This window comes from Rissa tridactyla, chromosome 4 (genome assembly GCF_028500815.1).
Source record: "Rissa tridactyla isolate bRisTri1 chromosome 4, bRisTri1.patW.cur.20221130, whole genome shotgun sequence".
Lineage (NCBI taxonomy): Eukaryota > Metazoa > Chordata > Aves > Charadriiformes > Laridae > Rissa > Rissa tridactyla.
This window is the reverse complement of record NC_071469.1, coordinates 88,490,092-88,634,270: the sequence shown is the minus strand read 5'-3', so window position 1 is coordinate 88,634,270 and position 144,179 is coordinate 88,490,092. Positions and strand designations below refer to the sequence as shown.

Genomic DNA, 144,179 nt, shown 5'->3' with positions numbered 1-144,179 from the left:
TTATGTATACTAGGTGATGCAGGGATTGGCTTGGGAATTACCCATGTTTAATGAACACTAAAATTAGAATTTGACTGAAATCCACATAAATGGCTCGACAGCAAGTTCGACTGCCCCTGGGGAGCTGTGGGCAGCTCAAATTTACCCACAGGCATTTTTGAAAATGTTTTTTTTGAATCAGCATAGTGTGCTTTTTGGAGCAGAGAGTGCAGCCTGCGCTTTAAACTCCCTTCTCTTCACCTTGTCCCCCATTTTGGTGTTGAAAAGCTCTCCGCGGAGAATAGAGCATGAAGTATGTCACAGGTATAATATATGCTACACTCATGCTTTTTTGCAGTACTTGTCATGAGAAGTCTTCTGCTTTCCCTACTTGGTGGCCTCTTGCTGTTTTGAATTTCCAAATATTTGGTCTCTTCTCTAGATATGTGTGCTTTGGATAGTGCGGAACCTGCTCTAGCTGTTTTATATCTTGCTGTGCACCACCCTGCAACACTAAAAGCATGCAAGCACAGTGAAGCCGAGCTTTCAGAGATGAGGGCTTCTTTTGTTTTCATGTTAGAGGCTTGTTCTCTAACTCTGGGGAAAGATAAATCTACCTGCTGTGCCTTTCTTTACCATAGGAAAGGGCTTAATTATCCTTTAGGAGGCCTGTTTATGTGGTGACTGTTAGTTCCCAGCCACTGAAGGGAAAAAGATTCCGCAAAGAACAATATTAAGTACTTCCCACTTTGCACAGGCCTGGGAAAAAAAGGCAAGTCTTACTTGCCTTGCGTCAGCCCAAAACTGGAGTCAAGAAATACCTTATTTCTATTTGGGAAGGATGAGCAGGAGCAGGCAGTCCTTTGCTCGTTTTGCTTTGTCCCAGCAGCTAACTGGTGACACCGAGCTGTGCCGTGGCCATGACTTTGGGGTGTCGGGGTTGTGAGTGACGAGGCAACGGACCCCTTGGCAACTGCTGCAGAGCCAAGCAAGAGAGGTTAGAGCTCGTGGCCTGTTTAATTCACAGTCTGGTTGTGCAAGTGGAAAAATATTGCAATTATAATTGTCTCCCACAGTCAGTGTGAGAATTCTTCGTAAGATTCAAGGAGAAAATTGCTAACTTAAGAAACCAGCATTCTTCCAGAGAAAACCTTCAGGAAAATGAATATCCCAAACCACAAGGGGAATACATCATTTCATTGGTGGGTTCTTCTGTAGGGCTTTGGTTTGTCCTAAGAGGCATATATCTCCTTTTAGGATGTACCTTTAAGGAAGCTCTAGGTAAAATGGAAAATTATAACACTGTTTTTGAGCTGTTTTACTGGGGTTTGTGACATGACATGGCTGTAAGGAAGTCAGTCCACCAGTGCCTTGCTAATTGGCATACTCCCAATTCGTTTTTTTGCAGCTTTATGCTCCTAAGTCTGAACTGTAGCCCAGCCTTTTAAAACTTAAGTCTACATTGTTGCTTTTCCTTTTTTTTTTTTTTTTCCCCTTTCTTTTTTTTTCTTTCTTTTGTTTTCCCCCCAATTTTGTCTTGCCTCGTAGCTGCAGGATGTTGCCTTGGCTGGAAACAGACAAGCCTTTTTATTTCTCTTGACTGCTTCTGCAAAGCTTGATGGGGAATTTACATAATCAATGAGGTAACCCTGTCACCCCAAACATGGAGTCTTTAAAGAGAATAGTTTTATGCAAATTAGATATTGATGGTGTAATGATTAATTGGCCCCAAGCCTTTGTTAATATGCAATTGTTGTAGTGTAACATGCATTTGTAATTATTTTGGTTTGGTTGTTCAAACAAGTGGTGGGCACTTAATTGCTTGCAGCAATTGAAGAGACAGGATATCAGAGAGAAAAACAAAGGGCTGGTTAACGTGTTATCTGATATAATGTTGGATTTCCTTTGTGTATATTGTGTTACAATGGTCAGATTCTTAGGCGATAAAAATCGGTGCAACTCTCTTGAAGGATATAGAACTGTTTGGACTTCTAGAAGCTGAGGATGGGATTTGAAATGTTCCCGAAGTCAGATTTCAGTGCTGGGTTTGGTGTTGGCCGTGTGGGAGTTAGGATGGTGAGCTGTGGTGTTTGTTGTCGTTGGTTATCATTATTAAAAAGAAGCCACTTTGGTTCCAATGGTTGCAATGAGTTAAAAGTATGCATTAGTGAGAAGCTGCTTGGAAGACTGTTTCAAGCAAACAACTAAATGTTGGAGCTGCTTTACATTCTCCAAGGTGCTTACCCGCTCTGTGCGGCTTTCCAGCTAGTTTGATGTCTGTTTTCCATTCCTTTTGCCTCTAGATCTGCATTTAGCAGACAGGGAAAAGAGCCTGTGTGTTTGGAGGTGAAGAATCCTACATCTCCGTAAATGTACTTAAGCTATTGACTGTGTCCATTTTCTATAGTGTATGAATTTACTACATTTTCGCTTAGAGAGCACTTTAAAGTTGTGAAGTTTGTCTCCTAGGACAAAGATAATTTGGAGGGGATAGTAGAGGGATCCACCTAGGAATAGTGGACAAAAAGGAAGCAGCTGAGTATTATTAAGGTCTTCTAAAAATTAACTCTGTTAATAATTATATGTATGTAAATATGAACTCTGAATATAATAGTGTAATTATACTATATAATTATTATGCCTAAGTAGCAATAGAGGATGAGGATAGAAGCTAAAATAAGGAATAGAGAAAAGAATGGGAGTGAATGGAGAGCAACAGATCCTGTTTGGCAGATAGATAGCAAGATTTTATTTGACTCGGCAGCAGAAAACAGAATTACTTAGAAAATATATGGGTTTTCTGTCCTTTATTCCAGCAAATGAGACTGGAAGTGAGAGGACCGTGTATGTACCACGGGTGGGACTTGGCTTAGCAGCGATATGCTGTTAGGAGGCTGAAGGTGCAACTTTTTGGGTTCCTTGTTCCTGCTTTGGTTTATTGTTTCCCTGAAGCCCTGTCCCAAATTCCTATCATATGTAGCTTATTCTTGGTCACTCAAGTGGTACAAAAGCTAAGGAGAACCTGCAGCCCATTTACGTCTCATTTAATAGGGCGTATTGCCATATGTATGCCTTGTCCTGAAATTGGTGCTGGAGTGTTAAACAAAATCTGGTCTTAAAATAAGTTTTCTGCATGGTCAAAATGAATATATACAATTTTCCCCAAATAATCATTACAGAGTTGCTGATGAGATCTAGATTTTTTTAGTTAGTGGTATTATTACTAGGAGAAGGAAATGTAGAACTTTACTTTCAATTCCTTATGAATTCTCTTACATTACTGTTGTTTAAACCTATTTATGATAGCGGCGATTAATTATGCAAATGCACTCTTTTTTGGTTAATGTTCTTTGACCTAACGGTCAAGTATAAAATGTGTCCTGTCTTCTTTTGTACGCTATCTGCTCTGCTTCCCAAATACGAAAATATCATTTAATCTCAGAAGGGATTTGTAGGTGTTTTTTTTTAATGTAAACCTAATAGACAAGACAAGCAGCGAATGCTCGTATCATCTATATGGAGTTCAGGCAGATGGCTCTGATCTTTTCATTCACTGAGAGAGGGTGGTGGCAAATGGTTTTAATTTGAAATTGAAAGTGCTAAAGACTGATGAAGCTCAGTCGTTAACCTGTGCAGCAACATCCTCTTTACCACCCATTTGAATCTCAGGGAAGTAGGCGGTTGTTTGGATATGTTTGAATTCCTCTTGAATTCATCGTTGATCATCATGAACATCATGGGCTGTCAGCTAAATTCTCAGCCAGCGGGCGGCTGGTGCAGTAAATCCTTTGTAATCTTTTTCTATACCAGCTGGTGACAAGAAACAAAGAAGCTTCCCCTTACCTAAGAGTGAATAATAATATCATCTAGTAGTTGAGAGGCAGCTCAACTAACAACCAGAGAAAGTGTGCAGCATTGGCCAGCATCACAAAAGGACTTAATGACTGTTAAAAAAAAAAAAGAAATTAAAACCTGACCCAGGGCTAAGAAGAATCCCAGCATCTCCCAGCTCAGCTATCGCATTAGAAAGTGAAGAAGCGAGAAGATGAATCATTTTAGAAATGTGGGAAAAAACCCCTATCTGATGTGAGTTGGGTCAGAGGGCAAGGATGTCCCGGAAGAAATAAAGTCACAAATAGGCATACATGCGATTACATTCACCAGTTTAAACGAGACCTGGTAATAAAAAATGTACATCTTAATAACTTAAAAAACAAATGCCTCTTCAGCAAAAAAATGTTTCCTATCTTTATGTGCAAAGGTGAAAGCAGGAGATCCAGCAGCAGAATAGCTAATTCCAAACATCTGAATCAGCAAGCATCTCGGGAGATGCCTAAATACTGAGTGAAGTGAACAAATGCTAAGGGAGGTTTCCATGCCCAAACCAGAGCTTCAGGTAGCATTTTGTTGCATTATGTCTCCCCTGTGCCGCTTGGTGCAAAGAGGCTGCAGCCGGCTCATCCCTCAGCTCCACGCAAGGAATCTCCTCGTCTCGGGAGATATCCCTGTGCGTGAAATTGTGCTGGGGAGCAGACACAGCTGCTGGTCACGGCTCCGGTTGTTTCTGAGGCTAAGGCCTATTAAGAACACCAAGTTTTAATGCAGCGTTTCTAGACGAAATGCAATGCATATTCATAAAGCGCATCCTAGAAAGAATATAACGAACACGTCTATCTCAGGCCATAATCTGTAAAGAATCCACAGCCCTATTTTAGGGATACCACTGTACCTCTGAAAACACGTTATTGTAGTGAATGAAGTCTCTCAGTTTACACTGGCCCAGAAAACCTAATCCACAGTCTTTATTCTCTCTAAGATTGCACATATATTTAAAGTATAATATATAATTTTAAACTGTGTATTATTTATCCCTAAGAATGTTTGTAGGATAAATAAAAAATTTGCATGATAAAGCAGACGAGCAATTCAGAGATGTTCTGGTCTCCTGGGTAAATTTGAATTTAAGCAGGTATTGTTATGCATTTGCAGAAAAGTACATTGAGAGAACTTTCTCTGAGTATTATACCAATACCCCAGAACAGTTCTAAAAATTTAAGCTTCATAAACTGCTTAACTTGTGTTTTCTTAATACTCTTGTACTTTAAAGAAGCTGAAGTGTTTTATTATTACTATTCTTTAAAATCATGTTCTCCTCAACTTCACCAAACTTCAAGCAGATGCTTATGAGGAAGTTACAGAATAAACCCCAAAAGAAGTGTTTCTCAGTGGAAACGTGGACGCAATATTTACTATGGTGATAAGGTACACGCAACTCCAGTGCCACATTTATAATCAAAATGACAGCACCTCACCTACCTGGGTCGTAAGACACGAGGATGTCAGCTCTGTCATCAATCTTTGGTTATATTTCATCAGAACAAGACTATTGTCTGTGTTTAAGGTAGTCTAGGGGACTACAATAATTATTAAACCAAACCCTCATATATTGCTTTCTGCTAAAAGGCTAGTGACAGCTTTTCATGTAAAATCAATCTCAAGATTAAACAAAAAAATCATTATAATAAAAGAAGATAATTTAAATAACTGATTATGTGAAGGTGGTACAGAAAAATGATCCTCACCGTTCACGCTCTTAAGTAGCTCTATAGGAAATATGAGCAGTGTGTGGTCAAATTGTTTAAAATGCCAGACCGTCGTCTCCCTGAGGCAGGCTGGGGGTGTCTTTGGTTTTGTCGCTGTAGCTATTAAAAACCTTAGATAGCCCGGAGAGCTAACGAAGATGAGATTATTGTGAAGCCAATTGTGGAAAAGACCCACAATGGTAATGAAAGGGACAGAACTGGGAGTAGGAAGTAAATTCCAACTGCAATTTGGTTTTTTTTTTCCTTTATTTTCAAAATCACAAAACTAAAGTTGCCAGTTGCATAGTTGCCGTTGTCACATCCCGCTGACCAGTAAGTCCTGCAGCATGGAGCCGGGAATAGTGTGGCTGCTGAGCACTTTGTGGCTGCCCTAAGGACCGAGATCCCACTGTCAGTGTGGAGGATTGCAGAGCGGGGGCAGCAGGTGACCTCTGAAATGCTGGGACCTGCGTGTGCTGCCTGGGGCTGCAGCCAACGGTTGGAGCCCTTTGAGTTCATTATGTTTGCCCTGGTAGGTAGAAATCCAGAATAACTGATTTCATCCGTGTTCCAAGGAGAAGTGGGAGGAACAACAGTTCAGGTGATGTGGCAGTATCAGCACATGTAGAGGGGATTATTTAGCTTTTTCAATCAAAGACATTCTCCTTAGGGCTGCCTTTCAGGAACATAACAGTGTGAAAAACGTGTGTTCTGTGCTAAGATTTGCCGTATCCTCATGCGTTCTCATACAAAAGAGAAACCGGGGACCCTGTAAGAAAGTCACCTACTGGGCCAAATCCAAAGCTGACATCTATGGTATTGCACCATTATATGTTGGTAGGGCCGTCTGAGGGACTCTAAATCAATGGAGGTTAAAGCAGCAATAAACAGAGACCTATTTTGACATAAACTTCCACACTCTTCTTAGCTGCTTTTTGCAATTCCTCCCTACCAGTTTCCCACTGCGTAACACAGGGAGTTTGAGAGTCCTCCTGGCTTAAGCTGTCTCTGAAGCTGGTAATTTCCCCAGCCAAACACCTCCCCTCCTGGGGCAGCCCTGGGAACTGGTGTCAGCCCACGTCCTTCGCCACCCCCAAAGGGCTCCAGGAGTATTTGCGTTGGCAGGAAGCTTTTGGGACAGGAGTACCCACTCGTTAAACTGCAATGCAGGCTCTGCTGGTAATACCGAAGGTGGTCACATCAGCATAGAGTCTGTCTGTAATAATTTGCTCTTGCTGGGGAGAAAAAAATGTAACTGGATCCATTATGGTGAACACAGAGTAGGAGGCTAAGCATTTAGTTTCTGATGGATGGCTGGGCAGATGTGATGAATGTTAGAATGGTTGCGGCAATAATGATTGTATGTTGTCCAAGAGGTTGCATTAATTTAATTAGGTTTGTACTGGAGTCAGTGATGACCTGCCTCTACACAATGTCTTAAGCAGCCAACACACACTGGAGGTGTACGCGGGGGGGTGTGTGTGCGCGTATGTGTCTTTTTTACTTCATAGACAATAAATTCTAGATCAAAGCAAAAACAAGCAATGCTATGTGTAATTTTTTAACAGAAACTCTATAAATATTCAGTGCTGCTGTTTGGCAACATTAAGAAATCACTGAAAAATGCAGTCATTGCTAAATGTGTTCATTGGAGAGGTTTGCTGTTACAAATGTGAATCTTCAAAGGCCGTGAAACTTAACAATAGCTTTTCAGTATTAAACAGAGAGTTAATTATAACATCTATCACACAAGCAAGGTAACTAAAACAAATCCAGATACCTCTTTAGTTTTCGGCTTGTTGAGTGAATGCTGTCAGAAGGAATTTGCCTCGATGCATGTGCTTGGTGGCGTTATCCGAGGGTCTGTCAGGGAGAGCGCTTTAACGCCGTTCCGAGGCCTGAGCGAGCGCCCTGGGATTGGCAGGGACAGTGACAGAGGTGACTCCGGCAGGTCCTGACAGTTTGAATGCGGAATTATATAGTGCAGTGACAAAGCGTTCAGTTTATTTAGACCAGGGAACGCGATGTGCGGGAGACAAAGGAGAATGCAAGGAAAAGGTTAAGTTACCGAAATTTTAATTGAGCTCTGAGTGACTGTTTTTGAATAATTGGTTGTGTCAAAACGTAATGATTGCCGGCTTGGGAAGCTGCAGCCTTTCACCTTTAGGTCAGTGGCTCAAATCTGGACTGTACTGGTTGTAATGACTGAAGTTCAATACCGGCTAATGTGAAATGAATTGCTGATCTCTGCCCAGCTTCTCTGGATAAGCATCTGCATCACCAACAGCGTGTGCTGGGGCTCTCGGCAAAGGCGGCATCAAGAAGTAATCTCCTCCTTTTTATGTAAGTTCCCCACTGTGAATTGGTTGTCTGGTATATGAGACCTTGCGCTTTTGCTACAGTAGCTTTATTAATGCGGTGGAAAGATGAGAACTTTGCTTTTCAATGTTTCCTGCCTGGCGACTTTTGTGCGCGTTCGGTGAAACCTTAGCAATCCTTCAGTAACTGTAAGGAGCCCTTCACAGCACTAACAGGACTACTGGCAACCCGGGCACCAGTATTAATCACCGAGGATTGTTCTCTAGGGTCTGGGCACAGTCATTTCACTCCATATTTAAGAATATTTTTGAGTTTTCATCTTCCAGAGACAGGGAAATAAAAATAATAGCCATTGCACAGACAGTATTAACCCCCACTGTTGCTCCCCTAGCTGTGTCATGAGCCATTTTTTCTGCCACTGGAGCCAGCGTGAGGTCCGTCGCTGGAAGTCTCCTGGAATACAGTGAATATTTCTGAATACACCTGTCTCTGTATATGCCTGGCCCTGAGCTGCTCCTGCCGAAAACATGCCATTCTGCAGGCAATGGGAGCTTGGAAAAGGGATTTGTTGTGATGCCTCAGTAGATCAAAGCAATCCAGCAGTCACTGGGTTTTACCATCTAAAGTGCATGTTCCTGGGAACAAGCAGCAGATGAAAAGTTTATTTGTGCATCCCAGAATAAATTGTAGAAAGGTACCTCTAGGCTGCCTGAGTATTTTCTGTGAATACAAGCTGGCCTTCTAATGGTGCTAAAATGACTGTATTTTGTTGGCACCTTTGAAAACTTCCAAATCTTCCAGACAGGCAGCCCAGATGAGAAAGACTCATAAACTTTTAAGTTGATGACAATTGTTTCCGAAGAAACCAGCGCAGCTTTAACAGCTTAAGGCCGTTCCTGACTTGTATATCTGGGGAGAAATACCCTTCCTGCTCTAGTTTTGTCATTGATTGCAAAAGTGAAAGAGGTTTCTCCACTGACTCAGCAGGCCTGGAGAGGACTTTGAATCAGTATCAGTTTCATGAGTTCCTGGAATCTCTTTTCTTATTGCCCGAGTTACTTGGTGGTGAGTCATTTTATACTCTTCAGTGAGAATCGAGGAGGGTGTAAAAATGCACATTCTCCTATTTCCTATTCCACTGTGTTACCCAAACAGCTGGATCTTCACGCAGATTCTCGTGGGAATGGCGAAGGTTATGAACCAAGCTGTTCGACTGGTTTGTGGGCCCTCTCCAGACACATTCCAGCTGAGAGCCTTGGCATTTGAATGAGAGAAGGTCTTGACATCTTAATTCTGGACTAGCAGGTATCACTCCCCATGCAAATATAATTTCTTAGAGCGTGAGCAAGTAACATATGTCCAGCCCCCGCACTGCAGAAGCCCAAGGGAATGGGCAACTGAAGTCCAAAAGCCAAACACATTTCCTGATTAATTGGGCCCTTGAGGCTTTTGGGTGACATTAAAGAATCTGCCAGTCATTTTTCCCCCCTTCTCACCTCTTCTTTTAGATAGTAAGTAATAAAATAACATAAAATCTGCTTTCAGGACCTCATTACAATGAGGCACTTTGTTCCAGATGCTTTGTACCTTCTGTGAGACCTCCTCCTGTAAGGGGCAGGGTGCGTATCTTGACCGCCTACTTCAGCTGCAGGAAGGATAGAAGCTCAGCTGCTCTTCTTCCAGCCAGTGGTACTGGCTTGTGCAGTGCCCACCATATTCTGAAACTGGTGGAATGAGGAGATAGCTTTGGGGATAAAAGGTTGGAATTAGAAAGGGAGCTATTTTCTAAAGACAGAAAATACCCGCAGATTTAAGAGGTTAGCGGAGTGTTAAAAAAGTGCAATTCTGACTCTCGTTTGCTCGCTTCAGGGGGAACAACCTCGAGCTATAAGTGCCTTGACACTCAGAGGTCAGGGAGAGCACCAGAGCAGACATTTTATCTCCTCTGGATCTACAGTGCACAGCATGCATGCAAGGCAGAGCGCTGAGCGTCTTCCACCTTAGGTCAGCGTGTTTGTATTGGTGAGAAAGAAATGGCCCCCTCTCCAGGAATGCAAATAGCACCAGGTTTTTGTCTTTTTCACACACAATAGATCATTTTTCTTGTGTGGTCTGGCCCAAGAGTGGTGACTGTCTAAGCAACAATTCAAGGTTTTTTAAAGAGTTCTATATTTTTGTTTATTTTTAACTAGTAGGGGTGTCATGACTGTATACCAGCATCATGTGTGATGAATCTTGTGTGTCCGTCCCGTCCCCCCGCCCCCCCACACACTGTGTCTGAGAAGTCCTGCTGTGGCATCCTGGTCCTAGGGGAAATTCTTCCTCTTTTATAACTTCCCTAGAGAAATCGCTTGTGTGGGTTCACCTCACGGTTAGGATTCAGCCCCTGCTGGCTCGGCCTTTCCTCACCCATGGTGAGGTGGAAAATCCTAGCACTGTATCAGCAAGGACCATGTTTTTTTCTGTTGTCTTTGCCATGGGATGCAGCATGTTTTTATACGATGTGTGTAAGGGAGAGTTCCCCGATGAGGGATAGCACCGACATGCACCAATGAAGTGACAACCTCTTGGTATCCTTGTAAAATCCCACCCAGTTAAAGGGAACCGGAGAGGAGATATATGGCTATTAAAGTAAAACATAACTGCCTGTCAGGGAAAAGTAGTGACAACATGCACCGAAAGCTCCGCCATCTAATGCCTGTCAGGGTAGTTTTTAACATCGTTCATATTCCTCAACGAACGTGCTTGAATTGGCAGAGACAAGGATGGAGTTGACACGGGCAGATTCTGTCAGCTGAAATCCAGAGGTGAACTGCGTGCATCCGAAACCCGGTCCTGACAGCTGCATCCAGGCGCGGGCATGGTTAGGAAGCGGGGAGCCACGGGAGGGCAGGGGAGGTACCAGCCTGAGCTTCGCCTTCTCCCAAAGAGGCAATGTCCGCTTTGAGTGGAAAAAGAAAGGGGGCAGGGAGAGAGAAGGAACAACAAAAAACATCGCCTATTATGTTCCATGTCAATGTTGCTGTCATTAGGTAGTCGGAAAGATTTCAAACGGATAAACTCCCCTTTGGGATGGCAGACCGCCTTGGCAGCCAATTTTAGGCCTTGATTTGATTGATAAACTCTTTGTGACAAGGAAGGATAAAAGAGGCCCCTAGTTTGGTACATATAAATAGGAAATTAGCTGGCAAAGTTGTCAAAGATAATTAACTCTCTGATTCTGTGTGTCTATTCAGGTTGACATACTGAAATTATTTAGAAATGCACATGTCAACGCTCTGACAGAATTTGGTGCTGATCAGATAAACAGTTTTTGAGATGCCTGATTGTAAAATGATGTAAGAGCTTAGCTGGTGGTTTTATCATTATGCATTCTCTTAGCAGCAGCAGGTATCAAACGGCACCACCATCCTTTAATGTGCTTGATGCAGAGAGCGGCAGACAAAGTTAAGTGCGCTACTTCACAGCACTCAGCTCGCTTGTTTTGTTCCTTGCCCCTAGGTTAAAAAAAATACTAATAACGTGCTAAATTCCTGGGTGTTCATCTGCTCCTCATCCTTTCCCCAGGCACAATTGGAAGTAAAAAAGATAAGGGTCTATGAGATAGGAGGTCTGAAAGCCATGGCGTTTTGTTACTTCTTCAGAAGAGATAAACTACTCACTGCTATAATCCCAAACTCAAAGATTGGCAAGGTTAGCAAAGTGCAACAGGAAAAATCAGTGACTCTGAAAATGTCTTTATAGTGGCTCCTGTTAAAGCAATGACAGAGAACAACACATATATTTAGCATTGCAAACTCAGCGTCTTACCCACTGTCCCTTGTTTACATCTTGTCTGGAGTGGTCGGTGTAGCACTACAGTTGCAGTATGTGTCTGCAATACTTCTGAATGGGATTTGATTTCCAAGTCCCATCGATGTCCTTGGAAAAGTTAAACTCAATGTGTGTGTATGTGTTGTGCAGCAGATGTGAAGGCACCATAGTCTTTCAGAGTAACTTGACTTTGATTCCTTCTTGGAGATTTCCTCCATCTGAAAGTGTTTTTCAGCTTCCAAAAACAGCTGCTCCTTGGCAGTGTGAGGGTATGGGCACCGTAACATCTGTCTTGGACACGGTATCGATGGAACAGCACTGGCCTTAGCTTTCCTCAAAGCACTAGGAGCTTTGTGTAGGTTGTAGGCGGTAATGATGGTGCCAGAAAGTACCATCACCCCAATTCTGTGAGTGAGTGCTGTGGCAGCATCTACTCAACTCACCATGCTGCTCTCAGCAAATGGGGATTTTTGAGCCTGCAGAGTCTGAACTCAGTCTGGACACTGACTGTCAAGTCTTGCAGCTTTCTGTCACATCTTGAAAGCTGGCAATCAGTCTGGGTTTTTACCCTGGCATCTAACTCCTAGATAGACAGCTTTGCTTGAGTGCTCCCCTCTCAAGAGTCTTGTCCAAGTTGTGACTGCTTGATTTGGGAGGGGGAATGGGGAAGGAAGTGGAAAGAAAATTAACAGAGAGTTGGTATGACATGCTATTGTGTTTACCTGGGGGGGATAAAGGGGGCAATGCTACAAACCACTAAAAAAATAACAAGCATCTTACATGCAGAGTCTCTGCCTTGCTTTGTCTGAAGTGCAAAAAGCTGCCCCCATAACCCGCTTAAGCCACTGCTGCTCTCTGAGGCACTGACCGCTCTCTGCCTCCTGCCCTTTTTGTGCTTTTCCAACCATGGCTTTCCAGGGAATGTGAGCATGTGTCACGTCTCTGCCACATGGAGAGCAAGAGCTGGCACATTCCGATCAGGACTCTTGTGCCTCTCTGCCAAACCGGCCTTAATATACACAAGCCCTGGCTTCGATCGTGCTGTTGATGGGGAGCTCCAGGATCTTCCAAAGACCTGCCCCAAAAACATACCATGTACATAACCTCCCACAGGATTCACAAAGGGTAGGCACAGGTTCTCTGCAACTCAGTGCTGATGGATGCGCTTCTGTCCTCCATGTCAAAATGATAATGGCACATGCATTATTCTTCCTGAGAGCCCTGCAGTTCCTTTTTATCATATTTTGCACTCATTTGTACAATGAACAATCTCCTGCCTCCCATCACTTACACACCAAGAAGCTTTTTGTCTGTTTATAAATAGGGTCTCACTTGACATAACACAATTCATGATATTATTTCCTCATCCATAAGCATTTCTGTGGTGCTCATTTCTGCATTTACATTCTGCAACTGTCTTGTACAAGTAGGCACCCCAAGGGGCCAGGAATTGGGCTTTAGCAGTAAGATCTTATTTTTCCCTTTTTTGCTATTCACCTTAACAGGAGAGTTCAAGAATGATGAAGGTCTGTGGTGGTTAATAAGGGAATGGATGCAGGTACCTATTCTAAGTGCAGGGACAGGCAAGTGCTTTATAAAAAGATATCCTAAACACTGATGTCTTTGCTTTATTATGTTCATCATGTCTAATTCACACCTCCCAGCACACGGCAGTGGGGGTCTGTTCATAAAGAAACTGATATTCTCATGTATAATGCAGCATTATCTAACCTTCCATATAGATCACTGTTTTAGGATGAGTTATCTTAGAGCTGCACGCCCCTGTGTTGTGTGGTATCTATCTTACAATAGGTTTGTAACTCATCACAATTGAAACCAAAGGAATAAACTGGAAGGAAATGCACTTTTCTCTTGAGTGGTTCTTGTTAGAGCTTGGTTGAAATGTAGCATCTTACAGAGACTCCATTTACACACAATTTGATGATGAAGGCTCTGCTGCAGGCAACCTGGAAACATGAAATAGGGCTTTAATCATAACACTTCCACTTTTCTCCATTGGGAGCTGGAGGTGTGCGGTGCCTTGGAATAGCAACCTGCTTTTATTTTGGTGCCCGATACAGATATATGTGCCTGGGCTTAGATACAGAACCATAGAATAGTTTGGATTGGAAGGGACCTTTAAAGGTCCAACCCCCCTGCAATGAGCAGGGGCATCTTCAACTAAATCAAGTTGCTCAGACTCTGTCCAACCTGAGCTTGAATGTTTCCAGGGATGGGACATCTCCCACTTCTCTGGACAACCTGTCCCAGTGTCTCACCCCCCTCATTGTAAAAAATTTTCTTCCTTCTATCTGGTCTGAATCTACCCTCTTCTAGTTTAAAGCTGTTACCCTTGTCCTGTTGTAACAGGCCAACAGGCCTTGCTAAAAAGTTTGTCCCCATCTTTCTTATAAGCCCCCTTTAAGTACTGAAAGGCCACAGTAAGATGTCCCCGGAGCTTTCTCTTCTCCAGGCTGAACAACCCCAACTCTCTCAGCCTGTTTTCATAGCAGAGGTGCTCCAGCCTCTGATCATCTTCATGGCCTCCTCTCAACCTGCTCCAACACGTCCACACCCGAAGGTCCCTTCCAACCCCATGATTTGGTGATCCTGTGAGTATTTCCCATACAATTGGAAATGCAGCTCATGGTATGGAGTTGTCTTTTCCACAAAAGACAAACATTCTTCTAAGGAGAAGTGCATAGGTTATTATGTCCTGGAGCAGAAGTAACTTCCTCATAACTTGTTGGCAGATGCTTGACACATCTGCTTGCTTTAGACTTCCACTGAAAAGGCATTTCTGTTCCTGCATCACATGTGTCAAATTCGGCTTCTGGGGAAATGTACAGATGTTCACACACAGAGAAGAAAAAAACATGCCACAGGAGTATGTCATGGTCGTTGATACATCATACAATGTATTAATGAGGAAAATATGTTTCCTTTAATTAAAACGTTTTGCTTGCCTAGGCTTAAGATATGTTTTGATTTCAACAGGCTTGTATATATGTGTGGTTAAATAAACACGTTGGGGGTGCGTGTGTGCACAGTGATGCTCACATGCTGCTCTTTCCATCCAGCTGTAAGAATTAGCCCAGTGTTGATGGTGAGGTTGTTGTGGGGATTTTTTTAGGAAACTGCATGCCAATACTTCTGTTGCCTTTCATCTGCTACTTCTTTGCGTGGTTTTGCTCAGGAAAGTAGTTAGAATACTTACGGAAGAGTCTGAGGCTACGTGTGCCGCGAGGGCTGGGAAGCAGCGGGGAAATAAACAGGGTGAGAAAGAGGTCTCTCGCTCTTCTTCAATTCATTGCTCTTGTGGAACTTAAAAACCAGTAGCTATTCCATTTGATTTCCATGTGTTGGCCACATGATCACGGGGTCTGTACATATCCTTTTTCCATTTCCCTATATTTGATTTCCAGGCAGAATTCCACATGTTTCAAAGGTGCAGTACGTTTTACTTTTACTGGAATTGGGAGCTTGAATCTTCTCTAACAAGAGTATCTTATTTTTTTTTTTAACCCAGTTCCAGACCTGACAAACTTCCTACCCGTTTTCCTCCTCTTCTGTAATGACAAGATTTCTTTTTCTATCAAATAGGGCAAAATGTGTGGTCTTGAATGATGTGAACGGGCAGTCTCTGATCGTTCTGCATCTGCAGTCACATTGTCATTTGGGGGCTTTGTAGTCTCCTGCTCTGCATGTGGGGCCCAGAGTTCAAGCTGTGAATAATTCAGTCGTCTTCCAGTAGCACTGAGATGCCAGTTACCTAGAAATCTCAGGGTAACCTTGTGATTTCTGACTTTAATCTCCACTGTGCCAGAAGCCCTATACAATTCTAGGGAAGCCAGTGTCCAGTTCCAGGCTCCAAGGTCAGGATCCAAGCCCGAAACCGCTCTTTGACATGACCTGCAGCCATCGGCAAGAGCACATCTCACCGTCTGAGGTACTCTAGCTAAATCCTGTTTCCCCGATAAGATGAATATTGAGGCATTTCAGGTATCACGCTCTGGTAACTTGGCATATGCGTTTCTCTAAATGACTTGTGTTACACAGAGGGAACAAAAATCTCAGAGTTCAGGGCCCACATCTGTTCTGCAGCTGCAACAAACATCGAATTTATCATCGGCTTTTGTGATGCAGGGTAAACTACGAAAAATCTTGTCTTCCTAGTTAATTAATGAAAGGTCTTGGGAATATCTCAGCTTAAGAAAAGGAATGCAGGAGTGGAAAAAGGAAACTACTATGGAAATTTTTTTTACGGTAGAAGGAAAAAATGAGCCTTAGTAGCAAAGGAAGAATAGAAAATAGATTTTCCAAACTTCTTTTAGAAAACAGAATTACAAAATCAATGGATAAAAGGCAATTTGCTGGATCTACTGATGATTTGGATTTTAGTAATGTGTTTGATGTGGTTTCTCATGACATTCCTGCTTGCAAAACAAGTTTACACATTGGTTTGGGTACAAACGTTGTGTCACAAAGGCTGCAAACTGTCTGAAGGATAATTATTAACAGCAGCGTATCGTGTTTTGGGGAGGTGTTTACCAGAGGTTGGCACCAAGATGGGATTGATGTTGATTCTTAGCTACCGGTCATGATCTGAAAGAAGGCCGCGCTAATAAAATCTTTAGATGACAGTCACTTGGGAGATGGAGTGGACGGTGAAGCTGCCCAGATATGTCCACATAGACCTATAGAGGATGGGCCCATGAACGGAAAACAGCACAACGCCATGCAACGTGGAAAACAAGAAGCTAATACGTGAGGAAAACCTCATTCTGAGGGAGAAACCTAGAAGAACGTTTTGCTGACAGAGACCTAAGGTGATAGATAACAGAAAATGAAATATGTATTTGTGGTGCAATGACATAGCAACAAGAAAGTCCCAAATGGGATGGAGAATAGAGGCAGGAATTTTTGACCAGAATTATAACCCCTCTCAGGACAGTATGCTCTGTTTTGGGCACCTCAAGACTAGACTGGGTGGAAATTCAGAGAAAATCAGCAAGTTCACGTGTACATGTGTGGATGTGTTTTTTTGCACCCAAGTGACAGTGGCTCAGTCTCTGAGAACTGAGGGCGAGTATACGAGTGGGTAGAGACCGCGTCTAGGAATGTGAAAGGCATAAACACTGTGGCATTAGAAAAAAACGATACCGGGTTTTATTAAGGGGTTGCTAAGAAGAATACAACTGAAGCTATCAACTGGAAAATTGAAGCGGGGATATTAATGAAAACATCCTGAATGAATGAGGTCATTTAAGCTGGAACATTTTTCCCCTGAGTCTTTTGAATTCAGTTTGGGGAACACACTCAGCGCAGTGCTGTGGGGATGCAGTTCTGCCTTCGTACTGCAGGGTGGGTGAGTTGAGCTGATTTTTTTGCTTGTATGAACTTCTCAAGTCTGCAAGATACTGGGTTTTTACTATTTGAAGTTTTCCACAGAGCAAACCCCATGTCAACCACAAGTGAAAAAAAAATAATTGTCCTCACCGTTTGGCCCGAAGAGGCCACCTGAGGCTTCACTGAGTTTTAAGCTTATTGAAATTTCAGCATCTACGCTTTCCAAGGTCTGTGAAAAGGATGAGTTGTACAAAATGCGCAGGACGGTTTGGCTCTTCTGCACATGGGTGTGCAGCGCGATCGCCGCGTGGAGAAACATGGGTCTGCGCAGACAAGGCTGAGGGGGTGTGGACAGACAGATTAATGTGAATTTGCGCGGTTCGTTGGTTATGCAGAGCTTGAACAATCAAATCCCTTCAGTTCACTCCGCTAACTGGATTGCTTACGACAAAATCACAGCTTTTTCTCCAACCCTTTTTAATCTCCATTTTGAAAAAAATTGGAAATGACATGGTAAAGTAAGACCAATTAACATTAACAATTGCAGTTTATTTGCTTCCACTGTTTTACAGCATGCAGTCTGGTAGAGTAACATGCATTGCTATTTTGGAGACATCAAAATAAATAAGTAAATAAATACATAACGCTGTGGGCTTACAGATTGAGTCAAAGAGCAGGAGATTATTCCTGGCACTGCACTCAGAAAAAAATTGTTGCCTTTGAAAACACCAGACATTGACAGTTTTGCATCAGGACAAAATTAGGATGAGGTGAAATCTCTCCATTCACATTGTGCCAATTCAGCAGATGTTTCAGACAATTCTGGAAGGTAAAAAGAAATGAATAGAGACTAGAAACCAAAAACAACCCCAGATCCCTTGAGACAAAGGTTACTGTTTCTCCCGCTATCAACTCTCCTTTATATGTAGTGAGATAGGGTTATCTAAGCATTTACATTTATTTTTTCGTGCTGTGTAGCACTTCTATGTAGAAATACATTTTTATACAGATGCAAAACCTTTTAACAAAGAGGGTATGTGTCATTATCTCAATTTTACAGGTAAGGAAGCAGAAGCACACAAAGGTGCTAAGACTCGCTGGCAAAGCGCACAGCAAACCACAGCAGAGCCAAGCACCTGATAGATGATCCTGGGTGTTTGCCTTTGGGCCGTGTCATCTGTCATCTTAATGGTACAAACATTTTGGATTTAGTCACAATGGAAAAGCAGAGGATTTAGAAAAAAAACCAAAAAAACAGCACTCCCAAAATTTGCCAACTAAAATCAAAACATCTAATTTTAAAACTTCTAAGAAATAAATGTCGTGTTATTGTTCTGTGCGAGAGAAATGCTCTGGATTAGAGCGGTGTAAATGTTAAGCTGTGCCCACCCTCATTCCACAAATTAAAACCAGCTACACTTGAGAGAAGCTACTAAGAAGAGTTAGTCAGTAAAAATACCAGTGATTATTCTAACATCTCATATTCTTTTAGCAAAACAAAATAACATAAGCTTGGAGACTCGCTGACTTCTATCATAAACATTAACATGCTGTGCTTGGACCTCTTGAGATCTGTCGAAAACCAAAATGTTTTGTCTCCACGTAGGTTTCTGCTAATGGATTTTCCATGTATCCCTTGTTTCAGTTTCTCTTACCATGTGTGGGACTCAGAAAGTCATTGCTGCTCTGGGCAGTATCAGTTCCTGCTACTACCTTAAAAACATCAAGAGGCTGATTGCACGTTACTTTTTTTATTATGCGCTGTGTATTTTTAGAGGAGAAAGGAGCATTGTTTTCTACCATTTTAACTTAGTGTTCTGAGTGAAACAGATAGCAGGCTGGGGAAAGAGCAAGTTTCTACCTATTATGTGCTATGCTGATGTATTTTAAGTGTGTTCCTAATAGTGAATTTTATCCTTTATTGACATCTTCTATTTGAATTATATTAACACGTTGATCCCCAATCCTTGAAGGGTACTCCACTGCATGGGTTTCTGTACGATCAGTGAGGGAGGGGTGAAAACACAAAAAAAAAAGAAGAAAAAAAGGTGGTCGCTGCCAGGGGAACTTCAAATCTTATTATAAGCATTGTCCTTGCAGGAGAGCTCATGAGCAGAGCAATCCCAACACGTCTTCTTGCAGCTCCTGTGCAGTTCAGCTGATCGGTTTTCAAATGCTGCCCTTCCCATTCTTAATTCCCTTGTATTTAAGTATTGCTTGTATTTAAGCGCTGCAAAGATTAAGCAGAACACCTGCGTACCCGTATCCCATCTGTACAGCACAAGGAACTGGACAAGAAGGTAACACAGTCTGTCTGAAAAATTATTTTCCTATCTTAAAAGCAGGACGGGTCTTATTGCTACATCCTGGCCTCCTTTCCAGCCCTGCTAATTGTAGTGAAATTGCCCCTGATGGTCACCTGAGTGAGACAGCACTTTGCCAGCTTCACCACTCTTCGTTCCTGTTTTGTTAAAGTTCCAGAGAGAGTTAGGAACATGTTTTTAAAGATGTCTTTATTATTTTTTCCATTTGCATTTAATATTTGCTTATTTGCTCTGACAAATAAAAAACATATGCCAGGAATAAAAAGCATAACGACTATGAGATTTGTTTAAAATTGTCAGCTCTTTTTACGTAGTAACAATCACTTAGCATTTTCCACTCTTTCTTTACAACCGTATGGACTAGAAATCTAAACTTAAGAGAAAGCCAACACAAAAATCACCCACACTTAGATTCTTATGCAGTCTCTTGATTTGAGCAACACTTTAAAAGCCATTAGCTATTGCGAGACTCAATAAAATCACTAGAGGTTGCAACATAGAGTGGGGACAGTGGCTCACCCGCTATAAATTTGCCTGCCTCCCTGTAGTCAGTAGAGCTAGGACTCTTTGCACCAGCTGACGTGTTTGCCCCAATATATTTTGACTTGCAATTGTTTTTTTGATTTAAGCGAAATGGTTAAAGCGTGGCCATCTGGCTCACACGGACACTGGAGAGGGAGAGTCTCTTTGACTCTGTTTCCCTTACCAATAAGTCAGCCTCTGAAGCTTATTCAAAATATTTAAAAAACAACACTCAAATGAATAGAATGAAATAACAAAAACATGCAGAATGAGAGCCTATAAATGCTGCATGATGAAGTGCTTGTATATAAGATACAGTTATAATTAGGTGTATTAGAGCAACATGTATCTCCTTTCTAGAAAGATGAGGATTCAGTCTAGGTGAGAGATGTCCTTGAATCCAAGGTGGGGGGGGCTTGAGGGCAATCCAGAAGCTTGGAGAATCGAGCTCATGGTCTGGGAGCCCTGGTGCAGATAAGAAAATATCTCGTATGTAACTGACCCAGTTTTTACGCTGACCACTTTGTGGAACATGTAGAGATATCAAGGGGAGCATCTTTGCTGGGGTAAAAGCACGGTCTCCGCAGTTAGTGCTTCACAGGCCACTTCTTATGATTAGATCAATCTCTCGCTGCCTATGGCTGCTTTTAAATATACACAAAAAGCCCCAAACTTCACCTAAGCACTGAAATGCACTGACACAGGAAGTTATTTTGGTAAAAGATTCCGGTGGAAGTGGCGTGAGTTGCCATAGTTACTATGTTTGGTAAAGGCATAAACCTCACTTCATCTTCCTTGCAATCTTTCTTTCGTTTTGGTTTGACTGTTTGGTATAGTTTTTATTACTTGGTATAGTTTTGTGATGACTGTTGCTTCCTCTGAATTTCTATTTTTACCAGCATGCACTGTACTCTGCTTCAGAACATACAGAATATTGGTAGTATGCAGAATGCTGTATATTCTAGAAAAATTATACAGCCCTCTGTTTTAATGGAAAGTCTTTAGCCTGAGGTGCTCACCTGCCAAAAAGGGAGTACGATACCAAGATAAGCCATAGTTAGATAAGCCACACAATCTAACATCATGGGTATTTTCATAGTATATGAAAGCTATATTTTGCCACTCTTATTCTTGTCTGTATTTTCCTTACTTTCTGAGAAAAACCTCATTACAAGAATTAAAGCTTCTACTGGCACATGCGCTAATCTGTGTAAACAGGAATGCAAGAATCCGACCTCTGATACTACTGATACTTTCTTATATTTTTACCAGTGTAGAATCATGTCTTATTCCATGAACACAGCACCATTTGCAAGAAGACTGTAGGATGTTGCTCAGTACCAGTAAGGTCACTTGAATCTATTCCTAAATACTATTACTTTGATGAAGTGCAAAACATTTCCAGTATTTGTTTGCCGTCATTGTCAGCAGCTGTGCACCTGGCTCCTGGTGCTCCAAGAGGAAAGTGGCTCTATTTTATTTTATTTTTTGCTATTTTTAATGCCTTTTTGCAATAAATGAACAACGAGCTTCTCCTCAGACATCCAAGCGCGGCACTGTGGCACTCCGCTCGCTGCTGCCTTGCTATGTGAGAAGAACAAAAGCCAGTAAGTAGTGATGACAACCATGTAATCCAGTGTTTCGCAGCCCTCTATCTCAGGGAAAAAGCTGCGTTCCAGTGCCACTCCGGCACAGGTGAACGTCTGCTCCTGTCTGAGACTCAGCAGGAGGCAGAGATACTTCCAGGATGACTCTTTCACTCTGCTCTTTCCCTGCAATTCTGTTTACTGCAGTAAACTGGGATGCTGAAGACTATTAGTATCCAAATCAGAATAATGGTCCTTTTGCTGATGCTGTTCCTCAGACAGAGGGAGAAGAGAAGCATCAAGATCACTTTCTGGAGAGCACATGCAAGGCAGAGGTGACACGTTGCTGCTTAGACTAGTGGGAACCTGGTTTTTCCTAGTTGTTGTGCAGTCATTTATGCTCAGGGTAGAGCACAAGCCTAACTAACAGCCAACGTTATCAGTCATGAAAAGCTCAGTGTAGAAAAGGGAACAGGAAAAGGGAATGGATCAGGGTTTAATGCAGGGACTTTCTTGTTTATTTGAGATGTATGAATTCCTCATGTGTTATTTCTTAAATAGCTTGGCGTCACAGGATAGTTGACAGTTTAAGTATTGAGTTTAATGAGGGATGCTGTGGAGAGACGAAGCGGAGCAGACACACAGCCCATGCTACCCAAAGGGATTTCAACGTGCCCCGATGCAGTAGCCTTTTTTGGCCAACCCAAAAGCGCTTTTCCTCATTTAGATGAGAAGCTGAGTGACCCCTGAAAACAGCTCTACACCAGTAGAGCAGCAAGGCGAGGTACAACTGTACCTGAAAGGCGATACTAAGAGATGTTTGCTTCTTTGTGCAAGCAGCACTTAGGTTGCCCTGTCCCATCACTGCGTCAGAACAAGGTGACTATCCTACAAGTGGTTTTGTTTAGGGTAGAGGTGGCTCAAAATCTGCTGTCACAAAGGTACTGTCCATGATTATTCCTAAGTGGGTTTCCCGCCTTTCCCCAGAGCAGTAAAGTTGATTCACTTGGAGAAAAGAAGGGGAAGGTTTCATAACCAGCGTGTCTCTACTGCTTGGTTTTGGGTTTTTTTTCCCCCAGAGGCTGAAGTTACAGGTTTCTTCCTGCTGCAGAAAACTGGCAGCAGAAGTTTTGATTTTCTTGGGTGATACTAACACCTCATTACTGCTTATTTCAGTGCCTTTACTACTGGCGAAGTGTTTCATTGTATGTGATTCTCTGCAGCCGTTCTGGATTTAGTGCCTTTCTCTCCATTAATCTTTCTTATTGTTTCCAAATTTCTTTTGTTCTCGTTATCAGTACAGACCATTGAGGTGCATCCCTCAGCCAACATCTTAAAATGACCTAAATAGCCGTGTAGACACCTGGTCTTTGAAAGAGCAATGCCGCTTTCTCCTGTGAGTCTAATTATAGTTGCTAATGCGTTGATCCATAGGGAAAATGGTCCCGTGTAGTAACTGTATGGTCAAAGCTGCCAAAGGGAGTAGTGAAAAGAAAAATACACTGCATTAGGTTGAGGTTCGTAGCACTGTGTGGCAGTGAGAGATCTCAGACTCCTCACTGTTCTCCGTGTAGCTGAATTGCTGTTAGGTCTAACAGTTCTTTGTATCAACCTATAAATACAGCTGTGTCTACTGGATTTTGCCCAAGGGCTCGTACATCATAGTTTGCTAAATTTTAATCATGCTTATGTTTGCATTTGAGTGGAGTTCACATGTCCCATAAAGCCCTTAATCCTCAGTTTGCCATCCCAGGCAAAATGCCCAGTCTCAGCCGAGGCCTTCCCAGCAAACTGCACTGGCTCCATTGACTTCTCACCACATTCTCTAATGCATTTATGGATCTGATAAGAGCTCTGCTACAGATCTGCGCTCCTAAGACCAGCAATATAAGCTGCTGTTGATACCCTTTGTTAAGAAATACTATACAAGCATTCTGTCAAGCAAATGAAATTCATCCATCTCTCCTGGCGATTTAAGAAAAAAAAAGAAAAAGTTTCTTCGTATCAGAGTGCAGGCACACTGACAGCTGGAAAATATTTTAGCACAACTGCATGGAAACACTGAGTTTGTTCTAAGAGGCTTGAAAAGCACGTTGTAATTATTGTTTGTCTCCTTTGTATACAGTGTTGCAGGATTACTCCCTTTTTAAAAAACAAATTAGCTGTGCGGTTTGCACCTAATTTCTGCATGCAATTACCATGATTACGTGTGCAGTTCACATGGCTGCACACAGAAACTGTCAGAACTGTCCGTTTGGGTATGCGAAGTGGGAAGGCTGTTGTCTTTTGCGTGCCTTGGTTTGGGGAGCTGATTTGCTGCCTCTACTTGTGGCCCGCTTTCCAGAGCAAAGCACTTGTTTCAATTTAAATAAATGGCATCTCTCAGTCATTGCTTAAAATTGACAATTATAGACTGAGGTGCATTCATTTGACAAGGAAATATCTTCTCCTAGAACAAATTATTCAGAGGAATTTCAATTGTTGTTTCTTTTTTTTTTCCCCTCCCTTTGATGTATGGTAGTACAAAGGAATCCAGGACATGGCTCTTCAGAAAAGAGAAACTTCGGAAATATCCTATGGGCAGCATTTTGTTCGCGTGTCGTTCTAGTCACAAAACATTTCTTGAAACAGTTACAGATGTGCTTGTTAAGATTTGCATGTGCTAAGTGCAGTACACTGAAACTCCGACCACAATGTGTTTTCAAGTTAAAATACAGCCTCCTTGTGCATAATGCTCTGATGAAAATACACGCAAAAATTACGATGTGCACAAGCCCAAGATCCGACCCCAAAACCAGAGCAATTATATGAGTACTATCACTTTTGAAGCCGTTAAAGTATCAAAACAAACCAGCCAACAATATTTTATAGTCTCCATTCTGTTTTGCCTTTATTTTTATAGTATAACGTAACAACTTCAGGCTGCAGCAGAAATTGAAACCCCTCAAAATACGAAACATAAGAAGAGAGAGCTTTCAGCTCGATTACATCAGAAACACACGTGTGAAGGGAATCTGTGGCTCAGAGACGGTAACTTCCCCAACATCATACACCAAGCACAACATACACAAAGGCAGTGGCAAAGTCAATGCTGGAAATTAGGTCTGGCTCTCGGTCTTTTGCTCTTACCAGTAGGCCGATACAATAATATATTTTTTCCGTATGTTATTGTACATTTATTCCTATATTCGTCTCCCTCTTTTTCCAGGTTCTTGTAAAACTTTGGAAATTATTGACTTTTTTTTTAATTCCCTAGGAAGCCTTCTTACGTCCACTTAAATACCAGCACCTTTTATGCTAACATCTCTTGGCCTACACAAGTCCTCTTTATCTTCATCTAAAGCTCCAGAGGGAAGTGCTATTCATCTTTATTTCCTTTATTTGTCTTTCTCTTAGAAGCTGACCAACTTCTTCTGATTTCCTTTATTGTAAGCCAGATTTGGATAGTTGTGAAGTTTCAGAGCTTGGGGATATGGGTAGCATGGTTAGAGCAAGCAGAGTTGGAATTCATCCGTGGAGGTGGTACTGGATGAGGCCCCATCACTGAACGTGGTGAAGAAACTACAAAGCTGTAGAAATGCTTTGTGTCTGCTGATGCTGCTTAAACAGCACTGGTCAAAATAGTATGTCTATTGACTCTGAGCAAAAATGGAAGGGGTTATTTTGGATCCTTTGAGTCATATACCAAAATTTTCAGACGATCACCTCTAATATGTCACATTCCTCAGAGCTGACGCTGTGAGTGGTCTGCGTCAGAGGTGCTCGGAGATCCCTCTGCTTTGCTGTGGGACCATGCTGGTTTGTGAGCCCGTCTGGGACTCAAAGGGACCTGGCAATATTGCTTTTATGAGCAGTTTTGTCTCAAAGATAGGGATTCAGAGTGCACAGAAACCCTTGATCTAACACAGCCTTGTTGGGTCACACAGTGAAGCCTGAAAGCCGTATTTGAAGTGCTTCATACAGTACAGCTACCACAGGTTGTCCACTTGCGAAACATATTGTTGAGGAAAGAGAAGAAGGAGCTCTGTAGTAACGCTGTGTCTCAGAAATTACTGTATGACTCTTTTCTTGGTTGCTAAAACAAGGCACAAAGCCTCCGAAGAAAATATTTATTAAGCCACAGATGGCAAAGCTGAGCCTCTGATTTCCCTAAATCCTTAAGAGGATTGTGGTACAGCTTATAGGAGCATCTTAGTGGCTGGATGCTCAGCTTCTTATTAGATATGTCATACAGATGTACACCCACAGTGACTTGAGCAGAGAAAGTGTTTGCATTCCAGCCTTGCTAATTACACGCCTTAAATTAGGGTAACAGATAACTATTTTCCCTTTTCTTTTTTTTAACGTTTGTGGGATGCCAGGCTTTCATGTACAATGTGGCAAATGGTAAACCTATTTTGTACGTCTGATTTTGGATATGCTGTATGTATTTTCTTGATTTTAATTACAAAATTGAGAGGAAGCAGTAGTAGAAAGGTGAATGATCAGCACAGTCATACCTTTGTTTTGAACAAAGCATAGAAAAGCAGAGGATCATACCAGATAAGTACAGAAAAATAAAGGAAAAGATGTAATTACTTTTACCGATGTGTCCTTTTTTCTGAGATACTGTTTTACTCGCACTCCTTTGTTGTTCCCGACGTTCTCTGAAGTGCCTGTCTTTTTACTCCTGCTTTTATTCATCTTTATTTCTTCACATTTTGCAGTTCTAGAGAGATGAGGAGTGAAAACGTGATTGAAAAAGATCACAGTAATCTGTGTCCAATCTTGGCACAGACTATATTCGAGTCCCATCTCAGTTGTCTTCATCATACTCTCTTAAACGCTGCTGAGATTCTCCTGGTTTTTGCTGGTGTTGGTACCACTGGCTTTTCAGCAAAACGTGCTCAGTCCAGACAGTCGACAGCCCACCGTAATTTTGTTGAATGATCTCTCATTCAGACTCTGACTCTACTAGAAAATCCAAATCAACTTTCTAGTGAAGGATGGGGCGGGGGGGGGACAACAGTAGATGTGATTTTTAAAGGAAAAGCCAGTCCAACAGATTGTCATGTTTGTCAGTTTTCAGGTGAGGGTAACTTACACATTTCCTGAATGAAAGAAAAATGGGCCAACGTGAGAGGGAGCAGGAGAGAAGATGTACAGCAGTCCTACGATGACACCAAATTTAGCAGCAAAAAATGATCCGCTTCTGCTGGACCACGTGTTTCTCGGGTTAGTTCTCAGTGCAGATCCTTGTTTGCCATAAAATATTTATTGCTGAGAAGAGAATTTTTGAGCTAAGTGCTGCCTGGAAAAGGGCTTGAAAGTTTGGCCATATAAAACATCCTCCATTATTTAATTTCTGCGCTTTAGGAAAGTGAAACTTTGTATATTGCTTGACAAAATTAATTGGATTGTGGGAAAGTAACAGTTGAGTTTATATTAATGTCATCTTCACATGAAAACAATAGATTCCAAAGTATTGCTAGCAGGCAGATCCGAGGAAGTCCCTTTGCAAGCAGTCATGCACTAGATTTTAACAAATTGCAGTTAATTTTTGAACTTCCCCTTTTGCAACAGATTTCTCAGATGAATTTTGTGATAGCCACTGAAAATTATAAGCAGCACATTATAGCGGCTGGATCCTGGAGAGATCAAAGAACCAAACCACTGCAGAGATTTAGCGCAGTCTGGTTGTTCTGCTCCAGAAGAGACCTAGAGACTGTCCAACGTGGATGCAGGGTGAATGATCAGCAAAACAAGATCTTGCAATGGGAGTGAACAAAATGGACAAAGTATGTGTAACTAGAGAATTCAGCAGTGAGAATATTCATTTTTCAATTGCCAGGGTACTAAACCCAACAGTAACAATCCTTTGTGAACGTAGTTATAAATCGCTGAAATAAGGTCAGCTGGTATAAAAGTGAGGCATGATTTTTCCACTCTGTAATGGAGACACACCTACGAAATTCATAACTACAACAGAGGAAACATTAGTTCATAGAATGAATAACATTTTCTCTTTACCGACATGCCAGACTTCCTAGTTCATGCAAAATACAGAAATACAAAGAGGGGGGTTTTGGGTGTTGACTTTAAGAATGCCTCAGTTTTTTAATTTCTGAAAATTCACTGGAAAGTGAGTCTAACTGCCCTGCCTCAGGTATCAGCTAGAATGCGTTGGCTGTCTAGAGAGGAAAGAAAATGCTGCATATTTTTGAATGGCGAAAGAATTTTGTGGTTTCTGGTTAGCTCTGAATAAGCCATCAAGGATGAGTTGTTCCTTAATAACATGATTGATTATCTCATGAGAAAATATACTGTGCCAGACAGAGATCATCTGTGAGACAAAGCAGCCACGCAATTACTGCGCTGAACTGTGCTGCGGACGTGGGCCACTTTGCCAGCTGAAGGGGAGAGCTGGTAAGGTTGTCGTGGAATTTAAAGGCTGACTTGCATAAGGCTAGGTTCTGATGGCAAGCCTGTTCTGTTGGATAATGTGTACTGTAGAAAAAACCTTTGAATATTTATTGATGGTTGCAGTGTTCTGGAATTAGGAGGAGGATTCCTAGATCAGCTGCTTTTCAGCATCATTTCAGTGTTTGTAGGGTAGTTTGGGGCAATTGTGTTCCAGAACAAGTAGCTGAAACTGGAGGGCATACAGGAAAAGTTTTGTCCCTGGCAAAGGTATTGTTACAGATTTGCTCAAGACTTTCCTCCCTAATTAAATGGGTGTCTTCCATGACTTTGATCTTCTGAGTCATTCATCTAGAAACTACTTATGTTCTGCAAGACATCCTTCAATAAGTCCCTCAATTTATTTATATCTGTAAGATGATTTAATACTAAGTTAATGATTTAGGGACCTATCTGATTCCCAGAAAAGCCAGTCAGAGACTTCTCACTGTCCCCATCTAACCAACTGGGTATAATACCTACTTACATTTAAATACCGTTTACATTTCCACAAAAGAATTTATATTGCTTTCTAATACCTTGGATGCAGAGCTTTTTAAAGATTACTACCCCATAAATCGTTAATCCTTACTTTTCAAGTTATCTTTTATTAGAAATGGAACAGAAAACAACACTACAAGTACAGACCTAAACCCTTCACATTTTGAGAGGTTCCAGATTCAGGTACCTTGAACATCAGCTTCATTCTGTGGCTTTGGACTCAGACTAAACAGAAAATAAGCTCATTTTCAGGTTCCAATTGGAACACGTGGTAAATTTTTAGGAGATTACTTGGCCTGATGGGTTTGTGACACTGGAAGAAGGTCGAAATCAGAAAAGGCGATTTCCTTGCTCTCCACTGAAAAGGAGTAAAATTGATTTGGTTTTTATATTTTAGGTATATTTTGATATTTGTTCCTAGAGACAGCAGAGAAAAGCTTGTTCAGCCAGAAAGTCTTCCTGATTTTCAAGACAAAATAAAGTCTGTTGTTCTGTTACTTTGCCATTGCCTTCAACAGATGGGGAATGAGTAGCCAAGGAGTACAGGAGTTGCTAAGAAATCCTGTCCCTGACATTAAAAATCCAATGCATGGAAAATTCATTTTTGACTTGGGAACTGCTGGTTTATGCAGTCCCTGGTGGCACATACCTGCTTCATGAGGGAATCTGAAAAGAAACTTCGGGACAAATTCAGAAGAGCAGGCTGTGCTGTGATAAGCATATTTCCTCGCTTTGGCTGTTCGTGTCGCTGAGGCATCCAGTTCCACCGTGTGTCCTACCTGCCTTGCAGGAGTGGGTGCTGAGATGATGAAAGCATGGCTTCTTGATGAACACAGACGACAGTGAAGATAATAATTAGCGCAAAGGCATGTGGTAGAGCACCTAGCCCACACTGAGGACAGTACGGAGCCATACCACCCACGAGGGATCTCTGGGATGATAGCTTAATTGAAAGGAGTTGCTCAAGCATGTACCACATCTGGCACGGAGTTAGAAACTTCTGCTTCAGGTTATGTTTTAACAAGTTGTTTTATTTTTTTCTGTTGTCACCTGAACCAGGAGATTCTGGTGCCTGCTTATTGCATAGATACACCTCAGGTTATGCGCCAAACCTGTTTTTGTTTTTTTTCCCCCCTTTATTTTGTTTTTTAAACTGATTGCATTCATGTGCTTAGACCTCTTCTGCACTTCAGATCCCCATTCAAACAGTAAATGGGAGGATGCAGAAGAAAGCACCATGAGCGCACAGGTGGGAGGTGGAATGTTCTACTTCATTCCAAAGAACAGGAATCATATCTGGTCAGTCAAGCTTTTATCCCAGCTCCAATTTTTATAGAAATTATTTGTAGAAAAATGAGCATTCGAAGTTAGGTTCCTAAATCTAAATTATATGGGCTGATTTATAGCAAGTATCGAAAACCCAGCACTTCCTCATTGGTCATAATTTAAGGTTAAACACAAAAAGCAGCAGTCGTATCAATAATATACACCAAAGTAAAAAAGAAAAATGCCCTACCCTGCTTAACAATTCCTTCTCTTTCGAAGACACTCCTGCCTCTTTTTCATTTCTCCAGAGAAGAAAATTGCAGCATATCTGGAAGAATAACTAATTTAAGCTATTTTGGACAAAGGGAGGGAAGAAATTCCTATGTCAAGTGTCTTTGAATGACACTGAAGTTCCTAGTCTTGAGTATGGAATGGGTTGGAGCTCGAATGTTTTGGGTCATATGGCGTGTGGCTCGCTCTGTGGTGATCCGAGATCTTGCAGATAGGCAGAACTTTACTCCAGTGCGTGCTGCAGGTGCTGAGTTGCTGGTCTGGTACGGTCTGGCTCTCCAAAGGGACCTATAGCTGAGAAGAGACTTGATGCCTTTTGAACCACCTACAGTTTCTGGATAACTTGAGGATGGGACTCCCGAGAGATCACTGCATGAAACATGGGTCATGATATTCAACAGGAAAGAAGAGTATTTTACGTTGGTGGTGGTGGAAACAAGTGAATAAAAGCTGCGGGAAGCTGGTTGTCCAAAAGAAATGGGATCTTCCAGATTCTGTGGGTTGTGAAACTAGGTGGCAACCGGCCTCAAATACAGAGGAGCCTCCAGAGCAGAGTTTAACGCAAGCCCTCTCTGCTTGCGGTTTGCAATCTGTGCCACTTCCAGATCTTACCCTGTCAGATCAAAAAAAGACACACTGTTGTCATCCTGACATCATCAGCATTGATGCTATCTCACTCCTAATAGCCTTGTGCTATTTAATGACAGGAAGCATAAAGTTGGAACTTTGTAAAAACCCCTCTTAGAGCATAGAAGAGTTTATAATGGTGTCAAATCCGCATAGGTGACTTGCTAATGTTTGGATATCAGAAAGTGACCGTCTTCTTAATACTACTCTAAGAAGAGATCATCAACCAAAACAATTATCGTAGCCTGAACCGTGCCCAAGCTGACGCACAGATTGAGAGAGGTCAAGGTGATCTGAGTCGCTGGAATCTTGTGATGTTTTCGCAAGATTCTCTCCATTTCGAAGATTCTCTCCATAAGACAAGAGAAAGTTTAAAGCAAATATCCTGTTGTCCCTTATCTACTACTAGTCCAAAATGGATTCACAGAATTGTTTCTTTATGAAAGCAGACAATAGTGTTTCATTTCAGTGACCCAGCTGTCTGCTGCCCAGCAAGCTGACTCAAAGGTGGGCTATGTTCAACCTAATCCCCTGAGCCCTAACCGCTTTTGGGAAAGCTAAGCGCTGCTGAAAGCTTCTGATGTTGAGTTTGGAGCCTACAGCCGTCCAGTAAAAACCACTAAGCATGGAGACTGAGGGCGTCTGGTTGCAGCCCCTCGTGTGTTAAAGCCGTGAAGTCTCCAAGTTCAGTCCAGTTGGATGTAAACAGCATTCCTCTGCTGGGGTGGCAAGTGATACCTTCCTCCCTGCTGGGCCTCAAGATGTAGCCAAAACTTGTTTACTCTGTAATTTAGAGTTCATTGTAATCTAAATAGGGATTTTTGCAATGCAAATAGGGCTGTACAGAATGTAATACATTTTGTGTATCGCTACTGTTTATTATGGCTATATAACTTATCACTCATCACATAGACTGGATTGCAAAACACAGTATTTCAAACACACTTTAACTCTCAGATCATGATCAGTAAAGAGAATATATTATACTTTTAATATGTTCTTTCCCCCACAGTGTTTTACAATAGCCTGCATAAACCCCGTTTTACAGAAAAGGATTCCAAGAAATAATAAAAAAAATAATCTTGACTCACGTGCAAAGGTTGTTTGATGATTGCATAAAGTGGGCAGACGACTAACGGGTCCTTTCATTTGATTTCCTGAAGCGCCCTATTGTACCGGCTGGTACATGTATATAGGGAAACCTGCTGTTAACCCCCAAATTCAGAGTGTTAGAAGGTAGTCTTCCATAATGATCTAACGCTAACATAAATAATTGCAGTTCGGCATAGCTAGAACAGTCTGCTGGACTCAGTGCTCTCTAAAGGTGCAGAAACTAGAAGTGCAGTACAGATGTTCAGGAGCAGGAACGTTCATGTGAAGGAAAAAAGCTTTCTCTCTCTTCGGCCTGTAGGAGGTGATCTAGGTTTGCTTCTTCTATAATTTACAGCCTGTCGTAAACTAATAATCAGGCTCAATAAAAAATGAAATTAAAATAGTGCCCAGTGAAGTGGGATGAAGTGGTTAATGTTTGTTACATACTCTGATGCTGGACCTTGATCTTCTGACAACACCCACCATTCTCCAGGTGACGTTGCAGATAAATGATTCTCTTCAGCAGGGAAAACAAGTGGTAAAGTGATAAATGCTTCAATCACTGTCGACGGAATCGTGTCTCTTATGCAGCTCAGAGATTAGAAATCTTTTATTAGCTGATTACAGCTCTAAGTAAATGTATTTAGACTGTGGCTAAGAAGCCTGGTTCTGTGAGCACTGCTGAACTACCCAGCTCCTCCCGTGCCCTGCTGTATTTAAGAGGGCAGCGCAGCTCCAGAAGAAGTAACCCAGAGAGACCTGGAATCTCCATCCAAGGAGGCTCTCAGGACTTGGCCAGACAGAGCCATGCCTGGTCTGATCTACAGTTGGCAATAGCCCTGCCTGGGAAGAAACTGGAACTAGATGGCAGCTATAGATTTCATCCAATCTGTCCAGCTTCTTCCAACTCCCCAGCTTCAATAATGCTCTGATAAGTGCTGATGTCTTCTGGGTTTCTGCAGCACTCATCACCGTCATATCTGAGACCATGGTTGTACTGCAAGGCCTGTAAAAGCCGTAGTGTGCCAGGAGATCCTAGCGCCGTGGGCATCCGTCGAAGCTCCCTTCCAGCACATGCACCTGGGTTCCTTCCACAATAAAAAGAGCAAGAGGATTAAGTTGTGGTGTGTTTCTGGATTTCGGCCTAAAATGGAATCGGGGGCATGGCTGAAGAATATGAGTAGATTGAGGGAATGCAGTTCTTTTACAGTTCAGACATAGCCCAAATGCCAAAAGGCACTGCTGATTTTAGCTGAATATTGTCACAATAAATTGTTTTTCATCAGTAACGTTAGGAGTGGGAATGGTCACCGTAAGGGTAATGCTGGAGGGAGACACTCAGAAATCAATGCAGGTATTTGGCAAACTGGAATATCTGACTGTGTTGGAATTAGCAAAGCTGTTTTAGCATTTCCCCTGCCAGTATCCACTCCTGTAAATAAGAATTGCATTTTTGTTGATATAATTGCAATCAGCAAAATGTTTTGTAGAAAGAGAAGTTCTGTGAATTGTGCATTTTTGCAGTATTTTCTCTGATACCAGAAATTCAGACTGGATGTGTCATATTTTTCTGCTTTGACTTTCATTTAGTTTGAGCAATATGGTAACACTGAAACAAGGCAAAAGTGGTAGCAAGTATTCTGCATTTCAATATAATATCTTAGGTCTCACCAGCAGCAGAAGTTGCATTTTTCGTAGGTAGCTGGTTGTATAAGAGCCACCATTACTGACAATTCCATAACATAAGTAGTTTTTCACTGTCTGTGTGTAAGAGGCAGTGCTTATTGGGTTAGGAGTACTAGCAGCAGCCTGTTTTTTTTCCTTAAATAATCAAAAACCCTAACAAGTCCAAAAATAATAGTCACCCTGGAGTAGCTCGTGTAAAGACGGTAGCAGTAAAACTGTCATTTTTCAAAATGCCGTTTGGGAACTTCCACAATTTATTTGCTGCATGATTAGGAGGACTGTCGAAGCGTAAAAGATTTGGAGGTAAACCGTCCAATGTCCAAAGCTACACGGCTTGTCGTAGGAGCAGTTACACTGCGGCTAAATCCTTGGTGATGGAAATAGCTGTCGGCTCTCAATTAAATCAGGATCGCTCCATAACAGCGTTTTGCCTTACCTCTTAGATAAGCGAGCCTGTTGGTTTCAGTGCCAGAGCAACTACCAGTGTACATAGTGCCGCTCGTAGCATCTTGCTGGTACCAGTTGTTTTCAGCCCACAAAATAGTGAACATTAACAGGAAAGAAAATGCCTAATGCCTCTTCCCCAAGCGGAGGTGTATTGCTGTGCAAGGGTCAGAAAAAATACTCGTGGCTGAAGAGCAGGGAGGGAGCAGCCTTGCTTACCGCGGCCGATGGCCCGAGGGAGGTGTGTCTGGCACTGCTGATCCTCTGGCCTCTGCCTCAAGCTTACTGTCGGTCGTGGTAGCATCTCGTTGCACTTTCTTGGTTGAAAAGAGGCAGATTACCTTGTCTGCTGCTCTGTCCTCGGCTTCTTCCTTTGTGAAATACATCTAACGTAGTCACGAACATAATTAAATATTTGCAACCACATAGATGCGCGCAGGGCAGTCTGGATTAAAGCATAAACTGAACAAGCTTTACAGTACTTTCTCCAAGAATCCAATTAAAAAAAATGTGCTTTCCATCACAAAGATGCTATCAACCCAAAAATCATACTTTATATTCCCAGGACAGATCATTAATAGCATTTCAATCAAAATTTGATTATAATAATCCTAACCTGTTTAGTACAAGTCCTGCAGAGCCTTTTATTTTTTTAACTGGATGAAAATAATAACAATGCCATCATCAAAAAAGGGAAAAAAAAAAAAAGGAGATACGTTTGATACGGAGGTACTTTAAACTCGTTTCATCAGAGGCTGTAAACTAGGGGCAAATGTTTTCTATAAAGCTGCTCTTTCTGAACACCAGCGTTTATGAAAGTCACATCCACTAAATCTGTGGGTCTTTCATGAATGTTTTATCTAATTCCAGCTTTGCTAGCGTGTCAGAGGGTTGAGCATTTGGTAGGTTTCCAGTTGTCTGGTAGAAATCCAGTTGCTTATTCATGGGTGAAATCTGAACAAGATGGAAGATACTGCAATGAGTGGAATTACCTTTTGGCTTTGATGAGCTGGTCTGAAACTGGAGGGAGAAGCAAAATTCTATTATATATCATTTTCCCCTTCCAGTTTTATTTATTTCCTTTCCCTCCACTCCATCCTTGCACTTTTCCCTGGGCACTTGGCAAATCCGCAAGTGCCGTTAATGTTGCTCCTTGGCTGAACATTAAATGCATATTTTTGAACACGACTGCTGACTCCTCCCTGTCTTGCACCTCAGTGACATGCCTGGATCCTGTTGGCTCAGCGCCTGGGATTGTGCATGTTCTTGGAATATCCCAAGGGAAATCCCATCAAACTCCTGCTCACATGACCTAACGATTGTTTGAAAGTTTTGCAGCTTCTTTTCTTTTAACGTCTGAGTTTAGAAGTTCATGTATTACATTGGGCTTCAGAGAACTTTACTTTGGCCCAGGTGACTTCTTTTTGCCTGGGTATGAAAAACTTCGCTGGAAACAATATGATGTCCATGTAAAGACTGAGATATAGTTGGTCACTGGACATTAGCCTTAAAGACAGACTACAAACAAGGAAAATACACCAACCTTTAGCCCACAGTCATTATGTGTGGTACCTCCATAATAGATGTAATGCCTTGTGCAGAGTTCAAGGCTCACATATTTAAAGACCGCGGGATTTTCTTCCCACAGAGTTAAAAAGCAAAATGATGTTACTGTTGTAGCTAAAGACAAGGTTATTTTTATTCATTTAAAATATGTTGTGAATAATACGAACAAGTACAAAAAAGCCCACATGCAAACTAGTCAATATAGGATATTTTTATCTACCATTGTAGTCTACACCACTTCTCTATTAACCATCTTAAGCAAAAATATGCCAGACCATTTGGGCCTTAGTATAATGATGTTGTGATTTATTGCGCTCTCAGTTTCCATCCTGCAGCAATTACCAGAAGAGCTGATAATGGTCTGCAATTTGTTTTCCAGAACTGGGAGTAGCTGCCAGCAAGAGCGGCTCACAGGGAGAGGCGATGGCTGTTTACCTGCGCTGCTCAGCCGGGCCGGGGAGGACAGGTCAGTGACAGTCCTCTGAGAATACACAATGAAGTCCCGACCTGTTGAACTGATAACAGCTCTTTCTTCCCGGACGGTGCAGTGGGACCCAACAGTATAAAAACTGACTTAGTTGGTATTAAATTTCTATTAAAAAGGTAAGATCTGACTAAAATAATGGTCCATGTATCAGTCTTTATCCCCTCCAGTTCACTCGTATTGATTTAAGACAGGTCCTTGATTCAAAAATCAAGTGACACACCCCCTGTTTTTAATGGTTTACAGCTCTAGCTATTGGTGGAGGTTCCTTATAATGAAATTTACTGTAAGCACTTGTTAAAGTTACATGGAATCTCTATAATCCATAGGGTTAGAGATGTTTCCTGTTTTGAACTGTTTTCTTGGTGACCGTGGAGTCAGTGTATTGAAGCTCAACACACATTTTTCAGAACTTGATCCTGCCCAGCTGTGACAACTATTTTTCAGCTGCCAAGTGATGAGATCCTGTGCATCTTACTGCAAAGGACAGATATTCGTCTTCAGATATAAGATTATTTCATAGTTATTGAAAGCTTTTGGGTTTCCCTAACTATCAGCAAGATTAGTTTAGTTCTCTTTTATAGGGAAGGGATTGCAGGCTGGAGAAAAGTAGTTTGACACAAGGTGTCATAGCCTAGGTAGCGGTAAACGTGCAGAGTAGGATTTCAGCAGTTAATCAGCTGAGGTCATCAGCTGATAGACAAATATTTTTCAGACTGAGAAAAAGCTTTTGGTCTTCTCTAAGAAAAGGAAAAAGTTGTTCTGTATTTTGCCATTGGGGAATGAAACGGACTTTTCAAAAAAGCTGTATTTGACTTAGCTGTATTCTGTCTCCTCTTCTGCTACTTCTCCTTGTGTGTTTAAACTCTTTGCTCTACCTGTGTTCAGTACCTGGTATTTTGGATGAGCAGTCACATAAAGAACTGTGTACTACTGGAGCATAATAAATATTCTTCTACCTTCATTAGGCTCAGCGTCTGACATTTTAGAGTGGTAAAATGGACTTCTAGTGTGCTTTATTTAAACAACAGTTAAATGGTTTGCCTTCCTCAAAATGTACTATGTTTTTTCCTGTAAGATGGCTGGAAAGAGAGGAAGAATTCCTAATGGCATCCCCGTTGGTGAAAGCTGGAACATAAGGATCTGGATCACATCCAGTAACAGAACTAAAACCAATCCTACGTCAAGACAGTATAACAACCAGGGGATTGTAGATGCTAAGCACAGGTAAGTAAGGACTCTGCATTATTACTACTTTCTTCCTTCTGCTTTCTTTCACACATACGCTTCTCTTTGTGAGCACTCTCTCCTGGAATTTCCAAAGTCAGTGGGATTCCCACTAAGTTTTCAGCGAGAACAGGAATATCATGACTGCAGACACTTCAACGCACTTCCACTTTGGCAAGGAGGCATAAGTGTTTTCCCACCATCTTTCTCCCCATAAGCAGCAGCAACTCTTTTTTTTGCAGCTCATTTTGCTCCTAAACACTTCTGAAAGGTTATACTGAAGTCATTTCTCAGTGAGTAACCAAAATAATCAGGTTTAATTATGGCTAAGAACAAGGTCCAAAGTGTGGTTCGTTATAGTTCTTTGGTTCATCTAGAGTAAATAGGAGCTTATCTGTGGGGCTGCCTTGGTTTTTTACTTCAGCGATATCTGAAAACTATAGCTCAAGATCTTAGAGGAAACTTTGAACCCACTATACTAGTTTAAACAAGTTCGTGGCCTTTGGCTTTTTCATCTTTCCCTTTGGCTCACTGGTAGATTTGAGTGATTGCCGAGTAGTGTAAAAGCCTGGAAATTGGATATTAATCTTGAAACTCTTCTTTAGATTCTTTTCCCAAGGAGGGTGTTACACATTAAACATTGCCCATCCAGCTGGGCATAGTTTTCCACTTTTATTTCAACTCTTATTCTCAATGAGAATGGTGGAAGCTCAGTATTTTGCAAGAATAGAGACTGGACCTGCGAAGCGATATGAAGATGGCTTTGTTTAAATGACTGTATGGCTTATTCTCATTAATAAAACGGCTTTGGAGTCACGTTAAACCTTTCCAGTAAAGGTATCAAAATGTTTTGCAATTTATATTTCACAAAGTCAGCAAATACTTGTGTCTTATTGTTGTGGCTTCACAGAATAAGCTGTGCTTGAGGTGGGAAGAGATCATGGTATTTAAATGCCCCAACTGGTGTAACAGAAAATATTAACAATTTGTCTAGTCTATTATTTTAGTCACTATTGCATTTCTACCACCCTTCTGAGGAAAACTCAAACACCCTCGAGAGATTTGAATAATGATTCCATATGGGTTTGTAATGGAAGGAAGTTTAATTCTGAATAGAAAAATGTTAGTACTTCTGTATTTTCTGTGGAAGAATATGTTGGACTTGAGTACTTTATCAAAAAAATAACTTTTCATATTGGAAGTCCACCTTGTAAGTCACGTAATGCTTTTGAAAACTCTACCTTGCATGCCAACCTTTCAGTCATTTGCCTGCATAATTCCTGTTGGTTTAAGAATTCCAGTCAGTACTCCGTTCATATCAAACCCAGACAAATAGAGAACAAATTAGTAATACAAGTGGTTCTTCCCATGTATGTATGCACATACAAATAATACTTAAGATTTATGCCTGATAGCGCTTTTTATCTTCAGCTATGGTATATGGAGAAAGTGGGTAGTGTAACCAGACGCCGGTTATTTAACTAAGTTTCCTCTTTGCCAATTTATATCAGTGACAGAGTGGTGCATCCATTCATCCACAGATGGATGCAGTATCAAGGGTTTCTCGCGGACTTCAGAAGCCTTGAACTTACTCCTGCTTTAAGAACAATAACATGAATTTTTCTTTCTGAAAGATTTTAAGATTAAAGAGAGCAGTCACTGATTCCAATACAGTGAGTTTGGGCCCAGGTCAGACCCTGATAATTGCTACGAGTTAGCCACTCAGAAAAGCCTGACATAGCTCGTAACTTGGCTGAGCACACCAAAATGAAAGAGTTCAGCGAGGAAACCTGTGTATGTCTTAAAAGTGGTGGCTTCGTCCAGTGCAAATCAGAGTAGGTCCGTACAATTAGAGATTCCCACTTGGTTTCTTGAGTCTGTGCTGATTTACCCCCTTTTTGGTCTGACCCTTTGCTCCTGACAGGCTTGCAAAGAGCAAACTCTATTTGCAAGTCTAATAATGTGGCTGAAACTGGTAATTACTATACATACTTCTGGAAGATCTATAATATAATTAGCAGCTGCTGTGAGTTGCAAGATGACAATAAGAGAAGATTTATGCGCTTCCTTTTAACTTAAGTATGGTTTACTTCGATAAATACAATTCTGAGATAAGAATAAATGCATATTGCATTGGCCAATCTCCCCTGTGACACCGAGATATGTATTACCTCTTTGCTCCAATTATCCAAAATGATGTTGCTTTCCCTTTTTCTCTGCTTTGATTGCCTTTTTAAGTGCTCTCCACCGCCCTTGCCAAAGGGGTGCAATTATCCCTACAGGTTAAACCTCTTGATTTTGGGTGGAGAAGTTGTGTAAACGTGTTGCCAGTGTGGCGGCTTGGTGAATCAAACTTTCTGCCTTTACATAACTTCTTTCATTAAGAGTCGCACCTGAGAGTCTGAGGAAGCCTTGGTTGTTTGGGTAAGAAAATGACTGAAGCCAGCGAGCAAGGGAGCTCTTCCTGTCCTGGTCTGCTTGGTCTGGCACTGTCACTGTGCTGCCAAAGCTTGTTGCTGGTCTGCCCCTTTGCACCTCTGATGTTCTAGCACAAAGAAGGTGTCCACTGTATGTAACTGGCAGCCTTTGGACAATCATTTACCATCTCTCTAGACTTCATTAAGCAGAAATTGGCCTAAAGTACTAGCAAAGGGACTGTGATCGGGGCCTTCCCAGAGCTTGAAACTCAAGGCAGGAGCCTGGCTGGCACCAAGTCCAGATCTCTTACCATCTCTCAAAAGTCTAGAGCATTCTCAGTTTTTAAAGGCCACCTCCAGCACAGGTGAGTGCAGTTTCTGACACAACCTTAACAAAAAGGTCTCTAAGAGGGCCCTTGTCAAAATGTCATCCCTTTCAGGCATGGTTTCTCCAGCGGGACCAATGACTTAAGTTCTTCTGCTGAAGTTTAGGATTGCAGAACTCATTACAAGGGTGTAAACTCTCTATTCCTTGCTTTCCTAATATGCCTAATATGGTGAAGACATTTATTCTATTGCCTTTCAAGCCCTCTGTGCTCAGAAGGGATTAAGATTTGCATCTTCCACTGCCCCCTCAAAGAAGGTGGAGGGAACATCAAAACCGCGATGCAACTGAAAGTGTGACTGAAGCTAATAAAACCCCATTCTCTTGAAACATCCTTGTTCCGGAGCTTACTGCATGAGGAAGACTTCTGTAACCTGCCAGCCTGCAGCTCAGTTGTACTGGTGTTGTGCAGTTCGCTGGTTACAAACGGTACTAGATGCACTTATGATAAACTCTTTGTTGGACCTCTAATCTCTGCATGGCTGTGCTCATTTGAAATGTGAAAGCCGACTATGTGCTGTGCTGCACTGTATGGCTCGGTTAGGTAATAACTAAAATGCCGAAGAAAAGATCATGACAAAAATCATAATGATGATGATGACGATAAAAGTAAAATGATGTAATTGGAAAATCTCTCATGTTACCTATGCTTCGTCTGAGCAATTTAGAGAAGAACTCCCAGTTCCCAAATGTTGGATTGGGAAAGAAACTCCCAGACAGCAAAACTAGAGGCATAGTTATCAGTTATTTAGTAATGGAGTTGCTTTTTTGGGGAAAAAGAGGAGACGCTAAAGATTTAAAACATTAAAGTTGCCTGAAGCACAGAGTGAGTGAAAAGGTGATAATGTGGAACTCTGAGTTTGACTCTTTGGAGGTGTAAGGGGAGTAAATGCTTGCTGTTTCAGCCATTTATAAAAGCATCCCTGCTTTCTTCATGAATGTTTCACAAATGTTGCAATTTTAATCCCAATTCAGAAAGAATTTAACTGTTTTTCAGAAAGGGATTAGATTTAATGAAAGCTTTTCTGCTGATTCTGATAGGATTTTGAAAAAAGCCTAAAAGATAATACGCTCTAACCACTATATTTTCTGGTTCGCTCTTGTAGTAGTAAGACTGCTCTCCCTAAAAATTGCAGGATGATCTGGGACCTCATCCAACTCATGCTCAAGTCTTTCCACTCAAATAGAATCCTTGGTGAAAAAAATTAGAGATGATTACTCCGTAAATATAACGCACTGTCGGTTATGGGTCTTTCAGTTACCCTTGCATTTGTTCCAAAGCTTGGTACAGGATGCTTAGGAGAACTGCATAGTATTACAGGCCTTTGTTTGAATTCTGTCCTTTTTATTCTGAAGATATTTTTTTTTAATATATAAAAAAGGAGCAAGAAATTTATGAAAATGCAGGCCATGTCAACATAGTTCAGTTTCTCAACTTGTCATCTTGTCTCAGTTCTAACTGGAAGAGCCTGAAGAAGGCCCTATGGCCAACTTGTCAGCTCTAATCTCCCCTTCTACTCTTAGCGGATATTTTATTAACACTTTTTAAGACTGTTTTTTATTTATTTTGCAGACTACATGCTGAGGCAGCAGCCAGTTTGTTTCTCTTCATCTTTCTCTCTTCTTGCTCTCTGCTGCATGAGAGAGAGGTTGGCTCTTCTGCCATCAGAGTCCACAAATCACGGCAAAAGGGATTGTTGCAGTTTTCATAAATGTGGTGTTACTTGAAAATTATAGACTGCAACTGCTTATTGCAGTTCTGTGCAAGGGCTGTAAATTGGGCCCTGTATCTTTCTGGTGACAGTCATTCCCGCAACAGGCCTTTTAGGAAATTGGAAGGGAAATTAAACAAGAGCAAGGGGTAGCTTTCCTTTTATCTTTGACATGCCTTCCTGAAATCCTTATCTATCATATTCAGGCAGAGATGTTACTGAATTGGTGGTGGATTTAGATGTTGTCTGTTTCTGAGACTAGAGACTGCTGATCCTGCACGCTTTCTGAGGCACGACTGTTGACAGGGTCTGGTTGCACATGAAGTTTTATGAATGATGGACCAGGATGACATGGCACCAATGGAATGTGTTATTTCTCCGTGTTCACTGTTCATTCGTTTATAAATCAACTTGCTCAAGCCCATTTAAAAGGATTGAGCTAGCTGAATGTGCTGTGGCCATAGGTAGGGAATGGTTTGCAGAGAAGATTGAGTAAAAGAAGGCTACATGGTGAAGGAGGCTTCATTTCGCTTGCCCAGGGGATAAAGATAAATGAACTGGAGGCTCTGTTGTCCCCTTTGTTGGCTCTCTGGCCCACGGATCCAGGCATGCAGGAGTAAACAAGTCTACCTGCTTGGTTGCCCACTCCTTGCAGGATGGACACGGTGGCAAGGAGAACTGGGATTGACTGTTCGTCTTATTCACTGGCCTAATTGCCTGAGCCAGTGCACAGGGTGATGGTGCATACTCAAATCCCACCTTCCCATCCTGTACGAGTAAGGGAACTGTAAATGTAAGGTGCATTTCTGAGAATCAGTGCCTCCTTGAGGTGATGCATCTTACTCACTGCCCTGTGTGTTGGGATGTGCCCAGTCCTAATCCAGCCCTGCAGTCCTGGCCTTCCTTCAAGTTTGGTTTGATGGGAAGGGCTCCTCACCTAACCTTACCTTTCTCTTCGCCACAGAACTCGCCTGAAATGAACTCTGTGTTGACACTCACATGGGCAAAAAGCCTCTGTCTGGAAAGGCCTTTTTATATCTGTTCTTCAGGAGAAGAACACGTGTTAATTCTGGCTATGGCAGATCCTCTAGGCCCACACCTCTGACACACCCAATATAAAGAGAGTTTAAACAAGCACTTACCCTTAGGAGTGGGAGGGATGCTCAGTTTTATCACCTTACCACACCCCAGATGCAGTCCTGGTTTCCTCCAGGCCCTGTTAGAACAACCAGGTTCTTTCCCTGTGTGTGGTAAGTGGCCTCCGTGCTGGGTTTGTGTCCCTTCGCAGTCTCTTGCTCCGTAATACTCTCTACTGCAAGAAAACTGTCGGGTACAAAAGCACCTTCTTGCACAGGTTGGAGAGAACCAGCCAGTGCTACGAATATATCAAATGATGGATTTAACACCTCCATGCATCTCCAACCAAACCAGAAACCTGACCTTGAAACACCTGTGCCTCTCCAGCGTTGCTGGTGTTGGTGCCAGTGGAACAATGCCTTACCTAAAACCACGGCGTGACAAACCCTCAGACACGCCTGGTGAGAACTGGCATGGGTCCCTGGTTGTACTGACTGCTCTGCCAGGACAAAGGCTTTCTCACTCACTCTGCCATGTTTAAAGGGGCACGAGCAAATTAAAAGGCACAGTTAAAAGCACTGATTTCCTTATCTTGCCTATTACTATTGCTTTTAATTATTCTGAATGATAGATCCTAAAAAAACAGATTTGCTTTTGATCTTTAATACCACACGTTTACTTTTCGCTAAGCCCAAACAAGGAAAACCTATAACTCAATTTCACATTTGTCTGCCCCCTGTTTGTTTTCATGTACGAGCACAGTGCTGCAATGTTCAGGCTGCAGATGGTGCCAAGGAAAATTGAAGTCCAAACCGAGAAGCTGCTTTCACTGGAATTTAGAAAAACAAATACAGAAAGCTTTCTGTTGCACATTTTATTTCATTTTTAATAAATCTAAATTTTGGGTCAACTCAACCTGACAGTGTTTATCTAAATAAAAATGCAACAGTTATGGGAATGAGAGCTGAACCTTAAATCAGAGGAGGAGGAGACTTTGATTAGTATTTGGCTAGGAAGAGGGAAAGCGTCTAAAGCAAGAGGATTTGAAGGCCTTGCCATGTTTCCACTGAAGTGGGTATAAATTTTGTCAGTGCCTTTGAAGGAAGTATAATCAGACTGTAAATTAGTGATTCTGCATTGCTTTATAACTCTGACTCAAATCTAGTGCTTCTAGCTAACTTCTGGTTTTAGCTGGAGAGCTAACTGGAGGGGTTATTTGGAGTTGCCTTAAACCTATATGCTGCTAAATGATTTACTGGATATCTAGATACCTATAATCCTGGAATTAGACCTACTGGGATATAAATCCCTGAAGCTCACAAGCAGTTAAATAAGGACTAAAAGGAAAAAGAAAAACCCATCTAATCCTTTCCATGCTAAGGTATATAATAGCACAAAATTGGAAAAATCCATCTTCTACACCGAATAAAGAGTGATTACAAATGAAGGCAAGAACATTATCCAAAAATATTAGGAGCTGGAGAAGTACTATGATCAAATAGAGCAACAAACAATTCTTGAAAGAAAGGGAAACTGCATAAATATTCATGTATGCATTTTAAAGGGTCTGCACTGACACTAAGTAGAGCTGCTTTTGTACGCACTTTTATCAAAATTCTTGGCGAACCTAATTCCCTACCTTTATTGCAAAGTTTTGCTTTTTCTGTGCCAGGAGAGCGTATGCAAAGCTCGCATAAGGAGAGTGAAACCATGGGCTGGATTTGCTAAGGCCTGTGAAACTTCTTCTGCCTTATTGTGAGCGAACAGGGACTGAATGGCCTGAGACGGAAATCTAACAGTCAGCCTCCAAAACCGACTGTGGGCAGGAGAAAACTACCGAAGAACTTCAGTGGTCCAGCAACCAAGCCCTGTTAGTGTCCTTGTCCCTGTGTGTTTTCTGCTCCAGGTGGGCTGATAACACAGTTCTCCTTTTAGACAGCCCGGCTGAGGAAGGAGAGCCGCAGCTCTGGTTGCATCGTGCAAGAGGCAGACTGCCCACATAGGCTCTGTGGGGGGGTAAATACAACTGCGTGCGGGTAATGGAGCCACAAAAACTGACTTTGAAGGACCTTGGCGTGATTCAGGGCTGATACAAAACCCCGCACGGTGCTGAAGAAATGAGGAAAGAAAGTTTAAGGCATATACAAGGGTCCTTTGCACAGCTGTTGCTGAATGGGGGCAAACGATGTTCATTTGATAGAGTGTGTGCGGCAGCGTGCGCGGCGGTATCTCTCAGAACAAGGGTTATTGTATTCACTGCAGTTATCCTGTGGGAAAGGAAGTAATATACTTCCATCCTAATTCCTGAAGTGTTCCTGGAAGAGCCAACTGATGAACTGACTGTGGTACTTCCAGTACCTCGTCTGGTCGTTCTGAAATTGATTTCACAAATATTTCACGTGTGTCAGGTGGGCCGATGAGGAAGAGAAGAAATCTAAGAACAATTGATTTTACCCTTGCTCTGCTATATATCTTTATCACCTTAATATTGCAGAAGTCAGGCTACGTCCTGCAGTCCTGCTGCTAAGTAATTAGAAGCAATTCCCTCAATGAGGCGACTTGCATGTGAGTAATGGCAAATCCTGCAGGATCCGGCCCTGCACCGCTACTGTATAAATGAGATTTTGTACAAATAGTCACATTTATGTGCAACCAGTGGATGTATTACTTTGATCATTTAACAAAACGAGCAGAGGCAGGTAATTAATTGTGGCTAGTTAGTATTTGCCCAGTATTCACAAGTAGGAGCGGATCATGGTTATTCTGCCTCTGGGCCTATCTTTGCATAATTTGCTTTGTTTGGTAACATAATGCACATTCCAGACGCCAGGAAAGAGTCATATAATCCCTTTATGGTGGAACCTGTGTGTTTACTAATAGCCACGTACAGTTGGTGTGAATGTGTTTGCGTCCAGTTTCTGCCCGCTGACCCGGGTTGTGCATTCGTGCGGGAGGAGCAGTGGGCACCTGCCCCTCGCGGGAGGCAGGAATAAGCCTTGGCCAAAGGCAGTATGCTAAAATCATGTGCTTCCCAAACTGCTCCAAATCTCAAGGCAATTTCATGTGGTTTGCCCTTCAACAGATGATTTATGTTAGTGAGTTGTGGAGTCAGCATTTCCCTTGATAAATTTTATTCTCCAATAGGCGTTATTGAAATGCAGAAGTTACTGGGTTCACAGACCAGAGTTTCTCAGGTAGCAGGCTGCAAGGTGCGTGTCCTCCTACGCTGGCGCCTTCGCATTATTCACCACAGACTGGCTATTCTGTGAGCCCAGAGGATACGTAGCAAAGCCACTGCTGACTCCAGCCCTTCCAAAACTTGCTGATAGGTCAAAAGAGCTTCCTTAGAGGTTTGTGTTTTTTTTTTTCTTGGAAATGCACATTTTAAGTTCCCCTCCAACAAATACCAACGAGAGCAAAAGCAGATAAATGTTAAGCTTCCTTTGCATTCCACAAGAGGTCCCAGCTGGTCTTTCTCTTCCAGCGGCAACCCTGGGGCAGAAGGCAATGCTTTTTATTTCCTCTCACAGTATGCAAAACAAAACCTTAATAAGGATTGACATAGCTCCTCTTCTCCATGTGTAGTTCAGGGGGCTTTTCCTGAAAATCTCACTGGGTGCAGGGTGGCCTAAGACTTTCTAAGCACTTTGGCTGAAATTCTGTTCAAAGTTTTATCAGAGGGCTTTGCACGTGGATGAATTTCAGCCATAGTTTCTGTTTCACCTATATTACTGATTTTTAAGGCCATCAGGAACCGTTACAATCATCTTGGCTGACTCCCATAAGCCAGAGGATTTTGCTTAGTGATTCTTGCATCGAGCTTGTGGTAAAGCTAGAACACATAGTTTAGAAATACATTCAACCTTGATTTAAAAACGCAAGTGACAGGGGGTTTGCCCTGGATAGTTTATCACTCATCCCGGCTTGTTCTCACAGATCAATTATCTGGCTTATAGAATTTAGATTGTACAAGAAGAGGAAGCAAAATGTAATGGTGTCTCCCTCCACAAACCCTGTATTACCCCAGATGAGACTAAGAATTGCATATATTGATATATTTACAAATCAGTACACAAGTATTTTCAGAATTTCAAAGAAATGGCACATTAAAACAAGACGCCCTGAGAGCTGGAGCTTTTTCTTTAAAATATTTGCAGTGAAGTTCCTATATGTTACACAAAAACATACTTTTTCTGGCAGTTAAAGTGTTTCTTTACTTATATACTTGGAGGCTTGATTCTGGGCAATAGTGAAGTTGAAGAAATTTGATGTCGTTTAGCAAGCCAACACAGAACTGAAAGTTGACACTTTGCTTTCAAAGAAAAAAATGCGTATCGCATGTGCTGAGAGAGTGTCTTCATCTGTGTTGGGTGTGCTGCAGTCAACCTCTGCCTAATTAGACCTGTCGCCTTGTTAGCCAGTCAAACCCCTGGGAGCTTGTCCATCTGAAAGTTCATGGAGACCATTGCGCTCATTTCTGTGGTGATAAATGATGTCCCAATATTCAGATTTCATGCCTCGCCTTGTGCTTGTTTGCTCCTTAGGGGAACATGTGGCACGAGCTGTAGAGCGGTGTTCTCAACCTTTGCTGAGCCCTTTGCCAATAGTGTTTTGGCAACCAGCAAACTGCCGGCAACATCATCTTTTGCCTTCCTTGGTAACTGGGACCGTTGTGGAAGAGTTTCCTTTGGTCACAGGCCATGTTGAAGGGCTCCTTGGGTGGCATGCTGGCTCTCAGCCGAGAGAACAAGCCTATGCTCTCACTGCTAGTCATCTTTCAAGTGTACGAACTGGGGACAGGGTACCAAAACATTATGCAATGTTAGACAGGTCCAGGTTAAGGTTCTGTGATAATGAAATAAAGGTTGCCCATAGCAGCAATCATTCTACTTAGTTCTTTCTTCCTTTTTTTTTTTTTTTTTTTTTACTACTCAGTAAACATCTTATCAAAGTTCAGAAGGGAAGCCAATAGTATACAAGCACAGTGAAGAAAACCTTATCAGTTGGAGCCTAAGTTAATATTTGCCCCTTTATTTAAGACTTTGCTGGTGGATGAGAAGAATAATTGCATCAATAGCAATTGATTAGCCATTAATATCTGTAACAGCTGTTAAGCCACTATGAACTTGTGAATGGGATAACTGGTATAAAACTGGCCGGGTGCCATTTGACTTCAACAAACCTTCAGGAACCCTCACCATGCGGTGGTCAGGAGCACAAGAGTGTTCTTCTGCAGGTGCTGCTACTGCATCTGTACGACATGCAGAGGCCTTAAAATGGAAGCCAAGTAGCAAGTGGTTTCCTAAATTTCCCCTGTATCAAATCACAGAATTATAGAAAATTTGTAATTACAGGAAATGTTCTGAAAAAATTAGCATCCCCCATTTCTGACTGGATCAATTATAATGATTTCTTTGTAATTTTAAGCATCTCCACTGCTTTTTTAGTCCAGTTTTTACTAAATGAAAATTTCTTTCCTTCTGAGAAATGGAACATCTTTGGACGATGCAAACTTGAACTGAATTCAAGTGTCTTGGTGTTTCATTGGCAAGAAATAAAAGAAAAAAAAATGACATCCTTTGTAGGTTTATCCATCACCTAAACATCCAATATTTCAATGTTTAGCTGGTATTGGGACTATAACGTTTCTCTGTCTTTAATAAGGAGCGTTTTACATGTTATGTAGGATACTCGCTTTTAAAATGTTGCTTATATTTACTAATACAGTTGTTCTCGGTGCTTACATTAGACAATATCTGAATCACCACATGATGCTAATTCATTTTTAATGATATGTAAATGCCAATATAATACATACATGCATATGTACATAAAGAAGCTTCTAGGACAGAAAAGCATATTGACTGTAGCTGACTGCTAAAAGTGGGAAAAATAATCTTCATGTGGAAGTAAGAAATCAGAGGGGAAAACCCCTCTGCTTTGCATTTAATTTCAGGATTGATGTACATCTTAGATTATCTAGGAATGAGATTTCACTGCCTCTGAAAATGTTCACTGTTGGCAATAGATGGCCTCATCCTCAGGTTCCACCACAAAAGTCTGATTGACGTACTGGGACTGTGATTCTACCCGGTGTGCATTGGTCCGTGAGATACACACTGCAGCTCTTCTGCAGGTGTGATTCTCTCTGACCCGTTCAAATGACAATAAGTGAGCACTTTCTCAAGGCTCCAATTATTTCCATCTGGTAAAGGAAGGATGCACTTGACACAGGTGTCTACTGGCCTTTTCAACTCCAAATGGCCAATCTCCAACTGGCTCAGCGGTGGGACTATTCCCACAGGAAGGGGAAACGTCCCTGCATGCACACTTCCTTTCACAGCTAATCCTCGTGCCACGAAGAACCCGTCTGAGATATTTCAACATGCTTCACGTTCAATTGTTTATCTAGAGAGAAAGTTCAATGCAGGTGTTTACTGCCCATTTTTTTATCTTAAAAGCCTGGAAGAGCTGGCTATCATTTGCACTGAACTCTGAAATCAGTAGTCCCAGAGCAACGTCCTCTATTTTTTAATTTTAAGCTGAAAAAAACCCCAGCATGCTCTAGCTTTGCTTCTTGGTTTTTGCCCTTTCATTTATTTTTTTTTTCCTAATAGGGACAAGCCTAAAGCACAGGTGGCTGCTGTGGTTCTTTATTTCTGCTGATAGCTATTGACCTGCCAACTGGCTATTCTCTTGGTAATAGTAAACAGGTTCCTAATGGTTAAACTTCCTTCCATTTAAATTCTGTAGTCCAAAAATAATCTAGTATTTTATTAGCCAGGGAACATATTATTAAACACATACATCATTCTTACCAGACTGTACCTCTGTAAACCTAAGTAGTTTTAAGTCGATATTTTAGGGTTTTTTTGGTTTTTAATTTTAAAAATTTTGGGATAGGACTGCAAACAATGGAAATTAAAAAGTGAATTGAGTGTTTGGTATGTGAGTAGAAGGCCTGGGAGATAGAAGCTGTACACAAGTTTGACAGTGTGTTTGAAACTACTTGAGAAAGAGTATCTGACAAGTAGCAGACTCCTTGCTGGTTATGGTAGACTCAGAAGTCAATAGTTGATTTCAAGGGGTATATTTCTCTGGATTATCTTGGTTTATATGAGTTATGACACATAGATTTTTTATTTTTTGCTATTTACATGTTGAAATTATAAAAATCCATCATACTTTCTCAACTACTAAAAGAAAGGCAAGATCTTCCTGGCATCAGCTAGATGACCCCTTCAGTTAATTGATTATGAAAGTATCGGGGCTTTCATATGTTAATGTGATCTGGGCAAGACCCTTTCTGGTATAGCCAAACCATATGGAATTTATATCTGTCGGTACGTGGGGAAACGACGTTATTTACTCCAGGATATGGTAATGCTCTCATTGACTTTCTGAATCTTTGTGAATGAGTGTTAATGCTCGCGGAGTTGACAGACTGCTATCACAGGCTCGACCGAAGTACAATCCAGCAGGCTCTGGTCAAGCTCTTGCACACGTTGCTCTGCCAAAGGACTTCAGCCTTCACCTACAACACCCTTGTTTTTCCATTACTAAGACTTTCCTAAACATATGGAGCCAAAGAGACGTATTAACGCATGCATGCATGCCAGAAGGCACAGTATGTCTCTGTGACCAGGAAGCACACTCGTTATTTAACAATGGATAGAGCTATCTGCGTTTGCTTTTGATCTGAGTTAATCTTAGCCACCTTAGTTATTATCATTTAGGTCACCCAATGCATTATTTAAGTGAACCTTAGCTGGCCAGGGTGTCCAAATTTCCTTTTCCCACAATAATGGGAAAAGACAGCTTTACTTTTCCTCTCGTTTCCTCATTTGGATGTCACGCAGGTACGATCCTGTCCTGTTGTGCTCTTTTAGAAAGGTCTGCGGGTTCAGCGTCCTGACCCCACTCATCTGGACATCCCCTTGCATGGCTAAAAATCCATGTGTTATTGCAATCAGTGACTTTTACCATCACCGTGGCTGGCTGCTGCTTCTCTTCAGTGAAAGTGTTGTTTTTAAATATATGTCCCTACTCTGCCTTGAGGGAGATGTATTTTTCTACCTAACAAAAAGCCACAAAAAACCCACCCCCAAACCCTCCCACAACCTGCCACCCCTCCTTCCCCCCCCAATAAAACAAAACAAAAGAAAACAAAAAAAATCAAAATGGGATTTTCTGGATTGTTCAGTTGTTGAAACAATCTGTGGCCACAAATGGGTCGTCTCAGTCACATGAATTTCAATGGAGAAAGTGGCTCGAGGGAAGGCATTGAACTAAATGGCATGAAGAACAAGTGGGCTAATCTAGAAATGAGGTCTGGGCCAAAAAGGTGGTTGTGTTGGTTTTTTTTTCCTTTGCTAACTTTTAGTGACAAAAGGCTGCTTATTCTAATTGTTTTTTTCCTGAAAAAATATGTTTTTGGAAATTTTCTTTGTTGTTTTTGAAAGGTGTTTTTCAAAATCCAAATTTTTAAGTCATTTGTGATAGATACACACACACACACCCCCGCCTATAAAATTTAAAAAGCGTATTTCTGTTTTTTCAGTATAAATCCAAACTTTCCTGGCCACATGAGCCCTTCTTGTGAATAATGAAAGCTGAACCCAATGGGGAGAAGTAGAGCAGAGAGGAGACATGGACATAATCGGTTTGGGGATGGGAGAGCAGCTCCAGAGAAGGGACTACTCCGGAAACCGTACCCTTGCCCAGTGTCCCTACAGCAGGGCTCTTCCTCCTGAAGCCACCCATCTGCTAGCACTGGTTTTCCCTGCCTCTCTTGCAGGGCTCGTGCTGGGAGGGTCCCTCGGTGTGGATTTGAGGAAGGTGAAGGCGGTGTTGAGTTGCGTGGCTTCCACCTTAAAACTCCGTGTGGGATTTGGGAGCTCTGTGGGGCCCCGGGTGCTGCTCGTTAGCCTGCCCTTCCATCTCAGCAGCAGCCTGGCCAAACCTCTGCTCTTCATGCCTCTGCTGTGCCCCAAACACCACAGGCACAAATAATTTTGGATAAGTCTCTACTGAAGTTTGATTTAATAAATCCCTCTAATAAGTGGAACAAAGGAACAGAAAAGATCCCTTTGGCGGCTGAGCCAGCTTAAACGAGCAGAATGCTTTATAATTAACAATCCGGTGGTTCACTTCACATGCTTGGCTTTATAAAGAGCAAAGTGAAAAATACTTCTAAAGCGTTCAGTGAAATGGTTGTTTTAAAGGAGTATAGAAACGCTGTTCTAGCCACTGACCACCAGCAGCGATCATAAGGCCACGCAGCTCGGGGTCACTTTCACAAAATGGTTGCCAATATTTTCTCAGCAAACTCTCTATCGATTGCATAAATACAGTACAGTACCCATGAGGTAGTGTTGACCTGTCACATAGTAAAGATGTGGCAAGCCCCATAATTCATTACCAGTTGGAAATAGAACATCATTGGAGAGATAAGGATAACAATGACTTTCCATCCAATGATAAATTACTAGCAGCTGCATTATTTTCCCTCACTTATATATGGCTCTCTTTATTGAATTTAGCTTGAGATAAATAAATGATCTGCCAGGAGCCTGGTTAATATTACTTCTCTGGGACCCATTTCAGGCCCAACTAGGCTTTTGCTGATAATATCTTTAAGCTTTTCAGTAGGGAGAGACATAACATTTGTTTCTGACAAGAACCCTATGTCGCCTTATCTGTTTCATTTGAGAGGCCGTCGACCTCAGCTTCTTTAGTTAAAATGAGAGCTTTACTGTAGAGGCTAAGTTCTTGAACTTGACTCCCTTCTTACAATGAGATTATATGTCCTGGTTGTAAATTTGAAGCCACACATGATATACAGTTATTCCTAGCATTTCCTGTTGATCACAGGGTGGTATTGATTGCCCCGCTTTTGGAATCTTTCTCCTGTTGGTTTGAAAAGGAATTCCGTCTTTTTTATATTATTATTTTTTACCCCACGATAATCTGTGAGCTTGTCAAGGCACGTTTATATTTAACTTCATGCATTTATTCCGTTTGAAAAGGACAGTGTTTTTTCACAACCTCTCCCTCCTCCTTCCACCTTAGAAAAGGCAGCTTAACAAACACGTATCCCCTTGGTTAAAAAACAAAAAGGCCAGTCTAAGAACAAAAGATTAACTCTTTCTTTCTGTGAATCAACGTGCCGAGGGAGGCACTTGAACTCCTGAAATTCTTTTTATTACCATTAATAATTTATCTACTGCTTCGGCGATTTTGGCCTTCGCAGATATGGTTGGAAGAGAGGAGGCAGGGAGGCGATGGAGCAGAGGTGTGAGGCAGCAGGCGCAATCCTGCACTCCTGCGGGAACTGTTTGGATACCTCGAATGTGGTATTTTTGTTATTTCTGGGAAGCCCTATCATCGGGTTATAGATTAAAATCAGACAGTTGCCATTTTTCATACAGTGTGAATTAGAGGAAATTAAACCCAACCACTTCTGATAAATCCTCTCATAAATAAACTCGCCGGTGGTGTTAAATATAAGTCCAGCCACAGTTTGATTCACATTAGGGAGAACAAAGAACAAGTTCCATCTATTTTAACACTCCATCATCATTATTGTTATTTATACTCTAGTAATGCCTAAAGGCTCCAGCTGAGTTTGGAGCCCCCATCTGCTAAATGCATAATCAGACGTGCCTTGGAGAGTTTGCAGTAGGAATAAGACAGAAGGAGCAAGGGAAAGAACTACTACACCTTCCTGTCCCTTTCGCTTTACAGCTCGGAAACTGAGGCACGAAGAAAGGACTTTGCTCAAGGCAGTGAGGAAGATCTTCAGCAAGGTTGGCAACTCCCAAGAGATGATCCGAGTTTCTGCCAAGTGCCTTGATGTAAGATCATTTTCTGCAGTTTTTTTTGGGGGGGGTCACCTGTCTCCTTTACGCTTTCCCACTAGGCAAAATTTAGAAGATAAAATGGGAATATGACAATAAATCTCGTTTATCTGATGTTAGAAGAATTCGCGGTTAGGAAAAAAGGCACACCCTAAATAGCATGTTGCGTAGATTTGTGTAAGAGAAGATACAATCTGTGTGCATATTAATTTTAATTTGAAAAATGTCTCGTCTTGAAATGAAATAAGGAAAATTTGCCTTTTTATGTATCAGGAGTGGTTTTGGCATGTACCAGCCATTTCCCATGTCAAATCAGAAGATAAAAAAAATATTGCACAATGCTCCCAAAAGGCAGAAAGATTAATATTTATTAAATCAGAAAAATAGGATAGTCATGTGACATGCAATCTGTGTCAGCCGGAACCATTTCTTGTTTATCTTGAGAGACTGACAGGATCTTCTCACCAATAATTATTAGCTAAACTCTTCAGAAATTAATTTCACATACAATCACAAACACAGACAGCAGGAAAAAAAAAAAAAAGAAAAGGGATGGCGGATATCGAATAAATTATTTGCTGCCAATGAATGATAACGCGTTTTCCATTTCTGCTGTGCTGCCATTCTAACGTTTCCCTGAGTGCCCTGGAAGTATCAGGATGAGATTCACACACTCGCATGAAGCCCAATTAAAGAGGCTTCATGCAGAGCTTCCCACAGAAGACAGAATTAACTCTTGTGCCCTTGTGTAGACCTGATGTGTGAGCACAGGGAGGGGAGGAGGACTGCAGCAGGACGCTCCTGTTGTAGTAGTCCCCGTAGCAAGCTGGGACAACGTTTCCAGGGGTTTCTGACCAGAGATTCCAGTAGCTTTGTCACCAGATTAGTTTACTCACCAGATCTTCCATGTGATGTCTTGCTCGGGCCTGGACGTGTGTGGATTGCTTCTGGGAGGGGTGAAGTCATCAGACGCCCCTCACTTCTAGCCCAGCTGTGGCATTACAGCAGGAAAAGGCCATATGTATCCCTGGAAAAGTTTATTCTCTGCTGGATCATTCTTACCAAGGTCCCTGTGCAGTGGTGGGTAAATGCAGCCTCTCCGTTTTGTGAGCCTGGAAACCAGAAGGCTGAAGTGACTTGACTGAGATCTAGGGAGGCTCAACTGGGGATAAAACCCTTTTGGACTTGATAAATAGAACATCCCTTCTTGCTAAGCAGTGTCTGCTGGTGATGTTTCCTGTAGAGTGGGCCATGTGGCGTTTATCTGTTGCTCTGCACGTTGTTCACTCTGCCATGGAGGACGCTTGATCCATATTGCCCTTTCCACAGAATTGGTTTTGCTACAAAAACCTACGTCTGTTACACAAAGTGGTTTCTTCGTCTGCTGCGAGGCTACCAGAGAATTTAATCTTTAGTGTGCTGCTGAGAGGTTTTGCAGCATTGCTGTCAATACATCTTTGACAAGGATCTTTTGCAAATGTTGGCAGAGGAAGTGCAGCTTCTGTATCTACCTCTAAATCTAGTTTGGTTCAGGTGAACCACAGACTCCTTGTGTTTTGGCACTTAGTCAGCCTCAACTCTGTCCACCTGTGTGCAGGAACACTGCAGTAACTTCCCTGCTAGTCGTCAGATGTCATCTTTGCAGGCAATCAGACCCACATTTATGCTTGTCTTTGATGATGATTATTATCCCTCCTGCTGGACTCCCCACCTTTACAGCTGATTTACAGTAACAGATCACACCAGAGCTCCGCCGTTCACTTCAGCGTAAGGTCTGCAGGTTTAACCTGCCTTCTCCCGTGGTGGTTCAAGAAGAGTGGTGTGGTGTTAGTCATTTGGAGTGTTAGTCACAGAGGCCTGGACCAAGGCCAGCAGCTCAGTTCACATTATTGGCTGAGCAAGAAAAACGCCGCTGATGTTGACCTTGTCATGAATTCGCAGCCCCTGTCCCCATGCCACCAGCTGTCCAGACCAGCCTTCTAAAGACCGATTTTGTATCTGCATTCTGATTGCTAAAATTGTTTGGCGTTCTGTTATTTCAACTCCGTGGTCTCGGAGGAGCAAATTCCTCATAATTTTGCTTTCTCATCAGCCAAAGGGGCCACTCTGTGCCATGCGCTAACAAGGCTGGAGAACAAGGCCGTCTTTAAATGAAAAAGCCCTGCCTTTTCCTCCTCCCATTTGTACAAGTTAAACATGACTTCTTGCTTCTGTCATTCATCCTATTAAGAAAACCCCAGACTGCCAAGTGCAACCTCATTTGCCAGTTTCCAGGGGCTGGCAAGCATTTATACCTGAATCATAAACCCTGGAGGAAAGGCCTTATCTGATGTGGTACACCAGCCTTAATGGGCTGGTATATGCAGCTGCATCACCTTGGGTAAGAACTTCAACAGAGCCTCTTATAAATAGCATGCCTGACGTTACATGCATTATGCCGAAGGACACAGGTGTTTATATTTACCGACTTAATACTTAGCTGCTTTAAGTGGTTCTTTGGCAGTAGGATCTAATTGAGCAATATTCTAAACTGGTTGGATTCAGTTTGCAACTCCAGCTCTGCAGCAAGATTTTGGATCAAATGCGGTTTGACCAGTTGTTGTCGTCTCTCAGCCTTACTTGTAGGATGGAGATGCGTTAATGGGTCGATGATGTAAGAGCGAAGGAAGACTTTCTTCACTTGTAGCCATTACTGCTGAACAAGTTGTTCTGATGATTTACCCAGAAAGCCCTGAGTGTCCTTATAAATGTAAAATTTCCTTTTTTTTTTTTTCCCCTTGAGCAGATGGAAGACTTAGATGGAAAGGAATAAAAACATAATTTGCCAGAGCCCTCAATTAATCATAATCAAGTTTGTGCATGTTATACTCTACAAGGGTAACAACAATGAAACACAGGGAGAAAAGGATGCTTTCCTCAGGCAATTCTGAAGATGTAAAAGCAATAAAGAAGCATACTTCAAAATAATGTGGAGATATATGACTGCACTAAATAAAAATGCTTCTTTAAGGTACTGTAAAAATAAAGATGTTTAGTTAGATTTATCATTCTTGTTACAAACGCAAATTCAGCCCCTGGACTACGCCATTGGCTCTGAAAGCCTCCAAGGCATGGTTGGGGCCCACTATTTTCTGTAATTACTTAAACATTGTTTCGTTTGTTAAAGAGCTAACTAGACTATTCCTTCTTTTTACTCCAAGGTAACGTATCGGACACCTTGATCCTGCAGATACAGATTTATACTTGTACACTACATTTAAGCCATTTTTTTAATTGGGTATAGCGAGAGGAATGGTTTGCTTATTACTTTGCATGAGTCACATCCAAACCTGTGAAAATACGTTTTTTAAAACTAGTTTTGCAAATAGCAACACATGTTAATTGAAAGCAACCCCACTCCCCAAATCCTCACTCGATTGACTTGGGAACATTCAAAACCAGCGAGATGCATTTTCTGCAGCCTCATTCAACCATTGCAATAAGCAAATGAAACAATTGTTTTATTTGTAAGAGGAGATTATCCCTTGAAGGCAGATAGAAGGATACTGCCTACAGAACCCCATTTGCAGGCACAAAGAGAGCTTAGTCAATTTTTGGCAGTGATACTGAAGCTATTAGTTTTGGATATGAGTCCACTGATGTTCAGTGCTGTAGATTTCCAGTTAGTTCATGAAGGGCCTTTAAAATTACACACAGAGCTTCATTAATTGCCTCAGAAAAGAAGCAACAAATATCAGGCCCTTGAAGTGTATGTGCACAGAATGGCCATTGATTTAAATGAATATTCCCCACTGGAGGACTGATCCTACATCCTGGGAAGGCGATCGGAGTTTTTCCAGTAGTTGCAGCAGGCACTGCCTCAAAGTACACGGGCTTTGGCAGGATCAGGCCCTGTTAGCTGCTATTTGGCTATCTCTCAATCTCATTATCTATATACATGGTTTATATACGCATACACACAGATGCATGTATATAATCCTGATTCAGAGTGTTAAAAGTGTAACGGCTATTGTTTCAACTCAAACTGAAGACCAATACAACGTGCCAAAGACAGGGTCTTTCAAAAAAACAGAAACAGAAATCCAGCTCCGTGGTCTTGAAGTTTTTTGTCCTTTTTCCATTTGATAGAGTAGTGCCCGAACATTTGTTCTACAACTAACTATCCATAAAGGAGAATTTCCTATGCCTTCCTTGCAAACGGCACAACCCCGTGTGATCCCTGATCACAACAAATTGATTTATTTAAATAAAAATAATGATCTTCTTTCCTTTCTCCGGCCCCAGCAGCAAAATCCCATGTAACCCTGATCAGCAAATTGATATACTTATCTTCTTTTGCCCTCTTTTCTCGAACCCAAACGATACCACTCTGATCCCCAAGTAATAAGAAAATGATTTATGCAAACAAAAATAATTATCTTTCTTTGCTCTCCACCCTCTAACTGTATAATCTCAGCAGCTCCTTGTTTAACAAATCGATTTATTTAAATTAAACAAATGGTGATCTCCTTTTGACCTCCATAGAGCACCTCTGTGGTGCATTCCTACCACTGCCACCACCTTACCCATATGGTTAGAAGGATGTATTTTAAAATATAACAGCGTTTCTAACCAACCTTGATGCTTTGGGATTACTTTAATCAGAGCTCATGGAAGCTCTGTTACTGTGCCATGAACTTAGGAGACATCTCTGAAAAATAATAAAAGTAAGTTAAAAGTACCTTCCTCCATATTTTTTACAGCAGGGACAGTTACTCATTTAATTCCCCAGGAGGAACTCTACAGAGGGTGTCTGTATATGGTTTGTCTGCATCCATTGTGCTGCTTGTAAGGTTCTTTGCAGACAGAGCTTTAAAGCATTGGCAAACTCAGTGCACAAACATGTGCTACACCACCTCACCTAAAACACTGCCGGAGCCATCTAGTGCCAGCCTGCTCCGTGACAAACACCAGCAACAGCTGATGGATGAGATCATGAACTCCAAGAGTTTCATCCACGACATTTTAAGGATCTGTGAAACCACGTTTTGTATTGTAAGGACTCTGGGACTGGCACTGGCAAAACTTTCATAGGCAAGAAGAGAGGCAGAGTCCTGCTTAAGAACCATTGCTGCGATCTTTTTGTAAAATCATTCCACGTTAGATAGCCCTGAAGGTATATAAATACATATATATGTATGTGTGTATTTTTTACTGTGCTGGTTTTATTTAAGATTGTATTTTCTGTGCTGTCCAACCAGTATCTCTGTTTTGTGCAGCTGCTACTTAAGCAGTCATTTTGGCATTATACAGAATTACATAATTATATGTGCCATAAGCAAAAGTGCAAATAGTCCCACTTAACACCTAATCATATGATATCTGTTGTGAAATGCTGGCGAAGGAGCCAATAGATACAACTGTTACTTTGCTATTAGCTCTGGTTCTTTGGAGGCGAGTACGGACTGCAGCTGGAATTTGGCATAGTTGGAAGAGGGATTAAGTGATAGTGGGAGCCTGAGTGTATTGTATATAGAAACATTCTTTCCTCAACCAGTTTCTGTGGTGTGTAATACTCTGAGCAGGACATTGGTGTTAACTAGTCTTCCAGATTTTGAAATATTCTGGTTTTTTGCAGTTCATTCACACTACGTGTCTGCTTTGGTTTCAGACCCACTTGTGTTCTCCGACAGAAGACAGTGACGTGACACGAATGGTAGCACAAGGCTCTTACTGTTGCCTTCAATAATTGATTCTCCTGGATGGATTGTGAGTCCCCAAAGGCTGCAAAGAGAGGTAAGAATGATTGTACAGCATCAAAAACGTTAGTTCATTCCAAAGCCAGAAAGTTTTCACTCCCTTGAATCCTTCCCCTTCAAGGTCTAGCACTCTTTGTGACTCTCTGGAAATGCATGGGGAAATCATGAAGATAAGACTGGTTTTATTAACAAATAATTTTCTTCTTTCTTTTTCAGTAATTTTAAGTGTGTTTTGTAATGTTGAACAATGAATTGATAATCACCACGTGAAAAACCTGGTCGTGCCCATTTATGATTGCCACAAACTCTCCATAGGAAATACAAATATAAGGGGAGAACATTGCAAAAACTGGTCAAGAAGTTGCAAAGTAGAAATATAGATACCTCTGAAGCTTCTCAAATACCAACCGCTTTTTTTTTTCCATTTTAAATATATTTTTTGTTCTTCCAGTAGCCAAATAATTGAGGTTTTTACACTGAACACCTTTGGAGCTACAGTGTCAAAATATATTTGCATATTTGTTTCAGAAAATTCAATTTCATGGAGCTTTGGGCTCTGATCCTCACCTTGCGTTCCCTTTACTCCTGACTTGCAAAAGTAAAAGTGAGATGAGACTCAGACTATAAGATTTTGTAAAGGCGTTCTGATGGAAAAAAAATCTTGTTTTGAAATTATACATGGAACTTTATAGCTGCAGCCTTTTAAAAAATTTGGCCCTCTCTATCGGCTTGCCAGAGAGGCAAGTATTTCTTCTGCAGATGGGCTGGAATTAGTAGAACATGAAATAATGTCAATGGTACTGGTAAGAGGATTAAACAGCAGTTCTGATGTTATTGAACGGTTTGCGGAGACCATATTAAACAGCCACATCAGTCCACAGGTCAGTCCTGCAGTTCTTCGCTAAGCAAACACAGATGCGGAGTTCCCTTTCATGGGCATCGTTTCGTGCCTTTGACATATGTTAGGCTCTTGGGACTCTGGCATATTTACAGCCTGAACATTAAAGATTCCTTTTTTTAGATCATTAGTGGACACTGACGTCTAAATCGGTAGTAAAAGGGAAAAGCAGGAGCTCAGGACACTGGGGATGGGCTCCAGTGCAATACAAACAAATAAGGGAAAAATTAAGCTGCTAGAAAGTTCCCTGATGAAACACTGGGGGCGTTTTCAGTTGCTGACAAAAATTCTTCTTAAGAGTACAGTCAGTCTTAAATCTCTTTTTCTTTTGGGTTGATCTCTGTGTTTTGCCAAAGCCGCCTATGAAGTCGCAGCGGTTGAATTTCACAAGGCGAGAGGAGTTGAGCTCGTGTCAGCCCTGCCAGGCCTCTCTGCGGGTTCAAAGTGTGTGCAAATCTGCTGGGACTACAAACTGGCCAGAAGAAATTGAGGGAACAGGCTGTCTTACAATATTCCTGTTCCTTTTCTATTCCAACAGAATCTTTGGCAGTTCTTTAACATTTTCCTCGGTTTTTTGTTTGTCTGAAACCAGGAGTCAGAAATGAAGACAATAAATACAAGAGCCATGCGATAAGCAGGGTTTTTTTCATACACCCATAATGCGTGTTCTTATGTGTGTGTACTGAGGACATGGAGGGACAGATTCTTCTTGTTTATCTGGCTGGTTTTACCTGTCTCCATCCTGAAAACTCGTGCAGTTTTCAAATAAAGATATAAATACAGATAAGCTATGTGTCAAGGTAGAGTTCCTGAATGTAAAAGTTATTGACAAAGAATTCTTATAGAAAGGAGAAGATAAATCAGCTGATAAATTCCAGAGCCTTTGGTCAATAATTGTTTAATATGGTGCAAATTTTAAGTGAAATTTCCAGCATACAACTTGCTCTGCGTGTAGCCGCGTCTTCCTGCTAGAGGAAATAAACATGCAACCAGAGGGTGTAGCAATGAATTACATTCAACCTCAGAAATGCTTTAGCATGTCTTCAAGAGCGGCTGCCTGCTTCAGTGATGGATTATAACTTAGCATGGGATCCCACAGGCATGGCAAGGTATTTATGTAGTGTTCTGATTGCTCAGACACTTGGAACAAACGTACAGTCGGTGCTAACAGAAGTCAGAGTATCACTATCTCCCACTTTATTTCATTTATTTATATTTAGCAAGTGCTGGAATATTACAAACCACCAAGTGCGACTGTAACTGGAATATAGTTTCCAAAGCTCGTTTACAGTAGCTCTTACTCACAATAGGTTATGGTGTATGAGTCCATAAGTAGTTCCATTGATTTCAGGGGGTCCATTAGAGAGAGGTTCAGTTCCTTGTGTAGCCGAGTATATCTCGCTTTGGTCCCGTGTTTGAAAGGGAGAAGGAGCTCCTTTACTGCTATATACTTAAATGCGTGAAGAATTTGAAAAAAGCCCTACCTTTAGCCCTCACCAAAAAGCTAATAATAGTGCAAAATACTGCCGAGGTCGGTGGGATGCTGGTTTTGCAATATTTCATTGCGTTGCAGGAAGAACGGTGCTACATGCGCCTCAGTACATAGATGGATGTGCATTCCATGTACTGTTTTCAGCTCCATACTTAAAGCCATCCGAAATTCCAAAGAGAAAAGAAAACGCTGAGATCCGTATCAGTAGCAAAGAACGTCAGGTGATATTGATTTAAAGAAAACATTAATCAATCCAGATTTGCTTGGAACGGGGCCCAGGTTCAGTCAACAGGTTGGTGAACCTTAGCAAATCTTTCTGTGAATCTGTTCTGTGTTTTGACTTTGTAACGTGATCTGAAATCATCTGAGTTTCATGTGGTTTTGTTGTGCACGTTTTGGAACGCTCGTGGGGCGAATCCAGGGAATCACAGATGCTATGTTTTGCATGATGCGGTGAGGTAAACCGTATTTCACTCTTACTGACGCTCCCTCATACCAAATTGAACAGTGGCTGGTGCTGTCAGCATGGCTTTAAAAGAGGAGACCATCACTGTCTGCCAGTGTTCTTGCGCCTACAGTAGTCTTCATTTCAGAGCCAAGAGACAGTCTTCAACTTGTGTCCTAAATAATGGTATCATGAGTTTGGGACTGTTATTTTCTTTTTCCCTGTTTCTGGTAAATGTCAGAATTTTTAGTGCGCAGGCGGGTACTGGAGTTGTGAAGAGTATGTTAGGTTTCTTGATGTGTACCGGTTTGCAGAAGTTACGTAGCACTAGAAAAAAATAGGATTTTATTTTGAGCTTGTGGATGAACAACTTGGATTTTAACGTCATTTGGTTTGTATCTGAATTCATAAAGAGGTGTACCCGGCCTCCGTAGCTGAATATAAAGTATTTAAGATCCATCTACCCCAATCAGGTCGAAAATATGATGAGATGGTATTTTCTGTTCATTTTTTTTCTAGTCCAAGCTGGAGCCCAGAGCAATAGAGATGTGAGACGCTCGGCACAAGAAAACAAAATCTGATGCAGCAGAGGATGCCAAATTTTTCATTCCGTTTCCGAGTGAGCAACAGCATCATGTTGCTGGAATTGGGATTTTGGAGAGAACGGCTGGTGGGAGGAGCTATTTATTTTTTTACACTAATTTACTGCCCCATCATTGATACATATGTGTAGATCAGTGTTATGACAGGTAGCTTAGAGAAAAGGAGAAGGGTTCGTAAAGGGTGGGTCAGTGAATGTGGCTTAATGGCCTGGCATATATACAAGGTGGGACTAGATAACTTAACGGGCCTTAAACTTGAGGAATCTCTGAAGGAGGAAAAATCAAAGTCTGCAAAGGTAATAAGTAAGTAAAAAATGTAAGAGGCTGGAGCGTCCTTTAATGCCTCTGAGGTTCTGCCCCCCCTTACCCATCAAACTGACTGTGGTACAGCCACAAATTGAATGGTCCTGTCAGTCCATTCAGAAGTACAGCAGGAAGGAAGAACAGTTTGCCAATAATATTCAAGTTGAAGCTGACATCTTTATTCTCCTCTGGAAGAGTTGTGTTTGCACCCGCTTGTATCATTGCATTTTTCCACTAAGGCTGTCTCACTTATTCAACTTGACACACGGAGCACCCCTCAGAGGTCTTTGAGATTCAAACCAGGATTGGAAGTGACAGCCCAGATAACACAGGTAATCATATCGGACCTTGTGGGACTGCACTGACTACTTTTTAATTGATAATTCCAAGTTTCTGTAATAAATTTATTTCTTAATTATATACGCCATGTCATACATGGTAGCTAATGATTACCACTAGTTAAAGTTTGCAGCCTAAAAGACATCCTCCTCCCTACCATATAATCATGATTTTCCTTCCAAATTAAGATTTTCTGAGAGAGAAAAAGGAACAAAACCTGCACATTAAATCCAATTCCTTCCAAATAAAGGAAGGTAAATTTAAGGTACTAAATTAGGTAAGTGGTTTTAATTAGCTGATCATTTCAGGAGGATCATAAAACATTTAAATAACACCGAAGTTATGTATATTTTAGCAGTTTTATGGAGAATTAAAGTCTTAAATGGTAAATTTAAATTGTAAATACAAAAGTCGATGGAGGAATGTTGATTGCTTTTCCTAAGTTTCTCACATGGCCTAGGATGTTATGAGAGGTATCAAGAATTACATTCATAGGAATAATGTGCCCAGTCCAAAGCTTATTAAAGTCCTTGGAATTTTTCCATGGACTTTAGCAGTCATTGTATGAAAACAACAAATGCTTTTAAATGTCAAACTTCCAGTACTGTGGAAGTCACTTATATGTCAAAATTATATATGTGATGTGAATATTCTAAAATAACTGTAAATTTCTAGTTTAAGCTTCCTTTTGGAAGCCAAGAAATTTAAACTGACCTTAAGAACTCATCCAGTTCCCTTTTAAGCAAATAAAATTACATTTGCAGTAATGGACATTTTACACCATCGATTCAGTTTACGTGGAAAGAAAAACTTACATATGAGGAAAAGCTGCTATGATTGGACAACAAAACATGTCAGCAAATTGAATTACCGTGAATATGAATTCTCACATGCCTGTCTATAGCTCACTAATACTCCTACATTATTTTTGATTCAGATAGATCAAATTAAAACTTAATTTTACAGTTTGATAATAACCAAGTGCATAATGTTTTCAACCAATGAAATTAAAATCGGGGTAATTAATGAAATGAATGAAAAGTCATGATGAATTCCTCATTGTAAACCACGTGGAAACGAATATCCCCTTGGAAGAAGGAGCAGAGAAAGTGGACCTCAGCAGACGGTTTCCTTGATTCCCTGAAACGATTTGGTCTCCTGGGAGAGCCTGGAAGAACCATGGCCACGTCTCTTCCAGTATCAGTGCCAGGATCCGGATGGCAGTGGTAGGCTTCCATGCGAGCATTTTACTTCACGTAGATGGAGGGGCAACTGTTCCACCAGCAGTCAAAAAGCAGTGGGATTGCCATCATCGGGGTCCCCTTGTGACTAAGTTGTTGTAGCTGGTATGTGCGAGGAATGGATACTTTAAGGGACTAGTAGTTCCCAATGCCCAAGGGAAAAAGCAAGAAGAAACAGTTTTTTCTCCAGAAAAGATTCCCCCTCACCCCGGAGTGATTTATTTCAGAATTTAGTAGTAGATTAGAAAATGTAATGTTTGTTTGAAATTGGTCAGTAGTGAGACAAGTTCCATTTTTATAGTAACAAGATGTCCTGGTGCAGTCGAATGTGCCTGCTCCACCAGCGGGTAGCCCGGGGTGAGCAAAGCATTGCCCACGCGCGTTGTGTTTCCACGGCCGGCGGAGGCGATGCCTGACCTAAAGGGCTGTATAGAGCCACCAGGAGCAGTTTTGGGACGGGGACATGTGTGCATGGCAGTAGTTCAGCCTTAGGGAGAAGGCACCCTGCCAGTCCTGGCAGAAGTGCTTCGTGAGACAAGGGGTGAAGCCAACGCAAACCTGGCCTTTTCTTCGTCTTCAAAGCACAGGGCATCCACACTATGCGGAGTCCGAGGCACGCGGTCTAGGATGTTGCTATGCCTCGGTTTCTTCAGCTGTTGGATGGGGATGTTATTACGCTCTTGTCTTGGATGCTGAGAGGGTTAATTAATTATGTTTATGAAACCCTTTGAGATTCTCAGATGAAAGGTGGCTTTAGAATTGTTAGGTGTTATTATAAGAAAAAAGAATGATTTTATTGCTTCATGTTAATGGTTAACATCTGCACCACAAAACCTGCTTGATCACATAAAGATTCTGCTAAGCATTTAATCCTAATTTGCAGGCTGATGCATATTCATTTTATTTAGAAGATTAATTTAGTCATCAAAGGTTAATCTGCCTCGGGTTTGTAATTAGACAGAGCAGTGACTTGGCGTCTCTGGGCTCACCCAGGTTGCACTGGGTTTTCTGAGTAGGCAGGGCCGTAACTGTCACCAGTTTTCACTTCCAACTAGCGCTCGGAGAAGGCTTGATTTTTGGAGAAGGGAAACGGTGAGTGGTAAAAGCCTTGGCCAGTTCGAAGATGAAAAATAAAGAGAGAAGCACAAGCAGGTGAACAGCCCGTGTGTCAAGTTGAATAAGTGAGACATAGTAAATCTCAGAATGCTGGTTTAATTCATCCCTGGCAGGTTTACTCAAGGAGATGTCAAGGGATTAAGCAAGTATTTTTTTTTTCATATATATATGTAAAAATGATTAACAGATTTCACAATGCTTTGCTGTATGAATCCTGTCCCTCTTTCAAAATTACCCATTAGCAGTATGCAGAAAGTTTCTAAAATGAAGGATTGTGAGGCTTTCTGCTGAAAACATCAGATTTTAACTTTTAGCTGATGGTAGGAGACACTGTTGGAAGGTTATACAATATGACCTGTAGCTGCTCGTCCCCCTGAAAATTAAGCCTTTTGTGCTCAAGGTTGGCTCCTTTAATCAAAAGTCACTAAAGAAAATGTGGTCCTTGTGGAGAACAAAACTAATGTTTCCTTTGCAGGTACACCAGAAGGCATCTTTAATTACTGTTTATAAAGCTGGCTGTTACTTAAGTGTGAAGGATTATTAGTGGCATGGTATTGTCTTTTGAAGTGAGGAAGAAGAGTTGCTGCTTCTTTGTCATGTCCTCACCTTTCCCCGGTTGCGGAGCAGCCGGAGGAGGGTGATACCGGAGGGTGTGTGCCGCTGAGCTCCAGCCACCGTCTCAGACAGCGAGGCGGCCTCCAGCTGCGGAGACAGACTGGGTGATGGGAGGCCAGCGTGAGCCGGAGTGTCCTCATCCTCCCTGTGCTAACACGCCTGTGAAAGCGCTGTCAGCAGAGCTGGGGTGTTCAAAGGGCGGCTGTGTGATTTGGGGATCCAGCTCACGCCGGGTCAGGATGGGGGATGTTCGGTGTGGTAGGCAGGACTGGGAATTGGCAGGTGAAAAACTTGCAAATCGAAAATTTGTCTTAAAAATAGTGTTTAACCCAACGTGAAATCAATACGTGCTGCAAACTAAGTACTGTAAATGAAAATCATGATACCAGAGTTTAGGAAGTTGGCCAAACTTTCACATTTCAGTGCAGCTTGGCTTTGATTGAATTCAGAATCCAGATTCCAGGGGGTTTTTGCTTTTTTTTCCCCAGCACAGTTCTCACATCTCTATTATGATTTGCCAGTTTTCCCCTCCTCTTTCTGGTGCAGAATCTCAGAAACATGCAAGAAGGGATTTTGGAGATCATAAACAGTTCTTAATTGAGAACAGCCCCAAATCCAGTTAAGTGCCAGCTTGACTATCGAAATATAAATGAAACTCTTTTATTAAAGCGTTGTATTTTAATTATTATGATGAACAAGTGGCCTAACATGAAAAAGCTTTTAACATAGCAGTTGCTTGATAGCTGATCAGTTAATTTTGGATGGATGGTTACAGCTATGGCTTCTTCTCTTCTTTGCTTTCATTGTTACTTGATCTAATGACTATTCACTGATTTTCATTGGGACTTGGGGTGAACTTCTAGTTCAGTTGCTAATAAACTCAGATTGGCTGAGGCCCGTTATTAAAATCAGATTTGCTATTTCCGGTTTGAAAGGCCGGAGAAGTTTTCTTGGTGTTTTGAAGGAAGTTAGAAGTGTTTTGGACTGACGATTTGCAAAGGGGGAGGAGCTGTTTGCAGGGTGGCCCATTACTCCTCAACTGTAAGCACTTGTCACTTGGTTCTGTACAATGAAGATAACCAGCCATGCAACGAGAGTACCTGATGGCAGTTCACTACAACTGGGGGAAAAAACAAACAAACAGCAAGAATACAAGTCACTCTAAGCAGATATTGAAAAACAATGTTAGTTACTGTTACATCGTTCGAGCCGTTCCCTTCTAGCTGAGACACTGAGCGTGGAATTAAACACACACCCCCTTTTGCCACAGATTTGAGACAGTTTCTGCTGTTTTAACTGTCTCCTCAACCCGAACCTTTAGCGCCTTCACTTGCATCTTAATCTTGAGCTGATTGGTACGAACGGCAGATAGGTACCACTAAAATGTGGAGCGTGAGCTTCATCTGTCATCCCTGCTGCTGTATCCTTGACTTCAGTGAGCTTCCAGAGGAATGAGTCTGGCCCACGAGAGGATGTGGACTGTCAAGAAGACAAACCTCTTTCTCGTCCATTTGAAGTGTTTGTGGGAAAGAATGCCCTAAATATTTAGCAGCTTGTGTAATTTGAGAGGCAATGCAGGGTTTATTTTTTTATTTTCTTTTTCTCCCTACCTTTCCATTTTCTTTATTAAATAGAGGAAAACCTTGCCTTAGGCCCAGTGTGCTTATGACAGGGAAAAAATATCTGCCAGAATCTCCATTAGTGCTCAGGCCTGTGTATATTGTTATTGCTCTTGTATTTGTAATAGCAAAAGGTGACTATGCCTCTTATGAAAAATTCTGTTTGCAGAAAAATACCCTCTTCCCTGCACCTTTTCCAAACCCAGCACAGCGCATAAAGAATCCGGGAGGGTTATGTTAGTTAGTTAATGTATGTTAGTTAAGTTAATGCAGCAGGGCTCGTAGCAGCGTATCTGTAAGACTAGACACGTCTGCAATAGCTGGGCATTGCGGTGACGTACCCGAGTGATGCAGCTCTTGGAATCAGGAGGAAGCAGAGATGTTTTTAGCCAGTTTAGCTTCCTCTCCCTCACGCTATTTGGAGTTGGTGCAGCTGCACAGAGGGTGTCAGTCAAATCTACTACAGCCCACCCTACCTTCTGGTGGACAGAAGACCCAATGTGGAACTTCAGTGCTGCAAACTTCAGGTGTCCCCACAAAGGTCCCCTATTTCAGCACTTCCGAAAGGCAGCTGAACTGATTGCTTGCATCAACCACCAACAAAGATCTTGCCCCTTCACATTTCGGCTGCAGGGAGCTGCAGTGACTCAGCCTTGGGTGGAGGGGGGAGATCCTCCACCCAGATTGCCAGCTCCAGCTTGCCACTGGTTTATCTTGTGGGCTTAGGCAATGCGGTAAGTTCTGCTTCTGGAAGACCTCGGGGTTAAACTCCTAAAGCAAAAGCACAGCCCATCACCATTATATGTTAATGGCTGACTGCTACCTGTTGAAGTCATGTGTGTACAAGGACCCCGAGAGACACCCATGTCTGTGTGTTAACTGAGCTGTTTTACATTTGATACACAAAAAGGCATGGCACAACGTTCATGAATAATGCTGAGCATGGGAATATTCTCGCTGCACTCAGCAGGGCCATTCATATGTGTGCGTAATGGCAAGTTCCCAGTCTAAGTGTATATGTAAAAATTCATATTTATGCATCACTGAATTTGCATAGCACTGTCCATAAAAATCAACATTTTAAGGCTTTTAGAGCGTTCTTAGCGTTCCTCCCTTGTGCGGGATGACTGTGAAGCAGATTCTTAACTGGGATAATCTCGGCTGTAGGTCCCTGGCAGTGGTGTCTCTCTCTCCAGTGAGTGCGCCGGCTCCACGACTGGTTGCTGGTACCTTCAAAGGAGGAGACGTCAGCACCTCCTTCGGCTGGCAAGGCTTCTGCGCGACTGGGTGCTGCTCTTTCCCAGCAGAAGGGGCTGTGCTCTCTGCCTTTGCCCTCGCCTGAGGGCGAGTTGTCTTTATTACAGTTACCCCGTGGGCACAGGAAGTGATATTATATAAGAAATCGTTTTGCAACCCTATTTCTACTAATCATTGCCACTCCTACCATAATAACAGACAGATGCAATATACGCGATTCATGTTTCTATTATTTTTCTGCTACAGTTTGCATGTGTTTTCCATTTAATTACAGTATATGAATTTCATATCTCTCATTTTTTCCCTTCTCACATTCAAAGTTGAATTTGATATCTGTGATATATAGATAGACCTGTGGTAGATCGTTTGATGCACTTTACGCTCTTAGGTCTGAGTCTCTGCAAATCTCTTAAGTGCTCTGAATATTTTCCAGTTTTGTTGGTGATGCAATAGTATCTGGGATACTACTGTAGTTTCTGCACAAGACAGAAATGTAGTTTGAGCATTTAAAGAAACTTCGCTTGACAACAGTAACAACACCAAAATCAATTATAACCATTTATTGTGCCTCTGCACCATTATAACTCAAAACGAATTGCAAAAGACTTTGCAGGGAGAGAAAACTGAGGTGTGTTAAGAGATGACCAGGATGCTACCAACAGAGTAGTGACAGTACTGAAATAGAAACCAGATTTCTGGGACTGATCTACTCAATGGAAAGCATGTCCCAAATAATTTATGCTTGAAGAACTTGTGGTGTGCTACTCGTTGGAGTCTTTCTTTACCAACATGTGTTACTGTGTTTGAATTTAGCATGTTGTAAAACTTACGAAAGGAGATTTCAGTTCAAGTTTTACATGAAAGAGGCCAGCTAAAATAGAGAGGAATAGGATTTTCTGAGAGCCTTTACTAAATGTTTGTTCATACTGTATTTTGAACTGAATTATTGGAAATCTTACTGACAGTGCGCTCTGCCTCCTCTGTATCTTTCCGTGTGTTTCAGAAAGAGTTGAATTGTGCTGCTACTTACCAAGAAGGAAAAACAGCATTAAGAGCATTGGTTTAATGGACACGCTTTGGATTTACACTGGCATCCTGAGAGCAGAGTTGTCCCCTGTTGATGTAGAAGTATCACAGTCACTCTCCCCAGGTAACGTTCAAGTCTTATTTTTTCTGAGTGCAGTGTCTGGTTGTAATGACTTCTACAGATCGATCCACTGCCTAAATGACACATGTTTTTAAAAAACTGGGTGAATGCCTACTTAGTTCACACATAGCCCACAAAGGTTTTGAAGGCTTGATGTACTCTACTGAGTAAATAACTATAAATAAAACAGACTATTAAAAAATCTTTAAATGTGCATTATGCCATCAAACTATGCTGTTTGGAAAGAGCTGTGGTGTTTGGGAAAAATTATACATGTTTTTAACAACTGTCCAAATACATATTTACACATACTTTAAGATGTACACAAAGCGATCTCCGTGGCAACTCTTGGGCCCCAACAAGCTTTATTAATCACTCTTTGAATGCAGTATTTTTAGTAGCTTAAACACTACAAGGAGACTCGAGGCAACTCCTCGTGGGGAGAAATGCTGATTTCAAGGGAGCAAGAATGTGAAGATGTCTTTGAACCTAAAGGTCGGGACATGTAAAGTCCCTTGCAACTTACTTCTCCCACAACCATCAGTAGCAAATGGCAAAATATTGATATGGGATATCTGGAATATATCTGTGCAGTGAGTGGACAGAGATTTGTAGATCATACAGGCTTTTAGTACCTGCTTGTTCAGCCAGGTGAATAAAGAGACGTTTCTCTTGCTGAGAATTCTCCTAGGTCAATTCCAGCTGGAATTTGCTCTAGCGCTATTACCACTGAAGGTTTTTTCATTACTTCTGTGTCATCTATGACCTGCAGATATTTTGGGATTCTGAATTCCCTAGACTCAAAGTATTAGAGGCATTCAGTGTCCTAATTCCTGTCCACGAGGACCAAAATCTGTGGTCTTCTACGGGCTTCATTGTTTGACCTGGGTATAGTATGATACTTGGAAGGCAAAATTTCTTTAGATAAGAAACTTCAGAGTAGGGACCTTGCTCTCCTGCTTGCCTGTGATGTTATCGAGCAATAATCCTTGTAAGTGAGGTTAATGTTCAAACATGATCAGGCTGGTGAAGTATCTTTTTGGCTGCAGAGGAGATCTGGCAGAGTCTCCCTCTGCCTGCCTTTCGATCGTTTCATAGACCGTATTTACGTAAGCCACTTTACCTGTGAGTGGGATGAGGATTTGTGTATGTGATCTTCAGCTTCTCCCACTATCCCTGAGGAACATGAGACACCGTCTCGGACTCAGATCTCACCTGCGTCCAAGAAAAATGCCCTGCAAAAGCATCTTTTAGTTGTAAAGCTCTGGAACCAAGTTCTCTTACTCTGTATCAGCTGAAAAGTTGTTTTGGATTTCACCAGCTTGTTTTATCACATGCTAGAGAGCTCGTGTGTTAAGAAGACTTATCTTAAGCAATCCTCTTAGTGTTCCTGTGAGGGGGGGTTATATTTTAAATACGGTAAGCCAATCTGTTGTCCATCTCTCTTGGGCAACTTGATCAGGCCCCATGGGGCAAAGTTAATAGAATCTTGTAATATCTGAAAAGTCCCTTTACAAGCAGCTCCATTTACTTTTCGGTTGCGCTGCTTATTTGCTAATTCCCATCTCCTTTCAAAACTTTCTAGGTACTCCTCTGGCACTCCCATTTCTTAATCTGACTTGTTAGGAGTGAATATGGCCCTTAAGGACTCTTTATTTTTGGACAGTTGTCAATTTTACCAATTAAAAGAATGTCTTTGGATAGTTATCAGAAGCTGGAGTTGAAAACATGTTTGCAATTACTGATGACATAGCTGTTTCTATTTGCTGCTCTCTCTTTTAATTCCAAAAAGTGATATTTTTTTTGGCAGTAGATATGAGAAAATATGTCACTGTGTATAATTACAAAATGCTGTTCATTTCTGTCTTGTAACTGTGGGGGGTTAGTTGGTACAATACATTTGGTTCATTCTTGGCTCACTCGACTGCATGACACACATTTAGGTTTATTACCAATTATCATGTTAATATTCATTAACATGTTAATTTCCATGGGACCGTAAAATTCTGCATGCCTCCAAATTGATGTTCACGTATATGCAAGCATGAAAAAACCCCACTGAATTATTTCCTAGGACTTCATTCTAAGCCTTAAATAAAATCACGTCCCATACATTTTCCTCCAGGAGACCTGGGTTTTTTCAACAGACTTTAACCCCACCGTGATATTTGCTACAAAACAGGATTCATCCCTGTGAATGGGCTTTGCACAAAGCTGCTTCAGATGTTCCTTGTGCTTTCAACCAGATTCTAAATACAAATCCACAGCACTAGCTTTGCTTTAATTTCTTAGGCATCTGCCGTCTCATCAGAGCAATCTGACTGTACAGTGCACTGAAGAAACTGCATAATATTTTTTTAGTGGCTTGGTTTTTTTCACTTGATATATATAACAAATATGTGAATAATGGCTCTATAAGTATCTGTGAATTTTTCAGTAGATGGCAGATTGTTTTGCAAGAGAAAATTCTACTAGAAACAGCAAGGTGGAAACAGCAGAACTGTGGGATGAGAGGTGAACCTCGGTTTAAATGACTGTTGCCCAGGAATTTAAAAGAAAAGGTTTGATACAAATATTTTGGGTTCAACCTCCTGTAAGCACGGACCATCCTTACCTGAAGCCTAGTGAAATCAGTGGGAACTTCTCGTTGCTGTGAACGTATCAGACTTCTAATGCGTGTGTCTGCATGAAAGAGAAAGGGCACATAACACCCGAAATGATCTATTTTTTCCAGAAAATAGGCCCATCCAACTCAAACTTGTCCATTCCTGAAAGCAGCTTTGGTTCTGAGGGACCGCATCTACTGCAGTTTGCAGCTGGTTGGCTCCTTTTCTCTAATCCTGATGGAGTTTTAAGAGGTTTCAGATACATTCATTATCCACTTTTACTTCTCTTATCTTGGAGAACACGCAGCGTTCAGGGAAGAGCGAGGGTGGCTGTAGCTCCTTGCTCAGCTGGTGAGTTGTCACCCCAGCGCAGGCGTGAGGGCGATGGCGTGAAGCCGGGGTGGGATCGCAGCATCAGAAATTTTATTGTAGTGTAAGAATAGCTCCCTGCCAAAGTCTTTGCAGAGCAATATATTTCAAGGTCAGGTGCACTCTACAGTCATCTCCAAACTTGCATGTAAATAAATTGTACGGGCTTAGCTCTGCCATCATTGAAACGCCAGGGTACTGGTGAGAAAATTCCACTGCCGAAGAACCCCCACACCTGAACAGACAGAGCTGCTCTTCTCAGCTGGGATTTAGAAGTCTTGGTTCTAGGTGGCAGCATAGCCCTTCTCAAACCCTCTGAGTGATGTGGGGTACACCTACCCTCCGTAATTAAGAGCAGAGATACCTGGGTTACTGGGAGATGGGCTGGCTCTGGAAGCGGCGCGGCTGCATCAGCCTGCTCAGAAAGCAGAGCTGCTAAAGCAGGGAAATGCTGCTCCCACAGGTCCCTGCTGCTTCTGGGCTGTGAGCTGGGGGCCGTGTGAGGCTGTGGGGACACATCTGTGGGGACAGCTTCTTTATTTCTGCAGAAGTTGCGTATTTTTCTGTGCTTCAGCTTCACTTAGTAGGGTAGGACTCTTCTGCACTGTGTCTGTCTGTCTGATAATAGTATAAGCAGGGTCAGGCATCGATGAACTCTTACCGAGCATCTGTGTATTGCTTACAGTGAGCTCTGCTCCTGTAAGAGACACCAGCATGCTGCTACATCATCATCATCAACAACATTATTATTATTATTCATTATTTTAGCCAACAGGTTGTATTCAGAAGTCATAAGGCTTATTTTTGTCTATCAGACCTGTTTGAACAGAGCCATTTAGAAGCGTGAGGTCTAAATTACCATGTTGATAATATCACAGAATCACAGAATCAGAATAATATCATGTTAGGAAGGATATTTTGAACTTCTTTTTAAGCAGAAATTAACATTTTATCTGAAAATAGTAATGGAAAGAAAATTGTGTGGTCCGCCAAGGTCTATCATTTAGACCTGATGATAGAATAATTGTTTTCCATCAAGCAAACCAAAGAAGAATCCATAATAAAATTTTACAAGTTAGCTGCCACCAAGAATAAACTCAAGAGCACTATATGAAATGAATTGGGTGTTTTAACTGAATCTTCTCTCAGGACAATAACTCTAATGTAGAGCCAAGGTCTGAGGAGGTCACCTGCAGAAAACCCTCCTGGGGCATATCAGAGGAGAAAGGAAATATTCTTCTCCCTGTCGGGTTCACTTCGTGTCCTAATACATCTGAGGATGTGCATTGAAAACCTAATACACAGCCACCGTTCTGAATTGGGGTTTAGATAACAAGGGTCATTAAGAAATCTCTGAGGGTGACAAACTTAACCCTGTATGAACTTAAGGTTCATATCCTGCTACTAAGGCAAAGAGTGAGTCTGGTTGATTGTAATTGTGACTGAACTAAAATGTCACTTACCATTAGAATCAATTTATTATTTTTTTTTTAAATTACAGCAATTCTCTAAAAATGGATGTGAAAGATCATAACTGGCATCTACGGAACATAGTCTATAGCGATCTTTTCCAGTAGCATATGAGAGAACATCTGGATTTCCATATATTTCCAAATATTTGCCGTATCTAAGGTTGTGTTTTTTAGGAGTGGGATGCGGTAAATCAGTGCAGAACCCCAAATTAAAATACGTGTTGAGAAATCTCTTCATTCGTCATCACAAGTATGTTTCTAACCCCACAGCTTCTGCTGAGGCCCTTCAGGTAAACCAGGGTGTATCACGACTCTTCTGGAGTACAAAGGATGATGTGTGCTTTCCGAGGAATGCGCGACACTCCTGGTTATGAATAATCAGAGATATGGCTTGGTTTTCAGCACACTGCTCACAGCGGGGTGCGCTAGGGCGAGGTGCTCCAAACAGGTTTTCGGGGATTCCCATCCTAGCTGTGTGCAATATACAGTGGAGAGGGGTTGGAGTTGCCCTGCCAGTCACAGTGTGAAAGATTCGCGACTGTTGGCCCTAATCATTCCCTGAGCATTCCTCGGACCTTTATTTAAATCTGCCCGTATCAAACACAGAGGCCACTTTAACTCCCCTTGCCCAAATCCCCGCGCTCCATCCTACAGGCATGCCTTTGAGCCTCGAGCCTCGGAGTTCATGGAATTTTTTGTAGCACCATTAACTGGGATGTCATCAATTTGAACAATTACAAATTACAATGATATTAAAATGTCCAAGCAGCACTTGCCAGAAGTCAGCAAGGACGGGAATGATGCCATTCGTTGCTCTCCGGTCGCGCTGGGGCTCTTCGCCTGGTTCTTGCATGCCCCGTGTCTTGCATCAGGGAGCCAGGTTATCAAAGGCCTGATTTGCATTTTTGCTTCCTTGAACCCTTAAAAGTTGCTCATACTATGAAGGAGCTTGGCTAAGCATGGAGTTTTCAGTATGTTGTGTTTACTTAAGGGGATTTAGGTACTGACAGAAAACGCGCTGTAGATAGAGACCAACTACAAGGATTATGGGTGAATATTTTTTTAGCTCTACTTCTAACTCGGTTCAATTCAGTGAGGCTTTTTGGCTTGATAAGCTCTGAAAGTCTTTTGTTCATAGTAAAAAAAAAAAAAAAAAAAAAATAGATCCCATGGGTATCTTTCATGGACCGGAATGATAGAAGGAGCCTTCTTTACTTTACAGCAGATTCAGTTCTTTGTGCCCGTTTGTCAGTAGTGCCCATCTCTGCATCTCTGAGCTGGTGTCAGGGTGCTGCGTACAACAAAGCCATCTCCTTTCCCCTGGGATCAGGTGGAATTTTTGTCTCATCGCATTTTTTCCTGAGAAGCCTTTTTTTGATTCCTGATGATTGGATGAACTGGCTTTATAGCTTTTTTGTTTTTTTTTTTTTTCCCTTCTTTTTCTCTTGGTTTGGTCAGTGGACACAATTATATTCATTTTTAGAGCAGTCCATGTCGTAGTAGCTAACTGAAGGCGCTATGCAGCATAGTGTCTTTGGGATGTTAATAGACACATAATCACCAGGGAGGGACAAATTCCAAGTCCCTGGGAGACGGGAAGCCCCACTTTTTGGAGGACTTGTGGTCTTGGGATGAAATAGACTCGTACTGATCCTCCTCTCGGCACAATAAATCAGGAGTGATTTCCTTGGGCTAAAAAGGGGTCGCAAAGAGATAAAACTAGTGACAGGAGAATCATTGCCCTGCTCTCTTCAGAACAGGCGGTTGGTTAAATTCCTTTGCTCCTCAGGTAGTGTTGAATGTCATGCAAGTGATCATTCCGTCTGTGGGGAGTGGGATACAATCAGGATGCTAATGGGCTGAGAGCGCGGCTCTTTCTCCCTCCGTGTCACCCTGCTTTGACTCACCTTTGCTGCCAAAGCATTTGTTCACCACTCTTCATTTGTAACTCAAATCTATACCTACACGCATCTGCAACTGAGATTTGTACGAGACAATTTTATGCTTGAAAAGGGAGAATTACTTTACAGCGGTACCTGTTGTCTGTGCAAATGCTTGACATCCTCGCAAGAATTCCTTTCACTCTGTGCCTCCGGTTCTCTTTGTCAGTAAGAAACAGAACATGTAGAGTTCTAAGTGCTGAAAATCAAATGCTGACGTGATATATTAGCTTCTTTTTTTCCCCCCTCAGTGTTCTAAATATGGCTCTACTTTGAAATTAAGTGCACTACAGAATATTCGGTTGCAGCACATTGCTGGCATACAGTTTGTAAATTGTTAGTGTTTGGCAGCCCTTGGTTTTTAAATTCCTACTGATCACAAGTAGCTGGCACTAATCAGCTCCAATAAAGTTATGGTACTGTGTACCTTCTTAAATGGCTGGAGTGGAGATATACATCTAAAACCCCCATATATAATAGCCACATGCCAAAAACACTTTACTCTGAGCAGGGTTTTTATTTTACTTTTTACTTCTCTCACGTTTTACATCTGGTTCAACAGTTCTGAGGGAAACTACATCTGATGTGATAGCAGGAGATCTATATCACACATCTCAAAACCTGCCAGAAATGCAATTTAAATATAGTTTTGGACAGAGTAAAAAAGTACTATTGGTATCAGATGTCTGGGCAGCGAGTGGTTGAGCTCCGTCTCTACTTGATTTTTTTCGTACAGAAGGAAATCATAAGGTGAAATCCTGTTTCTGCTGAAACTAACGAGAGCTTTGCCGTTGATTTCAGTCGTCGGAGTTTCACCTTGCAGCTGTAAAGTAACTGCAAAGTTCAAGCAAAACTGCACAGTCTGAGTGGCAAAGGCAGATCCAAACTGATCAACTTTAGCAGTGGCCTTTAGCAGAGATGAGCAGGGTTTGGTCTGGTTTTTCAGTGTGGACAGCTATCGCCTGTACCACTTCAGAGAGATCTTCTCCAGTATTTGGATTCACCAAAAATTTGGGCAGGGAAGACTGGTTCTGGTGTACAACACTTTATTCCAGTTTATTTTCACGGAGCAAGTGTCGAAATGTCTGAAGATAATCTGGTTTTATGCCTTGGTCATCTGAGAGTGCATGTACCACCTGAACTGAGCTTCTGAGCTTCGCGGGAGCCATTCATCAGCAATGGATGGAGAAGGGGAAAGGGGACCCGCTCGCTGTGTCTGTCACAAATTAGCACCTCCAGTGGCTCCAGCCTGAAGGGGCTGCCTGCACGTCGTCTGCACATGGCAGTGGCTTCAGTGCTTGGAAATAAGATAGCTGATGCATGCAAGAAGTATAATTTTAACGTCAGTACTCGGGGTGTGCTAAAATCAGACCTCGCGCATGCAGGACACTGAAACCTGCTAATAATGGCTGTCAGTCAAAGGCTTGGGAACATATTCGGCGGTTTCTGTGTCGGTGGTATGCCAAAGCACCCATGCACGTAGCCCAAATGCATTTCCTTCTCGTGCTGGGTATGTAAGATATGTCGTTGTGCAGAGGCGGCAACTGTCTGAACAGACAAACCAAGATTCACTTCGTTATTAGGATCACAATTGTTATTATTTTATCACTCCGGAGCCCTAACGAAGGATGGGGGCCCCAGTGCGATAGGCTCTGTAAAAAGACGAGCTTCAGCTCTTGCTTTGAAGCACGCTCCGTTTTTTGTCTCATTACTTCTGATCATAATCCAGCACCAAAAGAAATCAAAAGCTGTCTCTGAATTCAGCGAGAGCTGAGGGCACGCGAAAGCTCTCAGGAAATGCTCGGTGTGTTGTCAGGATCAGGCCCGTAATGTGTAACTCCAGCCTAGAAAACTCATTTCCTTTGAAGCTCGGTTGAGTGTTACTACTACACATCAGCATGTTGCACCACACAGAGTATATCAAATTTGATGTCATTTTTTTTTCTTCCTTTTTCCCTGGGAACCTGTAAATATCCTTTGGTAGCAAAACCAGAGAGGAATAAATTCTCCTCGATGTATTTACAAATGTGAGAAGCTTTTCAAGTTGTATTTGCAATTCTCTTTCTTGCAATGACCTCTATTTTCATAATCCTTCATGGAATATCATGGTTTAAAGAGCTTTCTCTCCCTGCTGTTTTTGTTAAAAGGTTTTTGGTGTGATATTTGGAAAGTCAAATTCTGCATTTAAATGTTGTGTTTTCACAGATACAAATGAAAGAGGCCATATTTATCTTTTTTCCCCCTCTTTTCCCCTCTTCTGAGAACATCAAGCGATTCCACTCTTCGGCGTGTATTGTTAACTAAACCGTGAGAGCGTACAGCAGCTTTAATAGTAAAGCAATTGTGATTACATCTTGCTTGTAATTACATTTATTTCCTCACATATGTCCAAAAAGGCAGGCATTAGTTTGTCCTGTATAGACATGTGCTAATGGCAGGAAAATCATCTGGCAGCTTGACAGCAAGGAAAATAGCTTACAGTCACTTAAAGTCTTTCATGTCATGGGCGCTTGCAGAGACTCCGAGCGCTCAGGTTTTTCCTCACATGCTTTTAAAATCGATTGCATTTTGAGAGAGGGGGAATTTGTTACGTGCTGCGGATTTGCATCTAAATAATCAAGATGTGAAGAGATACAAACGGTGCAGTGGTGGGGGTGCGATCGCAAGTATGAAAAACCTGGTAATGGCACTTTACGGGACCGATGGACAAAGAGGCGTGGGCCCCATGCTCCGCTGTGCCTCAGGCTGGCAGAAACAAGGAAAAAAGGTGGAAAAATAAAGAAAGAAAGTGTCCCTTGTTACAGGGTGGACGCTGAGACTCACGTGCATCCCACATACAGTCTCATTGACACTGTATGTCCAGGACAGTGCAATTCAGAGCGACCCACGGGGTCACGAGTCGTTCCTGGTAAAACAGGGCTTTGCCAGGCACTGCGTTTCTGGCAGAAGGTGGCCGCAGCAGGAAGCATTCTTTTCGCTTTTTAACAAAAGTCTGGCTAGAAATTTTACAGACTGATTTATGACAAAGCCAAAATCACATGCGTATTCTCAGTGGGAAAAAAAAAAAAAAGTTTCTTGTTTGAAATGATACGTGTAGTTTTGCTTTTAATTTCAACCAGAAAGTTTGCAAAGGTCTTCAGAAGCTGTATATAACCCTCAACTGAGCAGTGGCTGTGGGAGGTCCCGAATGCTGTCCGGGAAGAATGAGTATTTTTCACTATTCATATAGTAATTTACAGCAAGATCTTCAGAAATTAGAGGTACAGCCTGGTCTGCTTGCCTTCCGCCACCGTGGCTATCACGAATTTAAAGCGATTCCCTGTTTTCTCCATTGGAACAGGCGAGTCCCCAGCCAGCAGAAGGCAGCTCTCAGCAGGCATGCCTTCATCCCCTCTCAGATCTTTCCCAGATTTGTGGGCACACACAAGACATTTGATTGCCAATATTCGTGGTCTCTGAGTACGCAAATTACGGCCACGGCTGTAGAGATCGTTACTGAAAATTCGTTCATGAGTAGGTAAATGCATGAACAAGTGTTAATCTGCGCACCCAATTCGGCAACTAATTGTGTCTTGCAAATCTGTCTTCAAATATGTCCAATTTGCTATTTTTCTTGCTTAGCTAGAGAAGAGATGATGCATCAGTCCCGTAGCCCCGTGGCGGGTGACGGGACGGGCAGACGGACGGACGGACGGAGCTGGGCTGGTATAAATACACCAGTCTTTGCTGGGGGGGCCGGCAGTGCCCGAGTTACAGTTTCCAGAGGAGGAATCAGCCCAGGGTTTTTTGCTGAGTAATTATGCTGGGCGGCCAGGGGAGGCAAACAAACGCTCATACAAAGCTCGTCCTGCCCTCCAGGCAGCACAGACAAAGAGACAGCAAAATAATAATAATAATAGAAGTTGTTTACTGGCTATGTTGCTGCTGCCTACAAGGGCAAGGCATTTTCTAGTTTTCTTGGGGCAATAAAGCTCCTAGCGAATGCTGGGCACGCTCCTCCTGGCGCAGTTCGGGTCTTCTTTGTAGACGTCCCTCATCCTTTAGCTGCAGTCACTAAATCTTTTAAAATGGAATTTGTGAGGGTAGCTGAGAGCCACTATAGGACTAAAAGCCAGAGGTTTTTCTGTTTAGTTTTGGTTTTGGCTACTTTGTAGCTTTATTGTGTTTATTGTTCCCTGTCTCTCAAACCTCCCATTGAGCTAAAAAATTTCAATAGCAAGAGCACAGATTAACTATCTTTATAGTAACCAAATGTCTTTTTCTTCCCAGAGAAGAGCCTAAGCTTTCTCCTCCAAGCATTTTAAGCAATGGTAGGATTATTGTTTGCCATGGCAATAGGAGGAGGAGGCAGCAGAGGAATTATTATGGATACAAAATGAAAATAAAGGTGCGCGATCTGTGTTATGCTACAGAAATGAGCCTTGTCTTCTGGCTAGAATCGAGGTCAAATTGCAACATCTGAGCACTGGGTGAGGAAAAGCAGAAGGTTGGACGGGAGTTTTGGTCTGTTCCCCGTGACAGAATTTAGGGAGTGCTGAGAAATCTGGCTTTAGATCTACTTCTGGGTTTGTACGCTGTGTCTCTAGGAGTTATGTTAGCTTTTTCCATTCTGCCATCTGAAAATGTTAATATTTAGGGGATTTTTTTTTTTTCTTCATAAAAACAGCAACAACGTGGAAAATATTAACAGGAAACATTTTAGATGCTACAGGAAATTACAGCTGTGAAGAGTGTTTCATATTGTATTAGCAGAAGATTGAATAAGGCTTCTTCCCATCAAAACTTTTAAATCCGTGAAGAGGAGGAAGGTCTCTGACTCCATGTACCTGCTCCTAAGTGGTGTGAAATCTATAAAGAACAGGTATTATGGTCTGCTTTGCTCTCACTGCCCAGGGAACCGGCAGGTACACTTACCTTTTAAGACAGCCGAGTTGCATAGTTCTGGGGACTGTGAATGTAGTGAATGACACGTACTAGTCCCAGCTGACAATGTGCTGTCCCAGTTTGAGCACTGCCCTGCTTGGTCCTGCTTTCCGAAATGGAGGATGGTCTGTCCTCTGTCCCTCACGTCAGGAAGGGCAGTTGCTATTTCAGAGCTACTCTCGTGGGACGAGTGGGCTGCAGAGCCACCCGAGACCCCACCTCAGTAGCAGCCGAGACCTGGCAAATTCAGAGTGAGCAATGAAGCTGCCCGAACAGCCGGGTGAATGGAGCTCTGCTGAACTTTGTTTTCTTAGCTAGCTAGCATAAGTCTAGTCTGGTTATTTCAATATTAAATTTGCAGTTTCATAATTTATATCCCTCAAGCATTATTGTGACTCACATCGGGTGACTGCTTTACTCTCAGATCCTGCTCATGTTCCTACATATGCGGTTTATTTTCTGATTTGGTTGACCTGGAGAGAACATTGCTGCTGGATGAGCCTTTCTATGAGAAGATGATGTGCTCGCTTCTTCCTGTTCAGAAATCTCCCTAGACTTAATGCACAGCAATAGCAATGAAAGAAAAAATAAAATCAGGTTATCTTGAGAGAAATCCTCTACTTCGGAAAACGCATAAAATCAGAGAGAACCTCTGCTGCTGGTGTGCCTGTCCTCGTGCCTGTGTGAGTGTCGGGAGTCCACAGACTTCGCTCTGTTTGCAGTCTCCCACCAGCCGCTGCACTGGAGAAGCCTACGCTGGCAGTGCGGGAGCGTGGACCGTTCTCACCAGCATCGCCCGCCCTCCCTGTACAGCCACTTTGCGCACCCACAGGATGGCATCAATCCTGCGTGTGCTCACGTCCACAGAACTGCTGTGCTCTGCAGTCTGCGAGGGGCGGATATACCTGATCTGCCTCAAACTAACAAATCCCCCTGTGCTTGGAAATAAAACAAACCTCAGAAGGGGGAAAGGTTCCCTCTTCTGAGATGCTCAGATGCTATAATACAGTTTCTTTTGAGCCATATTCTGTTGGGCAGAGCGCTATTGATGTGGTCCCCATTGTCACTTAGCTATTTGGTCTATTCATTATTTTCGTTTATATTGTTTATGTTAAGCACCTAGAGGCCTGTGATAAGCAAATTTCACCGAATAAAATAAGCCAACTTTAGTAGGTCAATTAGCATTCTCCAAAGATCATACATTTTAGCAGGGAGGTTTGCAGTTTACCACTGTTGTCTAAGGAGAAAATGGAAAGTAGACCCCTCCCCTCTCATACAGTGTCAAATATCAACTCTAAATTAGAATGTTACTTATTCTTACTGAAACTGGGAATTCATTGTAGGAGCTGAGTAATCACAATGCCATGCTCTGATTTCATTTCTGGAGATCATCCAATGAAAACATCCCGTTTTTACCTACTGGGAAGAAATAGGCAAATACAGTCATGTCTCTAATATGTGTACACAGTATATCAGCGCTTTCCAGGTTGCTTGCTAAATGCAGCTTAAGAACGTTCTAAGACACAGACAGGGAGATTTGTAATGAGACCTATCCAGTGTATTTCTAGTGTCTGCTGTTTGCTTTATAGCTGTAAAATCAATAAAACTTAGGTGTACCAAAGAATATAGCTCGGTAATACAGCAATGCAGGCTGATGGAAGTTGTCCTGATGGTGAATTTATTTTAGATTTGAACATTATGAGTTTCCTTCTTTCCCTGCTTACACAACTTCTAGTGTTTTATTGTCCCCTTCCCTTCACTTGGTTGTCCTTGTTAAGGAGTCCTTTGAGGTGTTTCCTGCTTAAGTTTTCTTCAGTTCTTTCATGATGATTCTCTGCTTGAAGCTCTTTCCTCATTCTAGGTGTCTTTTGACTACGATTTTTTCGCTACTGAGTCCTAACGTAAAGCCAGTTCATTTGGTAATGCTGCCTCAGAGAGACAATACAGCATTTACGTTTTGTGTGCCATGCTAAGATTGTGTCTTTCATTTCAGTTTACTAAGGTCAGGCTGCCTAATGTACGTGGTCTAATTTTTACTCACAATTTCACTGACTTCTTGTTCCTGTCTTGAGGGAGCCTGTTGATGTGTTTCTGGTTTGCTAATTTAGGCTTAAACTTCATGTCCTACTCAGCCAGGCCAAGCCATATGAGCTGTCTGTCATCATAGTCTGCCTCACGTCTGTTCTTCCTGTATTTGTGACGCTGACCTTCCTAGAAATCAACCTCAAAAACTTGATTATTATTTTTTTGGGGGGCTAAGCTTGTTCTGATCGAAGGGTGCAGAAGAGGTGTGTGAGTGGGCAGAACGGTTGGGAGAGAAGAACAGGGCATAGTAGGATCGCTGCCATCTGGACTGCTGTGTTCAAGATTCAAAATCCTGGGTAAATTCCAAACACACACCAAAGTGGAGTGTGGGAGGAACTGCGGAAGGGTACGGTCAGGTTCATCTGCTGGAGATCAGAGGTTTAGAGTCTGGAGTTCCAGGAGGTTTGCCTGAGAGGTTCCAGGGTAGGTGGCCAGCAGGTCCACGTCTTAAGGAGACCCGTATCGTACTGCAGAGATGGGTGGTGGTCCTGGGGCCTTCAGCCCAGCTCCTGAAAGGTATTTAGGTTTCTGACTGCAATTGATTTTGGTGTCTTCAGTGATGATGCAAACGTGAATTATTAATGAATCAGGGAAATTAGCACAGCTCTTGTTGGTCAGGTAGAAAAACAAGCTGAAGGAAGGAAAGCCACTCTTTTAAAGATGTCCAGAATGACTATTGTAATGCAGCAGTGTGAAATATTAGTTTTTCCAAGAAATAAGTGACGTAAATACCTAAGAAGTTCTCACTCCAGCAAAACCATATGATTATTTTCCCTTGGTTGCTGATGTTGTTCATCAGCCTAGTCATACAGTGACTATTTCTCTAAACCAGAACTTTTCCATTACAGTCGTGGATATTTCTGCTTCCTACCCGTCATGCAAAAGGCATCGTATACTGCATTGCAATCCAAATATTCCATCTCTAGTGAGAATGCATAAATTATTTTGATTTGTGATTGCTTTAGACTCTGAAAGCTTGTCCTTTGCTTGTGCCACAGAAATCATCCTTAAAGATACTGCATGCTGCATGCAGGTTGGAAGGTCAACTTTGGTGGTGGTTTCAGAACTTAATGATTCTTATCAGTGCTGAGAAGCAAACCAAGAAAGTCAGATACGTAACAACCAACTCCAGCCCAACAACATCAGGTACATCCAGCTGCTAATACCATAATGATAGACTTTTAATCCCAGAACGTGAAATACCCAACCCAAGTCCAAACAAAACCGAGAACAAACCACCACCCTAAATCTAGTGAGGTTTTATCTAATTTTTTTCCTGGGATATAATAAATTAAACATAGTATGAAATGCAAAAAGGTTACATTGAGACATATAATATTTGAAGGTTTAATTCATTTTTCTAGTGTATAAGACACAAGGCTATTAAATTTTTAAAGCAGTGATCTCCTGAAGTCCCTACTTTATGAGGGCTTTCTTCATAAAGATAAATGGTTTCCTTGCCAAATCAAATGCAGATTTGAAACAAATTAAGTTAATGTTCAACGGTACAAGGTAGAATGGATGGGGGAACTGTTTTATTTTGCATTGTAATAACCATATACACCTAAATCAATAGCTGTGGAAAAAAAAAGGCAATAATATCACGTAACTGCAGGAAATGAAATATAGTGAGATGAAGGGGGGAGCGGGTTGCAGAATGAAAGGATTTGTATTGGAATAATGACATTTCATTAAAAAGGGAAGGAGTGCTATTGAATATAAGTCCATACCAGTAAATTCTATTTCTTATAATAACACTTGAGATGAGTTAAAGTTGCCCAAGTATTATGATAAAGCATCTTACTGGATTCCTTTCTTATATTATGCTGTAATTTTATGTTAAAAGAAAAATTTGAAATGTTAAAGAGGCAGTGCATGTTTTCTGAAGTGCTTTCTATTTCTCCTAATGTTTCATTTAACTTGTTATATTATCCTGTGCTCCCATAATCTGAGCAGGAGGAAGTTTATCAGTTTCATTCTTCTGTAAGCTCGTATTAAAGGAACAAAACAAAATGTGAATCCGGCAATGGTGAAAGGTATTGGATTGAGGGTGCTGGGGATTAAAGCCCTCTCTTTATCCGCAGCACAGGCTCAGGCTGGTGAGTAACAAAGCGGCCTGATAGCGGGATGCGTCTGTCCTCCCTGCAATACAGAGGATCAGATTCTCAGCTGGTGTAAATCAACAGCCGCCAGTGACGATGCGCTGGTTAACGCTGCTGAATGGGGCTGGCTGCAATCTTTTTCAAAGTGCCTTAGAATGAAGTCCTGGTTCCCCTGGAGGCAGTGGCAAAAATCCCATTGATTTCAAGGAGATAAGGATTTTAACTGTGGTCTTTCTGTGTGTCACCGCTGAAGTCTACCTGAAAGACTCGCCAGGTAGAAAGGAAAATATTCCGTGTGCTTCACTTCCGTCATTTCCCTCAGTCACTTTGTTCTTTTGAGGTTGCCCACAAAGGGACCGGTCCCACTGACTGGGCAACCGAGAGATGCACGTCACTGCTAGAAATTACAATGAGACCGTAGCGTTTATGTCCAGCGTGTCAGATGAAGAGGAGATCATTAGAGGGACAAATTCATTTTGTTCTTTTGCATGAAGGGTACCTGCTGAAACAGGAGCTTGGGTGTCAGCGTGTGGGCATCTCGGTCGAACCTCTGCCAAGCGATCATCTGGAAGATCACTGGTAGTATTAAGAGGCGTGCAGGATCGTAAAGAAAGTAAGATTGACAGTGTCATAATACCTTTATATCAGTGATACAAACATTTTGGAACACGGATGTCAGACAGCTGTCTCAAAGCTTCTCTCTGCCATCCCTTATACAGTGTGGGCAGACTACATGAAAGGGTTATTATCCTGTTCAGCAGTTTTGGAACTCTGTCTTCTTTTACGAAAAGTGTCATAAAAATGCCATGTCAGGAGGGTGTATATGAGATAGCAATAGAGCTAGACTCATATTTGTATGTTAATGAAGAGACGTTTTGGAGCTTAACTATGGTTTACTGGGTTGCTCACTGTTGGGTACAGTGGAGCCCATCATCATGAGAACATGGTACTGCTTTGTATCATCCTTTATGATCCTCATGGTGTATTTCTGGCAATCACAGAAATCAGGCAATGCTTTACTTAGATTTCGTGGACTGATTATACAAAATTACTGTGGTCAGGAATGCATGAAAATTAGGAGGACATTTGGATAAAACTTGACTTAGCATTTAGGGCCTTCGAAATCGTTGCACCTTGTCTTCTCGTCATAGAAAAGGCATTTTTGTGCAGAGCTTGTGACTTCAATTCTATTGAGCAGACATCTGAACAAGGTGTGCACAGTTAAAGGACGAAACTTGTCCGTATGTACACAGCTCTGCATCATCGTGTCCCCAGTACAGTTGGCATCTGTGCTTGTCTCTACTCATACCCTGCACAACCAGTGTGCCGCCCCAGTGTTAAGCGACTGGGGGCTTGCTTTGAATTATTTTTATAGTCGTAATGAGCTATGTGCTTGACTTGGTGGTTCACTTCTTTTAATAAGGATAGGTCAAACTTTCTCAAGGAAATTCCAGACCTCATTCAGTTTGAAGAGTCTCATCCCTAAGAGCACTCTAAAGACGTACATAACTGTACTTGAGGTCGTCTCAATTCCTTAGTCTGCTTCAAAATAAGAACCAAAGAGGAGCTCGCTGAAGCAAATCATCTTTTCAGAACTGCGTATTGTGAAGTCTCTGTCATCTCTATTAGGAGGAATTGATGTCATTGTATTGCTGAACGATCCAGGTTCATCTGGATTCACATTGACATACCTTTCCTGAGCATATCATGGGCCACACTTTCCACGCAAAAAGTATCTGTTTCAGGAACATTATCTATTGTCTCCCCTTTTATAAGTTCATCAGCTAAGATGTCATGGCTTTTGCCAAGGGGCCAGGGCTGACTCATAGCATCTAAGGATTTGGCTGTCTCCCACTCAGGAAATGAGTGAAGTGGGTGCTCAGTGGAATTACATTTTTTTGTAAAAATAAAAAAAAAAAAGGCAACCAAATACATCTAGGCTCTCTTGTAAAATGCCACAGGGAGTTTCGTTTTAGAATACGTACAGCCAACCAACCTCTGATTTGTGCATTGCTATCACATTTTCTGGTCTCTGTTTCTTCTGGATAGGACACGTGGGATGTGATCCTTTCAAATTGCCTTTTAATTTTACTCCCCATGAAATTAATTATTGACAAGTCCTAGAATCTGAGCCCCTCTAACCAACTGTTCATGGATTTGTCATGTTCGCTTACCAGGAAAATTCACAAGTCACACTATACCATAAATTATACAAGTCAACTGGAGAACAGAAACAGCACTGCATGGTTTATCTAAATAATAAGCACAGTTTTAATGGTAAACATTCACTCCGAACTTTCCAAGAACATCTTGTAGCATAAAAAAATTTACTGCAGAAATTCTCAGATAGTGATTTTAGATAATGGTTAAATGTAAGAATTTCACTGTGTTGCAAGAACAGTAAAAAAAAGATGAAATATATTGAATAAAGATTTTATTGTGAGTTATTTGCTCGGCGCTGTAGCACCATCAATTTTTTCCCCCTATATAAAAATAATGAAGTCAATAAATGTGTTTAGGTGACCTCTGAGACTTACAAAAAGGATGTTATGAGATGGGTGAATACGGGATACAGTATTTCATTCAGATGCCGAACAGCTGTTGTGGCAGACAATGCTGGCATCCTATTTTTCACCATTGATGCTGATGTAAGTTGGGTTTTGATTGTGTATATGTTGTATTGTATATGGTCTATCATATTGCGGGACCGTGAAAAAGACTTCTAGCCTGTCAACCCTTCCGAGCCACCTGTTTGTGCCACTGTCTAATGGGTAATTACGGACAGTAAGTCAGGGAGCTTGGTGACCAGTACGAGAGCCTGCATACAGATTTGCCCAGCCGTTGCTGACAACCAGCCCGGTGGCTAAATTTGGCTGCAGCATCTTTCTAAAACCCATCGGGCCATATTGTTGTCCTGATGATTTCAACAGGCATGCGATAGAGGTGCAAATGGATACCTGTTTATTTTTCCCTGGAAATGTAGATTATATTCAAATGCATTTGTGAACATCTGGACTCTATCCTGACCCTGTCACTGTGGGCTGTTAATTGTTCCATCTCCTTTCCAAATGAACGATCCCAGCTTGCTGCACGTCACGTCAGACACTAGCAGAGATTTGTTGTGGCACTGAAATGCTTGTGTATATTACAGAAAGTCTCCCATGAATCACAAAATGGGAGGGAATGATGCTGTGGCCTTTCTTTAGATGCGTGGTGCTCCTGTGAAGGTATTTGCCTTGCTCCCGTCTTGTCATCAGTGCTAAGTGTTCACGGCAATTGGAAAAATATTTTTCAAGGAAATACACAAATTAGCGCTTTAGGACTTATTCTGATGCAGATTTAATATTTATACCGATTGTGCATTTTTCCTTTGCAGGAGGATGAAAAACAGAGGAGTTCTGCGTTAACGTTAACAATTAACAGTGCAATGAGAATTCTGTATTAGCTTTTCTATATATTTTCTCTAGGTTCAGTATTTATTTTCTTTTCAGTCCGACAGCTATTCAAAAGGAGGTACGCACCTTGTCAATTACTGAATGACCTCCTTTGTAAATTGACTGAGAGTGTGTGATTTGCCCTGGAGCATCTTTTTTAAGTAATTAGTGTAAATCAGTCAATAGATCTGTGTTAGCAACACCTTAAAAATTGCAGTAGTTTGGAAAATGTTGCACTCTATTGTATGTTGTCTCTTTTAAGTGCCATTGGTTGAAAATGTGAGGAAATTATCCATTTTAAAAAACAGATCAGTAGTCCTTTGATTATGCAGCTTTTGATTTAGAGGGCTGTATGCATTTATTCAGTAAACAGCTGACACCGTACCTGCAGTTTTCTGCTTAGCTAAAAAGCACTTTCAAGGTATTGCTCCTTAAACTGCTTACACTGAGAATAAGGAGATAGGAGGAACCTTCTGACTTGCGCCTGTGTGAGCTTGACCTATACTTGCCTGCGCTCTGGGATGTGCCAGCAGCTCCGTACGCCGTTTTCTCCGTACATGGATCCTTTGCTGTTGCTGAGCTGTGGTGGTGGCGAGCTGCGGCTCCCTTCTTAGTATGGGAAGGAAGGGAAGGATGCTGGTTGTAGGCAAGGGATTTTGCTGAATAGGGTGTTTGCTACAGAGGGAGTTTGCTTGGGGGTGACGAGTTTGTTAGTCAAAAGAGCAGTTGGAATACCCATTTTAGCGCGTTAGTGAGTCACTTCTGGAATTCAGACCCCAGTGGCTGTTTTAGCTTCTTGGGTGCAGCTCTTTCATCTATAACACATGGATGCTTTTTTGCCCCAACCACCTCTTTGCCCCTCACTGGATTCTTGCACGTAGAGTCCGGACTTTTTTTTTTCTTGAAGGGAGCGGGGATATCATTTCAGTCTCTGCCTCGGTCAGATTTTGTGGTTTTGCAACTCTGTGTTTCTGTTTTGTTTTCAAAGTAAGTCTGTCCTTCAACACTGCAGGGAGACAAAACTCCAGTGAGGCTGACTGCCATGAGAAGTGCTCTCAGAAGTACATCCTTCATGAAGGAGCCTTCACTCCTTCATATTCGTATACTAGAGTCCTCTTATTTGTTACTTGTATGAATAATTTTAAAAGTTTTTTTGAGTAGTTTAGAAATTTTAATCAAAACTGAAAATAGTCTTAGACCCTGAACAGCTACCAGCTTCGAAATTGCTGACCACTGTAGGTCCATCATCCCCAAGATGAATCTTGCCTGCCTCTCTAGCCGTGCGCAGAAAACAAGCTGTTTGGAGGAAAAAAACCCAGGGATTTTTATTATTTTTTTTTCGAGAGCAGTAATTAAGCAATCATAACAGCCCTTTAAATAAATACAGCTTGCATTTACATTTTACCACGCACTTCTGGTGTTTGTTTAACTTTATTTCTTTTTCACCCCATTTTAACATCACAGAAAATCGACAGCGGGCTTTCTGGATGCTGCCGCTCCTCCAGCCTGTCCCAGCCTGTGTGCTGTTGGCGGCGCAGCCCTCCAGACTCAGGCTGGCGGGATGCCTGACGTCGTCACCCGCCTCGCAGAAGTGGGTTCCGATTGCAAAGCCAACCATTTAGAAAGATGCACTGTTTTGCACCCCCCCACCGCCCCAGATCAGAATCTTTTAAGGCAATGAAAACTTAATTGTGATCAGAAATCACGTATGTTCGTCTCAGGCCTCGGCTGTATAAAGTTCAGCGCTCCCTGGAGTCAGAGATGGGGGCTGGTTTTTCAGAAGAGCTCAGCATGCCCCAACTCTTGTTGAGAACAACAGGGGTGCTTCTCGGGATTGAATGCCTTTGAAAATCTGATCATGTCACTTTATTTATTTATGTAGATTTGTGTATGCACAAAAATATACAACGTGCCCAGAAACGAGCACGCACACATACATGACAGCTCTAGGGTCTGGATTTTCAAAGGAGCCTAGGAGAATTCAGTGAGAGATGGGTGCCTAATTAAAATTCATATCCTTCCTGCCTTTGGCATAACTTAAACCTACAGCGAAATTAATAGCAAAACATGACTAAAGGGCAGCAGGATAATTCAGTAAAACCCACAAGAAGCGAGCCAGGCAAATTAGCCTTCCTTTCACCAGCCTTACATTTTCCCATTTCTTATTTTCAGAGGTGGAAAGAAAATGACAAAGGAATGCCAAATCTCTTTAAAACACCGCCCTTAGGTGGGATGCTTTAGATTGTCGGGGGTCAGGACCTATCCCTGGTTATGTGTTTATGTAGACAGCAAAAGGGGTCTGATTTTTGTTGAGACTTCACTGGACTGTTGCACTGGGGTATGAGAACCAGAGCCAGGTAACAGAGCACTTTTGGGTACGCGTGAGATCATAGCGTAAGCTGTAAAATCCTAGCAGAAACAGTGCATCTCCCCGCTTCAAACAAACAAATAAACAAAGCCCTTGCTTTAGGATTCCCCAGAATCTTGTTCTTTATCTACATGTACGAAAAGAAAACCCTGCATCCTGTAAGATGATTTACCAAACCAATCGTTTTTATGACGGCGCACACGAGTTTACATTCCAGCCTTGGTCCCAGGAGGGAGGAGGGCACCCGAGTTCAGTGCCTCGCGCCTCTGCTTTATCTAATGCATATACTCTAGCCAGCCCACCAGTGTACAAAACAGAATCCATTCATAGGAAAGGCTTTTACACCACCATGAATCTTTGCTGCCCAGGATACGTCCTCAACAGGTAGTTCGGACAAAGTGTAGGAGATGATAATTTCTGTTCTCTGGAGACCGCTGTGGGCAGGGAGGGATTTGAACGCTGCCCTTTCCTAGCCTGGCTGAGAGCCAAGTTAGTTTGCAAACCTAGAACAGAATCGCTTCTCCAGCCGCCGAATTTTAAAAGAAAGTGGCTGCAAATATATTTTGCAAGAGATGCGATCTCTTTCTTTCTGTTTTCCTTAGAAAAAGTGGAGAGGATTGGGTCTCTGTGGAATGTACGAGGCGATTTGTAATTCATGTGTCAGATCTAGTAAGAAACTGGTACCAAATGAGTCGTGGCATGGGGTGACACATGTGGGGTGTGAGTTTGGTACCTCTGACCAGATGTGTGGGATCCCGGGAAGGGATGGGAGCCTGGCCCACAGTTTTGGGCTTTTCCTCATGGCTTCTGCTTGAGCCGTACTTAACCCGGGGCACTGAGCCCTGACAGAGAACAGTTTGAAACTGTCAGGGCCAAATGTTTTCATCCCTGTTTGTCAGTGTCAATCTGTGCTTTTCTCTGTGAGCTGCTTTGTAGAGTTAGAAAGAACGAATCCCAAACCACGCTCTTTTCCAGAACCAGTCGGGTTTGCTGCAGTTCTCTCGCTTGCCCTCTCGGATGGTACTGACGGTGGAGAATGGATTTTTAATTAAAGGGAGAAAAGGTATTAACAAATACCTTACATCAAAGCAACTGGTCTCTAACCTAACTAGCCCAGGATGCTTGCCCCTGCTAGGCTCCTGGACAAACACACTTCACCACTGTGATCTTAAGAGGCTGAAGTATCTTTCAGACAAGCTCATTCCTTAGACTTAATTAAAACCTAGTTCACTCCTTTATTCAATTTATGAGGCCTAGCCAGTAGGATTAAGCGATTACAGGCAAAAAGCCCCATTTGTGAAACACTCATAAGCTCAAGCTGCTAGACTGCTCAGTTGTACTCCATTAAATTAATAAGGAATGAATAGACTGATCCATTATGAATAAAGCTGTGGGGAGCCTCAGCATTGCCTCAGACTCTCTGCACACTCCTTAGAGAACATTTGTGCAAAATGATTATGTTCATATTCATTCAATTGGAATTCTATAAAAGTGCAATGCATAAATTACTCTAAAGATGGGGAGTTTATCTTAAACATTAACTATGTGTGTGAATTAATAAGACTATTATAAAACCATTAGCATTCAGTGTATTTACCTACGTATGCCGCATACCTAAACTAAATTCAACAATTGTGCCTAATTCCTATTCTTGTTGTGTGATCAAGCTGTGGTTCATTTTCCCTTGTAGTCGTAATATTTATGAATTACAGTTTTTCCTGTTAAAACTTCTGAATCCCCTTTTCTTCCCTTTTCTTCCCCCCCCCAGCTTTACATTTGCTCCTGTACTGTGCCATTAATGTACTGGGAAGTGAAAGATCAACAGATGCTTACAGATGTGTTAAAATACAACATCGACTAACACCTGCAAGCACACATGCCATCGACCAAACCTTTGTCTTTTATAGAGTATTGGAGGAGGAAGGATGGCAGCGACTCCTGGGAGAGTCTTCCCTGAATCTTCTGCTGCCCTGCAGTACCCGGCAGAATCCCAGATTCGAAATGCAGGATTCCCCCACCAGCCTTGTCCATGTTGTGAACATGCACAGTCTGTTTCTTCTGGAAGAACTCCAAGTGACTTGAGAGGTAAAAAAAAAACAAACAACCAACGCAGAAACCAAAATGGCGGGGGGGGGGGTGTTGGTGAAAAAAAAAAAGGCAGTTTGTAGAGGACTTGGCAAACAAGGAGTTAAAATGAGCTAACGCAGGTTAGTTGATAAGGTTATGGAAGCAAGCGCTCAAAGCGTGAGCGGTAGGGGTGTGCAGCAGGTTGAGAGCAGGGCTCAGGGCTGAGCTGCCGGGGCAGACACTCTGAGCAGCAACTTGTCCTCCTGCCCTGCTTCTCCCTGTCTGTCCTTTGACACTTTCTGACGGAGCGACCAGGGCAGCAGACCCTATGGGGTTGTGGAGCTGATTTGCCAGGGACTGGGCTGAAGCAAAGACGACTGCGCTATTAGGACTGATTCGATGTGATCTGGATGAAATGGCGAGGAGGGGTACCTAGGCTCGGTGTTATTATTTTCCATGCTGTTCCTCAGCAGAGCGAGGAAGTTACGTGTTAACGCAGGTTAGCTAGCACGTCTGACCTTCATTGTTCCCAGTGGAAACAGTGACAGTCTATTAGTCCTCCACAAGGGATATCACTGTCTCACAGCAGCTCTGAAAATCCCCTAGGACACTCCTGGAACAACAATAATTCAGCAAGAGTTCACACAACGGCAGAGCTCTGTGAAATGTTTGCAACAAATCTTGCCTGGATGGAGAGGGGGATGTGGTAGGCAGGGGGAGAGGGATCGTTTTCAACTCGGCTGCGTTTGAGAGGAGACATTAACCTTTCAGGCAAGTCAGACCAGGTGGGAGTTTTGCAACAGGAAAATCTTGCTAATTCTCTTGCAATGAAATAGCCAAATAGATAAAAGAAGGTGGAAATTATTTTTTTAGCTTAATCGTGCTTCTGAAGTAGAATATCAACCTCTAAATCTGAATTTTAAAGTGAAAGACAAAGAATTTAAACTAGGAAACTCGTAGGGGCTAAAAGCCAAGGAAACTAATTTTCGGCTGAACTCTTAGGAAATGGAGTGACAGAGTTTTAATACTGCTTACAGAAAGTAGTAGTTGAACCAAAGTACGATTGCCTTTGGTAGAACAATAATGCTATGCATAGGTAAGTACATCTGCAGATTTGTGACGCACCAAGTGGCTGCTAAAATCTTTTCATGTACTTTTAGAATAAAAGGGTAGGAGTAAAGAAACTCTTAGAAATTTCTTAGACCTGATCTTCTCTTCTTCGGTGACACCATCCTTCCCAACACAGTATAACTTCCCAATGCTCCTGTGCCCTTTGGCCTGTAACACACTCGTGCGGTGTGTCCTGGCCTGAAATGGAGCGCAGGCTGTCAGGGCTCGCAAAGGGACGAGCGGTGCCTCTGCATAGACATCCTGATCCAGATGGCCTAAGAGGACTCCAGAATTCCATAACCTCTACTTGCTGGTTTGGAGATCTTTCGATTGGGAGGCGTATCTCAAGACACAGAGTTACTTGATGTCAGTAGGGCCCCTGGATGGCTTAATCCAGGCTTGATCGAAAGGATTAATAAATGAATTCTTGACTGAGCCTGCATGTGAAGTCTGTATTGGAGAAAGGCTTATTCTTTGGCCCAACTCCAAGAGAAACTAATCATCATGAACTTCACGCAGATTTACGATTATTCTTTCTATGGAAAGGGTTAGGCCAGCACTCTCTGGCAGTAATGAAAAGCCTGCAGAAAAGGAGAAAGCTGAACATACACAGAACAAACACTGAATATAGGTTTGTTTCCTTGAAATCCTTCCCTTGGATTTTCTACGTTTTCACAGAAAACTGATGGAAGAGTACTATCATGTATTAAACCAGATAGAATCGTTATGCTCATCTCAGCTCCGGGAGACAGAAATATCATACAGTCTTATTTTTTCAAGGGAGATGGTATCGCGAAATAAAGTGATAAGAAAGAAAGTTACCGTGATAGTATGAAATATGTCCACTGGCTGCCTTCAGCACAGTAATCTTTTATGTTCCGACTATTACTCAACGTACAGATTACGGAAGCGCTGTTCTTCTGTGGCGCTCTCTTGGGTGATCTATGAAAGCCTGTAGAAGTCAGTGAAAAGAATCCTATCATTCCTGGTTCTTCCTTAAAATATGGTAATAAAATAAAAAATCCATTAAATTTCAGTACACACATATTGGAAATACAGTATGATAGTGGGGGTTTTAAAAGGTGCAGATTTCTAATAAATGTAATAAATCTAGTCAGATTTCTAATAAACTTTTAGAATATGCAGAAAAAAACCACAACCTGCTCATCCAGGATTTGGGGCTTTCTTTTTTTTTTTATTAAAAGCGGGTTGAAAACGGTTTTGTAATCTGTTTCCAATACTGCATTTGCAGATACGCATGGATTTGTTAGGATATCTCCTAATCATAGGATTTTGTTAAAGAAGGTTATGGAACAGTCATTAAAATTAAAACCAAAGCTTTGTCCCAGAGTTTTGCCTTGGTCTTGAGATAGCTTTTTGCTTTTTCTTTTTAATGCTAATTTTTTTTTGCATTAAAACATGATTTTCCTGCCTCTTGCACAAAAAGGACGTAATGGGCAGACAGAGGTAATACAGGGGCTATAGAATTCTTTCATTTTGTAAAGCAACAGACCAGTGGTCTGCAAGATCCAGTATCTCTCCCAAAAGAAGATTACAATCACTTGGCCAGCCAGGCAGTGCAAGATGGCAACGGTTCTTCTGTGATCCTTGCACGTGGTTAGTGTATTTCTAGAGCCACGGGGACTGTTAATCCTTGTGACTTAAGCTAAATTAGTCTGACTACAGATGTTACTACTTTGGAGATTCTGCATTATTTGGATCTCATTAATGTGTCACGTGGTTTATGAGCTCCATGCTGTGTGGCGTGTGAGTGGGTGCACCAGGACAGGGGGGTGGCTCCCACTTGTGGGGCTGTGTAAAGGCTGAGTTCCTTTTGTGCAGGTGCAGTAAGGGCGAGCGTAAATCTCCTTAACTCAGGAGAGTTGGGAAACTGCGTGCTCCTAGCCTGGCCTTGCCTTAGAGGCAAAATGGGGTGTGTGGTTAAAGCACAGCAACTGGTAATTTTGTATTGCTGCTGGTGGTACTCCAGCTTCCTGGAGGTGGTTCATGCTGGTGTGGCCATTCTGAGGCCACCAGGCAGCCCTTTCCTCCTGCAAAAGCCCTTGCCCCGGTGTTGATGTCTGACATAGCATCCAGGATATCTGCAAGGGTGTTGAATAATAACTGGTGGAGGGGAAGGTGCTTAGTGATTGACAGCGGAGGAGGGTGGGCACCTCTCAAGACAAGACTGTCAGGACTCTCAGCCTAGCGTTCAGTGGGATGCTACGGTGATGTGTCTGTTAGGAGCAAGCACCTTTGTACTGCTTGGGTCCCCTCACTGACGACTGTGGCAGGTCTTCAGGTCTTGGCTATGTTTGTCTGAAAGGGCAAATAGCAATTTAACCCCTGTTCCTCTGCGATAGACAACAAATACTTCATGGTAGTGGGTGATCCCAGCCTGGGTATCGTTTCTCCGTGACATGGAATTTACTGTCGACTCTTTCAAAGACAGATTTGATAATTGATAATAGCAGATACCATAGATAATGCACATATGAGTATATATGTTCCAGGGTATCTTTTTTTGCCATGTTGTATTGATATTTATGGATCTTGTATGCTCAGAACCACTGCTACCACCACGACAATGGAAACAGGAGCAGCCCCTGTCCATGGAACTGATGAGTCATTTCCTCCCATAGTCAGGATAGGTATTTATCTGACAATTTGTCACAGAAAATGAAGCAAGGTGGTGTTCCTAGTGTTGAGAGGAAGGAGAGAAACCTATTTATTCTGTCACCTTCTATAACCTTTTCGGTCAATACGGATCACTTGCATTTCTTAAGACGCTGTGATAATACATTCCTGTTCACCTTCCTTAAAGAAATTCCTTCCTTGTCTCAGTGAAGCAACAGGTAATGATATGGCCACACTTATTAGATTTATCTTTAGATGTTTGCATTCCAGTGTTAACACATCATACAGATATCCTCCCCCTTGAAAACAAGCAAAACACCAAAGAATAGCACCACCCATGCTTTAACATCACAGGAGTCCCAAGGAGGAAACTTCAGGAATAATGTTTGCTTTCTTGGATGTATGCACTTAACTATATGATTAGCCTGGGAAACTATGGGAGGCACAGAAACTCAAACCTAGTGGAATGAACCTCCCTCCTAAATGTCAGTCCTCACGAGTGCAGGCTGGAGCTGAGGTAGAAGAAGTAGTATTTAATGTGCAAGGAGGCAGTAGGATTGTCCCAGGAGCTGGCACCCTTTTTCTTTGTAATGTTCACCGTAGTGCTCGTGGAAATACAAATCAGCGGGAAGAGGGGATCGACTCCTTTCCTTTTAACGTGGGGCTTGAGTGGGTCTTCTAATAGATCAACTACTCCGTTAAAAAATAATTCCCATGAAAGCACGGGTTGAGAGGGCTACAGATCAACTTGATAATAAATGATCTATATAACAGTCTAGGAAGAAGTTCTAAGGTTTTCCAAAGTTTAAATAGGGATAAGTAGCCTGTTAGGTAATCTTCCATTCTTGCCTTTTTTGGCCAATTTGCCCTCTCCCTACATGCTGCATTTTGACCAGTTTCCCTAAGAGCCTGCTAGAAACTCAGCATGTACTAAAGGTCTGCAAACCAGATGACCTTCTAACAATGACTCTCCAGTTTCCATTGCATCTAGCTCTGACTTCCCATGGTACCAGCAGGATTATACTGGGTACCCAGCATGTCACGCCAGTCCCAGTGCGCTGGCGTTCTGTTGGCCTGCGGCTGTATCATGAATTAAGGGATGAAGCTACACTGTCTCTTCTGGTCTGCAAGCATGTAATTCCAATGAGCAGTATCCCCCACAGGGTAATAAACTCTTTAATAACAGTAATGTAGCAACCACAATAATGAAAAAAGAGATTACGTTCTACATAAAAATAGAAAAGCTCATTTGATCCTAAGGTCCCCAGTGGCACATTACCTGGACTTTTATTTAAAGTATAACATCTCTTACATCTTATTCGGGTCCTTTGTTAACACTAATATAAAACACCAGTAAAATTGTCATTGGAGGAATTTAATAAGGAGTGGGTATGGCTCGGTGATCCATGCTGCTAATTCGGAGTCCTTCCATGAATCTAATCTAGAAGAGCGCAAGATGCTCCGCTTGAGTGTTTCGTTACTGAACCCCGCTCTGCATACGCAGAAGGAGAGAAGGCGGATGAGAAGATCCCTTCTTTAAAAGCGGGCCTCTTCCCTCTCCTAAAATGGGGATGCCTCTACGAGAAGACAAGTTTCATGAAATGTGAGAGTCCCATCTTTACTTCCACTTGCTCCTCATTCACAATGGTTTCCCTGCAAATCCCAACTAACTCCAGGGATCTAGAATGACACCAGGGGATTTTCTTCCACATGTATGTCAGGGGATCTGAGAGCAGAAGCTCGCCAAACCCTACTCTATCATCTACCTTGCTGTATTTCTGTTATATCTAATGGTGGGAGGAAAGCAACCCTGCTAAATATTGTGTGCCTCCCAGGATAGATAGTACAGACGTTACTGAGCCTGTGGGCAGGCTTCAAAAGAATCTGAATTCCAGCGGCAATTTTTTGCGCTGTCCCTTCTTGTAATCTGTACAGTTAAGCAGAAATATATTCAGACTTTTTCCATTTCCTCCTTTTTCTGTCAGTACCACATTATTTCCTACTGAAGGCTCTAGGCTTCCCGTCATGTCACTGAGGAATTAATCCCCTGCGCTGTAAGTAAGAACATATGGCAAGCCATTAGTCATCAGCCAACGCAATGGACACGGTTTTGTTCTAGAAAGTGTGCTGGCCAAGAGGGTGAATGGAAGGATGGGGTTTTTAATAGGAATTATGTTCTCAAATCAGAGACAGATCTGAAGATTTAGAAAGTGCGTTAGCAAGTGAAGTCCATTAGCAAATCCCCCTGTGAGGTTTAGCAAGGGCGCTGTGGTGCACTTTGAGGTTGTGATGTAAAATAAGCTTCTGCCTCCCTTTGTACGGAAACTTTCTGTGTTCTCAGAGGCCGGGGACCTACCTTCATTTCTAAGTGTGCAAATTGCTTTCTATCAAACGGAAGCAAACTAATTTAGGTAAAGAAACACATTACTGCTAATTTTTCAAGTATATGAATGTATTGACAGTCGTCCCAGGAGCTCCCTCAAAAATTTGTGTGGCCATTTAACGTCATCTCTACCTCCCCCTTGCCTGACACAGTCCCTCCAGCAGTTGGTGAACACACGGAATATGTCATATATGTTGAAACCCTCTCTAACCCTGTTCTTACTCCCATTCTTTGATCGTATCCACTTCTTGTCTAACTAGATGTGTATGGTCAATCCCGGTTCTAGGGCGAGGATTGCCTCGTTGCTTTATATGCATATAGGTATGTAATGCAACAGGACTGGTGTTTCTAGGTGATAATGCGAGATAAGTACCTAATGGTAATCAAGGCAATAGACTGCCTAAAATGAATGTGATAAAAGATGACGCCGTTTCAAAACAGTATCTACCAAAGATTCTTTTACCTGAACAGCAGGGAAAAGTCCCTACAAAGGGAGAAGTCGTGTTGCCAAGCTTTCTTGGGTTCTCTTCCATGGAGCTGACTGCAGTACCAACCAAGATTTTAAAACACCTTTGTTTTTGAAGTGATGAGCCTTTTAGAAATAATATTGCATGGGTAGCCCTGGTGAATAGGAATTGAGGGAGACACGTGCTACCATACTTGTTCTCTTACTAGTCATTCACTGGAAATGCTCACAAAAGGAATAAAAAGTACATTTGCCTTGTTAATACAATTTGTATTACATATTCATAAGCCATTTTATAAAGCTCCCAAGGAAAAATTCAATTGTACTGAAAGCACATAATGGTAGAGCGGCCATACAGAAAACAGGCAGCATGTTACAGAATTAACTGCACAATGAATGAAATGCTATGTCTATAATAAACCCATTCAGATATAAATTATGGGAGAGTAGATGAAATGTTTGTTAAGCAATAAAGCTTGCAACCGTACATGTGAAATTGAATGGGATTTATCATAAAATATTGTGGAGGATACAGGCTGAATATGTGTTACAAATTGACTGAATTAAAAATAATCCAAGGAAAGCAAGCTTTTGGGAGACTGAAAATTTTAGGAAATGAGTTCATAAGCTGTTTAGCTCTGACCCAAAGTCCCCTGATGCCAAGAAAAAGAGGCAAGAAAATAAGAACAGAATCATTTCTTAGAGGACCGCAGTTATGTTGTCTTAATTTTAACCTCCTAAATTTTGTCAAATAATCAGACTCCCTGTTGAACAAACAGCATCTCACTGGAGAGGAGGGTAGAGAATTTGGCCCAGCAGTGTTTGGTTAGTATGATTTACAGTGGAAGATTTTTTTTTTTTCCCCCTGAACTATTTATCTCGGTAAGGCTGTTGTACTGAGGGCAGGGTAGATGATATTTTGGTTGGACCTTAAAGAGATATGTGGTATGTTTTCCCAAAAGACCTTACCAGATATCTCAATACAAACAACAGAGTTGCTAAAGAACACATTCTGTGGGATCCCATATGAAGCTTGACTGAAGCCCACTTCTCAAAATTACACAGCCTTTGCTTTTGCCCTTGTTACTTCCAAAAGTTGAAAATATTTACAGTTATTACAACATGATGGAAATACTGTTCTTATGAACAACATCAACAAAAAAAGCACCAAACCCTTAGAATTAGACTTAAAATTCAAATAGATGTTTATGGGATAGGGGGATAAAAAGTGGGCAGGATAATTTCCAACCACAAATAACATTTGTAGCTATGGAAATGTAGGATAACCTAAGAAAAAGAGAGAAATCAGAGCTGTAGAATCTGTGCCTGAGAGGGTTAAGAGCGTTGTCCCTTTTCTTAACCTTACCTAGATGCTTTTTAGGGCATCTCTGTCCTTTTCAAGCACTGAATAACAACCCTTTCTCAAAGTAGTTAAAAGTATACAAAGTCTGGAAGCCAAAATACAAAGTGTTCTTTCTGGAGAGGCTTGATGGTTGGTTGATTTACAGACGGAGGATCCTTTACTTAGACTGAAGGTGAGCGTAGCCAGGTGCCACAGATGTGGTTGACGTGGTCTTTATGCGTCTGTTGACCCGATGGTCCCTATTTCTGCAGGTGTGTTTCACTGTGGTGACATTCTGATAAGGTTTGTGAGACCGAAGGAATCAATACGTAACTTCCCCCTGATTAACACACCTGACTAACCAGTAGATTTCCTTTAATCTCTTTGACCACACAGCCTAACAGAATCCTTTTTGGTTTGCCTCTGCTTGCTGTTTAATAAATAAAGGGATTCCCCTCCTCAGAGCCACATGTGAAAAGCACTTTGAGTTGTTATCCAGCAGCGTTTTAATTTCAAGAGGTAATGCTGAGCCATTTCTATGGAATGGGAGCTGCTGGACCATTATTGCAGAGCTAAATATAAATACATGAGGAGAAATTAACTCAAGGGTCTTCCATTTTGCTTCCCTGCTGAATGGATGTAGTTTCCCATGTATAAGAGATTCTGTGGATTTTTTGTTCCCTTTTTTCACTGGAAGAAACACACTGAGTACAAACATTCATTGGCATCCCGCAGTGTATCAAGAGGGGCTGGTAATCGTACCCTTTTAAGAAACGTGGCACGTGCCCAGCACTTTTGGATTACATTGAATTTGTAGGAATACAGGCTATGAAAACCCTCCTTCCTGCGAAGGAAGAAAAGCCTGTTAACTTGTCAGCCTGCATCCGAGAGGCCAAGGGTTCAAAGCTGCTCATCAGTGTTGGTTGACATTCCCCCTTAGTGCCTTTGGAAGTATCAAGTTTGCCAGTTATTGACTGCATTGCTGAGTTATCTGTTGTATAAGCACAATTTCCATAAAGGACATAAGGCCAGGGACATGTTCACCGTGCTTTTTAAGACATGGTTGATTTGATTTTCTCATTTCTTTTTTTCTCTAAACATATTTCTCTCAAATAGTAAATTGTAACGGTATTTTTGATTGTGTTCTGCTCATGGAGCAATAGCATCTATTTGGCTGCTTTTTTTCTTTTTCCGTAATGATTTGCTCAGAGGGTGGAAAGAAGTAGAGAGGTGAAATACCTTTGTCCCCTAGAGGTGAGAGCTTCCCAATCGACATCAGCGACATGACAGTACAGGATCTGTTAGTACCTTAGCAGATCCCCTGAACACGAAATCTTTCTCTGCACTTCAGTAAGAAATCCAGGACTTCACATCTAGACTTTAATATTGAAACATCAAATTTTCCTTCAATTAGCAACTAAATTCCCGCATGATTTGTATAAATCCGGGGGAGAATTCTCTAGGAGCACAAGAATTGTAAAGTCAGTTGAGGGGAAAAACATGCCATATGTAATCTGCCCTGGGCAAAGAAAATACATCAGGTTTTGAAACGCTGAATGCAAACAATTCAGCAGAAAGTGAATTGTGGACAGAAACATGGCATTCAGCTGGTAGAGCAACAGCGAGGATGTCTCGGTCAATTCTGTCTTTTTACTGTTTGCTTTATGTTATTGCCAGTGAAGAGGTAATATCACTCAATGAGGCAAATTTCATTCTTAGATGCATGCGCATAATTATCAGTGACCTTTTATATCTGAGAGAGAATTGATTTTGAGGAGAGCTCTACCTCCTGCTCTTAGGGCAGGGTCCTGCCCAATCTGTTTTACATGCTCAACAGTCATTATTTGGATGAACCAATCATGGGGATTGGCTATTATTGATAGATCTTCCAGGAAATATGTCAAAGTTAAGTAAAAGTAAATAAAACGTGGAATTAATGTGAACATGTTTTTTTCCTGATCGGATATGTGTTTCAGTAGCTCTTGCTAAAGTGGCAGAATCTAGCCAGCAGGATGCGATTGATATGAAAGGATTATTAAGAAAAGCAATTCAACAAATGAGTTCTACACAGGGCAGTATTACTCAGGATAAACTAGTCTGGAAAAATAAAAATTATCCTCCAACAAATATTTGTCTATTGCAAGATGCGCAGACCTGAACCAAACCTTCATCTAAGATTCATCAAAATGTTATAGTAGGTTTTTGCTCTCCTGAAACAGATCTCACCCTGAAGATCTGCCAGGTTTTCTGACACACGGTAATAGGAGGCCAAAGGACTCTCACGACACATATATTATGCCCATTTAGCAGGTAGGAGAAACAGGGAGTGCTCAAACTCATGTGTCTGGTAATTTTAGGTGTCATGATTAAACGCTGAGTCCTGCATCTCTGGAAGGATCTCTGTTGGGCACAGGAGGAGCTCTCAGCTTTCTGACTCAGATGGAAGAGTGCTTTGTGTCTTCCTAAATGAAGGTCCAGATCATGGTCTGGATGGTTGACAGTAGCGTGCTGTGTGCCAGAATCTCCCTCTGGCTTTATGAAAAGCGGTAGGTGCTCTGCGCCTACATGTCTCTACTTGTTTACGCAAAAAAATTGGCTCCCAAAATTAGCGAATGCTTTTCAAGAATTTTGTCCAAACAGTTTGCTGCGGTGAGTCAGTAGCAGAGGTATGAATAGAGCCCAGGGCTCCTCACTCCTGGCCCCATGCACTAACCACCAAGACCATTTACTTTTCTAGCCAGGGCCAGAGCGAAGATGTGAAAATACCACAGGCAAAGTTTGTTTGGTTTTTTATTTTTTCAAATTTTCCACTCAGTTTTGCAGAGTCAGGAGGTTTGGTTAGCTCTCCATGTTGAGCAAGAGGATAATATTGGCTTTGCCATGGAGTTCTTCACTTCTAGGTGTGTGAAAGATGAGTCTTTCCTCTTGCTTTCCCCACTGACCTCTGCTTGAAGGTGAGTGGAGGTGTGTGTCGAGTTATTTTTCCTTTGAAAAATACAGAAAGAGGGGTGAGCAAGGAGAACTCAGCCCGCCAGGGTACTGACCTCAACCTCTTGTTGGCAAAGAGAGCAAAGAGGATGGAGAGGACGGCGGGGGGGGGGTGGGCAGGAATAGCACACGGTCGACAGTGCTGTTGATTACATCCTCTGGTGATCCAGCCAGGGGATCAACAGGCCAGTTGTGCCCAGTCATTAAGGAAAAGCACGTCTGTAATTAATGGCAAAGGGCCTGATACAATAAAAGGCATGTCTGCCTTCTGCATTGCGAAGGCCGCGTAGGGCTGCAAAAGACGCCAAAGAAAATCAATGTTAAGCAGCTTGTATGGATTTGTGCAGACCTATGCAGTGCCAAAGTCCAGACATATTTCTCATTGAGCTGAGTCCTCATATGTTTTATTTATAATTTAATGCTAAAATTTATGAAGGAGATGCATGGCAGAGGGAGAACCCATAACCTTGTCATTTCTTTTCTTAAAGCAGCAGCTACTAGATCTAGGAAAGAATTACGTCCTTTTCCTTCTCTCTGACTCCCCAGCATAAAATGTAACATGATAGACAATTTTTTCACTCTGAGTTTGTTTTCACTGAACCGGCTGTACAGCTGACTTGCCAGTTGCGTATCATGCAACAAGTTTTTTATCAAAATCGCTAACTGCCAATCACTTGCTCTAAACTAAATCACCTCAGATGTTATTCATCAAGCATGCCACGTTACATTATAGACTTTCATAACTCAGACACTTAAGGTATGAGAGAAATTAATTGCCTGTATTATTTTCCATAAAAACAAATAAACGGCACTAGGTGCCTTTTTAAAGTCAATCGGAGGATTGATTTTAAATCAAATTGAATTTCACAATAGTTCAGGCACTCACCACTAGAAGCTGTAATCTTGGGACTTTAAATAGGGATACTGTAATTTCGGAATGTCACACGCTTTAAACATTTGTATTAAAATTTAAACCATTGCCGTAAGAAAATAAAAGGGAGTATACATAAAAATGTATTAAACACGACAGCAACATTAACAGCCCTGTTTGGAGGGAGGAAGGATTTTAGCAGAATACAGTATTTACTGGTCTCTTTTGTGTTGTTCCACCATGATGTCCGAATTACGTTTTCTCTGAAACTGTGAATCCGGCTTTTCCCCTTCTGACATCAGGCGCAGTTGTAGTACGAAGCTGGGATGAGACGACAAGGTGCAGAATTTCTGCCGGCGTACATTCAAGCAGCTCAGCGCCGCAGAGCTAGCAGGGCATGACTGAATTGTGCTGGAAACCGAAAAAAGAGGCTGCCAGGGAAAGAACACAGGTTCCTGCAACGGAGAAGACCTAATGACAGGAGAGCCTCCAAACGTTTTGTTCCGTTAAATTGCCAGGAACAGGTAGGAGTCCAAAACTCACACAAGACACCTGGGTAAGGATCCAAAAGTTGCATATATTTTTGCATTCATTTGAGTTACCCAAATGGCCTGGTTCAGCAGAATCTGAGCTGGGAGTCTCAGGGAAACGGCTGTCACATGAGATGTCTCGTTAAATTTAGTTAAACAGTTAAATATTACCACTTTTATAAGCAAAAGAAAAGAAACTCCACCTAATCCAAAACATCTCACATTTTCTTTAACGAAAACATTTGTTTCCTCTTTTATCCCCCCCCTGCCACCCGCCTTTTTCGGGCCATAAATATGTCAGTTGTTTAAAAGATGTGACTGCCCTTATAAATGTATCGAAGATAAGCTAGGTTGTAAAGGATTCAGGTTCATGAACTGTGTTTATACAGTCTATTGTTTAGTACTCATGAATAATTGATTCTTGTCCTTCCTGCACAAATATTCAATCAGATACCATTCAAATTGATAGCAGGTGTCTGATCTGGGGAAAAATGGCAACGTTCTTTGACTGGAGATGTGATTGTAATACAACTCGACTCCAGCCACGGAGTACGGAGGAGCGCCGCGCATTTTCAAATGGGACCTGTTGAGAGAGAGAGAGAGTTTCTAATTAAAACAGCATACCGCGTAATTGTCTGGTATGTTTTGGGTAATCAACCATCCCAAAGCACATTTGTTGCATTTTATTTTTATGTGTATGTATGTGAAATGGAGAATGGATCATAATTTTTAAAAATTGCTTATCCTCACGAGGTGTTAGATTATGCAGAGAGAAGAATACAGTTCTATGCAGTCTGTAATTCTGTAGGATCCTTACATGCCCAATATTAAAAAACTGACTATGATTTCCCCAGACCATGTGATGACCAGGAGACATAGAATAATTGCATTATGTGATATATTATTTAAGATCCGGTAAGAAGGTGGCTGTTCCTTAAAGCACGGATTCTTTTCAGATGAGTTACAACTTTCCACTACTGGAGGCTTCCTGTAAGTCACTTTATATACTGAAGGAAAACAAAATGTGCATAGAAACAGAGCAGGGAGCAGGACCTGCTGGTGTATCCTTGAACCTCGGAGCAGTGCTTGTTTCTTGCTCAGGGAGGTTTGTTGACGCGAGCAAAGTTATGCCTGATATGGAAAGAGTAACTGCAGAGTGCATATAGATACATGGCTGCAATTTTGCTCCTGGGCACATGAAAATAAGTCTGAGGAGTCAGAGGTCCAATATGTTCCACCTAAAGCAAATACAAGCTTGGTCATTGAATTAACCAAGACAAAAATCAGTTCTTAGTTGGTATTAAGAAATACAGAGTATTTTCCATGCGTACTTAACTGATACTAATAGGAACTCTGTGGAAGAGCTGTTGCGCAAATATGTAAATACTTTTTTTTTTTTTTTTTTAATGTCATTGTCATGCTGAAAATGTTCCTGTGGGAAGCCTCAGCCTTCCGCAGGGCACGGAGGAGCAGGGAAGTAGTGCATCAGCACTCGTGTTTCGCATCAGGGACCCAAAGCACCGGGCTGTGAAGAAGCAAAGTGCTTTGGTTCCTTCTCGTTGCTACCAATGCACGGGTTTCCTTGCTGCATTCTGCACGGGGGTTTTTAGAGTTACTGGTTTTACTTCGTTGTGCCTCTTCCTCCACTCCCTCCCACCCCTTGAGTTTAGTGCTTGAAGATAGAAAATTGGAAACTTTGAAAATTATTTTCTTCTGGTTGCCAGTGAGGACAGTTTTCCATATTTCTTTGTTTACAGCACTTTATATTTTCGTCCTCTTTCCTATCAAAATGGCTCTTAGGTGTAGAAAAGAGGTTCTGTTGTACAGCATTCATGTCCGTTCAGTCTTTGACCATACACATTTGACTAGCAGCGTGGAAAGATACTGTTGATTACAGGTGGGATATGCTCAGACCAGGATCGTTAGATCAATGAACGGTTGGTCACATGAGGAGAAGGGGTTTTTTAGAGTCCCGTTGGATTTATCCATTTGAACTAGGCAGCTGTTCACACTCAATAGTTCTCCCACATCCTTCAGCTCGCTGGCTCTCATGTGTTTCCAAAAAATTAATTCAGCCATGGAGCGTTAACTCTCATTGTTTATTTGCATCTTAATTACGGCTGGCAATTCTTGAGCGGTATCAAGCGCACCCCCCCCCCCGCCCCTCAGACAGTCAGGTCTGTCTTACAACCCTCTGTGCACTTGATCCATCCAGTCCCCCAACATACAAGGATTTTGGAAAGTTGCAGCTTCTGCTTGGAGTGGGGAGGGGGGTGAGGTACTGCGTCTGCCACGCTGGCTGCCAAAACTAAGGTGTATTTCAGAGAGCTTTGCTCTTCTCGATTGAAAAGCCCTTTTTGGGTTGGTTATTTGGGTAAAGTGTTTCTGCTCTGGAGCGGCATAAAATGGAAAAGTTCTCCTTCTTCTCTTTTTTGAATACTAAGCAACTGTCTGTTTCTGAAGGTTCAAACAAATGCTTTAGTTACACTCTGTCTGCTCAGCATTCCAGTGCACAAAACCTGGTATTTTTAGGGAGTGCAGACCCTGAAGCCAGTAGCACACTAAAATGCTCAATCTGCCATAAATATTACCCTTCCCCTGACCTTCCTTCATTTTCCATGCTGGATTCCACTTCTGAATCTATTCATTTTGAATAGGCAGCAAAATCCTTCCCTGGAATAGACAACACAGATACACCTTGCCAGCTGTAGCAGTTCGTAATGTATATATTACTGAAATACTGGCAGTGGTCTCTGAAACCACAAACAGAATTAGTTGTACCCAGAGAAACATACTTTCTTTCAGTGGCTTGAGTAGCCAACAATTACTAAAAATATCCTCCTCCTTTCTATAATTTCAGAAGATAACATACTATTTAGTGCACAAGTGACATAACACATGAATCAGCTCTTCATAAAGACTTCTTTTTCCCATGGCACGTTAAAAATATTCAGATGGGGTAGCACACAAAAGCAGCAATTCCTTTCTGTTCTTTATTAAGAGCGTTTAATGCTTGCTAAAGGTTTCAAGTTGCCTGCCTTCCACTATTAAAGTTTCTCTCCAGCTAAGCGCAAACCTGAAACCCATCCTGCAGCCGCTTCACTCGCGTGTGTAACCTTAAGCACAGGAGTAACTGCGGTGATGTTTCTAACCCGCTGCTGGAAACACGACGGGGAAGTGTTGGCAAGGCTGGGACTAGATGGTTGGACTCGATGATCTTAAAGGTCCCCTCCAACCTAGACGGCTCCATGATTCTAGATCCCTGGCGCTGGTTCTCAGTATTCTCTCCTATTCCTTGGGCCACCAAGGGAAGGACAACAGTGTTGTGTGAGGTCTGTCCATAGTGTCCTTACCGTGGTGGCCGCGGGGGACTGCCAGTCGGGTGACGCTGTGGGAGGAGTGCAGAAAAGGGTAATTCCCTTGCAACTCAGAAAATGGCATTTGCATTAGTTTTTCTTGCAGTCTCTGCACCCTGCCTCGGGAGCGGTGCAGGGCTTGTAAATTGTTGCTTGAATCGGTGTGCTTAAAGCTTCGAGGGTCTGAAGAGTTGTCATACAGACCAGTTTTCCAGTGTTTATGAAGTTATTTATAAGTGATATGTATTTGCGGCAATCAACTGCAATGTGACCGACTTGCTGCGCACTCTAGGAGCAGCCAGGTTGGGAAGCTGGTGGGGGGAGAATTGTTGGATAGAAGGAAGTGTCTTGGATCACTGCAGCAATGAGCCTAAAACCAAAAGTCAAAACTTCTGGAGATCTGGACTGTGCTGGTATTCCTTGGCTTGGAATTCTTGATGGTTTTGTTGCTAATAAGCCAGGATTTGCTAGTGTCCTTCCTGCACTTCTCTGGTGAGATACCACTTTATAGCAAACCCAGCCTAATAACCAGCAGCTGCTGGAAGGAGGGGCTCTGCGTCTCCATCCCTTGCTATCACTGGCCTCTCCTGTCCCTTGAAGCTGCACACTCCAGCATCTGTAGAAAATGCTGGTTTTCCTCCCATAATTAATTTTCTGACAATGAAATTTGTCAGAATTTTTTCTGACAATTTCTGAATTTGCTCATTTTTTAGTGGAGGTGCACAGCAAGGCAGCAGACACGTGTATGACCGAGTCCGTGGGGCACTGGCTTACCTATGATGGGAAGCTTCACCTATAGATTTGCTTGGGGTTGGAAGTCAGGCTTTTTTAAGAATGTCCAACTGTTTAGTTCTCCAGGAAGGTCTTAGAATGAATCCATCGATTTATTAGAAATGAAACAGCAGCATGCATTTTGATTTAGCAAATGCTAAATGATAATCTCTGAGAATTTTAGAGGATGGGAGCGTGAGAACGTGGGAGAAGAGTAAACATTGTACCTACCGTTTTAAAAGGAGAAAAAGAAGGTATCAGGAATTCATAAACCAGTCAGCCCAATAGCTATTCCTGGGAATCCACTAGAACAAATGTTAAAAAAAAATTCTTTTTAACTATTCGGATGATAAGAAGATTGTAAAAGATAGCATAAGATTGAAGTGATTTATTCTCAGCAAATCCATCTGAATTCTTTTTCTGAAAGAATAGCCTGGGGAAAGGGGGAAGATGTTGCTGAGGTATCCTGATTTCAGCTTTGGTTTTTGTCTCACATGATGTCCTTGTGAAAAATTAGGGAAAAAAAATATATTCCAGTAGAGTGCACAGCTGAAGAACTGCATTGGGCACCACATTTTACATATTAAGAAGGCATATTAAATTGAGTGGAGTGTGACAGGAAAATCTGAGATTTATAGAACATGACCTATGAAGAAAAGTTGTGGGAACTGATAAACCTACAGAGAAATCATCGTGATAGTCTTCCCAATATGAGAAAGTTACGCAAAGGCTGGTGCTTATTGTTCTCTCTCCACTTGAGGGAATTCAAAAGAAACCAATTTAATTTTCAGCCAAGATGCATTAGGATGACTGGGAGGAAAACTTTCTAACCACAGGGGGAATTGAGTAATGATGCAGACTTCATCAGAGGGTTTCCAGAACAGGGTAGACAGATGTTAAGGGGGGGTCTGGCACTACTAACGATTCGAAGGCTGGGGAGGTCCTATCCAGGGCTACGTTATTACCTGCGAAGAGCAGCCCAAGAGGAAAGAGTAAAAGCTACTGCCAAGAGACTACGAATGGATGGTGGGTTTATCAGACGGTGATAAATAGCTCTTTCTTAGAGATGGGAGATGATATTACTTTCAAAAAAAGTAAACTTCTTCCATCGTGAATTGATGGTGATACGTACATTTTAATATGTATCTGGGAAAACGCAATGTAAAATGATATAAAGACATAGCAGGCTAGTGATAGTCTATCACAGGCTCTGTTTATATATTGTGATAATAGCCCTAACTTCTTATTTTAAACATCAGTTGCATTGTGATCTAATAAAAGATTAGGGTTTTTTGAAGTAACTTTTACTAGACTCATATACAGTTTTAGTTCACATACAAATTTTTGTAGGCCTCTTGAGAACTTATAATAATAGGACGGGAGAGAATGATGCAGAATTCATTTTAATTTGCTTGTCTTGGAATGCCCTTTGCTGTTTATATTACAAATTTCAATATACATCTCAGAGGATCAGAGCAAGTATAAATATCTATACCAATTTAAAAATGTACCATTTTTAGAACCTGTCATATATTTTCTGGTAAGGCACGCTATTCATCATCTTCGGAGGACCATTTTTCTTAGAAATATGTAAAAATATATATACAGCTAATGTACAGGATCCCAAAAGCTGTAGTTGGGAACATAAATTAAGCCAAAAGTGCTCAATTTTAAATGTACCTTGCTTTTCTACAGCACTTGGCTGCCTGGATCTCAGAGTGCTTTCAGATTCGAATGAGTTTCACAAAAGTTCCAAAAAAGGTGATAGTTATTATTGGTTTTATGCCTATTATTTCATAACATCCTCCTCCAGGGAAAATGCTGGTATTAAGATTATTACCCACCTTGCTTCTGAAGCCCAAACTGAAAATCTGGTTATGTGTCTAAGGCCACTTAAATGTTTATTCTTTTTCTTCCCTCGCCTCCTTACCTTCTGTCACTTTTAGCACTGATAAGGAGAAATACAAAAGCAACAGAGGCTGGTCTCTAAGCTCGGTTTTCAGTGAAAGCCAACAGGCATTAATTAATTCTTTTTTGCCATGCCTCTGCTGTACACAATCCATGTTTTCAGAAGTGAGCATCCTTCACCCATGTTTGTCTAAAGTACAAGTGTATATTGTGTCAGTGCTTGTGGAGAAGGTACCATTTCAAATACCTGTTTAGGTGTCCAGTATTCTTAGCATATAGAAATGATGTATCTACTCAGATTTAGGATACTGGAGCTGTAAATTTGAACAGTCGGCGTGGAGGCACTGCAAACAACCCCGCCACCGCCTCCCCACTACCAACGGCAGAACGATGTTAGTGGCATAATTTCTGGTGCACAGAGATTTTAACAGATCTTGATCGCTCTTGATGAGTCTTTAGGTATTCTCATAATCATACCCAGGCAAGGTGTACCGAGGAATTACTCAGCTGTAGGATATTGCTTTGGTGGGCTGTCACTTGGCTGTTCTCATTTCCACTTGCTCATCGGCAGTGACCTGTCTGCGGTCTCAGCTGAGTTGACTTTAAAAGTTCTATCAATAACAATAAGCAGAAGCACGTGAAAGGAGGTATAAATCATTGGTAATGGTGGAGCTCAGGAGTGCTGAACTTGTAGCTCATTTACTTAAACAGTTAAATATTGCCACTTTTGTAAGCTAAAAAAAAAAGGAAACCTCACCTAATCCAAAACGTCTCACATTTTCTTTAATAAAAGCAGTTGTTTCCTCTTTTATCCCCCTTTTTTGTGTGCCATAAAGGTCATCCTTGGTGTGTCTGTTTTGATCCTCAGCAGCCAAAATGTATTAGAGTTCCCACTAAGTAAATTAAGTTGACTAAAAACGTGGCAAAAATGGCTGGCAGACCACTCCTGTTGGGTTATTTTATACTATGCCACAGATTTTAAACAGTTAAGAAAACCAATTAGCATCAAGCAGGCGTACGATACCATTTTGTTCTGTAATTCTACCTGTCACTTTTTTATTTCCCATTTCATTCTCATCTTTCTTCATAATTGGATACAAAAATACTGAGCTGTAACTACTTGTGCGAAGACAGATGAGAGACAGACCCGGAACAGATCAGCGTGTGCGTTAGAAGCCGTGCATTGTGAAAATCCAAAATCAGTTGGAAAGTGATGATTCAACCACTAATATACGGTATGATATATGTAACGAACTGGGAAGCTAGAAAGAGCTGAGTTGTGTGACTTAACTGCTCTAATAGACACTGTTTTACAGACCAATGCTTGAACATCTGTATCGGGTAGTTTCTATTGAGGAAACAGCAGTAGCCATAAAATACTCAGCAATATCCTATATATAACAATGAAGGTTTGAAGACAAGGACACCAGGTTATGTATTTCATTCTTTTGCTGTACTGAGAACTTGAACAACAACAAAAAGCAGGCGGACGAGCGACTGATGTAATGTCTCCTTTGACACAGATTGCATTCCAGCATTTTTAATAACTCGTTTTCCCAAGGGTGGGGTGATGGGGATGCTTTAAATATTCCCTGATTATTTTTTTTTAAAAGACATACTCCTAAATCTCTGATGCTCTCAGCTACTTCTTGCAAATAGTCCCCGAGCCCCTGGCCAGCTGAAGGGCAGCGATTGTCAAGGTTACTGGTCTTCTGAAGATGATCTGGAAATGAGCAGATGCTGCTGATCTCACAGGGATGACTGAGTGGTGGAAAAGGGGTGGAGGAGCACCCATCTCCCCCACTTTCAGCCTTTCTAGCACGCTGTAGACAACATAATTAGGGTGCATAGATGCCTGGCTTTTGCACAACTAGTTCTTTGGCACTGAATCCTTGGCTTATTTCTCACTGGCTTGAAGGTTAAAAACCCCAGATGATTTCAGTGGGCACTGCCACTCCAATAACCTACATATTTTTCACTTTTTAGATAAGTTGTCTTCAGAACCTTTTTTTTTTTTTTAGCATGGGGAAAGAGCAGGAAGGAAGAAGGTGCAATTTGCTCGCCTGATGCACTTTGAAACCCTCAAGCCACATGGCCGAAGGCACTTGTTTACGGGCATCGCTTCCCAAATACGCTTTGCTGTAAGTAATGTTTTCCTAGGAAGTGAAGGGGTGTTGTATGAAATTCTGTTGTTCTGGTTCTGGCTCTATTGTTCTGGTGGATTTCTGATTTTTCAAGGAAGGAAAAGTCCCTCCTTATTTCTAATAGAAAAAAAGATATCCAACATGCTGTTTACAAATATTGAAGATTAAAAGGAGTGTTCTGTACCTTGGCCAAACATAATAGGAGCATTTGATAAATTCCTATTATGTCCTTGTACTTCTTTAATCAAATACTTCAACTATTTTTGGCTCTCATTTCTGCAATTTTACTTGTGCTTCAGTAACTCACACGGCACTGTAAGGAGAAGAACCTTGTCCTTTCCCTGTCTTTGATAATATCAGAGTTATTAAATCTTCATGGCCTGCACAGATCTACAATCAAAATTATATACATAATCATTAATACAAAAAAAAAAAAAAGATTACATAGTTGCAAGTATACTGTGTGCCCTGTGGGAGAGCGGGCGCGTGAAAACTGAACAATTCCTGCATCCCTCTGTACAGGAAAGTCACTTTCTGCTGCTCCTGAAGACACAAAAAGCACGTGGGACTCTCCTGATGGAGATTCCCTGAATGGCAAACCACACATTTCTTCATAGAGTGGTATCAACAGCTGCATTTAGATTACAGGCTGGGTGTGCTGCATCCTGCGTGCTACAGACCTGATCTTCTCCCTGCCTAAACCAGGAGTTCAGCCCATAGCATCACATAATCATATAGTAGTTTTAGTTGGAAGGGACCTTAGAGATCATCCAGCTCCAGCCCCCCTGCTGTGGGACTAGACCAGGTTGCTCAAAGCCCCATCCAGCCTGTTCTCGAACATTTCCATGGAAGGGGCATCCACAGCTTCTCTGGGCAACCTGTTCCAGTGTCTCACCACCCTCACAGTAAAGAATTTCTTCCTAATATCTCATCCAAATTTCCCCTCTTCCAGTTTAAAACTGTTACCCCTCATCCTATCACTCCACTCTCTGATCAAGAGTCCCTCCCCATCTTTCCTATAGGCCCCCTTTAGGTACTGGAAGGGGCTCTAAGGTCTCCCTGGAGCCTTCTCTTCTCCAGGCTGAACAACCCCAACTCTCTCAGCCTGTCTTCATAGGAGAGGTGCTCCAGCCCTCTGATCATCTTCATGGCCCTCCTCTGGACCTGTTCCAACAGGTCCATGTCCTACTTATGTTGGGGACGCCAAAGCTGGACACAGTACTCCAGCTGGGGTCTCACGAGAGCAGAGTAGAGAGGCAGAATCACCTCCCTCGATCTGCTGGCCACGTGTCTCATCCCACCCGGGCGTACGAGTTTCTTTCTGAGGAGGGGCCAGGGGGCAGAGGGACGGGCTGAGCCAGGGCTTGCTGTGGTGGGGGTGGTGGTAGGGTGAGCACATGGAGAGCATGGAGAGCTCACCCCACCCCTGGATTCACTGAGATGTCACTGTAGCCGGTGGGATTCAGGAATGGAAGTCAACAGGGAAATTTTTATTGCATACGGAGAAAATAATTGTGCGTGTCCTATTACACACATTAAGAGTTTAAGTTCCACCATGTTCCTTCGGTCCCTGGTTGGTAAATAAGTCCTGTGTTTGGTCTCACAATGTATACTGATTTTGGTGGAATAGCTGCTCAGAAAGATTTAGCAGAATTAGAAGTATTTGAGTTGATTCGATGAGATTTTGCACCCCCTCCCCCTTATGTTGTATGGCGCTTGGGGGTGTCTCTTTGCTTCTTGGCTTGCAAGTATCTCTGGATCATTTCTGCTTTATTTAGAGCACTTTCCATCCATCCTTAAACTTCACCTCTGCCAGGGAGCTTCATGAGACTGACGGAGGATGTGCTTTCCCACCATCAGTGTGGAAACTGGTTTATCCCACATCCATCTTTGCCTTTTCGCCAGCCTCTCTTCTGGGCTCGAAAGGAACATCCAAATGATAAGTCTGCTCTTTGGTGATAAGATTTCCTTCTTTGTCTTTTCTTGCATTTTGAGGTGTCTAAACAAGTTAAAATGAATTAAATATAATAAAAATAAACAATAACTTATGACCCACATCCAGATAGTCAGACTCTGCAGTTGCTCATGTATTTCTGGAGGTGATTTGCGTGTTCTAGGATTTCTTTGACTCCTTGTCCAGGAGCGTAATAAAGGGAGGGACAGACTGACATAGTTGTAGCAACAGCTCAACTCAGTGTAATTAATGTTATTTCATATGCAGCTTTTAATTTGGAGAACTTGAAGGGCAGAGTCCCAGTTTAACCAAAGTACATAAATACGTCCCTAACTCAAGTCAGGGGGCAGCTGGCAGAGTTAAGGTTAAGAATGTACTTCAGTGTTTTTTCTGAACTAGGGAGCACTCTTTTTCTCTCGTCATATAATATTTTGCACAACCCAAACATGTAGGTCAAGAGGCCAGAAAATTAGCACAAGCTGTAAGACTCTTGTAAAGGGGGGGTGGGTGAAAACAAAACCTAAAACCATTCATACATTTTAAACGGTTTCCCATCCCTCCATTCATGCAATGATACAGAACAGCTGGTCATGAAACCTGGCTGCATATTTGTTAAATGGGAACAGATTACTAAATCAAATTTGTTGACCAATTTTCAAGTATGTGGCCTTGAGATATTATTTAAAAAAAAAAAAAGTAAAGGAAAAGGTTTGCATTGCTTAAAGAGGAGGGGGTAACAGGCCAGTGGTACGAACATTTCATGCTGGTGGGATTTGGCAGGGGGGGAGGGAATCTAATCGCTAACTTTCGTGCGAGTACCCAGCTAAAACCTCAGGGAATTTTATATAGTGCATGTTGTCAGTATTTTAATCATCCACAGCTGTCAAAACTCTTGTAACCCGCCTCTTCTATTTAAAATGTGTCTTCTAGGCATAAAATAATTAAAGGTGCAGGACCATAAGGTAGGCTCAGAGCCGCTGCAATGTGACAAAACTCCACATATGAAAGGCATTATTTCAGGAAGTTTTAAATATAAATTTTGTTTTGTCAGAAGGCTGCAGGGCACACATTTTCTATACTGTCAAGCTTGATAGTAACAATATTTATATTTCAAATAAAAAGATTAAATTGCAGTCTTATGTGTTTCTGGTTTTCACATAGTTTTTACCAGTGTATCATAGTGTTCCATATCAGTGTGTCATCGAAACTTTTTTTTTTGCTGACACCAGTTTTGCTTTATTGTAATATTAAGTCTTGTACTGTCAGTCCCTGAATTGAAATAATGAGGGCAGACAGTAGTTTAGTTGACTAGCCTGTATCTTCCCTTTCCTCACCCTGCCCTAAATGAACCTGAAAACAACACAAAATAAAAATTAATTTGTTCAGTTCAGTGATTGTAAAGACGGAGATTTGGAGGCTGTTAATGTAAAATGTCTTTGCGTGTGTGTGCGCACGCGTGCCCTTTGCGTGCTTGTGCGATCTCTGCCTTTGCTGCCTGCCATCCTACGGTTGACGACCCCACCTTGCAAACTCTTGTCCCTGTGCCTACCAAAATGCACGTGTGCTCTCCGAAAGCTTGGTGTGAAAATACAGATGGAAGGGAAGGAGAGGGCAGTGTAATTTATGAATATTTTGATCTTCGCTATTTGTTTGTTTTTAATATTAAAAGAGCTAACACAAAGAATGAACACCGTGGTCGCTTTGAGCTGTCTGGTTGGCAAGCCTTTTGTGCCACTGCTTGTTAGCTGTTATTTGTGAACTTTCTGTTAATGCCCGTAGGCCCTTCGTTCTTCATTGTTTGGAGCTTTGCAGTCCCATCAGCTTGAGTCCCGGGGTTGGGCTGGTGTCGTCTGTGCAGCATCAGGGCTTGACAGAACAATGGGGAGAAATGTGAAGAGGTTCTGACTCAGGCTCGTGTTGGAACTGCCAATTGGAGCTACTTCCCCTGCTAGCTGGGGCTGGGGCTGCTCCTTTTGGGTTGAAATGTGAACATTTCATCACAACCCCTTTGTGGCAGTTTGGACCTGCCAAAGACTTTCTGTGCAAATTCCCCTGGTTTTACCGTCTGCGCGATGGTGAGGATTTTTCCCCCCCAGTCAGATGGTGTTGGCTGATGTGTAACAAGTTCTCTGACCATGATGCATTTGATAAACTGGGTTAATCAGAAAAGCAATTAAAAATTTGGGTGTTGCAGAAATCACTCCAGAATTGCTATCAGCTTAGGCGTGATATGCGCTTGATTCTTCTCTCCGTGTTGCTGCTCAATGGCGCTTCTTTCTGTCACTTTAAGCCTTTGGTCTGTCATTTGGCCAGTCGTGATTTTACAATAATCAAAATAAAAGTAAACAACAGGAATGATGGTGTGCGTGATGGAAAATGAGGGGGCTGTGTTGCTCAGACAACTCCTGAGGAACCAAATGCAAAAAGTAGATTTCCATGAAATTTTGCATGCAGGGAGTATTTACTTCTGTTATATTTAAAACAGTGGCAAGTTTAATATAATTTACTGGGTTTTATAAGAGGAAATGTAAACTGCATGCCCCGAATCTGGGAGCTAATAAGTGACAGATCTGACTGGGTGATTCTCATGAACATCCTTGTGACTCCTCCATTCTCTCTATTTTGTTCTCTCTACATTTGCCATAATATCAGCTCTAACACAGTGTAAAGAATAACTTCGTACTAGGTTTCCTGTAGAAACCTATGGATATTCGAAAGCTATTGACGTAATTTAAAAACAAAAGAGTTTTAAGTTTTGGGGTTTGTTTTTAATTGCTACGGATATACCTCAATAAATATGTTTTGTTTCATTCTGTAACCATCCAATGACTTTCAAGTCCATTGTAGAAGCTGGTTAGAAAGCTTCACGGATTATATGAAGTACATCAGGTAAAATATCAATAAAAAGATTGTGCCCCGTGAAGAACGGCCTTGCCTTTTCCATGTATAAGTCCGTGCCTCTGTACATCGGCCTCCTAAATACTTCACCGAAGTGGCCATCCTGCACAATTAATCAATTTAGGAGCAACAGGGGAAATTATTTAAAACTAGAGTTACATACCAGTGGAAGACTTTTGTATGTTACAGGAGACAAGAGGCGGCACTACCCATTCTGTACTCAAAATCTGATCTTACCTAACACCCACAACCACTTTTTTTTTTTCCAGTTTGAACTGGTGGATATACAAATCAGGCTATTGCAGCGCACACATCTCAAATGAGGGAGGCCTATTCCGATGGAAACATCTGGTTTCATTACACCAGGTAACACCTGCATGAAATTACATCTGTGCTGAAAGTTCTTTAACAGAATTTAGTAATTAAACTGAGGCAATCTAATCAAAGAAAGGCATGGAGAAGGTGATACATGAAGTTTCATTCTCTGCCGTGTAAATAAACTGCATTAGTATATTGGGTCTTTCAAGAAACGGTTAACATCAACAGCTTGCAATTGAATAGATTTCATGTTAAAAACAGCCTTCCATACTATATCCACAATATATATTCTGATCTTCCAAACAAATCTCCAGGGTGCTGTTTGGATTTATTGCACTTAATAGCATATTGTTTGGAGTGTACAATGTGTGGGTCCGACCAAGTTTTACTAGGATATTCTGTGGCTCAATTTCCTTTCAATGTGTAACTGTGTCCTTTTCAAATTTGGCTTTAAAGCCTTGTGCAGTCGGCTGCTTCGGTGGAAAAACTTTGCTCTGTGCCTTATCAACTGATTTCTAAAATGTCAAAGCTGACCTTGACCTGAGCACCAGCAGGGAGCTCCCTCAGTGCAGGGACACACCTGGGGTCCCTGCGAGAGCTGGGGGTTTCTCTGCAGGTTGTCACTGTGACCTGCGCTGTGGCTGAGCCTGGAACCGGCTCCAAGTGGAGTTTCTGGCATCGATTCTTGGTTGTCTTGTGATTCTCATGAAAGGAGATGGTTTCCCCATCTTGGAGTAGGTTCTGTGTTAGCCCTACGTAGTGTACAGGCACTTCTGGCTTCGTTTGCATGAGATCTTACCATCTGGCAGTGTCACCTGGAAGGCATAAATAAAGCCATTGTTTCACTGATTCTGTCAGGGGCTGCATATATTCTTGTCAGAAAGTATAGAGTAACAGGTCCAGCAGAAATCACAAAAAATTCTACTACTGTTAGAAACTGATAAAGGACAGCAAGGTTAACACTCCTCGCTTTAGGATGAGTTCCAGCAATTCTTTATGGCACTGACTGACATTCCTTCGCATACTTTTTTCCTCTGAAAGCTGACTTTTTGGCCACGGTAAAAAATTCACATGCAAAATTTTCATCTTGGTAATAAATGCCCTTGCCAAGATTAATAAGTTTTCCAGACCTTCCCTGGAGAAAGAGGAGTCCTTGGAGCCTAGCTGGAAGTCAAGGACTCGTCTTGGAAACCAAGTTTTTGGTAGACTGTTTCCCTGTCTGCTTTTGAAGCAGCGTGTTGCTAATCACCTGACCTTTGAACAAATGCAACTTGTTTGTTTGGGGCACTTTCATCCATGTTGATCCAGATGTGCCTTTTAAAACCATATTCCTCCTGTTGATGGATTGATGTTCTCAGAATCCCTTTCCACGTACATGCCCTCCAGGGTGGGCCACAGAGCAGTGCAGGATTTGGGTGAGCCGTAAGGGAGAAGTAAGCTCCAGAGCTGAAAGGTCATCTTGTCAGAAGTCATCTCCTGTTTGAACAGGGAATATTTTAAACCGGTTGCCTCTGCTGATTGCCGCTGCTCTCTCTTGCTACAAGTTGAGGACCAAACAGATCTTTTCATGTGAGCTGTGTTTTGAGGTAGAGACTAGAGCCAGGAGCAAGTTGGAAGCATCCAGTTGCCCTCGGGAACTCACCTTGTGTCAAACTTGCCGTGCTTGTCCGTTGTGAGTCCAACACGAACGATGGCTCTCTTGCACAAGTGCTTTCAACGTGAGGCCATTTGATGTTTCGGTCCGAGAGCCAAGTGAGTGCATGGAATTGTGGCACAATATCCGGCACAACTGTGGCACAATACCCGGCAAAAGTCTTTCCCTCCTTCTCTAGCATCTGTAAATACAGTTGAGATAGTTTGCTGTTTACAAAGGCAAAAAAAAAAAAAAAAAAAAGTTGAGAAAAAAATAGAAAGCAGTAGCAGTAAACTTCCTGCAAAGCTTTACTCTACCAAAGATTTAAAGGATTGACATTTGCATTACATTTTTTCCCCACCCAGTCCTCCTCATTAGCTGAATATCTTTATTCTCTAAATATTTACCACCTAAACAAAATTTACAGTTTAATTTGCTGCATAAAATCATTTATTGACTGATAAAGCTCATTACTAAGGCCTAGCCCAAACTGTAGCCTGCCACGACAGTTTTAATTCTTGTAGCAGCAGGCTACTGCGAGAGAAAAACAATCCTGTCACGTTAACGGCAGGGGTCTAAATTATTCAAATACACTAAATCCTCCCAGAACAGTTCCCCTGCTCATAATTTGTCTTTTCTCACCAACAATTAACTAGCAATATTCTAAGTTAACAATGCCAACGCTTTTGAAATCTCAAGGAAAATGGAAATATATACATGCAACAAATGTTTTTAGAGAGGAAGACATTAAAAGGCCGATGCTGGGGGACTTCTAAGGAATAGAGTCAGTAAAATGGGCCCCCCGCTTTCTCTAGTTCAGAAAGAATTTGCTGGATGTTTGTATGTATGTAACAGATGGGTTTGACACTGAGTTTTGGTGTCAGGTGGCATGGATTTGTGGTCACTTACCCCTGCTGATGGCCCGTTCCGTGGCTCTCCTATGGCTGATGTTTGTCAGTTCTATTGAACTCAGAGGAATGTCCTCTTTCATCTCCTCACTTCTGTCAGAGCACTTGCTGTCTCATGATTATGAATTATTTTAAATAATTACAATACTGTGATTAATATACTGGGACAAAATGATGTAAGATGCTGTGAATACAGTGAAACTGAGAGGTATGAGTGGAGGTTGCTGATATAGGTCATCTTGGGAAGCTAGAGGTCTGAATCTGTCCCAGCTAGGCGTCTCAGAGCTTTCTTTCCAAGTCAGCCCACTGAATTTGGGCTGGCAGGTGGTCTTGATACAAATCTCTGATTAGAACAATTGAAAGAGTCAAGGAAAACTGAGGCTTTCATTGTCGGCCCACGGCTCCATTTCAGTTCCCTGCGTATTGCAGAATACGGACTCGGTATTTTTATAATATGTGCTTTATTACCAGCTCTATTAGGTGATGGACCCTGTCCTGTGTCCATGAATGGCCACAGGAACACTGAGCAAAGAGGAGTTTGAGATGACTCCAGTGATAATGAGGAGGAGCTGTAATTTCCTGTAAGGGACGAAGAGTTGCATTCTACAGAGGACGATCCAATTCAGGTTTGTCCTTCTGTATGTATGCCAACCGCGGCCCATATATCACAGTCAGTGGTGGGCAATAGTAAAGTCTTTAGCATTCTGATGTCTCATATAAATATTGCTTCTACGTAGCACTTTACACTCTTGCAGAACCGTAAGTCCATATTTCCCTTGTCCCATTCATTTTCTCCCTTCAATTTTTGTGGCAGTTCCACTGCAGAATAGCTCCTTGTGCAAGCCTTCAAAGTGAAAATGATGGCTCCAATTTGTGACCAAATAGCTTTGACATTGTCTGTACGTTTGCTTGAGTTTATAGAAGACTTTGGCTTTCTTATTTAATCCTTTGATGTTAGAGCAGTCTGAGAAATCAGTAATTCTTTCTGGTGTGCCCTTAGTGACAATTTTAACTCTCCCATGAAATTCTCAGTTTTTAAACTTATAATGTGTCTTTTTATCCCTTCCTATAGCACACAGAGTACTTTAATGCAGGGAAATCTTAGATCTCTGAAAATGTGCGTACAGATGGGATGAGGTTAAAATATATAAAAAGAATATACAAGATTGTGCATTATTTGATATTCATCTATATCAGCATTTCACAAGGTGTGGGCTATAGTTCCTCTGATGATGATCTGCAAAATGACGGAAATTCCCCCTCATTTCCATTTGCTTCTAAAGGTATCCGTGTTTCTAGCCTACTCCCTGGGTGGCGGTTGAGTGGGCAGCAGTACCTGCTGGAATTCACACGTCTTTATTTGATCTAGTATTTCTAGTAAGGAACGTGTGTGCTGCAGGAACAGAGGGCACTATAGAAGATGGTGTATATGCTTTCTAAGTAGCCATCACCTTTCCTATTCATATGCTCATAAAAGCGGAACTGGACTTCAGCGTTCATGCTCTAAAAACGCGTGCTCTATTGATGAAGATAAAAGGGAATTACCAGTAGGACTGAGGCTCCGACCCAGTTTTCATTGGCAGCGTCAGGACTGGTCTCCGTGGTAGGCACTCAGGTGCGTGCTCTCCCTGCGTGCTGAGATTCAGCCCCGGTACCAGAGAGCAGTGAATGTGACTGTTCGTTGCGCTGATTTCATAGAATCATAGAATTGTCAGGGTTGGAAGGGACCTTAAAGACCATCTAGTTCCAACCCCCCTGCCCTGGGCAGGGATACCTCCCACTAGATCAGGTTGCTCAGAGCCCCGTCCAACCTGGCCTTAAAAACTTCCAGGGATGGGGCTTCCACCGCCACCTCTCTGGGCAACCTGTTCCAGTGTCTCACCACCCTCATGGTAAAGAACTTCTTCCTAACGTCCAGTCTGAATTGACCCATCTCTAGTTTTAATCCATTCCCTCTAGTCCTACCATTACCCGACATCCTAAAAAGTCCCTCCCCAGCTTTCTTGTAGGCCCCCTTAAGATACCGGTAGGCCACTAGAAGGTCTCCTTGGAGCCTTCTTTTCTCCAGACTGAACAACCCCAAGTCTCTCAGTCTGTCCTCATAGGAGAGGTGCTCCAGCCCTCGGATCATCCTCGTGGCCCTTCTCTGGACACATTCCAGCACGTCCATATCTGTCTTGTAGTAGGGGCTCCAGGATTGGACGCAGTACTCCAGGTGGGGTCTCACGAGAGTGGAGTAAAGGGGGAGAATCACCTCCCTCGACCTGCTGGCCACGCTTCTCCTGATGCAGCCCAGGATACGATTGGCTTTCTGGGCTGCTAGTGCACGCTGACGCCTCTCGTCCGCCAGCACCCCCAAGTCCTTTTCTTTAGGGCTGCTCTCAAGCCAGTCACTGCCCAGCCAGTGTTAGATGTGCATTCGCATTGCGCACTTCTTCCACGCTTGCAGTGTCTTCCTGTGTTCTGCTGGCGTGCTGCCATTGCAGCTAAAGCCATCCTTTTTGTTTTGGATAATCCACTGCCAACCGTTTTTTTCAAGTAAAGGTAATTTTGAAGCATCACCTTTCTCTCACAGGGGTTATCCGTGTTCAAGGAAGATTACTGATCATCTTCATCTGTTTACATTACTTATGTGCTGTATATTTGATGGGTTTCTCATTTCATCTTTCTGGAATACATTTGGTGGCATCTCTATCTCCAGTTTTATGGTAAAGGCTGAGTAGCCTTAGGTATCTCCGAAAACAGGTACCTTGTTCGACCAGGTCAGATTGAGTTTTATCAGAAGACATGTCAGAATTTCTGATGTAGCCTTCTGGCTGAAAGTACGCTGGGGTAGCTTGCATGTAGATCCTAGCTTCTAACTCCCCATCTCCTCAATGGCTTTTTGTAGAGGATCTCAGTCATTTTCTTGTATTTATTTCTGGTCTACTGTCTCAGACCTCAGGGCAGTCATGAGACTCTTTAGTTGGTCCCTGGATGAAAAGAAGCATCTGTATCACGTGCCTCTGAGTGCTTCACCTGTGCAGTGTCGCTGAACTCCACCGTGTTTGGAATTGATGGATCGGATTCTCGCTGGGGTATGAATCAATGCGGCCGCAGCGAGTTCAGTAGAGCTATGCTGATTTACACCGCCTTGAAGACCTGGTGATGCAACCCCAGATCAGTCATTTTGGGTTGCCTTTGACCGCCTGCCCTGGTTGTTGTAGGCTGGAAGGAAGCCGTGGGGAGCTTGACCCGTGCTTGTTTATTCCAAATGTGCCCACAACTGCAATAAAACCTCGCTGCTCTGAACGCGCTGTTCCAGCTCCTCTGTGTGTACGAGGCTTGGAGACTGGAGCTGGTTAATTGTGGCAAATGTGGTTTTCTGGGACATCTAAGGGTTATGTCACTTTTCTAAAAATCTCTTTGATCTTGAATCAAAAGAAAGGGGTGGGTTTTTAACATCGTATTAACTGCGTGGCGTTTACAAATTAAAAACCTACTTGAAACTGGTTATACAATATGCGCTTGTGTTTCTCTAAGACTGATGAGACCACCTTTGACTCTAAGCTGCTTTTTCTAGCAGATCATCAGGAAAATTTTGGTAACAAACAGTTAGGAAAAGCTAGAGGGAGCTTTTGAAATAAGAACTGTGCTTTTCTCTGTATTTTGCGAGCCAAGGCTTTAATTTACACTAAGCAGGATAAGGGCAGGAATGAAGCAGCTAGTGTGCTGTCTCATGTCAGTAAGCAAAGTAGTAGAAAGAAACACATTTTTATTCTGTCCTTGTCACTAAAATAATCCCAGTCTTAAGTAGTTAGTATCTAGGATCTGAATCATACCCCACTGATTTGGCCAGAATCTTGGAATTTAGTGATTTTTTCATTAAACTGCCTGTCTCTTATTACCTTGTAGCTCTCTATATTTTTGTATAATCTCAGGACTTTTTTGTCAATTGTTTGCACCTTATACACTCATTTATGCGTGCTGTGAGCTGAGACCATGTGGCTGAGAAGGTTTTTAAAGCAATGGAGCCTTTCTTGTAGGTCTGATAGACTTAAATACAGCAACTGCAAGCCTATTGAATTCTCCTCTTGCCAGATATCTCTGTAGATTCTTTTGGAGTAGTCCGTGGACCTCCAAATATCTCTAACATATGCGCTGAATACTACTTGTCTAATTTATGCAATGGATTTTACATTTTGTAAGCTAATGGGTGAAACGTCGGAAATTTGTCTCTACCCTGTTTGAAAGCCATATTTTATAACTCTAGTACCTGATAAAACAGGCACGAAATAGTGCCTATGTTGCCCAAATGATTTTTTTGCTGTCGTATTTTTATGGTAGCAAGGGTAAAGCCGTTGATGAATTCCTGTGTTGTGGAAAACGCGTTGTATGTTTCAAGTAATTTGAAAAATTTATCAGAGTTTTGAAAAAAGGAAAATATAAGTAAGCTTCCCTTGAACAATAATACTTATCGCTGCCCCTATTGTCTGGATGAAACTAAAGAAAAAGCATTGGTGGTACCCAGCTTTATTTAATTCTTTTTTGTGAAAGAAATGAGATTTCTTATTGTGTATATTCATATGATAATATGCTGGTCTGTTCTAGGCATAAGCGATCATCTGTTTGTGGGTAGGTTACTTGCCAAAAGACCTGCGTACAGGAGAGACATTCAAATACTATCACTTTATTTTATTTGGTTTCCTTGTAAATACTGTTTTCACAACCACTGTATATATTTAATTTCTCTTGTGTACATAGAATCATAGAATACCAGGTTGGAAGGGACCTCAGTGATCATATACATGAGAGAAAGATTACATTTTTCCAAGGCAATCAGTTCTTTGGTACAATCAAGTTTTGAAGGGATAACTAAAAGCAGTTTTAAGGGATCATATTTTCAGGGACATACACCCCCCTGATTTCTGAAAAAAATCCATCTCTTGTTCAGGTGTGCAATTTGGCCACCCAGAATCACTAGTTGGTAATGGCAAATTTAAGCCAGAAGCAGCTGGATTAAAAAAACCCAAAAGTTCAGAAACCGATGGCAACTCGTATTCGTCTGAACTCTTGTGAAAGTGTGACTGTTTATTTTCATAGCTAAGCAAGAACCGCTTTGAAAACCTGCCTGGTACTTCGCTCCATTTGATAATGTGGGAAAGTAGGCGACCTGGCTCTGCACCACTCCCAATGCCAGAAACCTCCTGGTCTTCCAGTGCCTGGGATCGGCAGGCACAAAGTCGTGTTGAGATAAATGCCCGAGAGCGATTGCCATGATCTCATTTTGTCTCAATTCATATGACATACACTTGTTGGCTCCTGAAAGCCTATTTGACTCAAGGCTACTGTATACATCTCATTTCTTCATGTGAGCTTTTAAAAGGCTCATCTGATAAGGTCTGAGCAGCTTACGTTCACATCGACTTTACTACACCTAAAGCTTAATTCTCTCTGTCCTAAATGGAACTTTTCTGCCGCTTAGTTCAAATGATACTTTGCGAGGAAGTTGGTCTTCTGTTCCTATTATTAAATACGCGTGATTCTTTGGGGGCACATCACAGAGATTTGAGTTTTTCTTGGGTTGAATTCTGCCCTTGGATACAAATGTACAATTCCCAGAGTGATCTGCAGAGAATTAATCTGTCATTAGCAATATTGGGTGTAGTGCGTCTAATTCCCATGCACCACCCTGAAAATTTCCACCACCCCCACAAATGGAAAAGAAAAAGAGGGCTATTCCATTTATTCTTTTTTATATGTAAATGAGACTTAAAATAATTGTTTGATAATGACGTGGGGTTTTTGTTGTTGTTTGGAAATATCTCTTGACAATAATTTATCCTGCAATTATTGTTGCTTAGTCCTATCCTTATAATTAAGGCCAAGAAAGTGTTGTTCATCACCTCATTAAATGTTTTCTCTTTCAGGATGCCTGACTCTCTTTAACGCAGCCAAGAGCTGATAAAGCCACTTGTATGCAGAGCTGGCTGCCTGCAGATCTTTGATCTTTTTTTTCCCCTTCTTCAAGAATATGACTTTGTGAAGTAGTTGGTGCTGCACTTTCAGTTTGTTGTTTTAAACAGTTCAGTTGCTATAAATACTCATTCACTTTGATTTTCAATTGCCCTTGTAAGACAATTGGTTTTTTGTTGGATTCCCACTGAATAGATAGCCAGCCTGCCTTTTTCTTTTTTTAAATGTGATTAAAATATAACCCTCTTTTTAGGCTTTTCCACAGCTCACTTCTTCCTGAAAAAGAAAAAATTTCAGACCTAGCCAGCGCTAACGACTGAAGAATTCTTCCCACTTGTGTTATGCCTTTCCCTTGGTTTTAATGATGGGAAACGGGGTGAGGGAAGTGGCCTGACTGAGGCCATGCAGGAAATCAGAAACATCTATTGGACCTTTGCTAGAATTATTTGACAGAAAGCTCACTTCAGTCTGTTGTACTTTTCCTCCTTGATGCCTTTTTTGCATTGAAAATAGACCGGTTCCAAAAAATCTATTTCTAGAACCTTCTCTGTTGTCTCAGATATCAGTGGCCATGCTCCTGCAGAGATTCTTCCCCCTGCGATTCCCTTTGTGCACCTTGAATCCTCTGGCGTCACTGAGGCTAGTGGTTGTGGAGACCTTAGCTAAGGGTTGAGGAAGGGAAATATGAGATATTTTTAAAACTCAGGTACCTTAAAGGTCCTTATGACCTTCCATCCCCAAAAGGAGCTCTCAAATGTGTATCTAATATTGTAATTCACATCTTTCCAAGCTTTACCAATTATATTTTCAATAGCGTTATGTCTTGGGATGAACGAGTTCTTTGCTTTTTCAGGGCTAAAGATGATTGGCAAAATAAAAACCTTCATGAAACTCTCCATAGAAGAAGAGAAACATCCTCTCTTGTTTCATCCCTTACCTGGTGGCTTTCATTCCAGAGCTCCTTTTTGTCCCTTTCTCCACAACTTCTCCCAGAGGGAGCAAAGACCTTTACAAGTTTGAGGGACGTACAAATAAAATGACCTGAATTAGGAAGTTGTGCGAACGTCCCGTTTGTGAACAGAGATCGAGAGGCCCCGAACACATGCCACATAAGGTGTGTGTATATAAATGCGTGTGGGGAATGAAGCGCCTTCCTCTGGGACATTTCCACTTCTAGACAGTTTAATAACAGAAGCTGAGATTGCTCCTTACACCTCTGCTCCAGCTTATCCCATGGTAAGATAAAGAAGCAGGCAGTGAATTAATAAGCCCATGGTGCTTCAAATACATTGGTTCTAGTTTTTTAGTTTTTTTTTTTTTTATTAGGGAAGTGCTGGTGTAGTACATCAGCAATCATTTATTGAGTATTATTCAATGCTTTGAATAACTTTCATCTGACTCGTTAAAATTGCCCATGAATGGCCAAGGATACAAAGCCAGCAGCACAGGTTTAAGACCATGAATCATCCCTCAGTTTTAAAGGGGCTTCTCACCCACTGAGCGTTCGCTTTCTGGTTCAGGGATTTTGATGAATTAGGGCCTAATAGCTGGGTGGAGCGGAGGGATTATTTTGGTAGCGATGAGTGCAGGTAGGGAAGCTCCTGAAACCAAAAAGGAATGGCAGGCATTCCTGTGCTAAGCCACTTAACTGATTAAAATGACCCAGTGATTCATTTAAACAAGAGATTACTTGCTCAGGCTTGAAGTGCCTAGTAGTAGTTGATCTTGGCTATTTGTTTAATCTAATATAAGTGAATTTCAGTGTTAGCACAAACAGCTGTGTCTATACCTGAAAGGCAGTTGTTTAAAATAAGAGTTAAAATAAAACCCCACAGCTTTCCTGCTGAAGTGGAGCAGTCCTCAGGTAGAGAAGGCTTCGAAGTGTCTTCTCCCGCTTTAGTAAAATGCAAACTTGGTGGCAGGGAATGAAATGAGATTGTGGTGAATAAAAGAGAGGTCACTTGTTTTGTGCTGCAGGAAGGGAGTGCTCTTACACCAGCTACTTGTGTTCCCACAAGGGGTTTGTGTTCCACACTCTTGTGGTGGTCCTGGTGCATGCTTTGCTGTACAATTAAGAGCAGCGTCTTCTGCATTCATGCAGCGGTTGGCAGTGGTCAAGGAGGAAAAGTCTACTGGGAGCTATTATTAAACAGTTACCACTTCCAGGCCAGGAAGGCAGAGGGTGGAGAAGGCTCTGTGGAGGTATCAGCTCCTTCTGGGTGCCACCGGGGTCACCGCTGCACCTGGAGTACAGCGTCACAGGGACCTTTGGTCTTCTGCGGCCCTTCATATGCCCCTATGACTCCCAGTCTAACATTACCTCATTTAGCTGTGCTGCTCTGGAACATAAAATAGTGAAAATACAGCTCAGGATGGAGCCCCAGAGAGGGCGAAAGGCCCCAGAGACTGTTCAGAGTAAGGCAGACCTTTGCCATCCCAGCTGGCTGGTGTGATCTACCAGCCTGGAGGGAAGCAAACAGAAGTCAAATGCTCTTACAGACACTGAAGACTACAAGTGACAGGGCGAAGGGCAGGCCATGGGTGAGACCCAGAGAAGTAGCAGGCAACACTTGTTGTCATTCAGCTAGTCATGTGTATTCAGGTCTGACCTAGTTTTGCGGTGGGTGATGCAGAAACCAATGGCCCACTTGAAAGCAGGCGTTTGCTGCTTAGCACCAAACCTCATGCCTAATTTCATGGTGTCAACCAGTGAAGAAACTGGATGCTCCCATTGCAGGAAACAGCCTCCAATAGCTGAGGCCGAGGGTGACTTAGGCAGATGTGCCGTGTTGATCTGGTCCCGTAGATGTCAGTGATCCACATGCTGCCCCTCAGCTCATTGCAGTATCCTCCGTCCCAGATATTCCCTGAACTATACAAATGAAAGGATCTTCCAAACCATTGACTGGAGATCCCGTCTAATTATGCACCTCTCATAATGTGCAGCTGGCCAACCTTGCTTTTATCACTAAAGCCTCTTAAATGAGTAGCTGGTGCTGCACGCCCGTGCGTTCCAGTGGCATACAAATCCTCTAGAGCTCATGAGAGCAGCTTAGTGGTGTCTACCTGGCAGCATAAATCTCTCAGACATTAGTTAAAAACCACTCCAGAACAGAGCGGTGAATTCCAGATGCTCAAGTGCACCTTGGCATGGGTGAATTGTGCACATAGAAATGGGCTTGTGCTCCTGAGAATCCTCTTTTTGTCAGCTCGTATGGTCTACACCTGGACTTTGTTGGCAGGGCAGCCGCCTGCACTTCGGCTACAAAGATTCACAGGAACAAATCTCAGCTGTCACTTTGCTCTTTGCTTGCGTGTATGCGTGAGGGGTGCTTTTGTTTCTTAGGTTGGGAAACCTAAACGTTCCCTGATGAGTGAATCTATTACCTGAGCAGTCAGTTGTTTGATTCTTTTTAAAATTTCTTTTTATGTATTTAAATTAATAGGTATGGGATAGGAAGAAGCAGAACCTTTTTCAAGATTTGGTTTTACTGGCTGAAGCAAAGCTAAATATTGGAAATAGAGTAAAATTTGAAGCATTTCCTCAGTAGCTTAAAACTGAAATTTAGGGACTTGAGATCCTTAGGCCTTATTCAGGTTGTTCCTTATTCACATCACTGGGCAAGGGATTGTTCAACACAGTCGTTTGTGGCCTGTGTGTTCGAAGACAAAAGTAACCCTCATTTTTGCTATTTTTTCATTTTGCATTTGTTGGCTTTTGAGTCTGCAGTCTCTGATATAAGAGAGTAGAATGGTCTGGCTTTTTTTCGTAATCGTTTGTACTCAGGTGATGGCGTTAAAAATGGCTTCTGGTTGTACACGGTGATTAATAGGTTATCTCAGGAAGCATAACTGGGAAAGCCATTTGTAGCTGTTGAGCAACACGGCACTTCCACATCCCATATCCATGAGGGCTCGGCTTCAGCAGTCTGTCCTGACAGGGGAATAGCGTGTGCTGAATGTGATGCTGGACACTGGAACGGCGCGTGTGCTTCTGTAATAAAATTGGGTAGTGTCTTCATCTAACCTCCAGGAAGCCACGAAAACAAAGGGGCAAAGTTTAGCATTTTAATTCCTTTTTATATTAAGATCTTGGTTGTATGGGTGTATTAATAGCCCAAAATGTACCTTGTATTTGGATTCTGGTTCACACTTGTCTAAACTGGTGATTTCCCCTAGAAGTAAAACTTGCTCTCCATTGGTCACTTCGACAGTTGCCCTTTGACCATCAGTTAAGCAAATCTTTTGTGGGCCTGATTGCGATCTTGCTTAAATCGGTTGTACGTAACCTTTGCTTCAGTTATGTTACTCCTGACTTAATCCCAGTAGAACTGAGAAGAGGATGTGTCCTGCTTCTGTGGTGACCAAGACCTACCTGAGAGATGAGCATGATGCATTTTCTAGGAATTTTTTACTATTGTGAACACTGGCTTAAATTTAGTTTATTGAACCATGTTGGGATCAGGGTGAAGCTGTATGCATTTCTCACTCTGAGATATACCTTTCCATACTGATCTCTAGTTTCCTGTGTGACATTTTAAGCTTTTGAGCAATTTTGATTTCAGTAAAACGGATTGTTGCCAAATGGGTCTTTACCATGTTAAGTTTTATTTATTGACTGCTCGATCCTGCATTCCTTGAAGACAGTAAGGCTTCCATTGACTTCTGTGGTGCAGGGTCACGGCCTTATATGTGGCTGGAGTAAACAGATTTGGTTTTCTTTTCAGGTACGTGCGTGGCTGATTCCCAGGTTATCAGACACGAGCATTTTCAAAGTCTTCTCTCTTAATCAGGATTAGTGCAGCTGAAGACACATTTGCCATGGTCCTGTTTCGAAGGGAGTTTGCTAGTATGGGTGGAGGCAAAACTTAGTTTCCGTGCCAGTTGGTGACTTCTGTGGAAAATGCCATTGTGAAAAATACGTATGGGTCATAGGGATACCGGTCTCTTATGAATCACCCGTGTCCCACCAACCCTTTTTGTTTAAACCATTGAAGATTAATAAAAGGGTTGAGGCTTTTAGTTGTGATCACTGTGGACTGCACTGGAGCCACAATTCTGGTGGCAAAATTCCTGAGCTAACTGGTTTCCACTTTCAAGTTAAATTTTAAAAACCATTATGATGATTAATCCTGGCTAATTATTGTTGTCGTGAACACTAAACCAAGTATGGGGCCTCCAGACTGTCTCATGTCATGCTGCCTCATTGATTATTTTGTTCCCTCCTTGAAATATGTTGTTCTGGGAACGGTAGCAGACTATAGCCTTCATGACGTGTCCTCAAGTGCTCCTGGAGTTAAATATCAATTTCTGTTTAGATTCAGTGAAAAAAAATAAAAACAAAAGGTCCAAAAAGAGAATAAACATGATCATCTAGGATTCCAAAGTCTGGATCCCATGGTGCTTGTGGCTTACATAGTTTATGCCTTGTAGCGTACATGGGGGAGGAAAGCAGGTCAAATATTTCATTCACCTCTCAGTGCTCAACCAGCATAACCCATGTTAATCCTGCTGCTCTCAGAGCCGTGTGCCTTAATTATACTTCTTCTACGTAAAGGGTGCTGGATGAAGCTCAAGCTGAAGTCAGACTTTGCTGTGCCTGACTCGGCCAAAGGAGATGCTGCCGTGGAGGACGGGCCATTCCTTCAGCTGTAGAGATAGGCTCCAAGAGCCCGGAAAGAATAAATGAGCTCAGCTTTCCCATAGTGCACAACCGTTATCGTGATGGGCTAATTCTCTGTAATAACTTTGTATTGAGACAGTATTCTTTTCTCATTTCTCTTTTTTTTTTCTCCCCCTCCTCCTCCTCCTTATACCTTTCCGAATTTCTTCTGGCCCTCCCTCTGTAATTATCAGGTATGAGCACTTGGCGTCAGACATGGCTTCTGCTCATATTTAGGTGCCCTTCCATTTTACTTGTATCGCCCATGCTGTGTGCAGTTGACTCAGAAACATGATCGTCTACAGCTTCACAGCACTGCTGGCACACATGCCGGAGAGTTTTGCTGTGATTAAAGTTGATTTAAAATTCAGGAGAGGAGGAGGTGATGCACCGTTCCCCCAGCTGTGTCTGGAGCAGGTGGTTCATTCTTGAGAGAGCTTGATGGCTGCAGGAGAGCTGCATCTCCTGTGGGTGTTGTGTGTAATCAGAAGGGCTAAAATTGTATGTTAGGTGGTGGAATTTGATCTTCAACATGTAGGGGCAGATTTTATACATGGCACACCAAGGAGTATGCCTGTCAGATTTGCATGACAATATTCCATTGCCTGGGAAATGTGTAGGACATGGTTTGAAATACAGCCTTGGGGAAACAGCAGTTTTGTCCAGAGAAATGAAGAGAGATTAATTTTGTATAATTGCATACATACATCCATAGTAGGTGCAACTCTGGAACAGGAGCCAGTGTTTTCTTTGTTAGGTCCTGTGAGTGACGGCAAATCAATCACAGTGCACAGACTTGAATTTCAGCTGGTAGAGCCAGTCTCCATCCCACTTGTCTGTTCCTTCATCACTCCAAATAGAGCATGGCGCGTTCGGTTTCTGTTTTTAAAGGCAAGCATAAAAGATGGTGCACTTAAGTAAAAAATGAAATTTAAGTAAGTATGAACCTGCAGTTTATAATAATAATGTCCAAATTAAACATTTGTTTGTTCTCTGGGACACCTGTAAAGTAGGTGAACAGCAGAGGTATATGCCTGCTAGTCTTCCATTAGAAAAAATAGGTGGAAATTCAACCCTGTTACTTAACAGGGTGGCTGGTGCTGCAGGGCATCTTTATTAGTCTGCTGCTAATGGGAGCAGTGATGGGAACCGGGGTGGGAAAATGCATTTCTCTGACTAAGTGAAAGATGTAACCTCAACTTTCATATATGGATTATTATAGTGAAGCTATTAGCTATTTGTCATTAACCAAATAGGTATTTAGCTGATCAGGGAAAAATAATTAAATCGTCATGGCGTGAAAACATCTGAAAAAAAATATGCCTAAAACCTAAAACGTTTTTCTCTAGACAGCAGACGCTAGGCAGGTAGTGTTTGGGAAGAGTAAATTTTCTTCTACGTGGTTTTCATGAGAAAGTTGTTACCAATTCTTCTTGCTACTCAGCTCCTTCATTATTAGGACAACTTTCCTACAGACCTTTGAGCAGAGGCTGTGGCTGCATGCCTGACATTCGCCCTTCGGCACCCAGCTACGATGCTGATGGCCATTCCCAGGGGTTTCGACTTTACCACGATCATCCTCCGTGGGCCTGGGGACTAGGTTAGTTCAGGCTGATTATTTCACCCAACGGTGGTACCAGGTAGCCCTAAGTGGCTGTGCCAAGAGGGATGCTGGATTTCCCCAAAGCGATGCCTGCCTTCTTTCTCTCGTTTCTATAAGCAGCGGAGCCGATACACGGTGAGCTACAGGCGCTGCTGCTCAGAGCTAATTTGTGTGGGACGGATGAGGCACAAGGCATATGGCTTTAAGAAGGCAGTCTGCGTTGCCTTGAAAGGTGTTACCTGTTGCTGCTTAGTAAGTGTTTGTTTCTTTTCAACACTAATCTCTCACAAAATATTTAACTTAAAAACCTTGGAGGCTAACAGAACAGACAGAAACGGGCAGAGGCAGCTCAGGGCAGGCTTTGCAGCTGCAGCTACCCTTTTCTGGGGAAAGGGGGCATGAGAAAAGGCTACTCTTGGGAAGACACACAATAGCATATTACTTCATTTCTCTCTGGAGCACCTCCTCCTGGATTCAGAGTCTATTCCAGCTCAGTGAGCTGTAGTCTCAAGAGAAGGAGGAAGTTATTCTTTAACTTCCTTTGCAGTAGTTTTCTTTGCTCACCCAGGGTTATGTGGTGTTGGATCCCCAGTTGGGTAGGTAGAGCTTGTCAAACCCACAGTGAAAGCAGGAACAGAGGACCTGCCCAGCTCCCAGGCCAACCCTGCCCACACCTTACATCAGCTCTTGTTGCCGAATGGTGAAGCTCGAAGCCAATTGACCCTCCCCTCCCTGTGCCTTTGTGCTCCAGCGTCCCCCAAATTGCCACCCCCCCGCAGCAGCTCACGTCCTTCCTGCTGCTGCTTCTGCACAGGCCAACCTCCTCCACCAGCAACTTCATCTTCTCTCCTGTTGGCCTCCTACGTCTCCTCCTTGTAGCGACTTTAAAACCCTCCTCATGTCTGATTTCTGCCTCTGACTGTCTTCTCACCGCCTCCTCTGTCTCCACGTCTTTACGTATGATTCAACTATATTTTGGTCCCATGATCTAGCAAAATGGACAGATGGGGGTACAGAAGAGCTCGTGATGTGGCTCTGCTCTAATCTTAGGTTTTCCCTGTCTTTGCTCCTTTGTTCATGGTTACTCCTTACCGTGCTCCTGCCATTTCTAACACAGATGATAAATTAGGACAGTGGGGACTGTAAAAGATAAGGTAATAATAGAAATGAAAAACCAGGCCAGGTCTTTAGCTGGAGTAAATCAGTGGCTGATCTAAACCAGCTGGGGATTTGGCCCACTCTAAACTGAAACTGTAGGATAGGAAGAATCCATATAATTATTCCCCAAAGAGCACTTTTGTCATGATGCCAGACTGATGTTTCTATTCTTGTTTTTAAAATGATGTATTTTAGAAAGTGATTGTCTCACTGTTGCCCACCTGTGGTCACAATACTGGTTCTTTCAAAAGGGAACATGCCAAGTCCTTCAGGCTCTCAGCGGTGGCTCTTAAAACGTCTCCCTTCAGCACCTGGAGTTTCTCTTACAAACTGCTAATCCAAAAAGAAACAAGACCCACATTAGTTTCACTGCCTAGGTCTCAGCGGCGGCTGAGCGCTGTACCTCAGAGTCTCACGATCAAGTTCTGCCTTAAATTCCAGTTTGTGGTTTTGAGTTATTTACCTACCTGCAAATTCACTTCAGTTTTATTTTGAACTGTTGCACCCGGCCCTCTGCTAGAAAGGGTTTATTGCGGAGATTAGCAAAGGTTTTACATTGTGGGGCCTAAGCAGTCTGTCTCGCAACCAGTATGGAAGTACCATCTGTTACACGCTCAGTTCATGGCTGCGGTACCGCGGTGGGCAGGTGTATGGATTTTGTTGATGCGATGAATGTTACCCAACAGGTAACATCCAAGGTGGGACTCCTCTCTTTTTTTAGAAATTTGGTGGAAGGTATCAGGTCACTCACTTCCTTTTTCAGCAAAGAGGGCTTTTATAATTTTATCCAATATCACCCAATTCTTGCTCAGCTTCACATTATTTCTGTGTCTACTACCTTGCATAACCAGACAAGGAGGGAACCTGAAAGCTTGTCTCCAGAGTGCCATGATAGCTGAGTTTTCTAGGTGGCAGTCTGAAGTCTCCTATGGCTTGCGATATGTATCAAAGTGTAAACCAAGGAGATGGTCTTTACCAATCATTAACAGCAAGGCTGGCACAAAGGGCTAAGTCTAGTAATTGTACTTAAAAAAAAAATAAATTAACAACTCTGACTGTAGGCTCGGTTCAGCCTCACCAGCCGTGACATGTCCTTTCTTGCACGCAGCAACAAAAATAGACCCAAGTACTGAAAGAGAGGGGAAAAAAAAGAAATAAAAGAAAACCCAATTTGTTCCCTATTAAGCTGCTGAAAAGCTTAAACCCATTTCTGTTCCAGTTAGTAGCTAAGTGAAAATGTAACTGCTTTATATATTTCACTAGAATTAAACTTAAACCTACAGAATTAGGTTTATTAATTTCTGTCAGTGCTCAATGGGGAAATAAGAGTGCCCATTCATTAAGGATACACAATTACTGCAGACAAAAATGAAGCACAGTGCTATTAACCATAATAAAAATGTTGAACACTGTGGAAATTTTCATTAAATAGAATCTATTCCTTATATGACTCTACTTAATCCTTTCTGTCTTTTTCCCCCCCTTTGTGTTCTCCAGCTCATTTTATTTTATTACTTAGCTTTTATGTATGTTTCTTAATGTAATTATGATTAAATATTTTTTGGTAGTAAACAGTATTATTTCATTAAAAAAATCTGTCCCCACGCTTACTTCAGTGAAAAGTAGTCTTTGGAAAACAATGCAAGCACTAAGTAGAGTTTCGTTATTATTTTAGCTCATGAGCATAAAAGAGAAACCCACAGCAAATAAGAAAGAAAACTGTATCAGCCCATCCACAAAAATGTGGTTGACTTCATGGAGCAGATCCATAGGTGGAGTACGCTGGGGGACCGGCATAAATCCACTGGAATCAACTGAAAATCAAAATGGTGGTTAAGTCAGAAACCAAATAAATATTCTAGAAAGACTGAATGTGTTGAGGCCTTGCTAAAAACATTTAAGTCAAAATAGTTCTTTATGAAGAAAATAGTCTCAGATTTTCAGTATCTTCACATAACACTTTGGGAAGTCACGGATCCCCCATGTAGACTCTGAATTCTTTGTAACAAACTATATGTCATCTGAGGGACACAGCTTTAATTGCTTGAGAAGGATCATCAGTTAGTAACTATAATATGGATTAGCTGATGACTTCAACTCTTGAAACTCTATTGAAGCCAATGGGATTATGATCATTTCCAATAAATAAAGGCTTATCTCCAGATGAGTTAAAAACGAATGTGACAGTGCCTGGTTCAGAGGATGACCTGTATTTCTTGCATAGAAGTAAATGAATAATAAATAACTATGCCCTGTTGATCAAAGATATTTATTTAACCTGAGGGCTACATTATTAAAGACCTCCTTAGGAATGTCAAAGAGGATTTTGCTCATGTTCTCGTACTCCAGGGTCCTAGGCAGTTTTCAGATTGTCAGTGCTGGACCCACAGCTCCAGCATACTGATAAGTAAAGCCTGTAAGGCTTGGGGAGTAGACCCACAGAGAGACTTGGTCTGGTGGGACCTGGGGAGGGAGGGATGAGGTGAACCTCAGAGTTCATATTAGGCAAAGGAGATGCTGGATTTGTGGACTCCAGGTTGAACTTTTACCTTGGATGACAGGCATCATTACAAGAACTCGCTAAAACCACACTCAGCATTGTCATTGTTTTGGATTTCAGAGCCATGCTCCAGAAGGCGAGAGGCTTCTCTCTAGAGCAGTTGGGACTTCGTTTTGTCTGGAGTCATTTAAAATGTCCTGATATAATAAATTAAGGGGATGGACAGGAAACGATGTGACTCTACTGTATTTGAGCTATGTGGGGTAAGTTACCCCAGTCCAGCCAGGAGCATGGACCTTCTGGGGTAAAACTTCTGCTCTTCTGTGGGTGCTCCCAGGTCTCAGTGCAGGATTGCAGCTGACTCACTGTAACTTGTTGTTTGTACCGTTCTGTGGATGCAATCAAATGCGAGCATGAAAGATTTTTGACCAACTAGCTGATTTATAGGGACAAATGACTCTTGTGCTCACAAACAAGGTGGTCTGACTGCTGCCATTTGCACTTATGAAGGATTGTATCAAAAGCCTTTTCAGAGTTGGTCAGACAGGTTATTTATAGATCTTTTTCTTGGATGACCTGATTGATGATATGCAGATGGTCAAGGGGGCATTAGCTTATTCTAAAGCCTTATTGTGTCCAGAGCTGTTGGAAGTCTAGTTGCTTATTTCTCTCTATTAATAGCACCTTTCAATTTGGGCCTTGGTTGCAGGCTTGAGTGTTCTGATAGCTTCTGTTTCTTTATCCCATCTCACCAGGGAGCTGAATGGGACACTTGTTTGGCTTTCTGGCATTTAAAAACTGGAAAAAAAGGCACCCTGAGATAGAAAAGATGGGAAATCACCGTTTCTGTCCACCTCCACATCCACCAATAACAGCATGAAACGCTCTTTCTGTGGTACGGTCCTGTATTGCTGCTGTAGGACTCATTTCCACGTTGGGATGTCCTCTGCAGTCACAGCTCTGAATCAAAGAGAAATTGCCATGACCTTTCTAGTTCTTGGATTTAATAATGGAAGAAGCGAGGTGTGGAAACGTATAGATGGATTACAGCCAAAATAGGCTGTTTTCTGAATAGACCTAGACTACTTAGCATTCAGTAAACAGCTTTAATACAGGACAGTAAAAACTGCCTATGCGCTTATTACCTTGATATGGTTAACTAGTCAGAGTGTAACCACAGAAATATGAGTGCATTTCAATAAACACACAAAATGGCTTCATTTTCAAAGTACAGTAGTTCCCCTAGGTATTCTAAAATCTATTCTTCTGTAGACAAATATTCATTTTCTTGCAGCATTAATTGTAGCATTGTTGCTGGTAATGTTTCCTGCATTATACTCAGCTGCCTCATACTGTGGATAAGAGAAATCAGATTGAGAGCAAGAACAGAAAATACTAAGATTGCAGCTGCATCTCCTGGGGAAATTATTGCCATTTCAAATGTCAGTCAGCCTGATTCATTATTAAGGGGGAGCACAAGACACCTCCTGCTTGAAATTGGTCTGCACAGAAATGGCAAGCTGCTTTTATTGTTACTATCCTGATGATGTAACATTATCAAAGTATGCGCGGGTTCTATTTCGTCTCCACTATAAGCATAACCTTTGGTGTCCTGGGTAGTGGCTAAATTAATCCACTCCTTCAGAACAATGCGATTTCAAACGTGACAAAACCCTCCTGATGTTAAAGAACATTTATCTGCTTTACTTTCATTTGCATTTTCCATAAATTGAGTGGCAGGAAGTGTGAAACACCTGAAGTTCAAAGTCTCTGGAATACACAGATGTTGATTTTCATTATAGACTCCAAAGACTGGCTCCTAAGCAACACTGTGGAGATTTTTGTGTAACTTAACCACCTTCCATTGGTGTGCTGGGACTCTGAGAACTCTCCAAAGAGCAATACAGTGGATTCCTGGAAGACTGGGAATGACTGGTGTGCCAGAGCGAGAACTGGAGTTATTGTCAAGTAACCTTTTTGATTATCTGGTGGGATATTTCCTTAGTTTGATTGGGTTTCTTTTTAAAGATGAAGTTGGAAAATATCATAGTGCTTTTGTTCTTTTAATACACCTCTGCCCGAAGATGTGTGTGTGTGTTGGCAACTCGAACCGTTGGTTGATCTTCTCTTACTATATCTATATTCTCTTACTACATCTATGATGCACAGCAGTGTGTGTACTTCGTGCTCCCACATGCCTTCGCTCACGCTGCCTGCTCAGATTTTCTCCTCTGACAAAAATGAAGGAATGAAAACGCCTTAATATACATTCACTGCAATGAATGCTGGGTTTTTTTCTCTGGGGTTTTCGTGAGTATTGCCCTACTAAACGTTCGCACAGCATCTTGTGGCATCTCTGACTAGAAATCTATTTGTGAAGCAGACCTGTGGCTGGGTGCACTTGAGTGAAGTATTTCATACTTAGTGTTATGTCGAGCAGTCTTGGTACTGGTATTCACAAGATTATGTAGCCTTTTTTTTTTACCCAGTGGGGAAAGCTGCCCGTTTAACCTGTCACTTCACGTCCAAATAGTCATGCATGATGCTTCCTGTGGGTACCATTCAACACAGCATTGGCACGAGATTTGCTTCCCTCCAACAAAGCGAAGTCCATGGCTTAAAATTCCAGCCCTCCCTTTACCACCTACACCTAAGCAGTCAGTGAACCCCATCTCATCTTAACGCATATAAAAATGGGTATTATTGTTTATTGCCTATTAAGTGGAAAGATTGCCTTGTCATCCTGCAGTTTCACCTCTTCTGTTTTCCCCTGTGGAAGGAGACATTTAAATTGAAACTTTTGGATTGGAGGTACAGAGGAAATAAAGCAAGCCACCAGTGACACAATTTCTGAGCATCTCCATGTGAAGTTTAAACAGTTTCTGATTGCCTGGCATCTTACATGTAGATATAATGCAAATACTGTGTTTGAATTGACTAATAAATTTGTAGCAGGTGGAGAAGAAGGCAGAACTAAAATCCACTCACTCTGTGGTACCATTTATCAGTATTTCCCATTTTTCCATTCTTCTTTTTATCAGAGAATTCCGAAGGGTAATTTCAAGCAAGATAGATACAGAGCTGCTTTGTCACTAATGGCAGTGGAAAATTGTCTTCTTCGCTTGTCTTCAAACTCATGGCTTCGCCTGGAAAAATCCCTGCCAATGGTCCTGAAGGATTAACAGTGGTGTGAAATCTCACCTTGCATAAGAAATAAATCTTGCTCACTTTGTCACTTCTGCGTGATTTCATGATCGTGAGTATTGACTTTTCCTGTCAGACGTTTAGGCGGTATATGCAGACAGATGTCTGTATCAATCATGGGAGCAGTCTTGAGGACATGACCCATGCACTCAACACAATTGTGGCCAGGTCAACTTTGCACTTCAGTGATCCTCAGCAGGTCGTTCAGGCCAATTTAAGTCTACCCAGACGGCCTGTAGTCCCCGGAAACCATTATAGGATACAAGAATTAGTTTATTCTTTAACGTACAAAGCAAGGATGGTATTTCCTTTATTTAGCGTAGCCAGAGTGGAGCTCTATTAAAATTGGTAAGTTTGGTAGGTGTGCTTCTTTAGCTTGAAAAGGCAATAAAAATGCTAAGTGCAAGCAAGGTTGCGTACTTGTCCTTTTTTTTTAAAACCTTGTCTTGATGATCTTGGTTACCTTGCAATGCTTTGCAGTTAAATCATCCAAAGGGAGTGATGCAACAGCAGACATGTGCAGAACCTGCTTGAGCGGCACACAAAATTGCTGCGTTAGTTCGTGGGGATGAGTCAGAGAAGGAAGTCACTGGAAGAGTATTGCACAAAGCATAAAGAATCTGAGGTAAAAAATGCGAAGAAGAGCGTTAGGAGTGAGGACGCTGGATCTTTATATACAGATAAAATAGTGCTGAAATGCTGATGAAGTGAACATCATTTCAGAGCGCATGAAACCTACAATTTACATCAACTAAATGTGAAGAGGGAAAAGAACAAACAGAAACCGTTATGGAAACAAGTTCAGCCATATTTGTAAAGAAGCAAATCTTGTGATGGCGCGTGCACGTATTTTAGTGCATGCTCTGCAGCATGAGAACATTTACTTCTATTTGCAAGTCTGTAATTTGCATATTTGTTCCAAATAATGATCAAAAAAGAGCTAGCTTGTGAAGTACTTGTCCATCTACTTTCCTGCGTTGATGACGATCCGGAATTGGAGTGGCTTCCTGCCATAAAGGTGTAAATGTAGAGAGTATCCAAGGTCAATTATTGCTACAGCTGAATCTCTCCATTTGGGGCTTTTTCATAAATAGTGTTCTGAAAGGATTCAACTTGTGCTGAAGAAACTATTTCAATCCATTAATTCAGTGGTGTGCACGGGGCCGGCTGCTGGAGATGCAGCTCAAGCGCGTTCTTGCCCGTTGCATATTCCCATTGGTCCTTGTCTCATTCAGACGGCAGTTGATTTTGCTCTAACCTCTGGAGAGTGGGCTGACCCGAGCAAAAGCGTTACTTGTTTCTCTGCTGTCGTTTTCTGCAGGGCAAAATCACCTCCTCTCTGATTTTGCTGCGAAAAGACTCATGTTCCCCAGCAGTGCTTTCCGCTTGGGAATTTGTTTGACCGGACCCAAAGCAACACGGACACGGTGGTGAGGAGAGCACTGGCAAGGCTTCAGAAGAGCCAGAAGACCTCTCCATGGCCATTGAGAGGCTTTGACACCTTTACAAATATTTTTAAAAATGCATGAAAGCTTTGAGTTTTTCTTCTCTGAAACAGTGCAAAACAGTCACGAAGGCCTGGGGTCAGTCGTTCCCCTCACGCAAGAAGTGAGCAGCATTATCAGTAACGAAACATTTCCAAATCCTCCTTTTTCCGATTGAACAAAGCTGCAGACCAGTATCTTCCGAGTGACACCAAGTAGGCAGTAATCCCTTCTGTCTTTACAGTGTTGGAGAGAAATATTGAAATGATTGGGGTTGTAAAATTCGCCCGAGAAGTTTCTTTGTAAAACAGGTCTATCTTATCAGTGCAAAACAGCGTATCAGTTTCTGCAGGACAGGATATTTAAAAGAGTCCTACAAAATGTTAATGCAGTTTTTTTAATGCGAATGTGGGAAAGCTGAGGCTGGCTTTGATTTCTGCCCGAGAAGGAGGAGATCGCAAAGCGAAGGGATTGCTGCATTGCTGGAAAAAAGAGCGGCGATCATTTTCAGAACCTACTGCCAGATGTTATGAGAAATACATGTGAATATTGAGTGTATGCTCAGCTTGCTTTGAAAAGTTGAGGACAGAGGACAAATGTATTTTTTACAAGCACCTCAGAAGGCTGGCTGTGCTTTACTTCAACAACGACATTACCGGCAACCAGAGCAAT

General features: G+C 42.0%; 2 long non-coding RNA genes across 2 annotated transcripts; both read left to right on the top strand.

Annotated features, from left to right (window-relative positions):
* Positions 1-26,556: 26,556 nt before the first annotated feature.
* LOC128909210 (uncharacterized) lies at positions 26,557-106,022 on the top strand. The gene is made up of 8 exons (XR_008466281.1): positions 26,557-26,688; positions 35,765-35,851; positions 36,948-37,096; positions 53,434-53,543; positions 59,197-59,321; positions 70,215-70,361; positions 93,565-93,742; positions 105,824-106,022. It is a non-coding gene; the product is annotated as an uncharacterized LOC128909210 (long non-coding RNA).
* Positions 106,023-113,089: 7,067 nt separating this feature from the next.
* Positions 113,090-142,036, top strand: LOC128909211 (uncharacterized). The gene is made up of 4 exons (XR_008466282.1): positions 113,090-113,321; positions 114,108-114,227; positions 119,352-119,448; positions 141,861-142,036. It is a non-coding gene; the product is annotated as an uncharacterized LOC128909211 (long non-coding RNA).
* The last annotated feature ends 2,143 nt before the right edge of the window (positions 142,037-144,179 follow it).